At 37.6% G+C, this 144,179-nt stretch overlaps 2 protein-coding genes and 1 pseudogene across 2 annotated transcripts; 1 reads left to right on the forward strand and 2 right to left on the reverse strand.

The window, feature by feature from the left end:
- The first annotated feature begins 4,743 nt into the window (after positions 1 to 4,743).
- On the forward strand, positions 4,744 to 82,388 carry XRN2 (5'-3' exoribonuclease 2). The gene is made up of 30 exons (XM_042931758.1): positions 4,744 to 4,931; positions 18,740 to 18,867; positions 18,950 to 19,061; positions 21,433 to 21,544; positions 23,061 to 23,119; positions 23,196 to 23,285; positions 24,390 to 24,462; positions 24,591 to 24,641; positions 25,101 to 25,258; positions 26,278 to 26,352; positions 26,439 to 26,572; positions 26,672 to 26,729; positions 26,813 to 26,920; positions 31,274 to 31,318; positions 32,940 to 33,071; positions 36,379 to 36,497; positions 38,583 to 38,718; positions 40,765 to 40,872; positions 40,966 to 41,055; positions 41,836 to 41,908; positions 50,415 to 50,498; positions 51,636 to 51,733; positions 52,337 to 52,416; positions 53,620 to 53,676; positions 61,960 to 62,028; positions 62,126 to 62,257; positions 63,282 to 63,409; positions 74,800 to 74,863; positions 79,859 to 79,997; positions 82,208 to 82,388. Exons 1-30 carry the CDS (start codon positions 4,857 to 4,859, stop codon positions 82,271 to 82,273), a joined length of 2,853 nt encoding a protein of 950 aa, XP_042787692.1. The 5' UTR covers positions 4,744 to 4,856; the 3' UTR covers positions 82,274 to 82,388.
- Positions 82,389 to 89,081: 6,693 nt separating this feature from the next.
- Positions 89,082 to 90,557, reverse strand: NKX2-4 (NK2 homeobox 4). The gene is made up of 2 exons (XM_042930174.1): positions 90,089 to 90,557; positions 89,082 to 89,692 (listed from the first exon to the last, which is right to left on the reverse strand). The coding sequence occupies exons 1-2, from the start codon at positions 90,543 to 90,545 to the stop codon at positions 89,082 to 89,084; spliced, it is 1,068 nt and encodes a 355-aa protein (XP_042786108.1). The 5' UTR covers positions 90,546 to 90,557.
- Positions 90,558 to 105,148: 14,591 nt separating this feature from the next.
- LOC122216774 lies at positions 105,149 to 105,245 on the reverse strand (annotated as a pseudogene).
- Between the last annotated feature and the right edge of the window lie 38,934 nt (positions 105,246 to 144,179).

Here is a 144,179-nt window from a genome sequence, read left to right on the forward strand (position 1 = left end):
TGCCATTTCTCCTAACAAGAAAAATGAACAAGGGTGTACTGCTCAAAGTGTTTCCCACTGGGAAGATTTCCCTCCACCACTGTCCTTCAGGATGTCCCAGAAAGGGGCTATAGTATTGCAGTGGTGCCTGAATATTATGCAGAACCATTTGTAAACCAGGCTTGAGTTTTCTCTTCTTTTATATTAAACCAAGGCAGGTCCAGCATTTTTAACTTGCTCACAGTGTGCCATATTTTTGTCCATGTTTCAGCCAACCAAATTGTCAGACCCGTTTCTAAGCCCCAGAGCTACTTTCAATGCAGAATCCCTGCTCAGTGTGCCCACATCAATAAATTTGCCCTGACCCAACTTTAGGTTTCTTCTACCATTATTTCACACACTTTGTATCCATTCCCACACATACTCTCTGGATTTCTGTCTGTATAAATTAGAAAATCTAAGTAGTTCTTTTGGAATGTAGTGCACCTCATGGGTCACACTTTGCACCTCACTTTTAGTGGCCTGCTGGGACTTGTGTCTAATTACAGGTTGCTATAGATAGAATGAATGCTTGTGCATTCTAAAGAGAACCCTTGCCTCTTCTGTTATGCGACATTACACTGAGAAGAGGACTGTCAATAAGGAAGCAGGTCCTCACCAGACACTGAACCTGCTACCTCCTTGATCTTGGACTTCCCAGCCTCTAGAGCTGTAAGAAATACATGTCTAGTGTTTATAAACCACTCAGTGTATGGTATTTTGTTACAGTAGTCCAAAGAGACTAAGACATTGCCTAGAAGCAAAGAGGGGAGGTGGGAGTGGGTCCTGAGGAGAATCAGTATCATCTTTCAAGGCAACTGCCTTGAAAGAGGGGAGGCCATTATAGTTTCCCCAAGCAATGCAGAGTTAATCTCCACAGGTGGGAATAGAGAGGCTGCTTCTATGGGCAAAGACGAATCAGAATGAATGGTCATAGGCTCCCAACTCCATCAATTTTCTCACATGTCGGCATTCCAGTTTTCAGGACCTCATTCCTTTCCAGTCAGTGCCTTTATCTTAACAGTAGACACCTGGGAGGCTGGGAATGCCATCTGTGTTATAAGTCAGCTACTCCCATGATGAGGTTCGGAGTTTGGCTCTCAGCAATATCAGCTGTGCCATAGGTGATAAATGTCTCTTTCAGGGCAGACACTGTGAGGTCATTTATATGATGTTTGAGCTGGGAAATTGAATTCCTGATCTCATCTTTTTCTTCTTCTACTTTGCCCCATGATGCCAGGAGCAACCAGCCAATCTCATTACATATTTGTTGGTTGACAAAAATGTTTTGTTCTTCTTACAAGTTGATTAGGTTGATGAGGGTATCCAATGGTGATATTTTGCATCTCTCTATTGCCAGGTCACACCGTGGACTCTCAGTGCTCTCTTTACTAATGGAGACAGTCATTAGTGTGCTTAATTCTAATCAGATTGGACAGTCAATTCCAGAAGCCCCAAAACCAATTCAGAAAATTAATCTTGAAGATTCTAGTCCTCTAAAACCAGACTGGTACCAAAATCTATATTAGTCAAGGTTCTCCAGAAAAACAGAATGATTATTTATTTATTTATTTGATATATATTTAAGGAATTGGCTCATGCAGTTAGGGAGACTGTCAAGTCCAAATCTGCAGTATGAGCTGGATAACCCAGGAGAATGAATGGTGCAGTTCCAGTCCAAAGGCTGGCAGCATGGAGACCCAGCAAAGGGGAGGGTGCAGGTGAAGTCTGAAGGCAGTCTAGTGGAAACATCCCTCTTGCTCTAGGAAGCTGGTCTTTTTGCTCTATTCAGGCCTTCAGCTGACTGAGTGAGCCCTACTCACATTATGGAGGACAAGCTGCTTTACTCTACCAATTAAAATGTTAATTTCCTATGCAAACACCCTCACAAAAAAAAAAAAAAAAAAAAAAAAGCCTAGAATAAAATTTGACCAAGTATCTGGGCATTCTGTGGCCCAGTCAAACTGACACATAAAATTAACCATCACACTGGGGCGCCTGGGTGGCGCAGTCGGTTAAGCCTCCGACTTCAGCCAGGTCACGATCTCGCGGTCCGTGGGTTCGAGCCCCGCGTCGGGCTCTGGGCCGATGGCTCGGAGCCTGGAGCCTGTTTCCGATTCTGTGTCTCCCTCTCTCTCTGCCCCTCCCCCGTTCATGCTCTGTCTCTCTCTGTCCCAAAAATAAAATAAAAAATGTTGAAAAAAAAAAAAAAAAAAAAAAAAATTAACCATCACAACTATTATTTCAAACATATCACATTATTCAAAATGAATTTTATAAAGACAATGAGGGAAAGGAAGCACTTGGTAATCCAGAGAGCAATCACGGGCAACAGTTTCTCAAAGATTCTTTTTAAAAAAAATTTTTTTAATGTTTATTTATTTTTTAGAGAGGGAGAGAGAGAGAGAGACAGAGTTCAACTGGGGGAGGTGCAGAGAAAGAGGGAGACACAGAATCTGAAGCAGGATCCAGGCTCTGAACCAGCAGCACAGAGCCTGACGTGGGGCTCGCAACCGTGAACCACAAGATCATGACCTGAAGTGAGACACTTAACTACCTGACCCACCTAGGCGCCCCACAAAGACTCTTTTCTATAATTACAATGTTAATAGGGCTTTAAAATAAATTTATGAATGTTTAAAAATACTGGTTTCTATATATTTCATATTATCTTCATATTAATGTAATCCAGATGTCAGCTGGGGGCCTTTCTCTGCCCCCTTCAGGCTTAGGCAAAAAACCTAATGTTTCAAAACCTAATAGTTCCCAGCCTTTAGAAGTTTACAACCTGGTTAAATATTCCTTCTAATTTCCAATACTTATAAATTCTCCTCACCTCTTCTGCTTCTTGAAATCTGCTATGTTGCGTAGCTCTGTGGGTTTAGACAACAGTGACCCCAACATGAGACTCATCCTCTTTTTTGATTTCAAAACAAAACAAAACAAAACAAACAAAACAAAACAAAACAAAACAAAACTGACACCCATCCTGAGTTTAGTAGATTTTACTGGAAACACTAGGCTGAGAAAGGTATCTCACAACACAGCCTGTATCTTCCTGCCACTTTCAGGTTCCCTCTCTTCTCTACCTTTCACTCTCCCCTTTTCTGCCCAAAATTTCAATTTTTGTACCTAATTTACGCAAAGCAATTTTAGCACCCAGTGAATTAGTTGTGTACTCCTCAAATGTTGTTACTGGGTTGTTTGTACTATTTCCTTGGCAAGGGATAGGAATTTAGCCCAAACCAGCTTAGGGGAAAAGAATTTATTGGTTCATGGAATTAAAGGAGAGGTTTAGCAACCAAACTGCAGGAAGACGGATTTAGCTGTATTCAAAAGCCACCGGAAACAGGGACTTAAATCTGCTTCTTTGGTTGCAGACTGGCAATAAATCCCATTCTTATCTTTCAGCTTTCAACCATATGGGAGGGGTGCCTTACCTTCCTTATGGTTCGAAGTACAAAAATGCTCAGCAAGGACTCCCAATGGCCCAACTTGCCTAGCTGTCCATACCCCCATATGATGTGTGAGTTCTAAGAACATAGCACCTCCCAAGGAAACCAAATACTTGAGGAGGAGGAGCTATTTCCAGGAGACATAAGAGATTTCACCATAGACATTAATACTCTGGAATAGTTTCAGCTGTTCTTAAGTAAAACATGGGATAACAATTTCTCTAATTTCCACACCAACAGTTTAAACAAAGTGGCATCAGATCACAGAGGAGGATGGGGCAATGAATATTGCATGCCAGGTAGCAAGGAGAAATACTTTCAGTGGCCTCTTGAGGTGAGCCTTTAGGATTGAGTGTGATTTGTGGAGCCAAGAGGGGATTCCAGGGAGAGAGACTTCCAAGCTTGAGCAAATGGACATAAATACCTCCTCTTCCAGACCTCTCTTTTTATATGCTGGAAAAATGTATTTGAAGCCACCACAAAACAAAGGATAAAAGTATCCTATTAGAGCAAGGATAGAGGATTACATGATCTTTAGTTGGACTGAAACAAAAACTGTGTGAATAAACAGGTGACTAAATCCCCCTACAAATTGACTTTCTCATGTTACATAAAGATAATAGTACCTTAAGGCTCGAGTTACGATTAGATGAGATAATCCCTTAGCCAATGCTTTAACACAACGTAAACGCTCAAAAAAAAAACAAAAACAAAAAACAAACCCCACTAGATATCAGCAATTGCACTCATAAATGTACCTGGAAAGTTGAATTAAATGCTGAACTCCGGTTACATTCCATTTTTTTAAGTATTTAGAGTGAACTTATGCAAACCAGTCATCATGACGGCATAATATTAAAAAGTACTCCTTTTAATAGTCCAGGTATGTACAGTATCACAAAACCGAGAAAAACCAGGAAGCAGAAATAACGAGTGGGTTTACATGCTGTAGTTCTACTGTGACTTGAGATAGGTTTGAAAGAGGTGATCAAACCCGCAAAGAGCTCCCCTGGGATCTGCGGAGCGCCAGGACTCAGCTATCCCGGGAGCCCGGGAGCCGGGATAGCTCAGCGGGAGCCGCGGCGAAGTCACCGCCTGGGCCCCTCCCACGAGTCAGACGCGTCACAGCTCTGGGACTGGCCCCACCGACCGCAAGGGCTCTGAACCCGGCAGGGCCACCCCCTTCACCTTCCGGCCGGCGGCCGAACCCCGCCCCCAACAACAGGCCAGTTTACGCACCAAGCGGCGCAGCCGTGACGTCACTTCCTGTCGCCGGCGCGCACGTGGGAGGAAGTGCTAGTGCCCGCGGTTGCCGCTGCTGCTTGTGTCTCTGGTTACGTTCGTCCGCGGGTCGGGCGGCCGCCTCCGAGCTGGGCAGCTGCTATGGGAGTCCCGGCTTTCTTTCGCTGGCTCAGCCGCAAGTACCCGTCCATCATTGTCAACTGCGTGGAAGAAAAGGTGAGGAGGCTCCTGACGGCCACCCCGCTAAAGCCTGGCGCTCCGGCACGTCTAGGCCGCGGCCCTTGGCGCCCGCCGCCTGCCCCTGGGTCACGGTGCTCGGTCCCGCGCGGCTCTTTCAGCCCTGCGGACTGCGGTGGCCCGACACGCGGTTGGGCGCCGGCACCCAGAATCTGGACCCGGGCCAGCGGGAGGGGCGGGGCGAGGGCCGAGAGGGATACGAACTCGCCGGAGGGCTGTTACTCCCTCGCCCGCTTTCTCCCCCCGGACCGGAAGGCCCCGCCCATGGCTTTGTTTCCTCCGGCACCGCGCGTTGTCGTTTCTGGAGAGACTCAAAGTCTTTTAGGCCACTTCTGGCGAGTCCGTTGAGTTAGCTGGTTAGGGCTGCACGGATGCTGATCCCGGCCTTTAACAGCCTTGTAAAGTAATCCCCGGCGGCGGATTTTTGTTTACTGTTCGTGACAGAAAGGTTTTCTCCTAGTGTGAGAGGCTATTTGTTGCTGTTTAACCCTACGTCGAAAGCAGCACCTTAGAAACGTCTAGGACAAGATAGAAGTCTGATAAGTGCCCCCTTCTCTAGGCAGTATGCTTGTAAAAATTTTCGGAATTCCTGAGTGCACTCGAACAATACACTTTTTGTTGTTACTTTGTTAATATACATGTAGACTTGTGCTCATTCTTTAGTTTTGTGTTTACTGTTTCCGTGTTTCCAGTCCAAGTTTGGTTTTGTACTCTGAATTAGAATTTCTGGATTGGGAAGATTCAGGGACACATCATGCTTCTCACCCCTTCGTTTTTGAAGGAAGTACGCATCCGTCACTGTGAAAACATTTCTTTTGCTAAAGCTGTTGAGGTCTTGATTTTTGCTGATTTTCTATCCAAGGAGGAATCGAAAGCTTTGTTTTGATGATATTCCTTGTGTTTTTGTCAGAGAAACTGTTAACCCGAATGCTCATTTCCTTTGTTTTTAAAACTTTCATCAAGCTTTACTAACTTGGATCTTACTCCGTTTCTACTCTGCAGTGATAACCACTTTTAAGTGTTTTCGTTCTAAGTATCATGTTTATACCTGATTTATTTGTTTTGGATCTAGCTGTGGAATTCCAGCTGTGATAGATGAGGGTTTAGGCGCTCATGCAGCACCCCCCCCCCCCCCCCCCCTTCTAATATTAGTACGTCACCATGTTTCTTCTATGGGTAAACTTGATAGCTTTAATATGCCTTTTTTTTTTTTTATTGGCTCTCCTATATAAAGTATACCTTGAGTTTTCATCATCTAAGCTTAAGTATTAGCTTTTCTACCCCTGCTGCCCTTATTCTTTACCCCAAGCCTGTCAGCTACATTTTTCCCTTATTGGCATCCAAAATTAAATTGTCAGGGCATTGGCTATACTGGTTTGTTTTAAAAGCTGAAAAAATCAAAAAGTGTTGTCGATTATTGTCACGATGCTGATTTAGGTTATGTGCTACTTTTGTCTTAGTGTTGCTAAGTTGCTTCTCTCTTTTCCTGTTTATATGGTTCCTCATCCAAACTGCCGGTTGTCTCAGGTATTCTATCAAGGCCTCTTCTTGGAGACTGCTTTTTGAGGTCTTTTATTTCTGTGCTGTCACACCTGGTTATTTATTTAGGCTTGCTGGAAAACTGCTTCTTGAGGTTTTTAAAAATTCCTTTCTTCTGTTGGAGGTAGTTTTCTGGTCATCATCTTTGTTGGCTTAAATCCTTCCTTGGTTTTTATTTTTAGTTGAATTCTTAAGAAATGTTATGTGAGATGTGAGTTTTCTGAGTCCATTCTATCCTTGTACACATCATTAGCTAAGCATAGTTTGAGTTTGAAAATTTGTTTCCCTCAAAACTTTGAAAGCATTGTTCTTTTGACTTCTGTCATTCATTGTTGTTGATGAGAAATTCGATGTTAATGTGATTTACTTATTTAACCAATACTTATGTAGTGTTTTACATGTACTAAGTGCTGTTCAAGGCACTATACAGAGAAGTTTATTAAATCCTCATAATAACCATATGACTGCTACTGCTTATTATTATTACTTACTACCGGTGAGAAAACTGAAGCACAGAGCACTCAAGGTCACTTGGCTAATGGGTGTTTAAAGCCAGTGTCAACTGGGAAAGACCACGTTCTTTATTTCTATGTTCTGCTTTTATTCTTTTGTAGTTGATCTATTTTTCTTTCTGGATTTTTAAAAAATCTTTATCTTTGGTAGTGTAAACTTTCATGATTATGTACAGGTTTTTTTTTTTTTAAATTAAATTCATTTTGAGCAGTACTTGGTTGACTTTGAGTCTGGACACTTGTGTTCTTCAGTTCTAGAGAATGCTCTTTGATTTTTTTTTTTCTTGGCCTTTTCCTCGGCCCTCTGAATTCTGGATACTGGTCCTCCGATTGATTTTTCTTTTCTCTCTGTTCTCCACTTCCCCTCTCCCTTTTGCAGCTTTATTGAGGTGTAATTGACCTACGGCAAACTGTGCATATTTAAAGTATACAGTTTAATAGATTGACAAATGTGTACGTCTATGAAACCATCACCACAAGTAAACATAACTTTAAGACATTCCATCTGCCCCTTTGTTTTTTCTCCTTAAAACCCCTCCCTGTTGCCAATCTTTTTTTTTAATTTTTTTTAAAACATTCATTTTTGAGAGTGAGAGAGACAGCACGAGTGGGGAAGAGGCCAAGAGAGAGGGAGGCACAGAATCTGAAGCAGGCCCCAGGCTCTGAACTGTCAGCACAGAGCTCAACGCAGGGCTCAAACTCACGGACCTGGAGATCATGACCTGAGCTACAGTAAGATGCTTAACAGCCTGAGCCACCCAGGCGCCCCTGCCTTGTGAATCTTTAATCAACCCTGGTGTCTCTAAGTTTTCCTTTTCTACAATTGTATATCATTGCTTTGATACATTGTTTCTTCTCATGCAGGTATGGAGTGCCTGCTACCTTACATACCACAAATATTGAGATACTGTTTTTCATTTTCATTCAGTAACATTCTAATAGACTCTTTGGCTTCTTTGGCCCATTAGTTATTTATAACAGTGTTACTTAGTTTTCAAATATTGGGGATTTCCAGACATTTTTTTCTGTTCTTGATTTCTAATTTAGTTCGCTGTCAGAGAACATACTTCGCATAATTTTAGTCCTTTTAAAGTTTATTTGCTTTGTTTTATGGCCCAGAGTCTGGTCTTGGTAAATGTCATTTTGCCTTAAAAGAGATACAGGTTCTGCTGTTGTTGAATGGAGTGTTCTATAAATGTTATCATGCTGGTTGATGGGACATGGAAGACTTGAATAACATTTACTGATTTTGTCCTTTCAGTTACTTGATAGGAGCATGGAAATCTCCTGGTATATATAATTATTTGGATTTGTCTGTTCTTGTTTCAGTTCTGTTGGTTTTTGCTCCTTGCATTTTGTAGCTTTTTTATAAGGTGCATAAATGCTTAACATTGTTATGTATTCAATGAATATGCTCTTTTATCATCATAAAATTATCTTTTTTATCCCTGGTAATATTCTTTGCTCTGAAATCTTTGTTCAATATTAAGATAGCCAGATCTTCAGACTAGGGTAGCATGGTCTATTTCCACTCTTTTTTAGTCTCTTTGTGTCTTTATATTTAAAGTGTTTGTGTTTATAGGCAACATACAGTTGGGTCGTGTTTTTTAATGCTATTTGATGATATCTGCCCCTTTTTTATTGTGGCAAAATACACGTAACATAAAACTTGCCATTTTAACCATTTTTAAGTGTAGAATTCAGTAGCATTAAGTATATTCACAATATTATGAAAGTATTGTCATTATTAATTTCTATAACTTTTGCATCATCCCAAACAGAAACTCTGTACCCATTAAACAATAATTCTCTGTACTTCCTCCTCCCCTACTTCCTGTCTTAAGAATTTGCCTACTTTACGTACCTAATGTAAGTGGAGTCATACACTTTTCATTTTGTGTCTGGTTATCACTTAGCATAGTGTTTTCAAGATTTACACATGTTTGCATGTATCAGAATTTTGTTCCTTTTTCAGGCTAATACCCATTGTATGTATATATCACATTTTGTTTGGACGCTTGGGTTATTTTTACCTTTTAACTACTGTGAATAATGCTGCTGTGAACATTGGTGTACAATGATCTGTATACATATCAGAGCTTAGGGTAGATGTCCATAAGTGGTCCCTACTGTCAGTTCTTTGGGGTGTATACTTATGAGTGGAATTGCTGGATCTTTTGGTAATTCCTTTTACCTTTTGAGGAACTGCTTTTTCTAGTCTCTACCTTGTAAGCGAGGCACTTAGGATATTTACGTGTATGGTTAGATTTAAATTTGTCATGTTTTCTGACTCATCTGGTCCTTGTTTCCATCTTCCAATTCCTCTGCTTCTTTTGGATTGAGTATTTTTTATGATTTCATTTTTTCTCTTCTTTTGACTTTTTAACTACTCTTTATTCATTCAGCCATCAGTTTCTTCACTTTGCATCCTTGGCTTATACAGTCCTCTGTTCATTAGATTTCTCATCTTGAAAAAGTGCCTTAAACTCTCCTAAAGTCTAAAGAATTAGTGCTTCTTGCATTCCACTGCACTGCTCCCTACAGTCTGGTCATTTCTGTGTGAGAGCTGAAACCAGGCAGAGTGTTGCCTTGTTTGACCTCAGTTGGGAATGTGCATGTTGGTGGACTCAGATTTTTTACCGCTCTGCTAATGTTTGTGAATGAATGTGGGAGTGCTGCAAATACTGATTTGGGGGTTACCAAAAAATGTTTAGTAAGGAGGTGAATTTGCAAATACGAAATTCATGAATAATGAAGATCAGTGGTATGTATATCACACAGGGTGGTTGTGTGAATTAAATCACTTTAATATAAGTGCTTCAAACATTGCTTTGTACAGAAACACTTGATATTTCAAAATTTTATTGCTAAATTAAGTTTCAGGAGTTTGTATGCCCAGGTAAAAGTGGGGATATTTTTGTGTCTAACTCTTGTGTAGTGTAAAATTGTGCTCTGTTTTCACATAGTGAAATCCAGGTTTCCTACCCTGCTTTTTTTCTCTTCTGTATGATTGAGTGAATACTTTTTTTTATGACAGGCACTACTTGAAGGGCAGGAAGGACAATAATTAAGGAGGCTATTGGTCCCTGACTCTGCATTCACTTTTCATCAGTGTAATATTTTGGGGGGAGATGACTACGTTTTTAGGCAGCTTTATTTAGATATGATTCACATACCATACAATTCACCCATTTAAAATTTAGAATTCGGTGCGTTTTCTGTATATATTCACGGATGTGGGCAACCGTCGCCACAGTGTTAGAACATTTTCATCACTTCAGAAAGAAACCTGTACCCTATAGCTACCAACCCACTATTCCCTGCCCCTACTACTCCTATCCCTAAGCAACCACTAAGCTATTTTCTGTCTCTAGATTTCTCTACTGTGCCTTTCATGTGAATGGAATCATACAGTATGTGTTTTTTCTGGCTGACTTCTTTCATTTACTAGGTTTTCAAGGTACATCCATGTTGTATCATGTATCAGTACTTCATTCTTTTTTATGAGTAAATAATGCTTCATTGTGTGGATATATACATATACCACATTTTATTTATCCATTTGTGTGTTGATGGACATTTGGTTTGTTTCCACCTTTTGACTTTTGTGACTAATGTGCTACGTTTGTGTACAGGTTTCTGTGTGGACATGTTTTCACAGGTATATACTTAGAATTCCTGGGCTACATGGTAACTCTGTGTTTGGTTATTTGAGGAACTGCCAGACTATTTTCCAAAGTGGCTGCAACATTTTAATTACCACCAGCAGTGTTTCAGGGTTCTAGTTTCTCCACATTGTGGCTAACATTTCTTATCTGACTTTTTTATTTTGGCCATTCTAGTGGGTATGAAGTGGTATTTCACTGTAGTTTTGATTTGTGTTTCCATTAGGACTGAATGATACTGAGCATCTTTTCATGTGCATGTTGGCCATTTGTATATCTTCTTTGGAGAAAAGTCTATTCCTGTTCTTTGCCTGTTTTTAAATTGGGTTGTCTTTTGACTGAATTATAAGAGTTTTTAGAATACATGTTCTGAACACAAGCCCCTTAATAGATATATGACTTGCAAATCTTTTTCCCCATTTTGGATTGTCTTTCCACTCTCATGACAGTACACTTTGAAGCATGAAGTTGTTAATTTTGATGAAGTCTAGTTGCTTGCACTTTTGGTGTCATATCAAAGAATCCATTGCCAAATCCAAGGTCATGAAGATTTATGTCTGTGTTTTCTCCTGAGAGTTTTATAGTTTTAAGTTTTAGCTCTTAAATTTAGGTGTATCATCCATTTTGAGTAAACTTTTGCATGGGTCTAACTTCATTCTTTTGCATGAATAAACTATCCAATAGTTACAGCACCATTTGTTGAGAACTATTCTTTCCTAATTGAATGGTCTTGACACCCTTTTTAAAAATCAGTTGACCATAAGTGTATGGGTTTATTTCTGGTCTTTCATTTCTATTCTGTTGATCTCTATGTTTATCCTTGTACCAGTACCATGCTGTCTTTGTTACCGTTGCTTTGTAGTAAATTTTAAAATCAGGAAGTATAAGTCCTCCAATGTATTCTTTTTGAGGATTATTTTGTATATTCTGGCTTCCTTGTAATTCCATATGAATTTTAGAATCCACATCAGAGTACAGACTTTATATTTCTTTGGTTAATTTTAGTTCTAGCTTTTGGATACTGTTATGAATAGAATTGTGTTCTTATTTCTGAGTTCATTACAAGTGTGCAGAAAGTATTTTTTTTAATATCATATCCTGTAACCTTGCTGAACTCATATATTCTAATAGTTTTTTAGCAAAGTCCTTAGGATTTCCTATATACAAGGTCACATCATGCAAACAGTTTTATTTCCTCCTTTCCAATATAGGTGCTCTTTTTATTTTTCTTGCTTAATTGCCCTGAGTGAAACCTCCATGACAATTTAGAATACAAATGACAAAGGACATCCTTGCCTTGTTCTTGACCTTAAAGGGAAACCAACTACTTCACCACCATTTAATATGTTAACAGCTTTTTTATAGATGCCCTTTATAGAAGGAACTTACTTTCTATTACTTTCTACTTACTTTCTAGTTTGTTGAGTGGTCATTTGGTTTTTGTTTTTATCACGAAAGGGTATTGGATTTTCTCAAATGCTTATTCTGTATGTAATGAGATGGTCATGTTATTTTTGTCTTTCATTCCACTCTTGTGACGTATTGCTTTAATTGATTTTTTTATGTTAAACCAACTTTGCATTGCTAGGATAAATCCCATTTGGTAATGGTGTGTAATTATTTTTATGTATTGCTAGATTCAGTTTGCTGATATTTTGTTGACTTTTACATCGTAAGAGATACTAGTCTCTTACAAAACCAGTAGTTTTGTTTTCTTGTGGTGTCTTTGTCTAGTTTTGGTATCAGGATAACATTGGCCTCATAAAATGTGTTGGAAAGTGATTCTTCCTTTTTTGTTTTTTGGAAGAATTCGTGAAGAATTAGGGTTAATTCTTTGAATGTTTGGTAGGATTCGGTGAAGAAACCATCCAGACTTGGACTTTTCTTTGTGGGTATATTTTTATTACTGGTTTTACCTCATATTGTAGGTTTATTGAGATTATTTCTTGTGTCATTTTTGTAGTTTTTCTGTTAACTTGTGCATCTCATCTAAGTTATTTAATTTGTTGGTGTACCATTTATGATAGTTTTTGTTTCTGTAAAGTTGTCAGTAATGTCCTCTTTTGTTTCTGATTCTAGTAATTTGTATCTCTTTTTCTAGGTCAAACTGGTTAAACATTTGTCAATTTTGTTGATCTTTTGAAAAAAACAACTTTGGTCTCATAGATTTTTTTTTTCTCTTTATTTTGTGTTTTATTAATGTCTGCTATAATGTAATTTTTTCTGGCTGTCTTTGGGTTTAATTTGCAATTGTTTTTCTAGTCTCTTATGGTGGAAGTTTAGGTTATGGATTTGAGGTCTGTCTTAATATAGACATTTACGGCTATAAATTTTCCTCTGAACACTGCTTTGGCTCTATAGCATAAGTTTTGGTATGTTGTATCTTCATTTTCATTCATCTCAAATTATCTTCTGATTTCTCTTTTAATTTCTTCAACCCATTGGTTGTTCACGAGTGTGTTGTGTAATTTCCACGTTTATGAATTTGCCAAGTTTCCCTCTGTTATTTTCATTTCATTGTGGTTGGAGAACATATTTTGAATTATCTCTCAAAAAAAATTTTTTAAAAAGCTTCATGTATTTAAAAAGTATTTTTTACAATAGCTTTTTATTTTGTTTTATTTTATTCTATTCTATTTATTTTTTAAGTAGGCTTTACGCTTAATGTGGAACCCAACGTGGGGCTTGAACTCAGGATCCTGATATCAGGGCCTGACTTGAGATCAGTAGTCAGATGCTTAACTGACTGAGCCATCCAGGCGCCCCTCTTTTATTTTTTAATGGAAGTATAGGTAACATACAGTGTTGTATTAGTTTCGTGTGTACAGTGTGATTCAACAATTGTATACATTACTCAGTGCTCATTAGGATAAGAGCATTCTTAACCCCCTTTATATGTTTTACTCATCCCCTCATCCACCTCTCTCTGGCAACCACCAGTTTGTTCCTGTATTTGAGTGGGGTTTTTTTTTGTCTTTTTGTCTTTGTTCATTTGTTTCTTAAATTCCACAAATGAGTGAAATCCCGTGGTATTTGTCTTGCACTGTCTGACTCATTTCACTTGGCATTTTACCCTCTAGGTCCATCATGTTGTTACAAATGGCAAGATCTCGTTTTTTTTAATGGCCAGGTAATATCTCATTGTGTATGTATACCACAACTTCTTTATCCATTCATCTATGGATGGACAGTCAGTTCACTTCCATACTTGGCTGTTGTAAATAATGCTGCAGTAAATGTAGGGGTACATATATCTTTTTGAATTAGTGTTTCTGTTTTCTTTGGTAAATACCCACTAGTGGAATTAATTGGATCATATGGTAATTCTGTTTTTAATTTTTTGAGGCACCTCCATACTGTTTTCCACAGTGGCTATACCAATTTGCATTCTCACTAAGAGTACACAAGGTTCCTTTTTCTCCACATCCTCGCCAGCACTTGTTTATCTCTTGTGTTGTTGGTTTTAGTCATTCTGACTGGTATGAAATGATATCTCATTGTGATTTTGATTTGCATTTCTCTGATAATTAGTGGTGTCGAGCATCTTTTCACGTGTCTGTTGGCCATTTGTATTCTTTCTTTGGAAAATGTCTATTCAGGTCTTCTGCCTATTTTTAAATTGGACTATTTGGGTTTTTTTGGTGCTGAGTTGCATAAGTTCTTCATATATTTTGGATATTAATCCCTTATAGGATGTATCACTTGTAAATGTCTTCTATAAAGTAGGTTGCCTTTTTGTTTTGTTGATGGTTTGCTTCACTGTGCAGACACTTCGGTATAGTCCCAGTAGTTTTTCGTTTTTAAATGTTTATTATTTATTTATTTTGAGAAAGAGATAGTGAGCAGGGGAGGTGCAGAGGAGAGGGATTCATTCATTGGTCTGTTCTATTGATTTTTTAGTCTTTATTTCACTTATTCCAGCTGTAATCTTTATTCCTTTCTTGCATTGGGTTTGGAAAGCTTCATGTATTTTGATGCTCTGTTATTAGTTGCACACTTTTTTTTTTTTTTAATTTTTATTAGTTTGAAAGAGAGCATGTGCAGAGTGTGTGTAAGTGGGGGAGAGGCAAAGAGAGAAGGAGAGAGAATCCCAAGCAGGTCCATGCTGTCATTGCTCCACGAGAGACTTGATCTCACAAACCAGGAGATCATGATCTGAGCCAAAATCTAGAGTTGGGCACATAACCCACTGACCCACTCAGGCACCCCTATGCATGTATGTTTTTAATTATTACATTTTCTTGATGGATTGACCATCTTACCACCATAAAATATCACTATTTCTGGTAACTTCTTTTGTTTTAAAGTTTGTCTGATAACTAGTATAACAACCATTCTAGTTTTCTTGTGGTTGCTGTTGCATGGTATCTTTCCCCATCCATTGACTTTCACTTTTTCACAAACTGAGATCATGAACTGAGATGAAACCAAGAGTCAGATGCTTAACCATCTGAGCCATCCAGGCAATGCCCAGCCACCCCCAACCCCTGCCCAGTAGTTTAATTTTGCTTTTGTTGCCCTTTTACTGAGGAGACATATCTAAAAAACTGTTTTTTGCAACCAATGTCAAAGAATTACTGCCAGTGTTTTCTTCCAGGAGTTTTATGGTTTCAGATCTCACATTTAGGTCCTTAATCGATTTTGAGTTTATTTTAGTGTGAGGTGTAAGAAAGTGGTCCAATTTCATTTTTTGCATGTAGCTGCCAGTTTTCCTAACACCATTTGTTGAAGAGACTGTCTTTTCTCAATTGTATATTCTTGCCTTCTTTGTCATATATTAATTGACTGTATATGCATAGGTTTATTTCTGGACTCTCTTCTGTTCCACTGATTTATATGTCTTTTTGTGACAGTACCATATTGTTTTGATTACTATCACTTTGTAAGTATATCTTGAAATCTGGGATTGTGATACCTGAAGCTTTCTTAGTCTATCTTAAAATTGCTTTGGCTATTTGGGATCTTCTGTGATTCCTATCTAGCTCTGTAAAAAATGTTGGCATTTTGACAGGGATTGCATTAAATCTGTAGATTGCTTTGGATGGTGTGGACATTTTAACATTATTGGCATACTCCTCTCAAGTTCTACAAACATATTTATGATAGCTATTTTAAAATCTTTTCTGTTAAATGTGACATGTGGACACTTTCACAGGCAGTTTTTGCTGCCTGCCTTTTTCCTGGCGTATGGCTCATACTTGGTCTATTTTTCTACATGCCTAGTAATTTTTTGCTGCAAACAGGATATTTTAGATAATATAGCACTTTCTAGGTACTGGTGCCTCCTCCCTTCCCCATTCCAGGGCTTGTGTGTTCCTTGTGTATTTACTAGCTAGCTTATTGTAGTGAGATATGTTTCTTTCTCATGGCATTATGCATCTAATATTGCTCCTTGGGGAGGTGCAGTTTGGGGCACGCCCATAACCACCCTGAGCTGACCGTGGTACAGGTAGGGCTCTCTCCCATCTATCTGATCACACCCAACAGTTAAACTTTACTAATTATGGCCTATTACTCTGTCAGTTTCAGCAGTGCCCTGGGTCATAAATTTCTCTACAAACTAATGCAGTCACACTGGATCCTTCCAGGGATTAGTTTTTGAGATTAAATTGGGTATTTGTCTCAGCCATCTTATTCCCTGGTTCTCTCCTGCAAACTAGCTGGTTTAGGAAATCTAACTAGTGGAGTCTAAAACTCAGTTCTGTAGTGTGGTATTTGACTTCAATAGTGGGAACTTCCAATACAGGGGAATCTAAGGCGTAATTCACGATTTTTCTGATGTTGCTGTTAAATGCTATGCAGGCTTAAACAAAAATACATCTACTTAACTATGACTAACAGTAGTGGTTTCTGCCTCACATTTGAGGAGCCAGAAAGCCTTGTAAGGTTGGTATGAAATTTTTTTTGACGGGTTTACGTTAAAGCTTATGGAATGTATTTTTATACGGACTCACTATTTGTGTATTTGTATCATCTTTACTTTTTAAAGTATATTTATCTTGATTCCTTGACATTTTTATCAAATATAGGATAATTTATCAACTGCCTGTTTAGAATGTATATACTCCTTTCTCCATGAAGTGGAGGAGGAGTGGGCATCCTGCTAGGCACAACTGCCTAGACTGCCAGCCCTCTGGGTGGGTGTGCCCCTTGTTCCTCCAGGGACCCACTGATCAGCCAGGGTACTGCATTGCCCTTCCTCTCAAGCACCCATCTTGCCTGGTCCTTGTGGAGCCTGAGTGTAAGCGAGGGGGTAGTGAAGGGTCTGAGTGAGCCTCCCAGCTGTTACTGCTGCTGGTGCTGATGGATCATCTAGAGGCTGTCCCTTGAGCTCCCCTCTGGGCTTGGAGCCCCTTGTGTTCTCCCACTTCTTGGCAAGAGCTCCTCCCTGCATTTTTCAGACTGTCAACCCTGAACAATACCAATAATTAGTCTGTTTTATACCTTTCTATAAATGGTACTATATATATATTCTTCTGCAGCTTGGTGTTTTTGGTTTTGTTTTTTGTTTGTTTTTGGCCCAGCAATATACTTGTGACCATCCTGCCCTATTTTTTGAATCTCACTTGTGTCTGGCATTTAGTATATGGACATCCACATAATCCATTCTGTGGGCTCTTTTTTCCCCCTAATTAAGTTGACCTTTCATTTTTATTTCTTTTTTTTTAAATAGTTTCAAGATGTAATTTATATACCATAAAGTTTACCTATTTAAAGTGTACAGTTCAGTGGTTTGGTTTATATACAGAATTGTGTAACAGTCAACATTATCTATTTTAGAACATTTGTATCACTCTCCAAAGAAATGCTGTCCCCATTTGCATTCATTTCCTATCTCCCTCAACCTTGCCCCACCCTCAGATTGAAACTCCTCTATTTCTGTCTCTATAGATTTATCTATTCTGGATTTTTCATATAAATGGAATCTTCTGTGGTCTTTTGTGACTGACTGACTTCCACTTAGCAGAATGTTTTTGAGGTTCATCCATGATGTAGCATGTACATGATGGGCTTTTAAGTTCACGGTTTTTTGCTATTACAAATGATGTTTTATGTGTGTTACGGAACTTTTTAAAAAATGATTTTATTAACAGTGATTTCATATGATCTCATTTTTATCATTTGCTGAAACTGTTAGAAAAAAAACAAAGGTAGTATTAATTACAAAGATACAATTGAGTGCCTCCAGGAGTGAGTAAGATGTAGTGCTTATCTTTTTAAGAACTCACAGTGTAGTTGAGTTAGAATGACTAATTGTAAAACCATGGAAGTGCTACAAGTGAATAAGCAAAATTCTGAGGAAATACAGAAGGAGGAGCAGTTTTCTGAGAGATCTGTCCAAAGAGTTATAAAGTAAGTGACATTCGATCGCAGTCTAGACCGTGGAAAATTAATAAGGTTTCAGGAAGTGGGTGTTGGTATGGAGGCAGAAGGAGAAGCAGTGTGCAGAGGCACTGAGGGATGCATGAGGGTTTTCCAGGAACTTAGAAGAGATAGGGTTGGTCTGAATGGTACTTTGGTAGGACAGAAAGCTAATAAGAGTCCAGGCTTATTGGTCTGTACTTGGGAATCATTGAAAACCTCAGGCAAGATGAAGATGCAGCCACATTCGTACTTTAGAATGAAAACTCTGACCGCTTGTGGGGTTGCCTGGAGACAGGAGAGTCTAAGGGTGAAGCAGTCCATATGAAGGCCATTCAGATCTTTGAGGTGAGTGATGCAGTGACAGCCATGGCAGTGGGGCTGAGAGGAAATGAAGTGGAGAGGCATCTTTTGGGTTAAATTGACAGGACTTTCTGATAATGGGTGGGAAGGGAAAAGAATTCTAAGATGACTCCCAGGGTTTCTCACTTGGACACTTGAATGATTTGAGAGTTTGATAGCTGCCCACTTTCCACAGACAAAATATCTGCTTCAATTTGCTTTAAGGAGTAAAATAACATCTTACAATGTAAAGATGACTTAAAGTGTTTTGTTTCCAATTCAGAGGTGAAACATGGGTTCATACTGACCCTAGGATGTGTTAATTTTAGACTTGAACAATCAAACTACTCTTATCACTTCCTCATAGCCAAAAGAATGCAATGGTGTCAAGATTCCTGTTGATGCCAGTAAACCAAATCCAAATGATGTGGAGTTTGATAATCTCTATTTGGATATGAATGGAATCATCCATCCCTGTACTCATCCTGAAGACAAGTACGTAACCCATTTTTGTCACTGGTACTAAAAGTTACAGAGGAGTACTGTATTAAATGACACCGTCTGCTTGTCCTTCTAGGCCAGCCCCGAAAAATGAGGATGAAATGATGGTTGCGATTTTTGAGTACATTGACAGGCTTTTCAATATTGTGAGACCAAGACGACTTCTTTATATGGCAATAGATGGAGTGGTAAGTTCACCTAGAATCCTGTTTTTGTTTTTGCTGGGTTTTGAGTGTGTAGAATGAAAGTCAGCTAAATAACAGTAAAGGTTGACTGTGGTGAATTTGAGACAGCCTGATCGTTCTGTCAGTGTTTTGTGCCAGATTGTGAGATGCTGGGGATTAGTGGTGACTGCTCTTGCTTTTGAAGGACTTAACACTAACAGGACAGAGATAAGCAAGGTTACTTACTTGTGGGCTTTAGGTACTAGATAACACCTGCAGGGTGCTGAGGGAAGAGGAAATCAGTGCTACTAAGGGAATTAGGAAAGAGGAGTAATTTTTGTCTCCTCCCCTTCCTTTCTGCCTGCCTTCCTTCCTTCCTTCCTTCCTTCCTTTTCCTTTTTAAATTTATTTTGAGGGAGAGGGAGAGGGAGAGAAAGAGAGAATCCTAAGCAGGTTCCACACTTGGTGCAGAGCCCAAATCTCACAGCCATGAGATCATGACCTGAGCTGAAATCAAGTGTCTGATGCTTAACCGACTGAGCCACCCAGGTGCTCCACTTTTGTCCCATTTCTTGAAGCATAAAGAATAACAGGTGGGGAGGGGAGTGGAATTGCTGGAATAGATGGGAAGAAAGAAGACCTTCCAGATTTCTCAAAGCCATGCCTTTAATCACACTGACAAATTTGGGAAATCATAGGTGTTTTAGATCAGAAAGGGAAATAGAGCAATGACTTGAGAAGGCCTTACTTCAGGAATTTGGGTTTTATCTTATAGGCAGTGAGCAGTCATCAGAATGCTTTAAGAGGGCAGTAACTTACTTACTGACCTAGGATGATAAACCAGCTAGCTTAGCTTCTAAATGACCACATTATATATCAGAGTTCAAGGAAAATTAAAGTAGATTATAACCCTAAAATTTATTTAGCTGTATACAAATAGACTCTCTTTCTTTTAGATTTAGTAATCCTAATAGATAATAGAATGATTTTGAAAATCTAGAAAACTTGGGGTACGAGAAGATGAACTTTTCTGTAAGGTTCTCTTTATTCAATGAAAATCTTAGCTACTTGATAACTTATTAAGTTTCTGTTAAAGTGCAATAAAGAATAGAGGAGATAAGAATATCTTATTTGGAGCATATTCTAATTCATATTAGTGAAAATTCTTGAAGAAAATCTGTCAGTTTACATCCAGTGTATCCTTAACTGCTAGGTCAAGTATAAACTATGTGCATATCTGTATGAGTGTCTGTATGTCTGTCTGCATGTTTGTTCACTCGTGTCTATAACATGGTTTTGTTTAAATATAAATGTAGATCAAAGAACTTGGTACTTAGATTAGGTGTAGGAAAGGGAACTATTTAAAGAGAATTTAATAGTTTTAATACAAAATAGAACTATTTTGTAGGAAAGGGAACTATTTAAAGAGAATTTAAAATAATTTATTTTATGTAGACAGGGTACTCAAGAGTTCCTTCCAACCCCAAAACGAAGTTCAGGAACTTAAAAACTTTAGAGTCCAGTTCACTTCATTCAAACTTATACAGTGATTTTAAATTACATTTGGTAAGAGTGATTTAAAAGTATTGCCTGTTAAAACCTTGTTCCCTCTCTACCTGCTTTGTAGAGATGGAGTGGTAATCATTCCTACCTTATTGTGGGAAATACAAAATAGAAGTGCCTTGGGGCGCCTGGGTGGCTCAGTTGGTTACATGTCCGACTTCAGCTCAGGTCATGATCTCGCGGTCTGTGAGTTCGAACCTTGCGTCGGGCTCTGTGCTGACAGCTCAGATCCTGGAGCCTGTTTCAGATTCTGTGTCTCCCTCTCTCTCTGACCTTCCCCTGTTCGTGCTGTGTCTCTCTCTGTCTCAAAAATAAATAAACGTTAAAAAAAAATAAAAAAAAAAATAGAAGTGCCTTGAGGTCCTACAGATTAAGAAGTAGTTTTCTGTTGCTTTCATGGGGCATGGTGAATCCCATGTGGAGACCATCCTTCCTTTTAGGCATGGATGTAAGGTCTTCCCAGTCTTTATGTACTAGTAACTACTCATCACATGCTGGCTGGGTCTTTGAATAAAGTGAGCTGCTGTTCTTGGGTGCCTTGAAGGACTATAACCCAGTGGAAGTGGCATTGGGTTGTGGGCTCTGCAGTATTAAGTGGCTTCTTAGGATGTTTGTCTGTTTGACATGTCACTCACCTGACTGAGGTCAGCTTTTAGGCTCTTGGTCCAAAATTTAAGTTCTCAGGAGTTATTATCTGTTATGAAAGGATAATGTATATTATTTTTCCACTTTAGTATACTATTTTTATAAGGACAACTGATTGAAAATAATGTACAGATTTAGTTGGACATATTTCCAATAGCATCACATGACTATGAAATAATGTTTTCAGGCACCGCGTGCTAAAATGAACCAGCAGCGTTCCAGGAGGTTCAGAGCATCAAAAGAAGGAATGGAAGCAGCAGTGGAGAAGCAGCGAGTCAGGGAAGAAATACTGTCAAAAGGTAAAGAATATGCATCTCGAAGTTGGATTTCTTACGAAATATATATAGAATGGGGAGGGTGTGTGAACTTTCCCTCGGAACAGGAATGATTTTAATTTAATTAGGATCCAGAATATCCACGGAAGATTTATGTTCACTGTCAAAAATAGTTAATGGACTCCGTCACTCCCACTAACAAACTTTTCTTTTCCAAACTCTGTAGTAAAAGGGAAACTTGGGAATAAAAAGGAAGGAATTCTGGTAGGGAAAGGAGATGGTCAATCCCTTTCAAGGTGAGCACAGCTCTTCAGCTAACTTTTATGTATCTGTAAAGGAGAGATACATTAAGAGTGCTTCTTACTTGTTTTTTCTGTGTGGGCTGGTAGAAAGCTACAGTTTTGCATACATTTTCCTCAAATCAGTCTTGGTAGCTTGCTTATTGCTTCTTTTTGGAACTCAGAGGTCTGTGAGAGGAGGCCCAGGATGATGTGATCCATATTTACAGGCTTTCACACTTCAGTATAGGTGGATGCAACAGGCATTGAGGCAGTGAAGTACCCAGGGTTCCCTTGATTTGGGGGAGGTTTGGGGGATGATTTTTGTAGTTCCTCTAGAGCCTTGGAATTCCTAGTGGGTACATAAGGGAGAGAAGTGGGTACTAATGGGTAGAAGTTGCCAGAGTCTTGGAGGGGAAGGAAGGTCAGGGAGTCCTGATACTTAGTGGGACCGGTTCTCTACTGAGACACTTACCTGTGAACTGGGTGTGGCTTTAGCAGGATGATTTGTTTGGTGTTTTGTTAGGTAAGGCAATCTGCTAGACCAAGAAAGCTATGATTCATTGGGTGAGGATAGTGTACTTTGCCAGTGAAAAAGGATACGCTAGTATGGTCAGCTCAGGCCTGCAATTATGATACATTTTCTGTTTGAATTTGCTAGACGTGTGCAGCTGCATAGTAACTATAGCTGCATCTTGTGATTACTATGCTAAAACGTGTTTGTATTTATGAAAGATAGTCTTTGATTTTAAAGATGTCTTGTTTCTTGAAGATGTTTTGAAATATATTTGTCTTGAAAAAAGTAATACGACAAATAGGACTTTTATATCCCAAGTGATAATTTTATGTCTTATCATATAAAGCTGTAATAAACTCAGCACTTTAATTTTGTTTTTCTAAGGTGCCTTTATCTCAGGAATTATCGTCAAAATGAGAACTCCTAACCTGTGTGTGTTTGTGGTGTGTTTGTGTGTGTGTTCTGCTGTTGAGGGCATCATGAAGAATACCATAATTTTCATATTTCTATATTATAGTATCTTTTTGTATACCGTATATTGTTTGATGGTCATGTTAAATGTTGTATTAAATTTGAAGGGATGAATCTTACTTTCTTCCCAAAATGGGGGACATTTATTCCTCGGGTGACAGCACTTCCCTTTCTTTTGTATTTGAACTGGTTGTTTTTCTTGTTCTGGTTTAATACTGGGTAATTTACCTCACTTTTTATGGGGAGAACAAAACATTGCCTCTTTCTTCTCTAGGTGGCTTTCTTCCTCCAGAAGAAATAAAAGAAAGATTTGACAGCAACTGTATTACACCAGTAAGTAGTCTCATACTTTGCCAGCTATTGCTAACTCTTAAATGGTAGGTTAATTTATTTCCTTCTATCATTTTAGGGAACTGAGTTCATGGACAATCTTGCTAAATGCCTTCGCTATTACATAGCTGATCGTTTAAATAATGACCCTGGGTGGAAAAACTTGACAGTAAGTTTCACATTTTAGTACTTGAGAAAGATAAGAGTGATCATTTTAGGCTGTACTTTGATTTGACTGATACTGTCTTTTTTTTTCCCCCCTGTAAAATGCTGTTGACTGTTGGAGGAAAGAGAAGCTTCCAGGGTTATTAGAGATGGGGTGCCCTGCATGGTCCAGTTTTAGACTGCTGAATTTTCTCTCAATGCCAATTTTGTCCTCTTACCATCACTATGAAGCTGTAAAATGGGACCTGTGATTGATAGATAGATAGATAGATAGATAGATAGATAGATAGATAGATGTGTGTGTGTGTATATATATATATACAGGAAAGCAATTTTTAAGTTAAAATTTCTGTTGTTATAAATTGAAATGCAGCAAGATTAAAGTTATGGGACTGCCTTTAAAGAATAGCTGTGTTCTCCTAAGTGTTTAAGTAAAATTTAAATGAAGAACTTTTATGTAATTTTAAGTACAAAGATGGTTTCACTATAAACTAGATATAGTAAATTACATTTAATGGGTATCTTTTATTGATTACTCCCAGGGCTTATATAGTTTGTGGCTATATCCTTGGGTAGCAGTGAGAATACTAGAAATTTATAAGCTGATCAATTCTTCCTTAGCTAAATTTGACCAAAACATTTCATTTTTGTAGTCCATGTAATAAGTTTACCAATGAAACAGTTTTGGTGTTTTTTTTTTTTTTTTTTTTTTTAATGTTTATTTATTTTTGAGACAGAGAGAGACAGAGCATGAATGGGGGAGGGTCAGAGAGAGGGAGACACAGAATCTGAAACAGGCTCCAGGCTCTGAGCTGTCAGCACAGAGCCCGACGTGGGGCTCGAACTCACGGACCGCGAGATCATGACCTGAGCCGAAGTCGGCCGCTTAACCGACTGAGCCACCCAGGCGCCCCCAGTTTTGGTGTTTAACACACACACACACACACACACACACACACACACACACACACACACATTATGAAAATTTCCCAGTTAATGACACTATCTTAGTAGAATTATCCCAATTTATTTTAAGGTATTCAATTTTGATTTTTTTGTGCTAGAAAATTGGGGATGAACTGAAAGTGTTAAAAACTGTTTTTTATAGGTTATTTTATCTGATGCTAGTGCTCCTGGTGAAGGAGAACACAAAATCATGGATTATATTAGACGACAAAGAGGTAAAACTTCCTTATAAATATTATGTTACATGTTCTATTAAAAAGATAAACCACTGTATAGAAAATATATTCCTGTGCTATAAAACACATTTATAAAAATATAATACATCTTTCTCCCCCCTCTTTAGCCCAGCCTAACCATGACCCAAACACTCATCATTGCTTATGTGGAGCAGATGGTAAGTTTATTCTTTGGGTTTGATTCTCTTGGATTAAAGCAAAACAAGCTGATGGGTTTGTGTGTAGTAATGGATTATTCCTGATTGCCTGGAAATTCTAAAATGTCTTGCTTATTTTATGTTTGAGAAGGAACTGGTATTGTTTAATCTGTGATTAATGTTTATTTATATATTTTTCAATCTTTTGATACTGCTGCACATACTGTTCAAATGGAAGGTTTCCCCAAGTGTTGACTCTTGAATGGTAGTCCACATTCTGTGCCCATGTGTCTGGAGGACAACTTGTTAGCTGAGAACAACTAAGAAGTTTTGGCTTTTTGGCTTTGCCACTTCTATTTATGTGTTTGGGCTTTTCTTTGTGTTGGTGTCTTCTGTCATGGTGGTGTCCTCTATCGTTGTTTGTGGTAGGGTCTTCTCAAAGTGCTCACTGTTCAGTGTTTTGTCATTGTTGATTGATAGCTGATCTCATTATGCTCGGCCTTGCTACACACGAACCCAACTTTACCATCATTAGAGAAGAATTCAAACCAAACAAACCCAAACCATGTGGTCTTTGTAATCAGTTTGGACATGAGGTCAAGGACTGTGAAGGTTTGCCAAGAGAAAAGAAGGGAAAGGTAAGAACTTTGAGATGTTAGTTCTGTCATTTAAAATTTTTCTGTTTTATTTTTTTGTTGTAATAAAGTCTATGTAACATAAAATATACTATTTTAACCATTTTTAAGTTTACAGTTCAATGGCATTAAGTATATTCAGGTTGCTTCATTTTTAAAATGGATAAAAAAAAGACTTTAAAGAGCACCGACTAGTTGATTCAGTTTTTACCTACTTGCTCTGTTACCCCTCACAGAAATGTGTCTTTTGGAACTCTTTAAAGGAAACACGGTTTGAAAAGCATGCATGCATTCATTCTTTCTACTCTCTCCGTTTTTTCTAACATAGCTTATTATATCTACACGAGTCTTAGGTCTCCTATTAATAACACTTCTTGCACATGATTTGTTTGTAGAAGTATTTGTTTCAAATGGTTATTTTTCTTAAAAAGAAGTATAAATCAGATATATTAATCTTGATACTTTTAAGTTACCTCTAGTTCCTACATATTTTGGGTTCACTTGTCACTTGATTATATTCAGTCCCCTTTGAATGGATTTTTATCTGATTTAAGAATATGGTGCCTCTTTAAAAGACATGCTGAGTGAAAAAAGAAGGTAAAAAATATACTATATATTCACAGAGGAGGGTCTAGAGGCATATACCTTGAAATGTTAATATTGGCTGGCTCTAGGTCGGGGTTGATAAGCTACAGCCCTCCAGATTTGACAAATGATCTAAGAATGGTATTTACATTTTTAAAGAGTTGTAAAAAGAAAAACATGAAAGAATATGCAACAGAGACCATGTGTGTGTCCTGTAGGCTAAAATGTTTACTATCTGGTCTTTTGCAAAAGCGTTTGCTGATCCCTGGTCTAGGTGTGATTGGGATTATGGATAATTTTTTAAGATGGTTTGGTGAGTTCCATTTTTTTTAATACTTGTAAAATTTCTCTTTAGAGAAAGTCACAATATTTATTGAGTTGGGAAAAATGAGAAGGTTTAGAGTATACTTGTTTAATCTTGATTCACTTTCCTGCAGCATGATGAACTTGCAGATAGTCTTCCTTGTGCAGAAGGAGAATTTATCTTCCTTCGTCTTAATGTTCTTCGTGAGGTATGTAGCAATAAACACTGGGATCGGTGCTCTGAAGCAGGGTGGCTTTTGATAGCTATAATGGCAGCATTTCTTTCTCGTTGTAGTATTTGGAAAGAGAGCTCACCATGGCCAGCCTACCATTCACATTTGATGTCGAGAGGAGCATTGATGACTGGGTCTTCATGTGCTTCTTTGTGGGAAATGACTTCCTTCCTCACCTGCCATCATTAGAAATTAGGTATGTGTGTTTGTGTAAGTTTTCACACTAGTGTTTTAGCCGTCTTGCCTTTACAGTGCACACTGGTCCTAATGCGTAATGTTTGTTTCCTGGTGGCAGGGAAGGTGCAATTGACCGTTTGGTTAACATATACAAAAATGTGGTACACAAAACTGGGGTAAGTTCACTCTTGAATAATTTCAAAACAGAAGTATTTGCTTTTATAAGAAGATCATTTTACATGTATTTTATCACTTACAGGGTTACCTTACAGAAAGTGGTTATGTCAATCTGCAAAGAGTACAGATGATCATGTTAGCAGTTGGTGAAGTTGAGGATAGCATTTTTAAAAAGAGAAAAGATGATGAGGTAAAGTGTTTCTATTGCAGTAGCTAAATTGCTCCTGTCTCTAATAGGCTATGATGATCCTGTGATTGTACTTTTAACCTCTTTGAGTGCGTTCTTATATTATTATAGTGTATCAAACACCAACATAATCATGAGTGGTCAGTGCTTTATTTTATAAAGGTTGTGATGCTTGCTGTGTGGAACTATGTATTGTACACTGTGTGAGTTGCATTATAATTTTTTCTTTCTTCATGATCTTAAGATATAAATCTAAACACCTGTCTGATCAGTAGGCTATGAAATGAGGATGCCAACATTAGAAGAATGCTGGGATTGAACTTGTGGCTGCCATGTTTTATAGAAAATATTTATGCCCTGGAAGACAGGTTAAGACCAAGGAACTTTGTACTCTGGTAGTAGAGTGTAGGGAATCAGGGTTGGACTGCATCAGCCAAGGCAGAAGCACTTGGAAGCACTTGGAAATTGATTACATGTGATAGGGTAAATGCTTAGGTGAGAAGTCTGGGTTTCTGGCTCAGGCAGTTGGGAGATTCCTGGTGCCATTCACTGAGATAGCAAGCACTTGGGGTAGAGCAGGTTAGGGTGGGGACAAGGTGGAAATTGAATTGATTTTGGAGATACTAAGTTTGAGAGGCCATAGGACACTGGAGAGGAAAAAGTCCATGAAGCAATTAGATGGATTTGTGTAAAGCTCAGGGCAGAAGTCTTTTGAAAGGAGATTGGAGAACTATTAATTAGCAGGTGGGGGGTACTTCAAGCTATGGGTGTGAACTTGAAGTCCCTGGGAGCCTGTGTGGAGTGAAAGTGCCTCCAGCAGAAACCTTGAGAAACATGGACATTTAAGGAGGGAGAGGGACCAGTTCTAGAGAGAGGGGAGGAAATCCCTAAAGAGAAGAGAAGCCATTTGTGTTGTCTGAGGTGTCCAAGAAAAATGGACAGGCCCCTCACTAAGGAATCTACTCCTGAAATCATTTTTGCACTATATGCTAACTAATTTGGATGTAAATTTTAAAAAGTTGAAAATAGAACAAGTTAATTAAAAAAAAAAAAGGACAGGCCCCTAGTCTGTGGCCAGGGGTTTGGAGGCCCTCGGAGTCAGTGAGGAGGAAGGGCAGCAGCCTGAAGGCAGAGGGGCTTGGAGGATGGTTGTGGGGGAGTGTTAAGGGGGGCAAGGCAAACAGTGGGTAAAATAAGCAGATAATAGCTTCTTAGAGAATGAAGGAAGTCCTTTCAGATCTTAAGCAAATTCATAGGCCTATTTTGAGCAAATAGCAATATAGTAATATTGCTACGTTGCTTTGTGACCTCCTGTCAGATTCAAACATGTCATTATATCTGACAATATTTTCTTCAACTTTCTTTACTGTAGCTGGTGATCTCTTTCTTAGAACTTTGGGTACCATTTTATGTAGCAAAGTGAGTGGACTGTAAGCATTCCTTCCAAAGCCTTTGGTACTTGGTAATCCACTGTGGTGGCAAGAAATTTTCACATGTAAGGTTCAAATAACAGAACTAACTTTGGGATATCAAATGTCTACCAGAATAGCCATTTTTAATTAAATCATCAACAATTACAGTGGCTCCACTTGACCCACTTCCATTTACGCTTAAGAAAAAAACCGTATGTACTGTGTACTACTTGATATAAAAACTTTTATTAAAACCGCGCTCGTACATGGCTTTAGCAGACTTTGTACTAATAAATATTGGTGATATTTGGCATTAGAGCAGGATTATGGGATTTGATAGATACCAAAATACTTAATATGGTTTCCAACTGGACTAGCAGAGAGGGTATTTTACAGCTTTGGATCTTTTTTGGTGTTCCTTGACATCATACAGTGTTCATCAGCAAGGTTGGTCTTTGGGGAAATTTATGAACCCTCAGAAATTCAATGTAAAAGTATCCGGGTATATGTTTTTTCCTGGAAAGTGTGTCTGTGGCTTTTGACTGATTTCCAGAAGAGTTCATAGCACAAAATAGATGGTAGAAAAGTGATGCTTCAATATTTGTTACTAAAATTGAGCAGTTGAAGGTGATGCTTTTTATTTTATAAGCTTTTATGTTTGTTTTGTTAAGCACAAATGCTCATTTATTCAGCAAATACTCAGCAAATATTTATTAAGTATTTATCATGTGCCAGATAGTATTCTGAGTGTCATTGATATAACAAAAAAATACAAAAAGCTGACAAAAGTTCCTGATCTTATGGAGCTTACATTCTTCCAGAAGTGGACAATAAGCACAAAAACTAAGTAAAGTATGTAATATGTTAGTGATGAGTGCCATGAAGAAAATTAAAGCAGGTGAGAAAATACCTGGGAAGGTGGATATGAGGTCATTGCAGTTCTAGAAAAGGTGATTAGAGAAGGCCTCACTGAGAGATGAATTTGAATAAAGACCTTAACAATGTGAAGAAGTAAACTATACAGGTGTTTGTAAGAAGAGCATTTCAAGCCGGGGGGGAATAGGCTGTGCAGAAGCTGTAGGGAGTGTACCTAGGATGTTGACAGAACAGTAAGGACCCAGTATGTCAAGAGCAGAGGAAACAAGAGGGAAGTGACAGGAGAAGAGATCAGAACAATGATTCAGGGCCCATTCTGGGAAGATCCTGTAGGTCATTATGAGGACTTAGCTTTCATTCTACATCAGTGGAGGGCTTTGAGTATAGAAGTAACAAGATCTGGCACATGTTGTGAAAGGATTGATCACTCTAGCTGCTGTATTGAGACTATATGGAAGTAGTGAGCCTAGGTAGGAGGCTCTTTTGCAGCAATCCAAGGGAGCCAGCATGGTGGCAGTGGAGATGATAAGAGGTAGTTGAAATTTGAATATGTTTTTTGGTAGAGCCACTGGATTGGCTGATGTTAGGTTGAGAGAAGCAAAGGTATCAAGAATGACTCCAAGGCATTTTTGTCTGAGCAGTTAAAAAATGGTCTGAGTAACTGATAAAGAAGACTAGGAGGTGGTGGAGAGGTCCTGGTTGGAGACTCATCACCATTTAGATGGTGTTTAAAGCCATGAGACCAGATGACTATTCTCATGAGAGTAGAAAAGTCCAAGTATTAGGCACAGAGGAACACTAACATTAGAGGTTGGGGAGTCAAGGAGCAAAGGCGTGCAGCAAGAGTGAAAGAGGAGAACCAGGTGAGTGTAGTGGCTGGGAACCCAAGTGAAGAGCATGATTCAAGATGGAGAGTCATGGTCAGATGTGGACTGAAAACTGACTAGTGAATTTTACAGTCTGTAGCTCACTGGTGCCCTAGACAAGAGACATTTCATTAAAGATGGAGAGGAAATCTTGTTTAAAGAAATTGGTGCATTTCATATCTTCGGAGGTTTTAAGGTAGTCATTCACCATATATCCAACATTCAGCTTCTCTTTTGACAGAAAGTACAAATTAAAGATCTTATTAAGGATGTTATTTTGCAGTTGGCATTACTGATCTGGAAGGGCAGAGAAGTGCAGCTAGTAAGGTGGCGGTCAGTACAGTAATTCTAGCCCCTGTTTTGGGCTGTCATAGAACCTCAATTGACATTCCAGTGCCTTGATTCTCACAGAATCTTGGGCATGGGGGGAATGCTGGGGCCAGGGAGGCCTTTGAATGGCCAAACAGTTAGTGGGAAACAAGATCAACCCCAAATCCTGTTTAATTGAAACCGTGACTACATTTTGAAAATGAGCAGAGGGGAAGAATCCATGCAGAGTGGACCCTTTCTTGTGGATTAAATTGGCTCAGAATGAGCAGGGCAGACATCTGAATTTCCTTCCTTTCTTTCATTAGATTGACTTCTTAGAACCTGGTGTGTGGGGCAGGGAGGTGATGTTTGTATAGAGCCCCACTTCTCTCTTTACCCACTCTGTGCCATGCATGCTACAGAATTAGGAACTGTCAAGCCCTTTTTAGGTAACACAAGCTCATTATTAAATTGTCAGTTTGTTTTTAAATGGACATCTTGGTTATTAACTGTATTCAGCTAAAACTTAGAATTATTTGTTTTCTTACTTACTTGCATCTTCTCCATATTGACAGCCTATTTGCTCCAGGGTGAGACCAAGAGTCTTTGTCATGACTTGCATTCTTTCCTGAAATGATGTCAAAAGCTTAAGTGAAAAAAATTAAGAGGAACAAATTATATCTAAACTCCATTTAGAATGATCTGTGTCCGTCAAAGGTTCTGATAAACAGCACTTTGAACATATGGTCCATTGCCTAGTTTAATTATATATGTCTAGGTTTCTGGGGTCTTCCTTTAAAACTTAAATTGTTTCCCAAATCATTCCTGGTAATGTTTAACTCTGACATTTTTGTGTAATTATTTGACAGAATATGTGGATTTTATACTTTTAGGACAGTTTTAGAAGACGACAGAAAGAAAAAAGAAAGAGAATGAAGGTGAGTTTTAATTAATTTCGTAAGATGGGCAATAGCATAAGTTTACAGTTTGGGAGAAAGATGTTCATTGCAGTTGCTTTATTTCTTCTCTAATAGGAGTTGGTTAGGGATGTAATGTCTACCCAGCTGCTGTCTTGCCTAGAGAAAGAATGCTAGTGTTTTTTCTAAGCTCTGGAGTCTGAAAGGATGCACTTGATGGGCATGGGGCACTTAGCTATTTGAATTTTTTTGTCATTATCAGGTATTGTTTGTGTAATAAAAGCAGTCAACCCTTTATATCCTCTTAAAAGTTACTGCATTCTGTCTACATCTGTCAGGTTAATCTTCCTGAAACTGTTGTTTCTCTGCTTGGAAATGACCAGTGATTTTTGTAGTCCCCTCAGAACCCACTTCTGTCTCAGTCTGGCATGCAGAACGTACTCTGATCCGGTCTGATTGTAGCCGCCCGGCTTTTCCCTCCTGTCTTAATGTATCACGTCCCTCCTGACTCAGAGCATTGCCTGCACTTGCAAGCTCTGAGTGGATTTCTGACTTCACGACTCCCTCACATCTTAGCTTTTCCACCAGGGCCTCTCTTAAGGCCTCCACCCTCATCCAGGATTAGCAGTCCTTTCTCTGAACTCTGCTGCTTTTGCTTGTGATATTTGTTTTCTTACTTCTTGCATAATGCTCTGTAGTTACTTCTTTAGTTCTTCTTTTTCTTGCTTCTTTACTAGATTTTAAACTCATGGAGTTTAAGGACTGCCTTTTATTATTATTACTATTATTATTATATTTTTTAAGTTTATTTTTATTTATTTTGAGAGAGAGATAGAGAGCAAGTCGGGGAGAAGCAGAGAGAGAAGGACACAATCCCACAGTCTGTGCTGACAGCGTAGAGCCTGATGCGGGGCTTGAACCCACGAACCGTGAGATCATAACCTGAGCTGAGATCAAGAATCAGATGCTTAACCGACCGAGCCACCCAGGCACCCCATTTATTTTTATATTTTATTAGAAGTAAGCAAGTTGGGGACTCTGGAAGGGAGAAAAGTAGAGTTCCTTATTGTTAGAGGTATGTTCAAAACCACTAGATTCAGAGGGGCATATTTGATTTCTACCTTATGTATTGCTATTTTCTTTCAGTCAGTACTTGTGTAACAAGTGTGTTGTATCAGTCAGCCACAACTGTCACTAATTACAGCTCTAATTGGAAGTGAAGAGTTAAATTCTAGCAAGGTGAAGGGTAAATAAAAATGGTTTTTCCTAAGTATAGATTAAACTCTTGATTAGTTTTTTTAACCTTAATAGTTATATTATTTTCCTGTGCCTGAAATTGTTTCTTGAATGTGTTTTGAAATTGTCAGGAATTGTAGAATAGCTTAATGAGACATCAGTAGATTCTGTGTATCAGAACAATGTATTATGTACTTTTAAAACAGTTATTAAATGTTACAGAATATTGTTTACAGGGTGAGTTACCATCAGATCAAATTGTGCTAACAGTTTGTAAATGCTAACAGAAATCCAGTTCCTCCTTTAAGTGCTTACAGTGAGACTCCTGTTCCATTGCCTTCTTTTCTTCCTGTTATCTGTGTTGTGATGTAATTTTAATTTCTACATTTGTTTCCACTTATGTTAGAGAGATCAACCAGCTTTCTCTCCTGGTGGAATATTAACCCCACATGCCTTGGGTTCAAGAAATTCACCAGGTTCTCAAGTAGCCAGTAATCCAAGACAAGCAGCCTATGAAATGAGGATGCAGAATAACTCTGTAAGTGACTTACTTTCATGTGGCATTGAAAAGTGGTGACCATCAGAGGTCTCTTGCAGTTGTGTGTGAATTTTGTCACTCAGCCTGGAGTTGTTTTGTAGTTTTCTCAATTTCTTTTGCCTTGAGATATTTTTAACTTTGCTGAATCCATGATTATCAATATGTAAATATCTAAATAACATGAAAGAAAAGAAAATGCATGCAAATATAGATAGCTAAGAGGCTGTAGGGTTTCTGTAATGCAACCAAAGGTACTGGGTGCTAGAAGCTTGAAGGGGACGAGAGAAAAATGGGTTTTCCCCTTTCTTTCCAGGGATCAGTTATAGACATTTTACAGAATAATCCCAGTCTGTCAAATATAAGCACTTCTCACTGCCCAAACCCTTACCCTCCAACTCAGGCATGGAATAGATTTGAATATATATTTTAAGGTAGCTCTCGCTATCCAAATTCTGGTTGCTCTGTACTTAGAAACTCAGGAACTGAATGGATTTGCCACCTGCAGTCCTTCCTTGTTTAAACTTGGTGATCCAAACTGAAGAAGCAGATCATCTCAGCCAGCAAGGCTGTACTCTGTCCAGTAGCTTCCTGTTGTTCAGTGGCAACACTGAGCACAGAGCACATGACAGGGCAGCAGCAGGGGTGAGGGAACAGACCACGAATTGAAGGACAGCAAATAATCAAAACGATTGCTTATTTCAGGTTGGTAGGCATAAGAAAGAAAATGTGTACTATAGAGAGAGGAAATATGTTTTGTAAGGCTTGAGATCTAATTAAATTTTTGTTATATATTCAAGGAAATTGTATAAGTTTTGATATTTAAGTTTCATTATTCTGTTATCCTATTGATGCTCAAATCCTTTATTACAGGGCAGTCCTGTTTGTGGAATCTTTGCCATACTAGGAGACTGATTTATATTCTCGCCAGTTTCCATTTTGAAGTTTTAGAACCTTAGATTTCGAATTTGGGAACTGAGATTTTGCATCTCCTGAGAGAAGCAGCCTGGGTTTCTGTTCTGTTTTTTGTTCTGTTTGATTTTTGTGTTCTTGTCTTATTCCTTTCACCATTAACAGTGGGATATGGAGGGTCAGTGAAGGATTGTGATGAGACACTTGAATAGAACAGAAAAGGCTGATGTCCATCATTTAATAGTGACTGCCTTCTCCACAGAGTGGAACTAAGTGACTTGTATTGTCAGACACCATGTTGATGATACAGTGCTTTTTTTCTTAATCTCAGGGAGTACGGCAGAGTTAAACTTGGCCAGCTGTGATTGCTTTGAGAAGGATTCCAGTATCATACTAAAGCTCCACAGGACTAGACCCACCATTGATTAATAATGTCTGCCATGGGAGTAGGAGTAGGGAGATTGGTGATTAGGTTGCTTATTTGATCCTATCTTAATTCCCCTTGACACAGTTATTTCTGTTGGAGTCTTGGCGTAGAGGGTTTTTCATCTAGGATGTTATAAATTTAAGGAAATCACAAGGCTGAATTACCAGTTCATTTAAAGGGTGCCTTTTGAGTTACAGAGTTTGTGCTTTTTTTTTTTTTTTTTTTTTTTTAAAGCTGTTGGACATGTCCAGTATTGAGTAGTGTCTACTTGATGGTCAACGTTGTTAATGTTTTACTAGCTGGCTTCTGTTTCCTCATAAATCTGTGTTTTTAAGTTTTGCATTCTGAAAAGTATGGTTTGACTATATCTGCAGCCATTTGATAAGATTTGATTGCAAAAAAGAGTTTTTTAAAAAGGAATTTGAATAAATTGGTATAAATCTGGTATGTTCAGGAAAGACTATTTTTGTTGGTAGAGAGCAAAAAAAGAGCAGTAGAGATTTGGTATTAAAGAACAAGCTACTTGTTTTTGTTTTCCGTTGCAGTTGTATTTGTTACCTAAAGATAGTTTTCTGTTTGTTTTTTTTTTTATCTTGTTTGTCAGTTTGGGAAAGTTTGCTTTTTATCCAACTTCTTTGTACTTAGATGATTGCTATGAATATCATCTCATAATTTAATCCAAATGGATTTAGTGTTGGGTTTGAAAAATAAAAGTGATGACTTCTTGAAAGGTGACCCACCTTACGCCATGTAGGCAGCCTGTGTTGTTGATCTTTCATACGTATCGTTCATATCATTTTCCTTTAATCCTCGCAATAACCTCCAAAGAGAACATTATCCCATTTCAGGTTGAGGCTAACAGAGGTAAATTGTCTAAGGCTGTATAACCTGTAAAGGTTGGACTTGGTATTTCAAACTCAGATCTGTCTGACTGAAAATACCCATCTCAGTTTCAAGTACAACCACACCTTCCTGAATTTATTTTTATAGTTTTGTGTGTTTTTTTAATGTATTGGCCATATAGTATCATGAAAAAAATGGAAATTATACATTTTTAAAAGAAAGTTATAAGCTCTGCTTTGTTGTAACTTTTTTTGACCTATGGTGTAAACTACATTCATAAAGTAATTTAAAAATAATTGAGTTTACTCACAACATCTAATATACTCTGTATAACAGAAGAAAAACCTTATCATTAAAACCTTTTCTGCCACTTGTGTTTTTGGTCATAACATTAAAAACTAAAGTTGCAGAAAATTTTAATTTTTTAATGAAATACTGAAATACTTTATAGAGTGTTCACTGTGTTTCCTGAGTTAGTTACAAAGGGAAGATAATACTGAATTTAAAGTGGTATCCAAGTCTTTGAAATACTAAATCTCCATTTTTCTAAGTTACTGATAGATTTTTACTTGTACATTGAATTTTAAAACATTATCAATAATTTTATCACTTACCTGGCAGAGTGTCTTTAAACTGTTGATTTCCTGATGGTTGCGTGAGGTTGAGCACTTACCATTTAACTTCGTTGTCTCCAGCATTGATTATATTGTATATTATTAATTTATGTATTTATATTTTCCCCCTCCCAACTTTGCTATTTGTTTGGTATAAAGTGGTTGTGAATTCATAATGTGAGGAACCACCAAAGAAAAAATAATCAAGCCCTGTAATTTTTAAAAATTTATAAGATTAAATTCTTTTTTCTTCTGAAATAATTTTTATTCTAATAATGTTCAGATTCTTTTGAGTTTAAGCATAGGAAGCTTGGAACTATATTATTCTTTTTTGAAGAAGTGGCGTAGGCCAAGATAATAAGTCTTTGTATTTTCTAAATATGTTTACCATATCTATTTAATAGCTTTAAAAAATGTATTATCATGAAACATGATTGTAACAGCAGTTGGATGTAACTTCTTGTGTGAAATGAATAATTAAATCCTTTCTCTGTAATGTTATAATTGTTTGCAGAGTCCTTCAGTGTCTCCTAATACAAGTTTCACTTCTGATGGCTCCCCATCTCCGATAGGAGGAATTAAGCGAAAAGCAGAAGACAGTGACAGTGAACCTGAGCCAGAGGATAATGTCAGGTGAAACCATTTTTTGGTAACACTTTGTTATCAAATTGCTGAAATAGATGCTGTCTAATTAATGCTATTTAGCTTAGAGCAGCATTGCCTTCAGATGCTTGCCTGTGATCTTTTTATCCACCAGTAATTAATGTGGAGGGTTAGAATAGTCAGTAAATTCCAGTGAGATGTGTAAGCTATAGCTGTTAAACCTAAGTATCTAGATTAGTATGCGTGCAGGTTTTTGTCCTCCAAGCCACTTTTCCCTCTGAGACCAGGCACTGGATCGGCTAGACATGAGGTGTTTAGCTCTGATTATGTGATCTGAATGTTACTGTTTTGAGATTAAATCTTCAGGCTGCTTAACACAGAAAGTTCAGTTACACTTGGATACTTAATATAGTTTGCTTTAATCTCAGTTGGAAAGGTTCTTCCTCAAATGAAATATGCAAAAGAGATAAACATGTATATTTTTTAAAACCACAGACTTCGATCTGTACAATTAGATTTCATGACAGGGAAGTTTCCCTTTAGCTGTATACTTGAAATTTGTAATGAGAAATTTTGATTCTTTATCCAGAGATTTGAGATCATTATGTAAGATTAACAGCCTCTCATGTAATTAAATCCGTATTTCAACCCTGTGTTCCAAGTGCAAAAGGCAAACAATCTGAATGATTGTAACTAATTAAGAATTTAGCAAAATGATGTATTTCAAAGTTAAACAATAGTGGTCCACAACTCATGCTTCTTTTATAGGACGTGGATGGTATGTTTGCATTTATGATGAGAAACTTCTCAAGTGTCATATATGGTTCTGTATTTTCCTAACGTCCTTTGATGTCAGATTCTGAGATCTTTGGTGACTTGTGATTGAACATTTACCTGATCCTCTGTTTCTGCAACTCTGGATTTTCCTCTTAGAGTATGTTTTCTGTTTTATTGTGTAGCCATCTTGATCAATACCAGCTTAATAGTTAACTTGATTTATTAGTACTTTACTGTGTAATCCCGGTACTGAGAATAGTCAAGGTAGAACTGCTTCTATTAAGAAATGCTTGGGACCCTTAACATGTATTTCATTAATATTTTCTGTAAAACAATTACAGTCCGCATCATAGAGGGTATTTCTCCTAAGTGATGTCCTGTGAATCCTTGGGGCAGGTGGGAGGGAATTAAAATTGATGTGGTGTATTCTGGAACATGACTGCAATTTGTAAGATGTGGCACATGGTAGAAAATAGCCCTTAATGAGAATCATCTTGATGTTCTTGATCTGTCTTGATTTGTTTTTTTAGTGTTCTTTGGCTTCTTTGTGTTCTTCGATAAAATGTTTAAATCTTTCAGAGAATGAAAAATGAGTATTTAAAAAAATATATATATACTTTTGAGTGAAAACGTATAGTTCACATGTATTGTCAGTGGCAAATGAGAATTTAGTGAATTAGAAGTGAACCTGCTTCTAAGTTTTACCAGAACATGCATATGTGTGTTTATGTGTCCTTCCCTTAAGCCAACAGCTCTTAGCTGAAAGAAGAATAAGGCCCATGGATGGGGAAAGTAGATATAAACATAATTTTCTGCCTGGTTCCTAGATTATCTTATAAACCATTTTTACCTTTTAAAAAATTACACATGCAACTCTTTTTTTTTTTTTTTAAGTAATTTGACTGACTTCCTTTATTTAGTTTAAATGTATTTTACAAACGGAGGACCTTGAAATATCTTCAGTATTTGAATCTTAAAATGTAGTTTTAGAATTGGTCCACAATCAAAAAACATGTAAAACAGTATTAACATTTGAGCAAACAAATACTCAGTATCTACTTTAATAAATAGTTATTCTTTTTCCAAAATGTTGTTTTCTAATGGTCTTACTAGAATCATCATTTGGGTTTTTGATGTTTATCGCTTAAGTTGATAATAAGTCCTGTGTAAGTGGGCTTTTAGAAGTGATTAAATAATTAAATGAAGCTGTGTTAGCATTACTGCTTAACTCATTAACATTTCACCTGGATATTAAATATAAAATGGTTTGGGTGATAAATCGGTGAACAATTACTGAAAGTATTAATTCGACATGAATCGGCTTTGCCTGGATTTTAGGCTATGGGAAGCTGGTTGGAAACAGCGGTACTACAAGAACAAATTTGATGTTGATGCAGCTGATGAGAAATTCCGTCGTAAAGTTGTACAGTCTTACGTTGAGGGGCTCTGCTGGGTTCTTCGATATTATTACCAGGTACAGAGAATATTTTCCTCTAAACCTACCTAATCATTTAAGGAAGGTAGTAATTTCTATAATCATGTGTATTATTGAGCTGTGTTATGAAATTAAATCCAGACTCATTTTTTTAAAAGCTTCTTGTTCAGAAATTCATTACCTTAAATAATATTTGTTTGTAAACCCTTTGAAGCTTCTCAAGTGTTAATATATAAACAAAGATAATTTTTGTTGTGCTTATTAAAGATTTCGGCGTCAAGTAGTATGGTTGAGTGTACTTTGTCTTTAATGTGATTAAACTATAATGGTTTTTTAATTGGAAATTAAAAATAACTAAGTAATTAATAGACAGTCACTAAATGACTGAACAAAGGACAAAGCCTAGAAAATACTAGTAAGAACTTGGAAGACATTTGAATGATACCATTTCCTCCGTGTAATGTAGTGATGTTACATGAAATGCATGATAATTGGAGTAATCTGTATCTGACTTTAAGCTTTTGATAATTGAGATGTCAGATTGTGAGAGATTAGGTAGACATAGAGGGGATTGTGACACTAGTAGTTAATACCTGGTTTTGTTCTTGGAGAGCAAAACAAGTTAGGTTTGGTGTGATCTGAGAAAAGAGGGAGTTTGTCATTAAGTGGAAAGTGTAATTTGGATGCATTAAATTAGGTTGTAAAATACTGCAAATTCATGTTTTACTTTTGTCCTCAAGATTTTAATTCCCTAGGCATAGAATCAAAACATATTAGGAGGACTTTTCTATCAGTAAAACTTATTTTCTTTTTGATAGGTTTACTTAAATATTTTTTTTTTAATTTTTTTTTAACGTTTTTTTTTTAATTTATTTTTGAGACACAGAGAGACAGAGCATAAATGGGGGAGGGGCAGGGAGAGAGGGAGACACAGAATCGGAAGCAGGCTCCAGGCTCTGAGCCATCAGCCCAGAGCCTGACGCGGGGCTCGAACTCACAGACTGTGAGATCGTGACCTGAGCCGAAGTCGGACGCTTAACTGACTGAGCCACCCAGGAGCCCCTTAAATATTTTTATAGTAAAGAGAAAGTTGTCACAATGAAAATGTAATAGGGAATTGTAAAATGAAACTTTTGTTGGCAGTTTTACTCAGTCACTGTTTCAGTGATGTCCCTTACCATCTATATGCTATAGGTAAGTGCCAGCTACCACCGCTCTTCATTCTGTTTGGTGATGGCAGCTGTAGAATTGAAAAGAAATACCACCAAGCACATTTTAAGGATAAAAATCTTCACCAAATTTGTTTGTAAATATAAAGTTTGGTGTTAACTACTAATTATTAAAAATGCTTTGCAGTAGTTTGTGGGGGTTTTTTTGTGGGTTTTTTTGTTTTTGTTTTTTTCCTGGTGGGGGTGCCTGGGTGCCTCAGTCAGTTAAGTGTCTGACTCTTGATCTTGGCTCAGGTCATGATCTCATGGTTCGTGAGATTGAGTCCCTCATCAGGCCCTGTGCTGATAGTGCGGAGCCTGCTTGGGATTCTCTCTTCTCTCCCTGCCCCTCCGCAGCTCATGTGCATGCACGCGTGTTCTCTCTCAAATAAACTTTAAAAAGAAAAAAAGATTTTTATTTTTAGAGAAAGCACAAGTGGGGAAGGGGCCAGAGGGAGGGAGGAGGGGAAAGAAAGAGTGTGTGTGGGGGGGTAGATCTTAAGTAGGCTCCACACTCAGCATGGAGCCCCATGTGGAGCTCAATTCCAGGACCCTGGGATCATGACCTGAGTCAGAATCAAGTGTCAGATGCTCAACCAACTGAACCACCCACGTACCCCATGCAGTAGTTTTTAAATCAAGGAGCCATTGATATAAAGTAAAAGTTCAGTTAATCAAAACAACTTTTAGGACTTATGGGAAAAAATTAATATATGGAATGTGCACTGGAAATCGTGTTTTACAAATAGAATATTATAGGTTAATAATACTCTAAGTTTTGTTTGCTTTACTGTGTCCATACTGAACATAGATTTTTGGGTTTGGGTTTTTTTGTTGTTTTTTGTTTTTTTGTTTTGTTTTTTGGTGATGATTCTAGGGCTGTGCTTCCTGGAAATGGTATTATCCATTCCATTATGCACCATTTGCTTCAGACTTTGAAGGAATTGCAGACATGCCATCTGATTTTGAGAAGGGCACTAAACCGGTAAGCCTAGTTATTTAGAGTCATAAAATTCATAGAATTTTGGCTTAGATAAAAATTGTGTATTTTATCTTAAACTTTTTTTCTTTCTTGCAGTTTAAACCACTGGAACAACTTATGGGAGTTTTTCCAGCTGCAAGTGGTAACTTTCTACCTCCATCATGGCGGAAGCTCATGAGTGATCCCGTAAGTGTCTTAGTACTGAGTTCTCTATACTTTTCACCTTTTTATTTTCTACTTTCCTTGGTCATCAGAACCCTTACCCAGCAAATAAAATTAATTTGTGTTGGGGAGAAATTCTTTTTTTTTTTTAACGTGTATTTTTATTTTTGAGAGCAAGCACACGTGAGTGGGGGAGGGACAGAGAGAGAGGGGAGCAAAGGATCTGAAGCGGGTTCCATGCTGACTGCAGAGAGCCCAATGTGGGGCTCGAACTCGCAAACTGCGAGATCATGACCTGAGCTGCAGTCGGACACTTAAATGACTGAGCCACCCAGAGGCCCCTGGGAGAAATTCTTGTAACAGTTACTTTGTTCTCAGCCTACCTGTAAGTTATTATTTTTATTTATTTCCACCATGTGTAGTGGCTTCCAGAGTTCAGACTGGGCTACCTCAGATCATCTCTGCGCTTGTTTTATCTGCCAGATAGAGAGCAGGGGAGACCCTGGCATGAAATAGGAATTATTAGAGTCTGTAAACTCTTCATTGACTGTCTTGGGTTCACAGTTGTCAGTTCTAAAATTTTTCTATAGTAATGCCTTCCCACCCCCCATTTTTTAAATAAAATTGTTAATTTTGTTTTACTACTGGGGTTAATGACTTGATATCTTAATAACGAGTTTTTGAAGGAATAAAACCTCATTTTCTCATCGGGCCTGATAACATGAATGAAAGAAATGTCAAATTCTTTATAACTCATGCATGTGTGACTTTTGTTTTGAATCTTTATTTTTCTCCCTGATACAGGATTCTAGTATAATTGACTTCTACCCTGAAGATTTTGCTATTGATTTGAATGGGAAGAAATATGCATGGCAAGGTAAAATTTAGATGTTATTCCTTTTTGTTAAAATAATTTTCTCTTTTTGGTAAACTGTAAGAAAACATGATTTATGGGATGAAAGAATTTCTGTGAAAGAGAAATATTTTGGGACACCTGGGTGGCTTAGTCAGTTAAGCGTCCAACTTTGGCTCAGGTCATGAACTCACTCATGGGTTCGAGCACCGTATCAGGCTCTGCACTGACAGTTTGAAGCCTGCTTGGGATTCTCTCTGTCTTCCTCTCTGCCCCTCCCCTATTCACGCTTTCTCTCTCTCTCTCAAAATAATAAAGTTTTTTTAAAAAGATAAATATTTTAGGGCGCCTGGGTGGCTCAGTTGGTTGAGTGTCTGACTTCAGCTCAGGTCATGATCTCACGGTTCATGAGTTCAAGCCCCATGTCATCCTCTGTGCTGACAGCTCAGAGTCTGGAGCCTGCTTCGGGTTCTGTGTCTCTGTCTCTCTCTACCCATTCCCTGCTCATGCTCTGTCTCTCTCTGCCTCTCAAAAATAAAGAAACATAACAAAAAATAATTTTAAAAAGTAAATATTTTAAGAATTACATGTGAAAATTTCATTTTTTTCCATCCAACCTGGGATTATCAGTGATTAGTAGTAATTAGTAACATTCTGATAAACAGTAAATTAGACTGAAAGAGATTAGTCATTCTGTCTTTTGTCTCTTTTGTGATTAAGGGGACTTGGGACTTGCTCATTGGCACCTTGTAAGATTGCTGAGAAATAAAGAAACATGGTTGTGTCCATGTGGAGATTCACTTATACCCCATGGAAATTTGAAGATGAAAAATGTATAAGAAATTTAGTTTTAAATACTTGACAGTAATCGTTTCCTGTTTGTTTAGTTAGCTGTTATTTTCTCATTCCTTCTGTTACAGTTTTTATAAGAATGTCAATTTTAAATTAGTACTACTAAATTTAAGGTGCTGTTTACCACTCAGCAAATGTCTGATGATGACTGAATGTAAAACACAATAAAGAATTCTGTCACACAGTAAGTCAACTATTATTTCATGCCAAAGCCCTTTTCAGCAATCATTGTAATCTTTTCTTCCCCCATATATTTTTCTAAGATAATCAATTTGGTAAGGTTATGTGTTTACTTTTTCCTTGGTTATTTCCTCTGGTGCAGATGACCAATAACATGACTCAGAATTGTGAGACAAAGGGGTATCATTTGAAAATCATTTTATGAGATTTTTAGGGTTGACTTTTGGTTTACGTAGTGAAAGACATTTCATTATTTCTTTAATGGAATGATAATGGGAAATGCAACCCATTGATTGAGGTTAGCAAGTATGCTCTGTGGTCATATTTTGTTATATGTAAATGGATTGGAGTCTTAGATTGTTTTTGAAGGTGCTTTGTGGAGAATGCTTTGATTACAGGGAGTGGAGGCATAGGAGAATAAAAGGCAGTGAAGTAAAAATATAAGTATATAAGTATACTTATGTAAATGTCAAGTAAGTAAGTATATAAGTGTGCAGATGTCTTGCTTTCTGTATATACCATTGTAGTATAAATCATCCGGAGGAAAAGTGAGGCAATGCACAATGGCTACAATTTCTTCACATCCTTGCTAACATTTTGTTATTTTCTTTTCTTTATTCGGTAAATGGCTTTTACGTATTTAGGTATTTTTTATTGAAGATAATTGACATACAATACCCTCTTTCAGGTGTACATCATTTGTACATCAGGTGTACAATACAAAGTTACTACAGTACTATTGAGTGTACTCCTATGCAGTATAACATACCCATGACTGACATAACTAGAAGCATATACCTCTCAATCCACTTCATCTAGTTTGCCTGCCCCCTCACCTGCTTCCCCCTCTGGTAACCAACAGTTTGTTTCCTATATCTATGAGTCTGTTGCTGTTTTGTTTTGTTTGCTCATTTGTTTGGGTTCTTTTTTTTTTTTTTTTTTCTTTTTAGATTACACATATAAGTGAAATCATACAGTATTTGTCTTTCTCTGTTGGGACTTGTTTCATTTAGCATTATACCTTGTAGGTAACATTGATGTTTTTGGAAATGGTAAGCTTTCATTCGTTTTTGTGACTAATATTTCATTGTATACATCTTCTTTACCCATTCGTCTGTCTAAGGACACTTGGGTTGCTTCCGTATCTTGGCTATTGTAAATAATGCTGCAGTAAACAAAGGGGTGCATATATCTCTTCAGATTGGTGTTTTTGTTTTCTTTGGATCAATAGCCAGAAGTGGGAATTGCTGGACCATACATTCATTCTACTTTTAATTTTTGAGAAACCTTCATACTGTTTCCCATAGTGGCTGCACCAGTGTCCATTTCCACCGACAGTGTATGAGGGTTCCCTTTTCTCCACATTCTCACAAACACTTGTTATTTTTTTGTCTTTTTGGTAATAGGCATTCTTAACGATGTGAAGTGATATCTCATTGTGGTTTTGATTTGAATTTCCCTGATGATTAGTGATACTGAACACCTTTTTATGTGTCTGTTCACCATCTGCATGTCTTTGAAAAAATATGTGTTCACATCTTCTGCTCATTTTTTAATTGAGTTGGTTTTTTTGGTATCAAGTTGTACAAGTTCTTTATATATTTTAGATATCAACCCCTTACTGGATGTATGATTTGCAAATACCTTCTCCCATTTAGTAGGTTGCCTTTTCATTTTGTAGGTGGTATCCTTCGCTGAAACACAAGCTTTTTAGTTTGATGTGGTCCCCCTTGTTTATTTTGGCTTTTGTTGCTCTTGCCTGAGGGCACTCGCCAAAAAAAAAAAAAATTATTACTAAGACTGAAGGAGCTTATGGTTCCTTCTAGGATTTTTTTTTTTTTTTTTTTAATTTTAACTTGCATCCAAGTTAGTTAGCATATAGTACAATAATGATCTCAGGAGTAGAATCCAGTGATTCATCCCCTACATATAGCATCCAGTGTTTATTCCAACAAGCATCCTCCTTAAGGCCCCTTGCCCATTTTAGCCCATCCCCCCTCCCACAACCCTTCCAGCAACCCTCAGTTTGTTCTCTGTATTTAAGAGTCTCTTATGTTTTGTCTCCCTCCCTGTTTTTATATTATTTTTGCTTCCCTTCCCTTATGTTCATCTGTTTTGTATCTTAAAGTCCTCATATGAGTGAAGTCATATGATATTTGTCTTTCTCTAATTTTGCTTAGCATAATACCCTCTAGTTCCATCCATGTAGTTGCAAATGGCAAGATTTAATTCTTTTTGATTGCCAAGTGATACTCCATTGTATATATATATCACATCTTCTTTATCTATCCATCTATCGATGGATATTTGGGTTCTTTCCATACTTTGGCTATTGTTGATAGTGCTGCTGTAAACATTGGGGTGCGTGTGCCCCTTCAAAACAGCATACCTGTATCCCTTGGGTAAGTACCTACTAGTGCAATTGCTGGGTCGTAGGGTAGTTCTATTTTTAATTTTTTGAGGAACCTTCATACTGTTTTCCAGAGTGGCTGCACCAGCTTGCATTCCCACCAGCAGTGCAAAAGAGATCCTCTTTCTCTGCATCCTTGCCAACATCTGTTGTTGCCTTAGTTGTTAATGTTAGCCATTCTGACAGGTGTGAGGTGGTATCTCCTTGTGGTTTTAGTTTGTTTCCCTGATGATGAGTGATGTTGAGCATTTTTTCATGTGTCGGTTGGCATTTTTTCATCTGATGTCTTCTTTGGAGAAGCGTCTGTTCATGTCTTTTGCCCATTTCTTTACTGGATTATTTGTTTTTTGGGTGTTGAGTTTGAGAAGTTCTTTATAGATTTTGATACTAACCCTTTATCTGATATGTCGTTTGCAAATATCTTCTCCCATTGAGTCGGTTGTGTTTTAGTTTTACAGCTTGAAGTGCAGAATTGTGATGGACTTTGTTTTCTTTTTCAGTATTTCTTTGGCTATTTGGGGTCTTTTCTGGTTCCATACAAATTTTAGGATTACTTGTTCTAGCTCTGTGAAGAATGCTGGTGTTACTTTGATAGGGATTGCATTGAACATGTAGATTGCTTTGGGTAGTATCGACATTTTAACAATATTTGTTCCTCCAATTGATGAGCATGGAATATTTTTCCTTTATTGTGTGTCTTCTTCAATTTCTTTCATAAGCTTTCTCTAGTTTTCAGTGTATAGATTTTTCACCTCTTTGGTTAGGTTTATTTTTATGGTTTTTGGTGCAATTGTAAATGGGATTGATTCCTTGATTTCTCTTTCTGCTGCTTAATTATTGGTATATAGAAATGCAACCGATTTCTCTGTATTGATTTTATATCCTGCAATATTGCTGAATTCATAAATCAGTTCTGGCAATTTTTTGGTGGAATCTTTTGGATCTTCCACATAGAGTATCATGTCGTCTGTGAAGAGTGAACGTTTGACTCCCTCCTTGCCGATTTGGATGCCTTTTATTTCTTTGTGTTGTCTGATTGCTGAGGCTAAGACTTCCAATACTATGTTGAATAACAGTGGTGAGAGTGGACATCCCTGTCATATTCCTGAACTTAGGGTGAAAGCTCTCAAGTTTTTCTTCATTAAGGATGATAATAACGGTGGGTCTTTTGTATATGGCTTTTATGATTATGAGGTATGATCCTTCTATGCCTACTTTCTTGAGGGTTTTTATCAAGAAAGGATGCTGTATTTTGTCAGATGCTTTCTCTGCATCTATTGAGAAGATCACGTGGTTCTTGTTCTTTCTTTTATTGATGTATGATGTATCACATTGATTGAATCAGCCCTATATCCCAGGTATAAATCCCACTTGGTTGTGATGAATAATTCTTTTAATGTATTGTTGGATCCAGTTGGCTAGTATCTTGTTGAGAATTTTTGCATCCATGTTCGTTAGGGAAATTGCTCTGTAGTTCTCCTTTTTAGTGGGGTCTTTGTCTGGTTTTAGAACCGTCTTTTAGGAGTGTTATGCTTTAAGGTCTTACATTCAAGTCTGCAATTCATTTGAGTTTATTTGTGTGTATGGTGCAAGAAAATGGTCACTCTTTTGCATGTAGCTTTACAGTTTTCCCCACACCATCTGTTGAAGAGACTCTTCTTTTCCATTGTATATTCTTGCCTCCTGTGTCATAAATTAATTGACCGTATACGTGTGGGGGTTTTCTGGGCTCTCTGTTTTATTCTGTTGGTCTATATGTCTCTTTTCATGTCAGTACCATACTGTTTTGATTACTGTAGCTTTGTAGTATAGTTTGAAATCAGGGCGTGTGATATCTCTGGCTTTGTTCTTTCTCAGGATTGCTTTGGCTGTTTGGGTTTTTTGTGGTTCTATGCAAATTGTAGGATTCCTTGTTAACTAGTTTGTGAAAAATGCTAGTGATATTTTGATAAGGGATTACATTAAATCTGTAGATTGGTTAGGATAGTGTGGGCATTTTAACAGTATTCTTCCAATCCATAAGCATGGATTATCTTTTCCATTTATTTGTGTCTATTTCTGTTTTTTTGGTAATAGCCATCCTAATGGTTATGAAGTGGGATCTTACTATATTTTTGATTTGCACTTCCCTAATGATTAGTCATATTGAGGATCTTTTCTTGTGCTTAGCTACATCTTTGGAGAAATGTCTATTCAAGTTTTTTGCTCATGTTTGAATTGTGCTTCTGTTGTATTGCAGGAGTACTTTTATATTTTGGACACTAGTCTCATATAAGATTTTGCATTTATTTTCTTCCATTTTGTGACTGTCTTTTTACTTTGTTTGATAGTGTCCTTTGATGCACAAAAGCTTTAAATTTTGATGAAGTCCAATTTTTGTTGGACTGTTTTGTCATTGCCTGTGCTTTTGTTGTCATATCCAAGAAATCATTGCTGTATCCAGTGTCATGAAGCTTCCTCCTTGTTTTCTTTTGAGAGTTTTATAGTGTTAGGTCTTAACATTTAGGTTTGATCCATTTTGAGGCAGTTTTTGTCTACGGTGTAAAGTTAGGGTCCAATTTCATTCTTCTGCTGTAGATATCCATTTCCCAGCACCATTTGTTGAAAAGACTGCTCTTTTCCCATCAAATGGTCCTGGCACCCTTTTTGATGATCATTTGACCATGTATCTGAGTGCCTATTGATAGGCTCTCTGTTTCGCTGCCTGGTATTCCTAATCTTATGCCAGTACCAAACTGTTTTAATTCCTGTAGCTTTAGAAAGTTTTGGAATCAAGTGGTGGGAGTCCTTCAACTTTATTTATTTTTTTCAAGGTTGTTTTGGGTATTTGGGGTCCCTTGAGATTCTAAATGAATTTTAGGGTGGGTTGAAACTCAGGCCTTTAATATTTTTATATTTTGTGTAAGTATTTTCATTTATTAGACTGTAGCAAGAACACAACATATTTTAAGGTAAAATTTAGTAGGGGTGCCTGGGTGGCTCAGTTGGTTGAGCGTCCTGCTTTGGCTCAGGTCGTGATCTCACCATTCGTGAGTTTGAGCCCCACATCGGGCTCTATGCTGACAGCTCAGAGCCTGGAGTCTGCTTCAGATTCTGTGTCCCCCTCTTCTGTCTCCACCCCACCCCTGCTTGTGCTGTATCTCTCTCTGTCTTTCAAAAATGAATAAACATAAAAAAAATTTTTTTAAGGTAAAATTTAGTACTATTACAATTTTTCTCATATGTCTTTAAAATTTATCCAAAGTAATGGTAACATTTAAGTTCTTGCCTAACTTGAGTGCATCTTAAAATGATAGAAGATAAAATATATCTGGGTACATTTTCAGCATTTATTGAACGTGCAATGTTGTTCTTTTATAGTATTCATGTAATAATACTCCAGCACCTGTGTGGCTCAGTCAGTTAAGTATCTGACTCTTGATTTTGGCTCAGGTGATGATCTCATGGTTCTTGAGATCAAGCCCTGCTTCAGGCTCCGTACTGACAGCGCGGAGCCTGCTTGGGATTCTGTCTCTGCCCCTTCCCTGCTGAGCTCTCTCTCAAAATAAATACACATGCTTTAAAAAAAAAAAACATTTGTTGAACATGTGTACTTTCAATGTTGTGTTTTTATATTTAGTTAATTTATATAAGAGAAATATAGCATAGTCATTTCGAATGTTGTGTATTTTATATATGACCAGAGAATTTAAGTATTTTGATCAAAGTCACAGAGCAATAGAACTAAGATCTGAACACAGAGAGTATGAGCACTATGTTTACCTAAGTTTTACTGCTACTTAGGTTACCTGTAAATAAGCACTCTGGAAAATTTTAGGTGTTAATGTCATTTTTACTATCAGCTCACTCAGGCTTTATCTTTATCACATCTGGGTGTAATGCATTTCTTCCCACCCTGGCCATTAGGGCTGATTTTTTGCTTAATAACCTTATTGTTGTCATTAGCTGCTGACCAGTTGGAGTTGGCTTTTGGAGTTGATGAAATGTCTGCTTGATAATTTGGGTTTTAAGTGTATGACTAAACAAAACTTGAAAAGCTCCCTACATTTTTTTTCTGTGTGGATGTTTACCAGTAAATGAAATAGCCTAACTCAGATGATAGATGTTAATATTGAAATCACTTTTCACACTAGAAGTTAGTTTCTTTTTAACTTTAAAAAAAATACATGTTTCCCTACTAGGTAATGAAATTGAACTTGTTTCCAAACTTTGAAAATATGGTAGCTAAGTAATTAATGACAACTTGAGGAGCCTTTCATTTCTCATTCTAAAGGGAACAATCACAAGTAGAGCAGTTTTGACTGTCAGTAGTTTCAAAATTATTTAGCTCTATTTAGCATTACTCTTTGCCATTTATTTTAAATTTTTTAGCCAAAAGACTATTTATATTGTATACAGTACAACATACACATTTGGTTGAATAACTTCATATATTTTTCTAGTAATAGACATTGTGCTACTGGTGTGCTTCTTTGAAAATTATGAATTTAGATTGAAATAAAACAATTACCTTAATTCTGGCACATTCCAGAGAACAGTTTTCAGCCTGAATACTCCCCACGGTTATTTAAGCAAGTCTCTAAAAACTTCTTGCATATAAATTAGTTATTAGGTTTTAAAATGTAAACAAAATACTGTGAAGTTTTAGAGCTGGAAGACATTCCATGTATTTATTCTAGTTGAGTATTTAAATGTTGAAAACCAGGTCAGAAAGATGAAAGGACAAACTCAAGCCCTTGGCAGATTAACTGGCTTGCCCAAGGGCATCCTCATAAGTAAGGCGAGAACAAAGACTCGTGTCCAGGTGGCTACTTGTTCAATTAATTTAAAAATTTTATCATCATAGAGTTAAGATTCTGCAAATATGGCTCTTACGAGCCATTTTAAGGATGGAAAATATATAGAACTTTTGTCTTCTCTCACCACATGGGAAGTATTTGCATCTGAGATTTGACCAAATAGAGTTCAGTTTCGAAGTGTTTTTACATCAGCAAGGATATTCTACTAGAAATGTTTATTTGGACCAATGATAAATGGAATTTGGATGATCCTAATAGCTGGGTGGTTGGTGTGCATTTTTTCCCCCAGGTGTTGCTCTGTTGCCTTTTGTGGATGAGCGAAGGCTGCGAGCTGCTCTAGAAGAGGTGTACCCAGACCTCACTCCAGAAGAGAGTAAGAATTGTACTTCACTTGATCTCAACATTGAGTCTGTATCATACAGACTTTACATTTCCCTGTGAAATTAGACTCTTCTTCCACTTGTCAAATTTCACATAAAGGCCTAAACCTTTGATGTTTTCTTTATAAGGAAAGTCAGCTTCTTAGAATTTATTATCCATAAATTGAATAGTAATTATAATTTTTTTAACTCACAAGTGTTTGTTAGATTTATTAAAAAGCAACACTTCAAGAATATCCTTTGACTTTTTGGTTCTTGTATGATATGTACACACAAAAGTATTTTTCCATACTGGGTTGTATTAGTTTCCTCCATCCTCCTTCCCTTCATCTCCCCTCAATAACAGTTTGCTTGAAAAGTTAGATTCAAACAAAGGCATTTTCTCTCAGATTGCTAACCTAAAATGTTATTTTATTACAAACAGTGGCATTTTGTCATTAATACTGATAGTTAAAAGTATTGGGAAATTGGGAAGCTAGATTCTATTGGGAAATTTATTTAACACCAGTATGATAAACCTATAGAAATAATTTCTCTGTCAGCCATTCTTAGAATAGTCTTTGTTATCAGATGGTATAATTTGTTTGGGTTTCCTCATGAAATGGTTTTATATTTCTTAACGCAAATGAGTTCTGTACAGATAACTTTGTCCCTTACCTTACAATACTATATTCAGATATCTTTTAGTGATAATTTTTTCCGAGTCATTGATCTTTGAAACCTTATTGTCAAAAATTATTTTTCTTTCATAGAGGCTTCACACATTTTGGCCTATAACTTTTAAATTATTTTTTGTAAACTTTATACTTAAGTTTTAAAAATTTAGGTTTTTAGGTTTAAGTTTTAAAAAACTTAGGTTTAAGTTTTAAAAATTTAGATTTCTTGGGGTACCTGAAAGGCCCAGTCGATTAAGCATCTGACTCTTGATCTCAGCTCAGGTCTTGATCCCACAGTTTGTGAGATTGAGCTCTGTGTCAGCCTCTGCACTGACAGCACTGAGCCTGCTTGGGATTCTCTCTCAAAATAAACTTTAAAAAATAAAACAAAATTTAGATGTTTAATTTTCTCATAAAAGTTGTGCTTGTAGATGTAATTGTTTGATCTTTATTCTTTCCTTACTTTCCTCCCAGCTAAAAGAAACAGTCTTGGAGGCGATGTCTTATTTGTGGGGAAACATCACCCACTTCACGACTTCATTTTGGAGCTCTATCAGACAGGTTCCACAGAGGTATGGTCTCTTTTTCCATCATGAGGTGTTTTTAGACAGTGTAATTATTTGATTAATCAGAAATGCATTTTTTAAATTTTGATAAAACAGAAACAAGTGTACCATTTTAACTTTTTAAAAACCCTTAAAAAGTGTGTGATTTTTTTGGCATTAAGTCTGTGTACAGTGTTGTGCAGCCATCACCACTGTCCAGTTCCAGAACTGGGTATCCATTAAACAATATTAAATGATACATCTCCATTCTCCTCTCCTCTTACTTTTGGTAACTTCTATTCTACTTTCTAAGAATTTACCTGTTCTTGGTAACTCACATAAATGGAATCATGCAGTATTTGTCCTCTTGTGTCTGACTTACTTTACTTAGCTTAATGTTTTCAGGGTTCATCCATGTTGTAGCAGGTGTCAGAATTTCATTCCTTTAATGGCCATTGTGTGTATATACCACATTTTGTTTATCCATTCATCTGTTGATGGGAACTTAGGTTGTTTCCTCCTCCTGGCTTTTAAGAATAGTGCTTCTATGAGCATTGGCATACAAGTAGACGTGTGAGTCCCTGCTTTCCATTCTTCTGGATATATGATCAAGAATGCATTTTTCCACAGCCAGTGGATGTACCTCCTGAACTATGTCATGGAATGCAAGGAAAATTTTCTTTGGATGAAGAAGCCGTTCTTCCAGATCAGTAAGCATTTATTTGTGTAAATTGGTACAACTGGGAAGAAGTTTAGTTAGCATTTTGTCTTTGTTGCCTACATGTTTTATTTTCTAGTAATAGTGAGAAAACAAAACAGAAAACCTGCTGCACTATGAAAAAGACTTGGGGTGAGAGCCCAGCTCTTCAACCCAGTGGCTATGTCACTGTGTATAGGGAGCCCTGGGGTTTCCTAAAGCCCTTTCAGGAGATCCATGAGGTCAAAATTATTTTCATGATAATACTAAGATGCTGTGATATATTTGCTTTTCTCACTCTCTTTCTGTCTTGAGTGTACAATGGAGTTTTCCAGAAACTGAATGTAGTGTGATAGATATCTTAGGAGATTAAATCAGAAGCAGATAAGAGAATCCAGCTATTGAGATAGATATTAAACCAGATATTAAAGAAATTTTCAGAAATGTAAGACAATGACACTTCTCATTATTTTTCTTTCATTTTGTAAAATATAGTTTTTCATTAAAATGTTATTTATGTTATAGGTTTATTATTGTTATCTTTAAATTAGTATTTTAGAAATTTTGTAGTTTTAATTTTTAAAAGGTATATATTGATAGACATAACCAATGTAAGCAAAAGCTTTTTGAGGTCCTTGATTTTTAGGAATGTTTTAAAGGCGTTCTGAGATAAGAGTTTGGGAATTCTTGGTCACAGAGTATGTGTATCTTCTTTTCTACATAATATTGGATGGTTTTCCAAAGTGATTACACTATTTTATAATCTCAGTGGCAGTTTGTGAGAGGTGTTGCTCTGCATTCCTGTAAACCTTTGGAATTGTCATGACTTTAATTTTTGTCAATTTAGTGGATGCCTGTTGGCTTACAGTTGCCTTTCTCTGATTACTAATGAAATCAAATGCCATATGGTATATTTATTAACCAGTTGGTTTTCCTCATTTATAAAGTACCTGTTCTATTCTTCTGTTTGGTTATTTATTCCCCTGACGCCCCTTTTTTGATTTGTTTGTATCCTTTACAAATTCTGATACGAGCCTTTTGCAGAAAATAGTTTTCTGTTAAGGAGATTGCAAACAAGGAAGACAGGGTCCTTTTGAAAGCTATAATTGGTTATGTTGTTTTTGTTGGTACATTTTAATGAGTTCTCTTTCCTAAAGTAATATCTTACTTCCACGTATCCAGAAGGCTACAACTTAACTGTCTTCCTTGTCTTTAGAATAGTATGTTCTCCTGTCCCCATGTTACGAGATCTGGCACAGAACACTGCAATCAGGTAAGTCTTCCAAAATTCACGTCATTTGACCAAAACACAGCTCTGTAACTTGCAAATAAGTCTAAAAAGACCTCTGAATCACAAGGAAATGGCAGCTATTAATCTACCAATGCTTTGAGATTCGAGAGTCCCTGTGTTGCAAACCTTGGAACAGAGCCTCTTGACTTTAAATTATGTATATTGTTAAAGTTACTGATTGAACAAGCTTGCTTCTCGGCTTTCTGGTTTCCCTTGACAACCTCTAATTCTTCCCGGATTAGTAAGTGGGAGGTAGAAAGTAAGAGTTTGTAGGAGTAGTTGTATGTAGGAGCAAACAGACCTCTACACCCCAGAGGCCCACACAGCTTCACTGTGTTACAGCAGATTATTTTAATTATATTTACAGTTGTGGCTCTGCAGAGTTTAAAAACAAAACTATTACATCCTTTACTTTGGTTGAGATAGAATGATTTTATAGAAATTTTTACCAACAATTAATAGATAAACTTAAAGGGCTAATTTCTGCTACCTGGAAAACTTACTTATATTTCATTTCTTGCATGATGATAGCATTTTCTGTGTGTAAAATATAATATGATTGTTTAGAATTAAAAACCAACAAATTACTATTTGCTTAATTAGTGTATGTAATTACTAATCTTGACAACAGGGTTTTTGTTACTATCATTTTCTGCAGTCTTCAGGCAAGACTAAGGCAAACACATCTTAGTGAATCGAGGATTTTGTAAAAGCCTGTGTGGGAAGGCTATTTCCCACTCATACTATTTCTCTGATTCTTGGGAAGCATTTTAGATTTATCATTATAAAGTGAAAGCATGTTCATTTTCCTATCCTTAATGGATTTAGGTAGCACCTGCAATTTTAGGAGGTATGTATGTATGTATGTATTTATTGTGGTGATAGACTGAATGTGATGTTTTCTTTTTCTTTTTTCTTTTTTATAATATAATTTGTTTCCAAATCGGTTTCCATACAACGCCCAGTGCTCATCCCAACAAGTGAGAAGGACTTTTATTTTAAAAAAACTGTCATGAATTTGGAAAATCTTTCTAGATTAGTTGCTTTTATTTATCTTTACGCACATGTTTTGTTTATCTTTACACATAATTTGTTCTAGCTTTTTGTCTTTGAGCTCTTCTGTTATGGGTGGAGTTAGAATTGTGAGCCAAGCTCTTTTTTTTTTTTTTTTTTTTTTTTTTTTTTTATTTTTTAATATATGAAATTTACTGTCAAATTGGTTTCCATACAACACCCAGTGCTCATCCCAAAAGGTGCCCTCCTCAATACCCATCACCCACCCTGTCCTCCCTCCCACCCTGCCCTCCCTCCCACCCCCCATCAACCCTCAGTTTGTTCTCAGTTTTTTAACAGTCTCTAATGCTTTGGCTCTCTCCCACTCTAACCTCTTTTTTTTTTTTTTTCCTTCCCCTCCCCCATGGGTTTCTGTTATGTTTCTCAGGATCCACATAAGAGTGAAACCATATGGTATCTGTCTTTCTCTGTATGGCTTATTTCACTTAGCATCACACTCTCCAGTTCCATCCATGTTGCTACAAAAGGCCATATTTCATTTTTTCTCATTGCCACGTAGTATTCCATTGTGTATATAAACCACAGTTTCTTTATCCATTCATCAGTTGATGGACATTTAGGCTCTTTCCATAATTTGGTGAGCCAAGCTCTTGAGCCCTTCATGAATAGTCTGGTTTGGGCAGATCCATTGAGGATGCTCTGTGTTCACCCTGGGGTCTCTGCCTTGCAGTGGTGCTTCAGGTCATTTAATCCCACTGGATCCGTCTTCAGATTGTCACATGTTTGCTTGTGCTCCTCTGTTTTTCTGCATGTTTTCAAGAGCCTTTCTGCCCAGCCCTCTAGAAGTAGTTAACTTTACTTACCTTTCTAATTAGGATAGAGAAACTTGTCCAAGGGAAGAATTACAAAATTGACAAATCCTTTAGCTTCTGTTTGTATGGTGGTGTTAGTGTTGGTTGGTTATGAGCCTGAGGGGCCTTTGGTATTATTTGGTATCCATTATGTTCACAAGATTATCTGATGTATAAGATAAATCCCTACGTGTATATTCAGGTACATGTTGAAAAAAGTTTCATAATAAAATTGATTTGAGTTAATTTCCTAGAGATTTGTGAAAGACCACATTAATTTTTACCTTATGAGGTAATTTTCATTGTTTCCCCTGAGGGGTAATGAGGTGGATCCAGTTTACTGCATATTTTTGTGTGTGTGTTTGTTTGTTTGGGGGCTTGTTGTTCATCCCAGTGTTGTGTTTGCTCTGTAAGGGAAAATCTACGAATGCAGCCTCCGGTGCCAACTGCAGTTATTTCTCTCTGTTTTGACTCCTGGCATCTTTTCCCTTCTCTGTTTGGGTGCATCTGGTATTCCATTCCACATCAGAGAAACCATTGAGTGTAGGTGGGTTCTTCCCATCGCATTGGTCTTACTTGTAGTAGGAAAGTGTATGAGAGAGGTTGTTGAAGTGTTTAAGTTCCTAGAAGGACCCTTAGAAAATAGAGGCGGCTGTGACCTAGGAAATCTTTTATTCTTTTCTAATTCTGATCCCATAAATCAGTCAGTATATTAGTAGCTTAACTTTGAATAGAACTGAGCTATCCCCTTTAATTTTCCTCATCCTGCATTTCACCATTGTAATTTGCTTAGCTGTAATATCTTTAGAATATTGTTTGTTAACTTTAAATATATAAAACCTCATAAGTATATACAACCTCATATGATTTTAAAATTAAAGGGAAGTTCTCTTCCACTGCAGCGGCACAATTTTCTGTTCTTCTGGAGTAGACACACACACACACACACACACACACACACACACACACACACACACACACACGCCTCTTTGTTTTACCTCACATTCAGTGTTCCGTACTTCTTTGTCCAGTGCCTGTCACTTGTTCTCCTGGCTGATCTCTCTTTTCTGTCTCTGAGCAGTTGCCCAGACTCAGGAGCCTCTAGTTCTATATTACATTCCATGTGCTTAGCCTCTCATTCTACAATAATCCCTGTATCTACACCACTGTTCTGGAATTTTTTTCCCCTGTTATTTTTTATCCCTGGCTCTTCCCAGTGGGCCTATTTTGTAGGGTTTTTTTTTTTTTTTTCCTTTATTTTATAGTTTCTTCTCCTGAATTACTATAGTGACTTCCCAGCTGATTTATTTGATTTAACCTTCCCACTGACTCTGTTGGCATATGCTATAAGTCTTCTCTCTCTTAAAAGCACTACCAGTCCTCAGAAATCTTTGCTCTAGAGTGCCAGTGGAATTAAACTTTGCTTTGTCGAGGTCTGTCAGTTTGGCAGAGCCATTGCTCTGTGCTTAAATCCGCGCAGTTGCTCACAGACACGTCCCTCCTCCTTGTAACCATGCTCTTCCCATCACTATCACACTGACCTCTGTATCTTCCTCTCATTGTTTGGAATGCCCGTTCCTTTATAGCCTATCCTTCATAGCTTTTCTTCTGTTCTACAAGGTGATCTGTAATTTATATGATCTTCTTGTGTGTTATTTTCATCAGCAGCATTTAGTTTTCTTTTTTTCTCATAGCACCTAGCATAGTTCTGAACCTGTGTAAAAGCCCAGTTGTTCATAGTGTTCATAGTGTCAAAGCCCAGTGTTTTACAGAGCCTTCCAGGAGCCCTTATTTCTTCAAAGAAGTGTTTCTTAAACTTTCTGTAGTCACCTTTGGATGACTCAGGCAAGGGATAGAGTGTTTTATCTCTTCAAGGAGGTTTTTTAAAAATGTGAGTTTTTTAATGTAACTGTTACTGCAGTGTCTATAATGCTCATGGCTGGCAAGCAGGTGATTTGAAATCAGAAGCCTAGAGGAAGTGGAGTATATACAGTCAGTCACAGACTTGATGGTGAAAACTCTTGGAAGGGTTTATCTTCCACTACCTGGTTAGCCACTTCTGACAGCATGTCAGAAAAGACATCTTAAGTCCTATAAACTCTTTAAGTGCTTTAAAATGTCAAGTATATGAATCATGAAGTTTTCCCTACAAGAATAGTTTGCAGTGGTATGCTGATTTAGCATTAATTACAGAAGGTATCAGGGAAAGGTGGGGTAAAAATGGGGAGTGCAGGCAGTAACTTGATATTTAGAGTTTTCTGCTATCTTTGTGAAGTGTACTAGCACTCTCAAACAGTAATAGTACTTAAAATAGCATTTCTAAGGGTAATTCTTAAAGTGAATTGAGTTGGAAAGGGGTGTTGTACATTCCTTTCCTTTCCTGTTAAGACTTTGCTGTAGTATTTTCTTCTAATAGTGTCTAAAGTGCTACTTGTGATACAGATAAAAGCACTGCTCAATTTTGTTATTTTCAACCATGCTTAAGTTTACAATTTTTATATTTTTGTCCTTAGTGTGTTTGTGATAACAACTAGGTGATTATATGAAATAATAGGGAAGTTCCCTACCAAGGGAGGGGTCCATCATACTTCTCCTGGGGCAGGGCTTCTCGGTGGGCAGAAGTTTGTGCTGGATGAGTCAGCACGGTGCCACCTAGAAGTGGTGAAAAATAGTCCTGTTTACAGAATTAGATGAAGCTGGATGAAGCAGTGTACGTCTAAACACAGTTCTCTTACCTTAGCTGGACAGTCTGTTGAATGTATAAGCTGTTCTGTTAACTCATTTCCTCCCTGAAGCTGCTTCTGTCTTATGTCCCTGATACTGCTTTCCTTCCCCTGGTGCGCTCTACAGTTAAGCTCTTTTGTTTCTGGTGGTAGAAATTTGTCAGAGTAATCTGCATTTTTTTCTTTATTATTTCTATTATTTTTACTTATATATTTTATTATAATAAAATAATTTCTATTATTTTAGTTTCTCTGCCTATAAGAATTTTAATTACTTACATAAATAAACCTGAAAAAAATGAAGGAACTTTAAAAGCTTGGATCTCAATACAGTTCCCCTTTGGGACTTTGCCTAATGAGTTCCCGCCTCTTTGCATGTTTCTCTTTTTAGAGATGTTTGTTTAAGTTGCAGCTGATGTTATCACATTGGAAAAATACAGTTGAGTTGTGCTTTAGCTTCTTTTGTTCTTTAATTTCTAAAAATGTAATAGTTCTTAGTATATATTTTTGGGAACAAATTACTAAAAAAAATCTCAACCAGTGAAAGCTTAATTCATTTCGGAGAGAGTAAGTCTTCAAATTGTACTCAAAGGTCCAAGGGAAAAGAATGCTTTAATCTTTGAGGTCAAAAATAGTATCCCTTGTCCCTTCAATAGGGACCTCCAAACTTATTTTTAGATGCACCCTTTCTGTCTCCTAATGGTTTGTTCCCTCCCTATTAAGTATATAGATCACTTTGTGGAGTTTGGTTCTGAGAGGAAGTAGGGGAGATGTTGGAGATTTTTTTTCCTATTACCTTGGAAATGTTTACCCTTTTAGAGCATGAGCATGAAGGATGGAATTTTTTTTTAATGTTGATTTATTTATTTTGAGAGAGGGTGCAAGCAAGGAAGGGGCAGACACAGAGGGAGAGAGAGAATCACAAGCAAGCTCTGCACTGTCAGCACAGCACCCAGTGAGTGACAGGCTCAAACTCATGAACCTCGAGATCATGACCTGAGCTGAAACCAAGAGTCAGATGCTTAACTGACTGAGTCACCCAGGTACCCCAAGGATGGGATTTTTAAAGCAGTTTTGTTGAGGAACAGTTGACATACAGTAAACTGCATCTTTCATAAATAAATGGATTTGTTTTCTCAAACACTGATTTCAGCTGTCTTACTAAATCTCTGATTGTAACCATTGTCGTTCAGGAGAGATTATCCCTGTGACCCTGGGGTTATCTCCTTACCTTTGCTGTTTCCTTCACTTAGCTTCCAGTCTTCCTGCACATGACTTGCAGATCTTCATCTCAAGCCCTCACCTCAGTGTGTTCTTCATTCCACTTGCAGCCCTGCCATTTCTTTTGCCTGCCCAGCATTCTCATCTCAAGCACACATTGAAGGCCCTTGTCTAGACTGTGTTGAAGACCTTCTTTTGGTTCTCTCCCTCTGCTCTCTGACACACTGTTGCCAGGAGGTTCTGTTTGAATTGCCTCCTTGATTATATTTACTCCCTCACTGCCTGAAGCAGCTTCATGTTGTGTTCAGGACAGCCTCCTGATGACATTAACCCAGTTCAGGCAGCCTGTCTTCCTGCCCACTTCTGTTCACAAACTTTTTGGTCCAGTCTAGCTTTTTCCAACTGAGGTTCCACCTGGGAGTTAAGGCTTGAGAACTTAAAGCATTCATTGCGTGTAACAAGTTGGTTTGTGTCGTCCTGCTCCTTTAGAATGGAACTAGTTATGAATCTTTCTTGGGAGAATTGAGGATGTAATCACTCAGATCACTTTCATACAGCTGCTGTTCCAATTCAACTGAGCTATTCCTTGGTCCTGGGACCCCTTTCCACATCTTGGTTACATTTATTTCCTCTCTCATTTGGTAACCAGTCCTGTCCCACCTTATACCAAGGCCTCTTGGATGATGTTTTCCTTGGTCTCCTGTGAAAGAATACTCTTCCCTCTTCTCCATACGCACATGCTTTGATCCCACACAAAGACATGTATGGAAGGCATGTGCATACACATGCTTTGACTCAGCATCTTTTCTGCATGTGTTGTTGCCTTTTCCACTTTCCTTCCTTATGAAAATATTATTAAACATTTCTTATTTCCTTTAACAGAAGGGGAAGCAGGGTTGCTTCCTGGCCGCCATTTGTGCCTCCACACTACTCTGAGACCATGTGTGCTGTGGGAACTCTTAAAGCTTGTTTGGTAAACTGCCGAAAAGCCCTGCTGACACAAAGATACCTGCTTTGAGACACTTTAGTTGCAAGTGTTGCTTTATTACCGATTTTCTGTCTTTACTTTGTACCTAGAAGGCCCTAATGAACTCCTGTACTTAACTACCATTTTCTCTGCCACCCTTTTAAACCTGTAACACTGCCCTAAGCCACCTTGCCCAGTAGAGAACATTTGAGATAAAGGCGGTTGCCAGTGAAGAGTGAGTTGTAAGAGGAATGGATTGAGTAAATGAAGTATTGTTCAGCTGCTCTTGAACTCCGCATTTTTATTATAAATGAAGTTATTTTTCTGTACTTAAAATATACAGTTAAATCCCAGTGCAATGAAAATAGACCCTAATAATATAAAGTGGCAGTATTTGAAGAAAAAAAAGTTAGCTGTCTCAAATGTCAACCAGTTCAATAAAACCTTTTTGAATAAAACCTTTTTCAACTGATTGCAGTCATGGAGGAATTTTGGAAATACTAAAAAAACACAGAGAAGGAAAGACGATGATAATACAGTGAACATCACTGATAACTTTTTGGTGAATATATGTCTAGTCTGTTGTATATGTATTTTCCCCATGTCAGTGGGTGTTCTCTTACTAAATTTTTTGTAATGTCAATTGAGGATTCCGTTTTTAGGGAGAACCTTAGTTTCTTTAACCACTCCGCTATTACTCATACACTTCGGTTTTAGTTTTTCAACATGAATACTAATGTTGTGAATATCCTTAGGTATAAACCTCGTATGTATCCAGAGTCTTAACTGCTGTGTCAAAAGGAAAACTTGTGTACTTACCAGGCTTAGGGACACACTCACCCCACCAGAAAGGAAGCTTGATCAAGCTTATATTCACAGTCCAAGAGTACAGACTTATAAAAAAGTCACTCTGTAGTTTTCAAAGTGTGACCATTCCTGATGGAAGAGAAACATCCTAATAGAGCATGATACAGGGTTCCAACTGGGAAATTTAATGTTTTTTTCTCCATAGATTATTTGTGTTCACTTTCTGAGTTTGCAAGTGTTTCTGGTGGCATTTGCATCTTATTTTTGTGACAAGAGCCAATCTTCCCTAAGATGCTAGAGGGAAAGTCTTCGCCCTACACTAAACAGAATGAAAGGCGTTTTTTGAAATTTTTTGTTGTTGCAAACCTCTTCCATCTATCTCCAGTATCCTGTTGGTATTTCTCGAGAGTTGAGGCAGGGTCTGTCCTTTGTCTGTGGTCACCCACAGTTAGTGAGAGCATGGCTCTTCCCACACAGAAAATTACATGAAGGCTGTGTACTAGCGATTAGCTTGGGGAAGGAAATATTCAGCCATTTGATGAAACTATCAGTTAAAAGAATTTTTGGAGAAGACTTTGGAGTTTTAATTACTCTTTTTTTAAAACATGAAAAGTACCTCAGTTTAAAATAGTTAAGCCAAGGTAATATTAAAATCACTAAATTGTATTTTGCTCTCTTCTAGTATTAATTTTAAAGACCCACAGTTTGCTGAAGACTACATTTTTAAAGCTGTAATGCTTCCAGGAGCAAGGTAACAGCAATGTGGCCATTAAATATAAACTGTCTAGTTTTATTTTGTATGAACAATGTTTATCCCAGTACTGAATATTGTATTTTCAAATGGTCAGAAAACCAGCACCAGTACTGAAACCAAGTGACTGGGAAAAGTCCAGCAATGGACGGCAGTGGAAGCCCCAGCTTGGCTTCAGTCGGGACCGGCGGCCTGTCCATCTGGATCAGGCTGCATTCAGGACTTTGGGGTGAGTGGTAGGTTGCTGTCCTTTGTATATTTTGCTTTTTTGGAATCATTCACAGGCATTAGGTCAATGTTTATGTCATAAATACTTAAGAAGCCTAGTTGGCAAATATTTTAATGACTTTGATGCTTTTATGCTCTTCTTCATTTTTTAAAATTCACTTCCGTTTCTTTGGTATATGTATTATGCTTTATGTATTGCTTGAGAATTCTGTTATTTTCCCTTAAGAGGTTTTGCTGTCTTTCTGACAGTTATTTCAAAGGAATAAAACATTCTCTTTACCCTCAAAGTTTTAGCTGAATTAATATGCGGCAGAATCTGTTTAAAGTGTTACTCAATATGTTACCATATATGTAATGCGTAATACATAACAAGTACGTAGTATGATACATGATCAATACAGTAACTCTTAACTTTGATCCAAATTCCTACTCCTTGGAATTTGTCCTGAGAAAATAATTTTAGAGAAGCATAAAGTTATATGCCCAAATCTCTAATGAATTGTTATCAATAATAGTAATACTCAATGAGAGGAATAGTTTAGTAAACTAGAAGATGTCACCATGGTATTCTGTAGGTGTACATATTATAATTTTGCAGACTATGACAACTATAGGGTAATGTTTGATATAATTGAAAATAGCAAGATACAGAGCAGCAATGTATACAGTGATAGCAACAGCATGGGTCCTTAAGGACAAAACTGAAATATGATACAAAAAAGAAAAGTAGACTCACTTTTTGCATGAAGTAATTAATAAATTAATTAATTTAGTAATTAGTAATTAATACATACTTAAATAATTACCAATTAAGAATCTTGGTGTGGCAAATGAACATATTCTGTCACCATTACTATCCGTGGTACTATTTTGAACTTTGTTAATTATAAATCTTTTAAGGTTGTGTTCTCTTAATCACATCTAGTAGTAAAGAGACCACTACTAGCATTTATTTAATTTGTGTCAGCTATGATGTGGTGGCTAGATCTATAATTTGTTTTCTGGTTGGTGGGGTCCTTTTACAGCCATGTTATGCCAAGGGGCTCAGGGGCTGGCGTTTACGGCAATGCTGCACCACCACCTGCGACCTATCAGGGAAACTTATACAGGCCACTGTTGAGAGGACAAGCCCAGATTCCAAAACTCATGTCAAGTAAGTTTTTATTAGTTGATTATTTTACATGCTAAATTAAATATTACAACAAAGGTAAACCAACCTAATCTCATTGCTAAAAAGATTTATCAGGGCAGAGATAGTGGACTTAAAAAACATAATTTAGGAGAACTGTAAGAGAATGCTTCATGTAAATTTTGAAGATACTTTTATCTTGGCTGTGTATAGTTAATTGAATAATATGAACTGGATTTCTTATTTTTATCTGTAACTCTACTAGAGTGAACGTATGCAGAAAGAAATATGTGGAGAGATTGGCTATTTACTTCATTAATACAAGTATTGGGGCAGTTAAATCAGATGCTAGATATGGAATTGCAACCTCTTAATCAATTGAAAGCTGACAGTATCCCTTTCTCACGATGCATATTGTATCTCAGGATTCCTTAGGATAAAGCCAGGCATTGCTTTAGGTAGTAATACTCCTTTAACTCTGGTTCTATGAAAATCTTGGCCCTTCCCTAACCCCTGGTAACCAGTTTTGTGCACAGAAGTGGTCTGGAAATGTTACCCATTGAAAATAGTTACATGGCATTTGAATTGGCAGTGGACAGAGGGAAGAAAGAGTTAAAGGTTAGACTTTTCATAGATTCTGTATTAATTTTAAACTGTATTCCCATATTGTTATTTTTGAGTTCCGTGGTTGTGTTTGTTTACCAAGAAAGTAGAAGTCATGTGCCAGGTTCTCAAAACCATTTTCTTTGTAAGGTCATTCCTAGTTGTCTGGTTGCTACCCAACCAAACAATGGCAGCATGGCAGCAGGGGGATTTGACTGTAGCAAGATGCTAACATTTGTTAAATCTAAGTGTCATTTATTTAAGTTTCTTTCTGAATGCTTGAAATATTTCATGAAAATTAATTAACAAAAATAGAGGGAGCTGCTGTAAGAAATCTTTTTCAACCGAAGTTGTAGGGGTGCCTGGGTGGTTCAGTTGGTTAAGTGGTTGAGCACCCGACTCTTGGTTTCGGCTCAGGTCATGATCTCATGGGTTCAGGAGTTCAAGCCCAGATCAGGGTCTGCGCTGACAGCACGGATGGAGCCTCCTTGGCATTCTCTGTCTCCTTTCTCTGCCACTGTCCCATGTGTGTGCTCTCTCTCTCTCTCTCTGTGTCTCTCTGTCTCTGTCTCTGTCTCTCTCAAAAATAAACATTTTAAAAAATGTTTACAAAAACGGGGGGGGGGCGCACCTGGGTGGCTCAGGTGGTTAAGCGTCCAACTTCTGCTCAGGTTATGATCTCACGGTTCATGAGATAAAACCCTGCGTTCGCCTCTGTGCTGACAGCTCAGAGCCTAAAGTTGCCTTGGATTCTGTGTCTTGCTCTCTCTCTGCTCCTCCCCCGCTCACACTCGGTCTCTCTCTCCTTCAAAAATAAACATTAAAAAAAATTTTTTTTAAATAAAAAAATCAATCTTGGAGTTGTCAAAGAAATACCAGATTAATGTGAAGATTGTTGGGAAGTATTTATGATATGTGCCTACCACTGTTTGCATGCTAATTAAGTTATAAACCCATATTTTAACCTAAAGCCCACCCAGATTTTCCTAATCTAGTATCCAGGAAGAAATGGGTTCTAAAGGTGTCTCTCTCAGAGCCCTCTGTGTTCAGTGTATTCTGTCTCTCTTTCTCTGTATGCTATGTGGCTTGACATTGAATGGAGCATTATCAGACTCCATGAAAACCATGGAGTTCAGCGGTTTTATTCTATTTAATGAACACAGAAGGAGTACAGAATTTAATGGGTCTTGTGGGGATCTGCTTGGTGCAGTAATTTACTTAATTCCTTTCCCCTCAAGATTCAGCAAATAACATTTCTGTATATTTCCATATATATATTATCAAGCCATGCCACATACAACAAGAGTCTCGTCCCTTTGAAAGAGCTACCTATGCCCTGAAATTTTACTAGTAAATGCTGAAAGCACATCCAGCTTATTGGTTTTTTTTTAATGTTTATTTTTGAGAGAGAGTGCATGTGCATGCTCATTTGGGAGCAGGAGAGGGGCAGAGAGAGGGAAACAGAGAGTCCAAAGCAGGCTCAAGTTGTCAGTACTAAGCCCAATGCAGGGCTTGACAGGGACTGAACTCACATACCTTGAGATCATGACATGAGCATAAGTCGGATGCTTAACTGACTCAGCCACCTAGGCACCCCTCCACAGTTAAAGCCAGCTGTTTATTGACACATTCCTTGCCAGTTCCTTTTTTCTAATGGCTCTTCACCATGCACTTCTATCCATAATGGTATCACAGCTTCCAGGTGGGGAAAAAAATTGAGACACAGAATGCTAGAGCCAAGTATAATCTCCATAGGTTCTTTCTCAAGATGATGGTTATGTGGCATTCCTGAGGTTGTTGCGTCTAGTAAACTTTGAGAGATTTGGAAAGAGGTTTGAGTAGCAAAGGTAAAAGCATGTGTTCTCCATTATGCAGCTTCCTTCCATTTCATGTTTCCTAAGGCCCAGTCACTGGGCTTGCTGCCACCATAATCACCCAGCTACTTACTTAAAACTTTTTAAAGTCTTTTTTTTTTTAACTTGATTTATTTTGAATACATAAATTACAGTAAAACCTTAGTTTGCAAGTATAATTCATTCCAGAAACATGCTTGTAATCCAAAGCACTTTGTATATCAAAGCAAATTTCAAGAACCATTGGCTCAGTTGTGATCATGTGACATTCAGCATCACGTACTACTCGTATCAACTACTCATTTTATCAAGTTAAAATTTATTGGAAATGTTTGCTTGTCTTGCAGAACAGTTGCAGAACAAGTTACTCGCAATCCAAGGTTTTACTGTATATCAATACCGTGTGACATGAGTTTGATGTGCTAGTTGTATTTTTTTCAAATATATGTCAAATACATAACTGTAAAGACAAAAAGCTTGTTCACAGACCCCCAGAAATTGATTGTGTGTATCACTTATGGTATACACTTTGGGAAATGTTGCCTAGATCTTTTAGGGAATCCTAGGCCCACATGAGAATCTGTAAACAAAACATGGATTCCCTTCACAGAAAATCACTCACTCAGTGTGCAGTTTGTATAAATCTGAGTGCTTCATTCTCAGGTCCCCTATCAGTCTGCAGAATTCTTCTCCAACAGTAAGAGAAAGAAGGAAGTCAGAAAATTCTTTTATTTATCAGGGTCACACCAGAGGTAGAGAATTTCATGTCTTTTGGGGCCTGCAAGTTTATAGTTCTTAGTTTGCCTTCTTTAGGAACAGTTACCTCTTACGAGCATCTGTGCATTTTACTTCAAATAGTGGGTTCACCTCTCCCTTTTTATTACTTTGAGTAACTCCTCTTTTGCCATTGTTACAGTTCTTATGAGATCTAATTTGTTTATACTTAGAAAGAGACTTTAATTAGAATCTATTCCAGTTAGTCTCTATTTTAATTACATCATTAAAAATGGGAAATAAGTTTTATAAAGTAAGGATTGACTTAGAGCAAGACACAAGTGGCCCTCTCTGCGTGGTGACTTGTAACATTGAGCTACCTGAGGATTAGTGCTGGAACTCTATACTTAACATCTTTTCAAAGGGGATGGGAATGGTAGGAATGAAAACGTTTATGGGAAAAAAATCAGGAAGAATACGCTATTTAAATTGAGCCTACTACAGTGGGGCATTTGGGCTTAGAAATACACAGCAAAAAGTCAGGTGGTATTAAGCTTAGAATAACTGGTGCAAAATTCCAGGAGCATAATGGGGACAGATTACAAGGGTGGAGAGGCTGGTTTTTTCCTCCATATTTGTAGTGGCATTTTAAATGAATTTTAACTGTAGTTCTTGTTAATTAAAATGTGGCAGGTAATAAAACAGACTCCCATAATCCCGTGATCCTGCAATTTTAAAGCGGTAATTTTTTTCATTATATTCTTCTTATATGTAATTTTTGAAAATTGGATGATCATACATGTATTTTCACATATTTTTTTATTAAAATGTAACATATAAAGTTCTGAGTCACAAGTGTACAGTTTGATTAATTTTTATGAAATGAACACACTCATGTAATCACTACCCTGGTCAAGAAGTAGAGGGGTGCCTGGGTGGTTCGGTTAATTGAGTGCCTGACTCTTGATTTCAGCTCAGCTCATGATCTCACAGTTGTGAGATCCAGCCCTGTGTGGGGTCTGTGCTGCATATGGAGCCTACTTGAGATTCTCTCCCTCCCACCCTCTGCTCCTCCCCTACATGTGCGCGCTTGCTCTCTCTCTCTCTCTCTCTCTCTCTCTCTCTCTCTCTCAACAAAATAAAACAAAATGTAGACGGGGACCAGTCCCCAGAAGCCCACCCTTCCCCCCATCACGTGCTTTCCCAGGTGCCACTCTAGCCCATCAAAGGTAATTACTATCCTGACACAGGTGTCATAGATTTGTTTCATCTGTTTGTTTTAACTTTATATAATGGGACTCTTACTCCATTAACCTTTTAAAAAATTTGCCCTCTTCTGTTTGACATTTTGTTCTGAGATTTATCCATATTGTTGCTGCAAATTTCATCACTTACACTGTTCCATCAGTGACTACATCACCATTTCCCTCTCCAGTTGGGGTTGTGTTTGGGTCGGTCAGTTTGGGGCTGCTGGAGTAGCACTGCTGTGAAATTCTTATGTTTCTCAGCACACATAATATAAACATCTCTGATTAGTATGGACTAGTAGTAGAATTGCAAGGTCAGGGTTCTGCACACATTCACCTGTAGTGAATAAGTTTCCCAAATTACATTCAGTTTATACCAGTTTGCATTCCTTTATCAGTGCAGGGAAGATCCAGTTACTCCACATTCTAATCAACCCTAAATATTATTAGGCTTTTCACTTTTAGCCATTCTACTGGATGGGTAGTGGTCTCCCACTCAGATTTGAATTAGCATCTTCTTGATGCTTACTGTAGTTGAGCTTTTTTCATATTTATTGACCCTTGAACATTTGTGTGTGTGTGTGTGTGTGTGTGTGTGTGTGTGTGTGTGTAATATGCCTGTTTGAGCCTTTTGTCCATTTTTCTACTGGGTAATCTGTTCCTTTTGCTTTATTAGGAGTTCTTTTATATTCTGGTTATGAGATTATTTTTATATTGGGAATACCGTTTTCCACTATCACTGTTAGTTTTCCTTCTCACTTTAACTGGCATCAGGTGAGGAATAGGTTTATGCCAACATTTGGGAACTCTGGGTGAAGAGCAGTGGGAATTCTTTGTATTCTTGTAGCTTTTCTGTAAGTGTTGAAATCACAATAAAAATTGAGGACAAAAATATTCATAGATGTTTGATGTGTGTTGGTGTTTTTAGAAGTAATATTTTAAATGTCGTTTTCCAGTTGCTTGTATGTAGAAATGTAGTTGGTTTTTTAATTTTTTTAAATTTTTTAAATGTATATTTGTTTTTGAGAGAGAGAGGAGGGGAAGGGCAGAGGAGAGGGAGACACAGAATCTGAAGCAGGCATGGGGCTCAAACCCACAAGCCATGAGATCATAACCTGAGCCGAAGTCAGATGCTTAACCAGTTGAGCCATGTAGGCACCCCAAAACGTAGTTGATTTTTGAATTTGACTTTGTATCCAACAACCTTACTAAAATCATTTATTCTGAAAGTTTGTATATTCTGGACTTTATGCCTACATAATCATGTGATCTGTAAGTGGTGACAGTTTTGTTTATTGACTTTCTAATCTTCATGCCTTTTGGTCTTTTTTGCTTTATTGCACTGTCTAGGACCTCTGGTGTAATTGGGTAATGGTAGACATCCTTGTTTCATTCCTAGCCTTAAAGGGAAAATTTGTAATATTTCACCATTAAATAATGATGTTTGCTGGGTGCCTGGGTGGATCAGTCAGTTGTGTCTGACTCTTGATTTTGTCTTAGGTCATGATCTCACAGTTTGGGGGATTGAGCCCCTCATTGGGCTCTGCACTACAGTGTGGAGCCTGCTTGGACGGACTCTCTCTCTCTCCCCCTACCCTGCTTGTTCTCTCTCTCTCTCTCTCTCAAAATAAATAAATTTAAAAAAATAAATAAGCAAATATGTGTACTGTAGTTTTTTTTTCTTTTAGATAAGAAATATTGAACCAGTTTTTTTCTGTTTCTTGTTTCTAGTGGGTATTGAATTTTATCAAATGCTTTTCCTCCATGTTGAGATGGTAATGATGTTGTTTGTCTTTCCTTCTGTTATGTGGTTAAAGCAACTTGGCATTAACCATTGGTAATGATATACCAATACCAGGTATTATCATTTTTTAAAAGTCCTTGCTAATTTGATAAGCAAGGAATAATATATCTTTGTTTTAAGGGATAATTTTTAAAATTGGTACTTTGATCCTAATTTTTACTAACCAGTTTTTCCTTAATAAATTTCCTATTCATGTATAAGAGCTTCTTAAAGCTCTTTTTAAAGTAGAAGAGTGCACAGTTACATCTCCTTTCTAAAACCACAGCTCTGTTGGTTATGGAAAAGACTTGGTGGTTGTTTTAGTTAGGGAAGGATGAAGATCTGAACTGATCTATGGCAAAGTGGATTCAAAGTGGAGAAGATAGGAGAGGAACAACTGAAGGGCTGGATAATTGAATATGTTACACGAGGGAGAGAAGATGAGGCTCACTTTTGCACTGTGGACACCTGGGTGACTACTGAGAATTTGGAAATCCAGGAGGGTAAAGGAATACGGAAGAATATGCTGAGTCTGATTTTTGTGCACGTTGAAGTACCTGAAGACATTGAAGTCATGTGCTGGTAGTTAGTAATACGGTCTGATTCTTGCTCAGCAGAAAGGAGAGGGTTTGGAGAGAGAAAATTGGGAATCAAGCCAGAACTGTAAAAGCTTTAGAAGGATTTGGATAAGTAAATGAATTTTATTTGCCCTTGGTTATAAGAAAACCTAGAAAAGCTTGGGGTTCTGAGAGTAGACTTCCTTGAAGGCAGCCATGTCATTTCACAAGTTATTCCCTGATAATAATTGTCCTAATCTAGAATGGTCACTGCAAGATAGTAAATTGGTCACAGTTAATATGATGAGCCCAGAGAAATGGTGCCTACTATCAAGAAAGGAAATCCCGGGGCCCTCGAGTGTCTCAGTCAGTTAAGTGACTGACTCTTGATTTTGGTTCAGGTCATGGTCTCATGATTTGTGGGATTGAGCCCCGTGTCAGGTTCCACGTGATTAGCGCAGAACCTGCTTGACATTCTCCCTCTCCCTCTCTCTGCCCCTCCCCAGCTCACACATGGTGTGCTCACTCTCTCTCTCTCTCTCTCTCAAGAAATAAATAAATAAATAAATAAATAAATAAATAAATATTTAAAAGTAATAAATGATAGATCAGCCTTCTTTTTTATAGAATCTTGAGCTGTAAAATTTGATCAGAAATAGTTTTAGTAAAATGGAAATCTAATAAGCCATTTAATTTTTTTTTAATGTTCGTACTGTCATAGCTGTTTTCTTCATGTGGTGCAAAATAACAAGAGAGACCATTTGGTCAAACTCTATCTGCTGTAGGTGTTTCTTACTGTTGGTTTGTGATTTGTCTTTGATGTGTCAGTTTTTGGCTGATGAGTAATTGGCCCGGGTACTGAAAACTTGTTGGAGTCAAGTGCAGTCTTGAGCATTCCATGTGAATGAAGCATTTCATTTCTCCAACCCAGAGAACCCAGTATGTCACTTCACTTCATTTCAGTTGGTAAACTTGTCAATTAGCCGCATTTGAAAAGTGATTTTTGATTAGTGCAATCAGTAAACATGGCATCTTTCCTGTGATTGCCATGCTGATTAGGTAAATTGTCACTTGAGGAGCTATTGGTGAAGCCTTGGTTTATATGGCCTTAGAGCTTTAGAAAAGAGATAAGTTTTTAAAGACCAAAGGAAAAAAATAACTGTCATTTTTCCTCTCTCGCCTGTGCCTTTCTGAAGTGCAATTCACTGCTTCAGAATTTTTTTTTCTCCCTCTCAAATGGATCTTCTGTTAGAGCCATACAAATGAATGATAATAAGTTTGTTTTACCTTCTACTTCATTACTTATCAGCCAGGAAATATTTCTGCTTTATGAATACTTAAGGGCTATATATATTTCTCAGAGCCACACGAAGAGATCTGTTTAAAAGTAGCCTTAAAGGTTTTCTTTGATCCTTTTTATTTTTCTTTTATGGGTTGAAAGCAAGAGATGTTTTAATAATTGCGTTAGAATTTTTACGTCATAGGAAATTTGCTTAGATTTTAACAAAGAACTATAGTTTTTGCATGTGCTGAGTTTGCTTATGTAAAAACACTTGTTCTGGAAGTGAGAAATAGTAAAAGCAAAGTAGAGTGGAAAGTACCTGTAATACTAAAAGTGATGGAATAGGGACTTTGGCCATTTGTCTAGGCACTTAGAGTTATATGAGTAGACTATTGAGAGGGTTCCTTCTTTCCAAAGAAAGTATTCATGGCTAATGAACTTTATATTCCAGTTCTACTTACAGATCTTGTGCTTAATCTAACCAGTAGCGTATTTGAACCTAATCAACATGTGTTCTTGATCATGGTGACTTTCCCTCCATTGGTACTGTTTCTAGGAGAAGATATACAAGCTTTTTTTCTGTCTTTATTGGTCATGAAACATTAGGATAAGCATTTCTGAAGGTTTCTGTTAATGTAGATGTATCTTTCTGTTACCTTCACTTGATTTTAAATTTATTAGGGATCCCGTTTGGAAGCTTCTGTTAAGTACCATGCAGAGTTTGTATTCTATGGAACCAGAATCACAGAATTCAGTCTTCATGGTAAAAAAAAAGGTCATGTTTCCAGGGTTAATTACCACTGTGATCCTGGGACATGGACATATGAAGTACAGAGCTAGACAGGGATCAAATGAAATTTATTGTATTTCCTTTGACTTTTGTTAAGCTAATTTTCTATATGTAAGACACTTAAAATACTTCTGGAAACATTTAAACTAATTCTCACTAAACTAATTTGTGTGCAATATATGAATAGACCAATGGACTTCAAGTTTAACAAGGTAATGATCAGAGAAAGTGGCGCAAAAGTTGATTTTACTTTCAGTAGATCACTTTCTCATAAATGGTAATGTGTTGAAAGTCACGTATGTTTTGAGGTAAGTGTGTCTTATGTTTTTCCATAGGAATAAACCATACAAATGATGATTGCTGTTTTTGTAAAAATTTCTGGTTTTACCTCTTAGGATTATGATTTTTTTCTGATTGTGTTTGGTCTGTAGTAGTGATTCAGAAGTTATTCTGGGCCTGTAGAGATCCTTTTTGCCCTGTTTTCTGTGGGTTGTGTGGTAAGCCTCGTGAGTTCCCATTCAGGTTTGGAATTTCTAATGACCACTGTGAAAACTCCTCAGCAGTGTTCCTCAATTTGACCATTACTAGTCTGGTTTTAAGAGAAGAAAAGAGACTTAATTGAAATTGACTAGAGATACCACATTTTCATTCAAAATGGGTTTCTGCATGAAAGTAATGGTGGTGAAAGTTTCCTGCTCCTTTGTAAGAGAAGCATCTCTTCTGGGTTTGGCTGCTGGACACTCAGGCTGGCCGAGGAGCAGTAGGCTATGGTTGCACCCTGCCCTGGCCAAGGGTCACCTCTCCACGTAGGAAACTTCCTTCAGGTGGCATAGTCAACCTTGTCGAGGCCAGGGGAGTCCAAGGCAGTAGTAGTGGGTTGTTCACACTGGAATCATGTGAACAGCCAGGTCCTCTACTTGTACTTGTTCCATATTCTCCTTTGTGGGGCTTTTAAGCACAATTTTACTTTTCTTTTTCTCCGTTTTTTGTTTTTTTTTTTAAAGTAAACCTAGACTGTGTTTTTTTGGTTCCTAACCAGAGATGAGCTTTCATTTCTTCTTTCCTTTAAGAAAGTAATTTTGGGGGCGCCTGGGTGGCTCAGTCGGTTAAGCGGCCGACTTCAGCTCAGGTCATGATCTCATGGTCCATGAGTTCGAGCCCCGCGTCGGGCTCTGTGCTGACAGCTCAGAGCCTGGAGCCTGCTTCAGATTCTGTGTCTCCCTCTCTCTGACCCTCCCCCGTTCATGCTCTGTCTCTCTCTGTCTCAAAAATAAATAAACGTTAAAAAAAAAAAATTTAAAAAAAGAAAGTAATTTTGAAAAGCATGTTTCTAGTTTGTGTTTCCATTAAAATGTGAGCCTGAATACATTATGGTAAGCCTTGTTGTCCTTGGGTCTTGGGAGTCTGGAGGAGGTTACTGTCCTCACACAGTGAACTCATTAGACAACTCCTGGAACCAGCTGTTTTAATTAGGTCACACATGGACCCCACTAAAGAAGGGTGGCCAAGGTGACTGTGAGACTGGAGACGGGAATGGAGTGGCAGTTGGTTAACACTGACCTTCTGAGCCACTGAGTGCCTTCCTCACCAGTGTTTGGGGCTGCTCCTTTCAGCTCCTTTACTTGCAGAACCAGCAGCCATGTAATTGTTTCTTGGAGTTAGATATTGGCAATTCAGCTTTGTGTTAGGGGAAGAGGTTTGACTCAGAAAACAATAGGAAAGTGGGCGGTCTCTTTACTAGCATCTCTCTGGCCTGTGTTGGGAGAGATGTGTGGGTTACACTTTATAATAGCTAGGTGAAGCAGGGTTCCTTCCAGTTGCCGTGCTTAGGGGGAAAATTTCAGGATTTCTATTGAAGTTACTATTCTTTCAGTTTGTATTTATGGAAAAGAACCTAAATCTTTACCTTTCTTTTGCACAGTATTTAAAATAAAAAATGTGAAAAGTATATACCTTAACATACACATGCACACATACATAGGCAGGGAGAGAGAAATGAGAGTATAATGACCAGGGTTCCTAAAACTATGTTTCATTATCAAAGGAAAAATAATAAAGCAAAACATTTACTGACCCAGTTGATTTTATATCTTTGTACATTTGCATTGTGTATAATTATGCTAGTTTATTTGGTTTATATTCAATCTTAGATTTTTTTCAAGAATTTTTAATCACAAAAATATATAGGTAGCTGAATCATGATTACTTCTTAATTGGATTGTGTTTGTTGTTTTTGTTGTTTTGTTTTCTTTTTTTGGTGTTGAGTTGTAGAAGTTCTTTATATATTTTAACCCCTTATTGGATATATGATTTGCGAATATCACTAGGTTGTCTTTTTTGTTTTGTTGATTGTTTCCTTTGCTGTGCAGAAGCTTTTTATTTTGATGTAGTCCCAATAGTTTTTGTTTTTGTTTTTGTTTTTGTTTTTGTTTTTGTTTTTGTTTCCCTTGCCTCAGGAGTCATATCTAGAAAAAGGTCCTGTGTCCTTTGTCAGAGGAATTACTGCCTGTGTTCTCTTCTAGGGTTTTTATGGTTTTGATTACATCTTAAAATTTTCTGTTAACCCTTCCCTGTTTATTTTCCAGATATGAGGCCCCAGGATTCCTGGCGGGGTCCTCCTCCCCTTTTCCAGCAGCAAAGATTTGACAGGTAATACTAAAGCAGACATGACTTTTAAGTATTTTTCCACATCAACATTTGAGGTTTGGGCTTTCTCCATGGTTTGAAATGTACTTTGTTCCCTCCAAACAGTTTCTGTTGTATCTGTTCTTTAGACACAGATGGCTAACACGTTGAAGTAAAAGACTCCTGTTTATATACTTTCCTACTTTTCTTGGTCCTTGGCCTTTTATTTTATTGAATGTTTTAAGGTACCCTGAAAAATGCAACACAGAGAGCTTAAAATTGTATTAGATTTTGGTCAGGCTAAACAAATTTCTTTTTAGAAGGGTTGCGCAGCTTAATGAGGCATAACTAATGGTGTTCCACTTTTATCATTTCTGTGCAGGCAACACAGCATTAGTACAGACCGACCATTGATTCTTGCTACAAACCTCTTGAAGTCCTAATCAGCTTCTTTGGTACAACTTTTTCAGTGCTGACAAGCCTATTGTAGGGCAGTGTCACTGTAGGTCAGTAGTTATTAGTTGCCACTGAAAACAGTTTCTTTAACTACTTAAGACTGAACTGAATTAAACGCAGAAGGGACTCAGAAGAGGATTATGGGATCTGCAGTCTAATAAGTACCGTGGACTAGGAAGAGTGTGACATGGTTTAATAACGAGGGATGTTTGACTTGTGTTCTTTCATTGATAAGTTGTGTGCTCCTAAGTCAGGTGGTGTCTGCACAACAAGACCGCTAGGCATGTTATGAATAATTATAGTAACATCTGTAGAATAATTTTTTAGAGGGCGTCTTTAAGATCTATCATTTTATGCTGGTTTTGCCAGCATCAGTAAATGCGGAAACCAATGAAGCCCATAGTAAGGCTTCCCTCTTTGCCTTCCCAGTTCTAATCTGTTTTGTTTTTCTTGCCTTTACCGTTTTAGCATTCTGATGTGTTCATATCTGAAATGAATAAAATGTGTTAGGAACAGGGTTATAAATGATGCTCCCCTTTTAAGAAAACTTTCTTTAGACACTCTCAGACATCATTTCATTATTTTTTTCAAGAAGATAAAAGAAATGTTACTCAGTTGCTTTAATAGTATCAACTACTTGGTGCAAGCTGCTTTTTCATTTTCAGATGACTGATACAATGCCTGTATTTATGTTTTGTTCAGTATAAGTGCTCAGAGAACACCATATGCACTACTTCAGCATCCTCAGGATAGGACCATTTTCAAACAAATTAAATGAGCAAGGAGTAAATCTTTCCTAAATTACAAATGACCACATTAGAACTGATCTCATTTTAAATAACCATCCTTCTGCATTAAGTTTGTTGAGTTTGATTTTCAGGCAATTTCTCTACTTCTTTCCCATATTGTTAATAATCACTGACATTTATTGTCTGCCTATCATGTGTCTGCACTGTGTAAATATACCTTTAGAAACATGACTTCATTTATTCCTCCTAGCAACCCTTTGAAGTAGATCTTGTTTGTTTTTACAGATGAGGAAACCTAGGCCCACAAATCTGACAACTTACCTAAGGTTTCTCTTCTGTAGCATTCTTACTAAGAAACTTTCACTTGAATGAGCAGAGTTCATCAGAACACTGACTTGAGCATAATGTTATAGTAAAGCCGCCAGGACTTAGAGGAAGTAAAAGGTATCCTTCCACTTCTGAGGAGGTGCTCATTTTTCATTCCCAGCGGCTCTCCTTCCCTGTGTACACTAAAAGATTCTGTAAGATCATCATCATTGTCCTGATATCCATCGGGTTTTTGTTCTTCTGCTCTAGCCAAGTACTGGTATTATCCTGACTGCCTTTGTGAACCCTGCAGATTAGGAGCAAGTTTTGTGGGGCATTCATTTTTGGTTTGGTTTTAGCCTGAAACTGGAAATCATACCTTAAGGCAAATGTTGAATGTGAGCTTAATAGAAGTCTGTCTTATGTCTTAGACTGTGGTCTTTTAAGAAACATACCATTTATTCCTAAAGAAAACAGTTTGAATTTGGCATTCCTAAACTTGTGCATTAGCCTGTTAGCAAATGCAGTGAGTACATCGCTCACTTCTGGAGCACTTACCAGTCTAACCATTCTGACTTCACAAGATGTAGAGGAGAAGATATACACCGGCAGTCACTTTGACTTTGCTGAGATGTCACAACTAGTAAGTAATAGAATTCTTACTGGAACCAGTTTTACTGATCCTTATTAGTTCAGTAGTTGCCTGCCACATGATTTTGAGTGTTTGGTTGAGAGCCCTACTAGAAAAGAAATACATGGTTTTTTTTATGAAATACATGGTTTCTTGAATTTTTTCTTACTTTGAGATAGTATCTGTAATCCATATGTTCATTTAAAAATGCAATAGGAACACTGCTTCTCCCCCCCCCCCCCCGCCCCCCCACACATGCACACACAGACAAGCCAGTGCTAACTTTGAGTTAATGGTAAACAGAGCATTCGAGTTCTGCCCTATTGTCTGTAATTCTTGCTAGTGGAGGCCTTCTCTTTTCTGGCCATAATCAAGGTGGCCATTTAATTTTTAACATATGGCCATTAAGTTTAGTTAGTCTTTGAAAATCTTTAAAAATTTTGCCATATATATAAATTAAAAACATCCAAAGTAGTTACTTCGCATTGCCACCTACTTTCCAAAACAGAAATTTGGAAACTTAAGAATATTGTTGCCATAGACAAAAAGTAAGAAAGAGACTCCTAACTATAGAGAACAATCTGGTGGTTACCAGAGGGTACGAGGTAAGGGGGGAAATAGGTGATGGGGATTAAGGAGTGCGCTTGTCCTGATGAGCACAGGGTGATGTATGGAAGTGTTGAATCACTATATTGTATACCTGAAACTAATATAACACTGTGTATTAACTATACTGGAATTAAAATTTTTTAAATAAATATTAAAAAAAAAAAATAGAAAGTTGACAGTAATGTTAAAAAAAAAAAAGTGTTGCCATCCATGATGCCAAATGCCTCAGATAGGTTGCCTCAATAAATAGCTACTAATTTAAAATAGTTGAAATCTGTCAACCTCAATGCTTCTGTCCCAGATTTAAATAGAAGGCAAATTATACTTGTAACTATTTGCAAATTAATATAATTAATATAGAAATACGGTAAACTTGTGGAAAGTAAGGGATTCTCTGCCAGTAAAAAGGAAAAGAGGGTAATTCCTGTCCCTCTTACTGTTTTTTCTGTTTAATTTCAACTAAATTATTTTTATTAAAAAATGACTAAAAAATGTTTTAAGTAATTATTATGAACAAAGAGAGGACTTTGTGTTTTTAAATTTTGGCTTTGTTTCTAACCTATTTTTAGAACATAAAATAATGTAAAAATGCATTTATAATATATTCCATCCATGTGAGCAGATTTTCCAGAAGCTCAATTGAGTGAGTTTGATCATTGCAGAACTAAAAAAAAATTGATTACAGTTAACACAATGTGTGAGTTGCATTTTTGGTATGTGGGTTTTGTGTGAATGGCCCAGTTTTGATGAGCCTCCTTGGTTATAGTACAAAACATTAACCCCTCCCTCATGCACAGACCAGAAGAGACCATTCCTATCTCTGTAGAGCTGTTCTTGCTAAAATATATTTGTATTAATAACAAACCTGAAAAATAATTAAAAGCCTGAATATGTGGATATTCTTTCTGAGATACAGATTTTTTAAATTTTATTTTGATTCACTTACAGCAAATTTTATATTTATTAGAGCTCTGGTTTCACCACTAACTAGAAAACAGTATTGGCTGGCTTCTCTGGAGTTCTTCAGAGTCGTTCTTTGAGCCATCACACAAAAAGAATTATCTTTGGTGTTTAAAAAAAAAAAGCAAGTTCCAAGTGAAGGCAAGGAGAGTAGGAGGGTGGAGAAGATGGACTGAGGCTTGAATAGCTGTGAGAAAATTGGACTACCCAGTAAGCCCAGCTCTGAGCTCCCATCCTCGAAGACCTGGGAGGTGAAATTCTTGTGCTGTATGGTTATCATTAATACGAGTCAGTGCTTTAGCAATTTTAAAGTTTGACTGTAATTTCTCCTAACATCTGTAATGGCCCCAAAGCATGTGGTGTTGAAATATATTGGAGAATTTTGCTTCTGTTTATTCTTTTTAGTGACTGTTCTATAAAATGGAAGTTGAGGAAAATGTCTCAAGGAGAAAGTTGTATCTTAAATGGTGATTGCCTTTCTTAGAAGGTGTATCTTTGCTACATTGTTTATGTGACGGTTTTAAATTATGATTTAATACAGCATACCTGTAGCTTTGTATCTGCAAAGTTAAAATAGGCACTTGAAGACAATTAAAACATTTCTTTTGACTAGTAATCTGGGCCGGCAAACTGGGTTATAATAGCTGTTGAATCTGTGTTCCCATGTAAACTGTACACCAAATGCCAGTCAGCCCATGCCAATTAGTGCTCATGTTGCTAGGTCACCATGGTCAATTGTAAGCTGCATCAATAGAACTTGAAAAGATTTCCTCCTGATCAGACCTTTTGACATATTGAGCAGAATAATGGATGGGAAAAAACAGCCAAGTCCCCTACCCTAGATTCAAAATACTGAGCAGTAAGAATTCATTTACAACCTGCAATTAACTAGAAAGAATGGACTCCAAGAACGAGTCTAGACATTTTTAAAAATCAAGCCCATTTTCCTATCTTGTACATGTTTACACTTCGGATAGCATCTTAAATGTAGCCACCTCGGTGATCTTGAGTCCAAATCTTTGGGTGACCAAACAGAAATTTCACAGTTGAAAATGAGCAAAATATTTTAAGTCCTACCTTTCTGATTCAATGGAGTTTAAGTACCTTTTTAAAAAATGGTGATACTTTATGAAACATGTTAGACTACGTTGAATATGAGGGACATAAATGTCACTCTAATACTGTGTGTCCCATTTGACAAATGGCAAATTAGGTTGTCCTAAGATGTGGAGATGATGCTGGATAGTTTGAGACAATGGGCTGTATAACAGATATGACTTCTAATGCCAACATGATTCTTCTCCACAGAGGCGTTGGGGCTGAACCTCTGCTGCCATGGAATCGGATGCTCCAAACCCAAAATGCAGCCTTCCAGCCAAACCAGTACCAGATGCTAGCTGGACCCGGCGGGTATCCACCCAGACGTGATGATCGTGGAGGGAGACAGGTGATACAGCGTGGGCCATGGGACAAAAAGCCTGCTGCTCACTTTATACTTAGCATGTTTTCTTAAAAACATTTCTGGAAAAGGTCACTGATAGAGTAGCTCAGCTGAACTTGGCTCCCTCATTGTAAAATGTATATAGGGTGGTAATCTGCCTTACTAAAATCTGTTACACCATGAAGAATTTTCATCCCCAAGGCTCTTTCAATCATAGCAGTCAGTGGTATTTAGCACAAATAGGGCCAGTTGCCAAAACCTATTTTTTTTTTTATCATTTAAGGATGTTGTTCTTTAAATAGAAACTAGATCTCATGATAGATATTAATGTTCTAGAAACTGAAAGTAAGAATCTATCCTTTTAACCTTTTAACCTTATTCATCTTAGAAGTCTCCTATCTTGATTCATAAAATACCCTTTTTCATGGAAAGAAATCTCTCCTTCATCATATGTTTTTTGTTTTTTGTTTACTAAATTTAAATAGCCATACTTGATTCAGTATAATAATTCCTAGACAAATTTATTTGGTATGTGTAAGCTTCACTTTCTTCTCTGTAAAGCATCCGGTTTTAGCATATTTAAGCCAGAGGTCTGTTTGTCTCAGTCTATTTGTCCCCCAGCCATTTGACACCCTGGTCAGTATTTACATGCTCTGCAATCAAATCCTAGCCAGAGAACAGGGTCAGAATGCTGCAATTTAGTGTTTTAGTGTGTGTGGTGTTCATGGAGTTTGGCATCTGCGGTGATGTGAAGTGGTTTTAAAATTGCTTACCTGGTATTGCCTGCAGGTCTTTTGCAGTGCTTTGAATATTAATTTTCATATGCAGGTTCTTGCCATGCATCCCTTTATGTAAGACTGCTCTTTTGACAGCTAAGAAAAAAAAATTATACTTTTTTGTGTGTGTTCTTATAAGTGTTCACTTCACAAGAAAATAATCATTTTAATTATCTTCTGAGAGAATTTTGTTACAATCCATTAAAGTCTGTTCATAGACTTTGAACACTGTCAGCCCAAGATGTCTAAAAATCCCATCAATGGTTTGAGACTATTTATGTTAGAGAGTTGATGGGATGATACTAGGCAGTCTAAATAATGAGTATTATTGAAATGGGGACATACTTATAAACTAGAAAAAACCCTGGAGAATCTTCAGTCCAACCACCTCATCTTCCAATTCGGAAACTGAAACCACGTGGTGCCTGCACTTGGGCAACAGAGTTGGGGCCTGGCTGCCCTGTCCTTCTGATCCTGGTTCATTCATCATGTTTCCCATCTCCTTCAGAGGCCTTCCTTGTAAGGGACTCTCTGCTGTTATAGCAGGTAAAATAATTATTCACTTAGAAGATATAAACTAGTTGGTAAGTTTGTAATTCTTTTAGGACCTTTTAGAAATACATTTCTTTTTCTCAATCTCTCTTTTCATGGAGATACTTTTTATTAAATCACAGGTTTTGAAACACTATTAATTGCAGAAGTTCATTGTTAAAAACAATGTTAATTATGATCCCCACTGTATTTTAGTGAGGTTTATATGACTCATAATTTAAACTACTCCGTGACAACATGGGGGCAGGACAGTCTGTTTCAGAATCCTGGAAGCCTAGAAAGGAATTTTGATGGAATCTTATGTTGTGCAGAAATGTTATTTGCAAGTCTACTAGGATATGTTATGAATGTCACCGGTAATTGTTCATGTAACAATCTAATGTGTTACTTAATACTCTACAATTTATAGCTAAAAAAAAAAAAAAAAAAAATCCCTAAAATAAGTAGTTCATTAGGCCTCAACTCACTTAGCAAGCTCTTGCCTTGGTTAAGCAAAAATGACTTTTCTAGTGTAATATGTCTAAAGATGATGTAGGCATCTTACTACAGTGTGGCTTGAATTAATGCCAGGGATGGCAGGGAAGATTGAGAACCACAGAACACTTAACTATAGTTCATTTGTGTACATTGTAGGGAATTTCTTAAGTGCCTGTTATGGCTCATTTGGGTAGTTTTCAGCAGTAGCATTTGTGCCAGAGTCCAGCTTTGCAATGAGCTTTGCATAAAACTGGGGGCCCAAAGCACCTATTTATGAGACACCTTCCATATGATATACTTTTAAGACCTATTCAGCTTCTTTATGGTGTGTTTTTCCAGAGCAATGTAAAATTAATTTCTTTGCAGAGGTGTTAATCCAGAAAATAAACTCTTGCTTTTGCTTATTTTCAGGGATATCCCAGAGAAGGAAGGAAATACCCTTTGCCACCACCCTCAGGAAGATACAGTTGGAATTAGGCTTTTGTAAAGCTTTCCCAAATCCTTTCATCGTTCTACAATTTTATGCTATTTGTGGAAAGATTTCTTTCTCAAGTAGTAGTTTTTAATAAAACTACAGTACTTTGTGTATTTCTTTTAACTGTGTATATTTCTACTGATCTGATCTCACTGTTTATGTTGCTTTCCAAAGATGTGTGTTGCATAATACAGTGGATCTGAATTTATTATTGCTTGTAAAACACATTTGATGGAATAGGAATACTGGTTTTTCATTATGGTTAAAAATCAAACCAGCTGTGGATTTTAAAACACAGTGTATTCTAGATCATCTGAGATCCATGCTGATTTTTAATGCACAAGAATTAGGTATGAACTCTTGAGTTGGAACCCTCAGCCAACTAGAGTATATATTGTTCAGTATTTCTTTGGAAACATTTCATTAATGTACTTGTCTTATGAAAATTTCTGAACTTTAGTAAAAAAAAAAAAAAAAAAAAACAAAAAAAAACAAAACCTCTGGTCTCCTGTGTCCTTATTCTTTTATAAACATTGAAAATCTTGGCCAAATGTGTTTTTTTTTTAAGTCATTTTTTTTCAGAAAACTATTTCTATAATTAGATATCAAAAGAAAACCAATGTAGCAAGAAAACCCAGCCATCTCCTATATTAATAAGTATGTCAGCTATTGATTTGACTATACCTTCTCTGTGAGAATAAGTTAACATACATTTTATAAACTTCATGCAGACTTGTACTCCAGTTTTAAGGACTTGTTTTAAATCTTTAAGGTGAAAAGTTTAATTCATAGCTAATTAGTCTGTACTCCTTAGCATGTTTTTTACGTTATAATAGATTTGTTTTCACTCATTTTTTTTCTTGCTACTTAGCACACTGTTATTACTCCTTATATTTATGCTTGCATTCGACACATGGCACTTGCACATGCATTTTCACTTGTTTGCCAGGACAAATTTACACACACACACACACATACACACGCGCGCGCACGATTGCTGCTTTGTTTCCATTTGCCTGTTCTAGCCTAAGTCGTAGAAAAAGGCTTCTCTTTGACCTTTTGACTTAGGACATTTTTGCTTTAATATTTCAGCTAAGGCACACTTGTTACTCTTAGCCTATGTGGAAAAAAGGCCACCTTAACCTTGAATAGGAAGTTATTTTGAAGCTATTGAGTTCTTTGCTGGTGATGGGTGAATAGAGTAGGGTCCTTTATTGTTGAGACAAAGCATCTCTCTGCTGGGCATTAACAACACAACTATTGTATATTAACCTTCACAATACATTAAAGTGATAACACCTTCTGTTAAATGTCTCTATCTTCCAAATACTACAAATGAATAGCCATCTAAATCAAGTATTGCATATTCCAAAGGAGCCCATATAAATGTCTTCCTGTCTGTAGCTTTATAGATACCCCAAACGCACACTTTGACAGAACCTATATTTTCTCAGATCTTTTAGGTTTTAATTTTAAGCTATCATGAGCTTGTCTATAAAGTAATAGTTTTTGCTTGGCCTTTCAATTACGTGTAACTGTTAAGTTTGAAAACGAACGTTTAGAGTATTTTGAAGACATTTAAGCAAAAAAGCCTAATGGAAAAGCTGTGCCTGCCTCCTAGATTCCCTCTTAGAGGTTAGGTGCCCCGCAGCACACCTGCCAGCCAACTGAACCCTCACTTAACGGGCCTTCTCCGTTCCTTCGCCCTTGCCACCTCTTCTTGCTTACTCTTCCTCTCCTTCCCACGTCTGAATCTGCCAGAAAAAAATGCATTCTATTCAACAAGTGTAAACGCTTTTTAGAACTTCAAATAGAATATTTAAGCTATAAACATTCCCTCCGCATTCAGGTATAAAAATAGTTAATGGGCCAGATTTAAATAATTATCTTTCAGTAAGACACAGTAATTCAGGGTCTAATATTAAAGATGCTTAAAATCTTGGAACATGAAAACAGAGTGACTTTATTGTAGCGCTAAGGGCCCTTAATGCGCAGTTGTCTAACCTTTAAAGATCAAATGAGGTGATGCACGTTAAAATACAAAGCCGTCTACAAACTATTAGCCATTTGGCGTTACAAAGGCAAATTGGGTGTAATGAGCGAGAGGTTAATGTTCTTGCCAGGGCGCAGGGCGTCTGGACCGGCGGGGGTGCGGCTGATGGTTCCAAGCTCCGGTGTTCCCCCAGGCGCGTTGGAGGTCGGGCGCACCTCCGACCGCGTCGAGGGCCCCGGGGCGCGGCGACGTCGCAGCCAGACGGGGATAGAGGCGACGCCCGGGAGCCGCGGACCTGGCGTGGCGGGAACAGACGCGCCGCTTTTCCGAGGCAAGGTCCCCCAGACCCACGGGGGACTGGCGGGCGGGGGAACGCTCGGCCCTCTGCGCACGTGGGGGTCGCGCCTGGCGTCCACCCGCTCCTCTCGGTCCTCGCGGCCCCGCCCGCCGGAGTCCCCCGTCCCGCCACTCTCCGGCCCGCCTCCCCTCCCCCGCAAGCCGCCGTTTCAAGCAGGGCGGGCACGGGAAAGTTCAGACCCCCGACCCGCAGGGTGGCCTGTGTGTCGCGGCCCCCGCCTGGCCCAAAGCGGATCATTGCAGCAGCAGCAGCAGCCGCCCTCGGTTCCTGGAGGCGGCGCCGAAGCTTCCCCAACCAGCTCGTTTCGCCTTCTCAGTTCAGTGCACGAATGCAAATACCGGACCCGTGAAGAGATGATGGAAATCTTCTTCCAAGGCTGCAGTTTTAAGTTCTAAGTCTGAACGTAACAGAAGTGAGCTAAACTTAGAAATCTAAAATTTAGACGTTGTCTGATGAGTCAACACTCCCCGTTCCGGACGGCAGAAAGCTGGCTGGTTCCGTCCGGCTAGTCCGGTACCTCTTCCCGACCGCCCCAGAGGATCATGGAGCTGAGATCCCGCCACACTGTTCCTGGCGATCGACTGTCCTACTATTACTGACCAGGAAAAAAGTCAACAAACAATAAAATGACAAACGGCCCGTTCTCGATGGATTTTTCCTCCACGCAGCGTAACGTTAACTGCTTGTGTTGCTTGTTTCGAATTTCGTATTTATGGAATGAGGGCCAAAAGAGAACATGGTATGATTTTTGTATTTGAAATGGGAATAGAGCTTATTCACTACTGCAAAATAACTCTAAGTTTGCACAACTTAGAGTTAGGCAGTATTAGTGGTTAAACCTTTATTAGAAGTCACTTAAACAATGACTGAAATAGAGGTTACAAGGGATTTTAAAAAATGGTCTTTCATTCAGTTTTGGGTACACATTTTATCCAATTGCAGATAATGTATAAAGCAAAAACAGTGAAACCAAAAAAACCCTCCCAGAAGCTTCCACTACGTCCCAACTTTAAAATAATAAAAGTAATCTTGAAATTACAAAATTATCTCAATACTTACTAGGGAGAGGGAATTCCTGAAGGGATGTGAATGCAATTCCCATCTGCCATTTTCTCTGAATCTTCTCCAGATGTTCACCAGTTTCACTAGCAGTAAAAGGCTATTCCAAAAAAATTTTTTTTAATAAAATGTTTCCTAACTCTCTGTCTCATTGGGTTTGGACATGGAAGTAGCAGCATTTTAAAAAAACTGGACTGAAATAGTTAACATACAGGGGTTTGTCCTCACACGTTAGTGTTACATTAAACAGTTGGGCAACATCATTTATGCTTTGAACATCTGAAATTTGTCTTGCCACTACATAATGCATTATTTTATGCACAAACTGATATCTAACAATGCAGTCCGTGGGTCTTTATGTGATTGTGGTTCGCAAATTTATTCCAAAAGTCTTTCTAAATCAGTATTCAATTCACCTAACAAAGCAACTCTTTGGAAGGTGCTTGCACTTAATGAACAGGATTCTCTGATTTGCTTTAAATTGAAAGTAAACAACTGATAGCAGGATGGAATTTGAACACAACATCTGTGTTGATAAAAGTCTGATTGACTACTTGCTCTGACCATTAGGTTTTAATTCTGAGCAAAGCCTTAAATAGAAGACAACTGGGTTACACCCTCCACGAGTTCCATATACAAAACACCCTTCCTGTGTCCTTTAACACTGCACTGTCACACACCCAGTGGTTCAATTTGCATCCCGACACAGATTACAAAAAAAGTACCTGCAATCCCTGCTGTTCCTTTCTGAAACTTTGATTCTGGGTTTTTGTTTCCGTGCATCAACTGGAAAAGATAAATTTGTTGTACAACCCCAAAACATTTTTTTAAAAAATACCACATCTGCAGTTAGCATTTCTGGAACCAAGTTTTGCTGTGGCCTCTGCTAAACTTTAAGGGGGCTTTGTTCCACTCAGACCCTGCGCGGGCCCTCCCTTTTGGTTGTGAAGACACTTATCCTCCTCTTCAGTTAATGAGTTTCACCTAGTCTGGCCATTTGTGTTGTTATAAAAGATCTGCAAAGCACTAATTGCAAAAGAAGGAAAAAAAGCTCTTGCTTTGCGCTAATCAGAATGTGGAATTCTTTAGCAAAAACATTTTCTATTTTAATGTTTCAAGAACCAAACCCTATCCTAATTTCAGGATGTGCACACATAAACTCAGTGCATTTCTGGGTGTAGAACGTCAAGCCATCTGCAGCAGTTAGTTCTGGCAGTGGTTCCCTTACTATTGAGAGCAATGCTGAAAGGAAAAAGATACGCCTACAGCAAATACACTTTCAGAAAATACTGTATAAAGGCGGCTGTTTTTTCTTTTCGATTCAGAGTTCACTTAGTCTAAGAGACTCTTTGCTCTAGAAATAAATTATATCAAGGGAAAAAACTGTCCATGAAGACTTATTTTCTTTGTTACTTGGAGCCTTTAGTCCATAAGCTATTATTGTTAAGTATTGGGCTGTAAAATATATATACATATTGCAAATCTTGTGGACTTTTGGAACATGTTTTCTGGAAGTAAAATTTCAAAATTCTGGTACTACTGTGAGGAAACCAAATCAATATAAACAAACATTTCGAAACTTGGCACATCAAAAATAGTTATGTTAGCTTGGCAAACATTTTAAAAGTTAATTCAATTAATATGCAAAAGCCCAAATTGGGAGAATTTTCTTTAGGTGTGACTGCACCATTTTCATAGTATTATTTTCTGCTCAAATTATTTTTCATGTAAAATGTTTTCAAAAAATTAGTTCTTTTCCAAAAATGCATTCACAGACTTTTGATAAAGGCTGATCCCCTTGTTTCTTCAGTGGTTGCTTTTTCCCCTCTGTCAAAGGGACTGGAGTTTTATGATTACTATTACTTATTATGTAAAATACAGTTTAAAGAAAGTGCATGTTTAATTTCTAAAACACCTTCCATAGGATTCACTTTGCACATTCAGAAAAAACACCTGAACAATGAAGTGAAATGAAATGTTTCAGCCTCAAACTAATTCTAAAACTTCAAATGTATAGGAGTTTTAGGGTCTTTGGCAACCATTTGTTTATCATTTATAAATCATGCTTTATCCATGTTATAATTTTCATTCATTTTATATAAACTAAAGTCCTTCAGCTTGCTTTTGGTGTTTTTACTCCAATACCAGTTATTTAAATTGTGAGTAAACTGAGCTGCACTGTCATGTGATGCCAAAAAGTGCAAAAAAAAAAAAAAAAAAAAAAAAGCCAAACCAAAATAAAACCTGTACAACTTAGTGAAAAAGAAATGACCACTTGACTTTTACAAAAAAAATACTTCGGATTCTTTTAAGTTATATTTAAATATCCATTTGAAACATAGGAAATATAAATTGGCATATTAAAGAGTAAATACATTATTTGTACAATAAAACACCAACAAGATCGGTGTGCAACCCCTATTGAGTTCGAGATGTGGGAAGATTGTAAATATTTCTTATTCTTTACATTCTGATTACAATTCAATAAATCACTTTATTCTCCTTGACATGCTTTGAAATATAGATTAATTGATGTCAATTTTAGCAAATTTGCTTGCTTGTTCTAGTATTCTGGTAAGGTATTCAAATTCAGACAAGCAAATAATTTAAAGAAAATAATTTGTCTATGAAAGGATAGCGTGCATTTATTTTATCAGTTGATCTGTGAGACCAGATTTCACATAAAAAGTAGTTTGCAACCCTTCTTTCTTATAATGAGCTGCAATCTTACGGAAGGAAATATCCTCTTTCAGGGTAATATAGGAACACTAATTCGCCAAATAACGATTAAAACATTCTAAAATCAGCATTAAATTTAAAAAGCTGTTATCAATGCATATAAGCAATGTTTTGATTTTTATTTCATTTCTCTATTACCTAAATGGCAATGATTCCCCTGCAATAATGTTGCTATGTGCATGATCCACCTTGAGCTACAATTTACTTTCAATCAAACATTAATGAAATTGCACTTAAGGGGGAGGCCTTTGAAAATTAATCTCTCAAGTTCCACTCCAAAAAAGCATTCATTGTTAAAGCTGGGTTGGTTTTTAGAGCTACAAACACCAACAACGTTTCCTACTTTTAAAACTCTGAGAGCTTTGGTTAGGAACGTGGTGGATGTAGACACAGCCAGCTTTCGAATAATTTAGGAACTTCTGGAAAGAAGAAATCACCACTTCAGTCTCCTGGCGTGGTATTATTCAATTCCAGGGCCGTCGCGGTCCCCCAACCCCCAGCGGAGAGGTCCAGAGCGTGCCCCTCTCCTTGACCTATTCGTTAGTTTTTGATAGTCGCGTACACAAGGGTCCGCTTCGGTGTGTTTTCCCCATCCGTTCTCGAAGTTCCTTGCACACCCTCCGCGCCGCAGGCAGGACCCCAACCCGGGGCGCCCGCGCGGTCACCACGTCCTGCCATAGAGCAGGTTGGCGCCGAGCACGCCGCCGCCGTAGTCCCCTGCCGCCGCGTCCAGGGCCGCCAGACCGCCTCCCGGGCCGTGCAGCGCTGGCGGGCTGGGCGACAGCTCTTCGAGCTCGGGCGCCGGCGTCGGGGCCGGCGGCTGCGGTCCGGCCTGGCCGGGTGTCGGAGTGCCGGCACCGTTCTGGCACGGCTTGCCGTCCTTGACCAGCACGGGCACCGCCACGCGGCGCGGGGACGGTGGCGGTGGCGGCCCCAGGCCGCCCTCCTGCTGCAGCTGCTGCGCCGCCTTGTCCTTGGCCTGCCGCTTCATCTTGTAGCGGTGGTTCTGGAACCAGATCTTGACCTGCGTGGGCGTCAGGTGGATCATGCTGGCCAGGTGCTCGCGCTCGGGCGCCGACAGGTACTTCTGCTGCTTGAAGCGCCGCTCCAGCTCGTAGACCTGCGCTTGCGAGAAGAGCACGCGGCGCTTCCTTCGCGGCGCCGCCGCCGCCGCGTGCAACGGCGCCAAGGACTTGGCTGCGTCCGCGATGCCCGTCAGCGACCCCATGCCGGCCACATTCACGCCCGCGGATGGTCCCATGAACCTGGAGACTGGGGAGGGGCCCGAGGGGAAGCCCTGTGAGCGCCAGGCCCGCCGGGAGCCCGCTCCCGCCGCCGCTCCGCGCTCTTCACACCCCGCCGGCCGCGACGCCCGCGGGACCCCGGGTGGGTCCCGGCACCCTCCGCGCGCCCAGGGGCCTAGTGCCCCCCGCCCCCCGCCAGGTCCCACGACACCCCCCCCCCCCTCCGCGCGCCCCCGGCTGGGTCCCAGCACCCTCCGCGCGCCCGGCGGCCCAGGGCCCCGCGCTGGGTCCCCGGACCCCCCGCCCCGCGCGCCCCCGGCCGGGAGCCCAGCACCCCCAGCCACGCGCGCGCGACCTGGGCGGTGACAGGCAAAGCCCGCGCCGTCCGCCTGCCCTCAGTCCCCGCGCTGCCCGCCCCGCTCACTTGACGAGTAGCGCGGGTCCGGGTTGGCGCCGTACCAGCCGGTGGCCGCGGCTGCCGCGCCGCCCCGCATGCCGTCGGTGTAGGCGGGCAGCTCGCCCACGTTGCCCAGGCCGCCGTTGCAGTAGCCGCCCATGGCGCCGTGCGGGAACTGCGAGACGCCCGGCGGCATGTGGTAGGTGGCGGCCGCCGCCGCCGCCGCGGCCGCCGCCGCCGCCGCCGCCGCCGCGTTGTGGCCCGCCATGGCGTGCGGCGGCTGCATGCCCGCCACCGCCGCCGCCTGCGAGGAGGGGCCGAGCGGCGGCGCGCGGTAGGCGGCGGCGGCCGCGGCCCCCAGGGGCGCCCCCAGGCCGGGCGGCGCGCCGTCCATGGCGCCGCCGAACTTCTTGTAGGTCTCCTCGATGGGGCTCAGGATGTCGGACACGGAGAAGGGCGTCGTGTGCTTGGGGCTCAACGACATGGCTCGGCGGACGGCCAGGTAGGGGTGCCCGGGGCGGGCGCGGGCGGGACGCGGCGGCCGCTCGTCGCCGCCACCCCGGCTGCGGCGGTAGCGCCTGTGACGAGGAGTCGGCGGCGCGGCGAACCCCCGAGCCGCGGGATCTGGGGTTTATTTTAGTCCGCCGCCAGGTTTACGACAGACTCGGGGGGCGGAGCAACATCCCAAACGAGCAAACAATGGTCATTGACATCTTTTTCTCTACCCTCCACCCCCTGTAATGGAGGCAAAAAAGGTAAAGGGGGCAGTTGGGTGTTTCTTGAGAACATCACCCCCCTTTGCTTTCTCCATCCTTCCCGCCTGGATCCCCGGCAGTTACCCCAGCCCTCGAGCACCAGAAATAGAAAACTCTGAGGTCGGCGTCCAGGCTTGACGTCGAGGACTCGGCGCTTCTTTCCATCCAGACCGCAGTTTTCCAAAAGGGACTTTGTAGCAAAGTCCGGTATATTGGGACAGCGGCGATGTGGTGCTGAGTTGGAGGGGGGTGTGCAGGGCTCTCCTGGTCCTCCCCGGTGACCAGCCTCTCATTCGCGCCATCATCTAAAGTGTTAAAAAAAAAAAAAAAAAAAAAAAAGGCTCTTGGGTCCCACCATAAGAGCGCATAAAGAGATGAGGTACAATGACCACCCTCTGCCTTTGTAAGGCTTCTAATTTATGCATCTTTAGACTCTTAAGCGTCATTTTGCGGGTAACCAAACAGGCACTTCTAAATTAGCTCCAAGTAGCCAAATCCAAAGAAGAGAGAAAACATGCACACAGAGACACCCACAAATACACAGATGCTAACTTGTAAGTATTCTGTTTTTATCTGTGGGGATGGAGGTTGGATAAGAAAAAGAGTACATTTTTATTTCTTGGGCTGTTTCGTCTTCAATTTGCACATGTAAAGTTCATCACAGTTTTCTTTCCCTTTGCTGTTGCTGCTGCTTTCTTCCTTCTCCCCTCCCTCCCGCCTTCCCTCTCTGGCTGTCAAGTAAATATCCAACTTAGGGTTTATTCTCCTATCACTACCATGATCAAAGAAAAGAAAAAAAAAAAAAACCTTGAAAACCTAAATATTTCTAGTTGTTTGAAAGGGGTCTTTTTGTTGTCAGAAAATACATAACCTCTTCAAGGAATATGAAGTGGATACAGAAACCAGGTAAAAATGATAGTTTCTTTTGAAAAATATGAAACCATAGATAAACTGATTTAAGAAAAAAAACCAACTTTGTCACTCTTTAATTTGCAAATTTACCTGCAGAGCAAAGAACTTAGTCTAAGTTCTCTCCACCAAATGCTGAACATGGCAAAGAATAAGACAAAAGAAGTGTGTAAAGCATATTGTCTAAATTTTGAAAACAACCTTGCAGTTAAAAAAAAAATGAAAATGGGGAGATGAAGATACTGTTTTTAAGTTTTCCTGGATACTGGTGGGGCAAGAGAAAGGAAAACAAGGAGAATGCTTTCTTAAGCCAGATTTTATTGTTTAAGAAGAAGAAAAAGATGTGTGAAAATGATTCCAGTTTAACCTAAGGGTACATGTCTTGAAGGCAAGAACAGTGCTACCTATTCCTTTTCCTGTTTGGCTTCAGCCCTTTGGTTGGAATGTCTTCCATAGCTTTGCTCTTATTGTTTTAATCTTTGTTTTGTTCATTTCAGTGAGTTTTGCAAAGAATCTGCCCTCTGTGGGGCTAAGGGGTATGGGGAGGGATCAGTATGGTCATCTATGAGGACAAAGTGTCAACCAGGCAAGTGTGTAGAGTAGTATTTTAAAATACTAAAAGAAGGAAAGGCGAAGTTACATGAATTGTTTGCAGTTGTCAGTTAATTGACTTGGCAAGATCAGTATTGCTACAATTTAACATGATGTTACTTTCACAGACTTTTACAGGTCTTTCCTGAACATGAAACATTTGGGCTAGGTCTTCATCCTCACCTGCACTGGAATTGCCTATTCATTTTTTTAAATTAGTGACACACAAAGAAGCATTTACATGTGTACTTGTGATTGCTGGAATCCTGAAAACTGCAGTTTGGCTTTTAAATTCTGGTTTAATTCAAATAGTATTGTTTACTTGTATTCGCTTAAATAAAAAATAGAAAATCTTTCATTTCAAACTTTTCTCAGCGACAACAAGGTAAGTAAAAATATTTGTGTTAGGGCATCTATGGATTTAAAAAGTCTGTTGTGAACCATTATGTTTTATTTTTCAAGTTCAAACATGTCTCAGAAATGAAACCTAGTGTCATAATGTTCATGTGATTAGTTACCTACTTGAAAAAGTGTTTAATAAGATTTTTTTCCAGATAATTATTTACTCTTTGTTCACGCTGTATACTTCACCTTGTGTAGTTTGTTATAGAACCACAGGATAGCAGTTCACATCTAGTTGTTGCTTATTTTGTTTTTCAACTGTATTTGTTCCTACTACGGGTTCATTTACATATGGAAGGCTCCCATTTTTAAATAAAAAAACCCACTTTATCCTGTCTGGAGGCTCTCTGCTGAGAGTTACTTTCTGGCTGCTGGGGAACTTGATGCCCTGAATATTACTCCTTCACTAGAAGTCAGTAGTTGTGGGGTAAAAAAAATCCATAATCTTTAACATTTTTCTTTCTCAATTATTTGTGTCTCATTTTAGAAATTATGATTCTGAAAGTAGATGTAGTCTGGAGGATGTATATGTACATTCATATACAGACAGATTAAAACAGTCCAATTGATACTCCATTAAAACTTTTCATCAAATTCACTTCATCCGATTATTGTCTGCCTAAGTTATGTATGGAAATTTATACTCGGTAGATTCTTAAATACTATTGACTAAATTGGATTTCACAGGAAATGTATTTTTAAGGATTTTTTTTGGGGGGGGTGGATTTTTCTTTCCTTAAAAACAATGCTGGCACACAGGGCAGCGGCGGGGGGTGGGGGGTGGGAAGCAAATACCACCAAAGGGAATACAGTGAAAAGAGAGGGCCCTCCCATTGCTCTGCTCTAGCCTCTCACTTTCTCTTTTCAGATGCATTGTTACCTGTTTCTCCTGGGGTAGTCTGTACAATTTGAAGCATACGACCATTTTACACACTAGAGGTAGCATGTTCTGTATGGTTTGGTACCTTGTCTTTTTCATAGTTTAGGTTTTTGTAATTTTACAAATCCCATTTAACACTGGCAACTTGATAAATGGGTTGTGGCAGAGAGAGAAAATTTTCTGGACAAAAAGTTTAAGATCTCTTGGCTTCTTCACAAAAATGTGGCATTTGTTGAAAATCTCTGATGTGTCCATTACCCTTAGGGCCAAAGATATTTGGGAAAAAAAAATCTGAAGTAGAAGCCTTTTCCAAATTTGGGATTTGCTCTTGTCAGATAGAAGCTCAGAGAAAGGGGCCTGCGAGCTGTTGAGAAACCGTCTGATATATCCAGCCAGTACTTAAAGGGAAATGTGTTTTTTCTAGGTTGTTGCTCTTCTGTCTAGCAAGTAGATTTCTAATGTGTCCCAAATTTCCTTATAAAGACAGACTGTGTTTGAAAATGTAACTTTTGCTTGACATTCAAGAAGATAAGTGACTTTTAGAAATGAGACACTTGCATTTGTGATTAGTTTAAAATAATCGTGAAATAATTTGGTTAATAGGATGCCTATTTTGTGGAGGTAACTTTAAAATGCCATCCTTGCAGTTGGGAAGGAATAAAGAAACATGTCAGGATAGTACTTTGTAGCAAAATTTGAGGTTATAAAGAGGAAACAAAACAGATAAAACATAAAAGTTTTTAAAAATTATTTTAACATTTTTTTTCTGAGGTACCTGACTGGCTCAGTCGGTGAAGCATAGGACTCTTGATCTCAGGGTTGTAAGTTAGAGCCCCACAGTGGGTGTAGAGATTACTTAAAAATAAAATCTTGAAAAGTGCTGATTTCATCAATTTCTGAAATTTAGTCCTCATTTCTTTTTAATCATAAAAATCTTTTGTTTTAAATGTTCATTTCAATTATTTTCAATCTTTTATGATAACTTTACACTTGGATTTATGCAACTTTGTTGCTTCTCTCCCCCTTTCCCAACGGGGTACCACAGAGGTAGGATTTTGCAGTACCTGTGTGCCTGCCTGCCATGCTTCCCTCTCCGAACCCTCAGCCCATCTCTCCACAGTACACAGAAATGCAGCTTGGGAGCTCGACACTAGGGCTGAGGAGAAATGGTAACCTCTCTCTGGGAGAACAAGAGGAAGAAACTAGAGAACTTGACACCCCTCACCTCATCCCTACAGTCACCCTTTCATATTTGCTTCACCAAATGCAAACTCTGCAATTAAAAATACCTTGAGTTACTCTTTGAGATTCAGATTTTTTAAAAATTTTTTTTTAACATTTATTTATTTTTGAGACAGAGAGAGACAGAGCATGAACGGGGGAGGGGCAGAGAGAGAGGGAGACACAGAATCCGAAGAGGCTCCAGGCTCTGAGCCATAAGCCCAGAGCCCGATGTGGGGCTCAAACTCACGGACCGCAAGATCGTGACCTGAGCTGAAGTCGGATGCTTAACCGGCTGAGCCACCCAGGCGCCCCGAGATTCAGATATTTTAGATTGAAGATAGTTTTCTGACCAATGAATATATTTTAAATTAAGATGGTTATTAATACAATGTGAGAATGAACAGTAGGTGTTAAAGATATTGCTTTTGAAATAATCATAATAAGGAGGTCCGGTTAAATGATTCCTAAAAAGCAAAAACTAGAAGCCTCCCTTCCTGGGGTCAAGATGTACAACAAGGTTTTATAGTAACAGAGAATAACATTAGGCTACCTAGGGATGTAAATACATGAAAATTGACTAGTATGTCATAACTCTCTTACCCTAGGATTTTGAGCTTGAGCTAGAAATTTGAATTTTTGTGTGTTTAAAAAAATATTTTAGAGTAAGTAATAAAATACTAGATCAGGGAAACAATGCCAATATTGAAATATATTTTTTATTTCTGAAAAACAAGCTTACTTAGAATGTATCTTGCTTACATAGAATGTTTAAGACCTTTTAGAATATAATAGCATTTCCATTGAACAATACCTTTGACATATTTTCACATGTTTTGGAATGTCATTAAATAGCTTTTTTTATAGGAAAAAAAGAATCCTTTGAATTTTAGGCAAAACCACATTTCTATTTATTATTTTGTAGGAGGAGCTAGTCATTATAAAGATTTAACCCTATCTCTACACATACCCCATTAGTGAATATATATATCTGTTTTAAAAATATGCACTTTTATAACTTTTCTCTCATATGCTCTCAGTTCTTCCATATCTAAGGAACTCAGTGAATTTAATGTAAAATCTCTTACAGCAAATTCCATTAAATGTGTATGTCACCTTACATTTATAAATTGAATTGTAATTATAAAGGAAGATATCAGTCTTTACACTTAAGTCAGGTAATTAGGTTATTTGCTGCCATCACTTGAAGGAGAAATTCCAATTTTTGATATTTTAATAAATGGTTTATCTGTTGCATTTATTAATAGAGTTTTACAAAATACATTTTAGAAAAAGTAACTATGACAGTAATATAATTTGAGAATAATCTGCCCAAGTTTGTCCTGTGTCCTGCTAATGATGAGCTATTTGACAGATAGTTGTATGTATCTGCATTCTAGGCTAGTGTTTGCTTCATAAATCAGTATGAATTTGGGTAGATTTTAAACAACTTAATTATTGGTTCAGTAATTTGCTTTTAAAATATATATAAATAATTTCATTAATCTACTTTATCCAAACATTGAATGCCATAAAGAGAACTGAGTGATAAAGTTTGTGAAGTAAACGAATAATGGAATCTGACTCTTCAGTAAACCTAGTATTTGTTAAGTTCTGGAAAATGAAGTACAGCACTAAATTTAAAATGTAGTTTGATTTACCACACAGGGAATGACAACAGGTAAGACTGCAAAGGTCATTCAGACTGGTTCAAACAGAACTAGAAATAATAGAAGTTTTACAAAAGTGCTACAAGCTACAAACTGTTGGAATTCGGTGAAAAATGCCAAATAAGAATTGCTTGAGAAAATCAGTACCAGTTTGAATCAAAGCAACTTACTGATATATGGTATAATATATAATTATCTAATAGAAGAAATAGATTACTCAAAATCTCTTCCAAAATAAAAAGCATATATATCCAAAAAAAAAAAAAAAAAGTTTAAAAAACAGAACTAACTTGGGGCACCTGGGTGGCTCAGTTGGTTGAGTGTCCAACTTCTGCTCAGGTCATCTCACAATTCACGAGTTGGAGCCCTGTGTCGGGCTCTGTGCTGACAGCTCAGAGCCTGGACCCTGCTTCACATTCTGTCTCCCTCTCTGCCCCTCCCCCGCTCAAGCTCTGTCTCTCTCTTTCTCTCAAAAATGAATAAACGTTAAAAAATAATTTAAAAAAAACCCTAACTTAACCATAAGAATAAATGGCAAACTTCAATGGCTGAAAGATTTTTAAAAATTACACAGTATAAAGAAAGGAAGTTTAAAATTGAGCTTATAATCGTTTAAAGTTCACTTTTTAATGGCATAAATAAATCTTGAACTGTGAAGCGTATGTTAAGGCTGAATGTTGTGCATAGCACAACACATTGTGTTTATGCCCTGTTATAAAATATTCTGAAAGATCTGAATAAAACTTTCACATATGACATTTTATTTTTCTGTAAGTTCTCTGGTATGTGCAGTGATTTTTTCTATAGTTAATTCTCTTAAATGTAATATTTCTTTAGAATAATTGGTGTAGTACATATATGATTGAGCTGCCATTGTGGACATAATTGATGGCAGACTGCCTTGATGCAGCTCTTATGAACAATTTACGGAGATTAAAAGGGTGATGGAAATGGTGGCTTAGGAATTGCTTTCTAAAGACACTGGAGGATCGAAAAGAAACCTGGGGTTTCCAATGCCCTCTGAAATCATTTTCACATAAAACCCTGGTTTAGTAGGTATAAGTGTGGTATAAGTGTTCTGCTCATGAAAAATAATATTTATGTGGGAAAAAGAGATTATTTGGTCATGGATCTTAAATGAACAAATTGGAGTGTCTATTCTATACCAATTTCAAAAGGGGGAAACAGAATATTCTGTATATTCGGCATTCCATGTGGGGTTGCCTTTCGCTTCTTGGCAATTAATGAATATATGTAAATACAAAAATCAAACACTTTTCATAGTCAAAGTCTAATCATGAATAGTCCTTAGCTTTCTTCCACATATAAATTGCCATATTTCTATGTGTTCAAGGAGTAAGTGGTAGCTCTCTTACATAGATATTTTGACATAGAGACTGAGGAATTAATTATATGATGCAAAAGAGAAAAGCTTAATTATACATTTATTCTTCCTCTACATTGATTCATAAAGGATATGAGGCAGTTTATAAATAAATAGATTTATGTACTTTTAACATTTAGTGAGAATCTGAACTTCATAAATAAAGATCCTATAAGAGAAGGAAGTTAAGATCTAGGTGAAAAAAAACAACTATATAGGCCATGAAGCCTACTATGTTCCTACAGTTGAACTTCCCACTTGTCTCTAAGCTTCCTAACAGCCAATTTAAAAAGCCTGTTTCCACTCTTTTTATTTTTAGGGAAAAAAAACCCTGTTTCCTCTAACACTTCACTTAGAAATTCCTCATGGGGTGGGGGGTTCACATAGGGAGCATAAAGTACTTAATAGTTCCGTAACAGATAGAGTTATTATTCCCTAAGGTTAGCTCATTATGGTGGCCATGCCTAAAAATTTGAGCCCGCAACACCAATCAGTTTAATTAAGGTAACTCTGAAGGGTGGGAGCAAAATAATATGGTCCAGATATGCAGCCTTCTGATATTCCAGAAACGAATTCCATACTTTCCAAAGAAGACCTCCTAAAAGCCACCACAGTGTTCAACAGTTTGGTATTAGAAAGTTCTTACACTGAGGCTAAGTTACTGTGATTTATACAAATTGAACCTACTTCAGTCTTCTCATGCCAAATTCTGTCTAGCCTTTTTCTGTAAAGCCCTCTAAATATAAGAAGGTATATTATTATGATATTATCTTATGTTTTCTTCTTTTCATACAAAAATAACCCCCAGAACAAAAATATCTGGAATGGACATGCACAACTGAATTAGCCAATAATTTGTCAAGTGATTACTATATGTTGAAGAGTATCCTGAGTGCTTTAGAAAATTGGGAAGAGAGTCCCTCTGATACCAGAGAGCAGAAACTTATTCGTGGCATATGTATCTAGATCTTGAAACAGTACTTTTAAATTATATGTGCATTATGTATTTATTATTTTAAGTTATATGTACACATGTGTATGTTTATGTACATGTGAATATATATGTGTGTTTATGGATGGCTGTGTGTATGAAAATACATGTCAAGTTCTAAACAATTGACTTACTAATGAACTTTATTTAGAGTATAGCCCATTTGTAGGGTGGGGATAAGGCTAATATATTAAAACTCACTAACATTTATTAATCTTTTGCCAGTGTGCTAGGCACGTTTAGGTGTTTATTTCATGTAACAGTTACAATAGAAGAGAACTTAAAGTGTGATTGACATTGGCAGTGAATTCAAATGAAAAAATATTTTGAAAAGGAGTGGGGAAAGATATCAAAGAAAATTGTTTATACTGCTTTCCAGCATCTCTACAAGGTTGATGGATCAGAATTTATGCAATATTTGAGTAGCTATTGTTAATGAGACTATTCTTACATTGTTAGACTATTTTGATGGCTATCTAGAGAAGTTTACAAACTTACTATTCAACTTGATGTTTGTTTTGTATACATTTTCTCTATAAAGAGAGCAGAAAGTTTGGAAGCTTTAAGTGACTATAAGTAGGGTTTGTAATAGAGCAGTGATAAAAGGTGTTTCTTTCCTATACTGACTACAGAATAAAGTAATTTCCTTAGAAAAATTAGCAGTATAATTTCTCAGATTATAGTGAATTGTAAATATTTAATTTGCGAATTACAGGCATTAATTATTGATATCAGCTTAGTATTAAAATTATTAAAGGAACAAATAGAAGCTTGCTGCCAGACAAACTGAAAATAATATGTATGTACATAGAGCAATTCTGTCCAATAGAGATGCAATGTGAGCCACATACATAATTTTAAACTTTCTAATAGCTACATTAAATAAAGTAAAAATAAACAGGTGAGGTTAAATAAAAGTACATCTTATTTAACCCAGCATATACAAATGTCCTTTCAATAACCAACATAAAAATTACTGAGTTTTTAGTCACTAAATCTTTGTAATTTTACACTATGGAATGTATATACATATTTCTTTATGTGTCTAGACCTTATATTCATACTTTAAAATGATATAATGGTTATTATCACATATATATTCATTTCCTTTCTTCATTCAATTATATTTTATTTCACTTTCCACATCAGTACCTATACGTATGTTCCTTGTCAGTACAAATATATGTTTTTATGGCATTGCACATAGATGTTAATTCCTTCTAATGATCATATCATATTCTGTGATACGGTTTTACTATACATTTCATCAGCCCCTGTTAATGAGTTTAGCCTCTTCTCGCCTCTCCTCTCTCTGTTCCCTCTCTTCCTCCTCTCTTCTCTCCCCACCCCTTTCTATTACAAACAGTGCTGCAGTGAACACACATGCAGATCTTTGTGTACCGGTACAAATATTTCTGCAGGCTATATTTCTAGAAGTGAAATTGGATCAGAGGTAAGTTTATTGTATAATTGACTTACTAATGAACTTTTTAGAATATAGCCCATTTATAAGGTGGGGATAAAGCTAATAATACACCTACCATTTTGGCAGGTGTTGTAATTGCCCACCTGGCTGGCTCAGTCAGTTAAGTGTCCAACTTAGGCTCAGGTCACGATCTCATCGTTCATGGGTTCGAGCCCCACATCAGGCTCTGTGCTGACCGCTCAGAGCCTGGAGCCTGCTTCAGATTCGGATTCTGTGTCTCCGTCTCTCTCTGCCCCTCCCCTGCTTAGTGCTCTGACTGTCTCTCTCTCAAAAGTAAACATTAAAAAAGTTTTTTTTTTTTTTTTAAGAAAAGAAATTACCCTTCAAAAAGTCATCTCAGTTTACCTATCAGCAGTGTATGGTGTACTTACTCCTTTCTCCCTGCATCTCTCACCAGCACTAGATAATCATTAATTTTTTTTTTTACCAATCTAGTTTTACATACATAATTTAGTATCTCTTTATTGTTATTTTTACTAAAGTACTACAGTTTATTTAAAAAACAAGAAAATTTGCCAAGAAATATATAAAGTGTGAAGGGGAAAGTCCCCTGAAATACATCCAGGGATACCCACTCTTAAATAAGTATTCGAGCTTAAAATTTTAGCTTACAACTCTAATATATTTGCATTTTTCTCCTTGTTGTGTTTCTTTGAGGGGGTATATGGCATAATACAAAATGATTATGCTTTAGAATTAGATTTCAGTTGAATCCTACTGTAATCCAAACTGTAAAATTTGGTTGCAAACTTTACTTGACCATTCCGAACTCAATTTTCTCATGTGTAAAAATGTGAAGGTTAACTTAAATGTGTTTAAGTAATAGATGGAATCACCTCTCAGTTCCATAAAATATTCACCTTATTGCTTTCTTTTGCTCTGCTTTCTTTCTGAGAACAAGAAAAGGACATATTTCCTAAAATACTATGTTTTATTGCAGCAGTTAGAAACCCACAATATGTCAAAGAAGATAACTGAGAAGTAACATTAGTATAGAAATGGATTTGGACGTGTGGAAAGATTTATTCCTTTGAGGACTGAGTGTTACCATCCTCCAGCACCTCCCCTTCACTTATTAATCTCTTCTTTTCCATGACGTCCTACAGCCAAAGTGTTGAATAATATTATCTTCTCTTTTGGGAAAACATGAATCTTCAGGCACAAAAGAAATACCTTTCTGTTCCAGAAAATTATCTGGATAATCCTGGAATCAACCAAACTGAAAAGTTTCTTATGCAGATAATTTCCCTTTGGGTAGTTCTATGTCAAGGTGGAAACATCTGGAAGGTTATGTCTAAAAAACCCTCGATGGGAACTCTCCAGTACAACAAATGGTATACTACTAAAGGATACCTCTGTAACTAGAACAATATTTTGCAAGTAACTTTATTCCAGTATTGTTTGGCTGCTAAACTAACAACTACAGAATCTTTGTCTGGAGACGGAATGGCTTTTAGCCCTTTTCCACACATACATGAATATGTGCTTTATCCACTCAGTCCCTTATCCAATAAACATTTGAGAATTGCCCACAACATGCTAAGCTATAGATAACAAAGAAGAAGACAGGACAGGTTCTGTGCTCAATGAAGTCCTGTGGTAGGAGCAGGGAAGGGTGAAGGAGAGAGAGTGATAAGTGAGCAACATTTACAATTTATTTTTTATTTTAAAGTGCTTTGGTAGTTATGCATAAGGGGCTATGAAATTACAAAGGAGGAGCCACTAACTCAGTCTGAGGAGAGGAAAAGGGTTGTGGAAAATCAAGGAAGATTACCTGGCTGAAGTGATATATGGGATGAACTTTATAGATCAGTGAGTTAGAAGGTAGAAATGGTATTCCAGGAAGAAGAGCATGTTTGAAGAGGCATTTTAAGTCAATGAACATTTAGTGAATGTCTGCCACGTCACCACATGTGAAGCCATCTCCATTATCCACCATTAGCAGTTGTAGACCTGTCAACTTAGTTAAAAAAAAAAATACATAGCCCCATGTAGAAATTCATTCCACTAATTTGCATTTAAACCCATATTGTATTATTCACAACTATTTTTGGATTCAGATTATAGGAACCTACCTTGAAGTAGCTTATGTGAAGAGGGGGATTTATTTGAATGATACTGGAGTTAGTTTCATAGGCCAGAGAAGGATAGGCATGCAGCTGGGTGTCAGAAATGGAACCAGAAACTTAAATGTCACTAGCACACTCATTTCCCGATATCTTTCTGCATGTTGGTGGTGTTTCTCCTACTGTAGATCAGTTTCCTCTATGTGGCAAGAAATGGCCAGTAACAGTTCTGGGCCTCCTGTTCTGTGGTTCCTTTCTCAGAGTCATTTCTACTTTAATTCTAATGTTGGCTTAGAGTGCTTGTCCACTTTGGCCACAATTCTAATAGGCAGCTACCACAAGAACTATCAGGTTCAAAATATGTGTGTGTTTGAGAGGAGGATAGAGAACAGCTCCCAACTGGAGGAAGGGGCATAATAGGCAAAACAAAACCTGGCCACCAAAACTTTATGTCGAATCCAACAGATTTTATCCAGTACCTTTTTTTCGACTTCTGTGCTACGGCTGATGCTACTGACTATCGTCACTTTGGGAGAAACTTCCTTAGTTTCTGGTACTGCTTCCCCTTTGACCTCATGCTCATTCTGTGATTCCTATACTGACTCTATCTCCTCTTCACACCCCTCACAACTAAAAAACTGTTCAAACCCAGTCCTTGATATTCTGATTAGCAGATCTCAAACTTTGATGGGTGGATTCTCAAGCTGGTTGCTGCCACCACTTTTTCTGAATAGTCAGCAGGGAGAAGAAGAGTACAGTAGCTCTGCACTTCTCTTCCAGTTTACCAGACATCTTACCACCAGCTCAAATCTCTGTTCATCTTATGGGTAAAGGGAAGTAAAAAGCCAGTCTTTTAAAGAAGGACTGGATTCCCCAGCTTTACATTCAGAAAATACATTGTTCTTATAGCACTAGCAATATCTCTCTGTAGATGACTATTTCCTAACCATCCTACTTCCAGAATACATCTTGGGATGTAGTCAGCCAGTCTTATTATCCTGTGGATATTCCAAGGATAGTCCTGCCTCCTAACAACCCACATAACCATTCACACATCATGGCCCAGCTTAAATTCTCTCTTCCATAAAGACCTTATGGCCACTCCAGCCCTCTTGATCTCTGTACTGATGCCCTACCCCAACTTACAGTTCCTAGTGCACAATTAGATTTATCAATTACATTTATTGTCTTTGTTGTTATTTTGTCATTGTTGGAGAATATTATGTGGAAAGAGCTGGATTCTTTTTTAAAAAATTAGATATATTTGACACAAAACATTGTATTAGTTTTGGGTATACAACATAATGATTTGATATATGTATATATTGTGAAATGATTACCACAATAAGTTTACTTAACCTACACCACTGCACATAGTTACACATTTTTTTGTGATGAGAACATTTAATCTCATCTTAATCAACTCTCAAATATATAATACAGTATTGTTAACTATAGTCACTATTCTGTAAATTACACCCCCAGGACTTATGTATCTTATAACTGGACCTTTGACCACCCGTGTTTATTCCCTCATGCCCCCCACCCTTGGCAACCACCAATCTGTTCTCTGTATCTATGAGTTTGGCTTTTGTTTGTTTGTTTTAGACTTCATGTGTGAGATCATGCAGTATTTCACTTAGCATAATGCCCTCAAAATCCATCCATGTTGTTGCAAATGGTGGTATTTCCTTATTTGTTATGGCTGAATAAAATTCTATTGTATATATACATGTTTATATATGGAAATATATATATTTATATATTATAATATATATATACATATATATGTGTGTATATATATATATATATATATATATATATATATATAAAATTTTCTTTATCCATTCATCTGTTAATGGGCACTTAGGTTGTTCCCATGTCTTGACTATTGTAAATAATGGGGCAGTGAACATGCAAAACTAATTATCTTTTCAAGATAGTGATTTTATTTCCTTTGGATAAATACCCAGAAGTAGAATTGCTGGATCATATAATAATTATATTTTTAATTTTCTGAAGAACCTCATACTATTTTCCATAGTGGCTGCACCATTTGCATTTCCTCCAACAGTGCACAAGGCTTCCCTTTTCTCCATGTCCTTGCCAGCACTTGTTATTTCTTATCTTTTGATAATAGCCATTCTAACAGGTGTGAGGTGATATCTCAGTGTGGTTTAATTTGCATTTTCCTGATGATGTTGAGCACCTTTTCATGCAACTTATACACAAAGGATTAATATTGCCACTATAAAAGTGCCTTCAAACAAGTAAGTCAATAGAGAATGGATAATTTACAAAATAAATAACACAAATGACTAATAACCACCTGAAAAGGTGCTCATTCCCCAGTAGTATTTAGAAACCTCCAAATTAAAAAGGCCATGAAAAGCCACTTCTCTCTCCCAGAAAGATTTACATTCTATCTAGAATTTGGAGAATTCCAAATAGGACCACAAAGGCACATTATTGATGAGAATATATTGGACAAGGACACACACACACACACACACACACTCACACACATATTCTGTCCTTATGGTAGCATAATTTGTAGTATTATAAATAATATGAATTCCCATCAACAGGAAAATGCCAGGTAGTCACTGAAAAGAGTGGGGGAGGGCAGCATTCAGCTGCATTCATAGCCATGAACAGATATCCGTGATTTTGCGAGTTGCAAAACCATACACTATAATCCAATTTTGTTAAAAAAAAAAAGATGGAAAGAAAGAAAATAATAAAAAAAGAATCATGTATTTAAATATACACTTAAACTGATAAGAACAGATACTACACTTGATCTTAGCCAAAAGGCCGAGAAGCGATTTTAAATATACACTTAAAACTTCATCAGTCTGTTTATATGCCTGAAACATTATTTGGAAGGAGGCACACTGAACAGTTACACAGAATTACTCCTAGGGAGCAGAAGTAGAGAAATAAAGTAAGGAATTTTCACTTTTAAACATGGCTGCAATTTTTTTTAATGTTTATTTATTTTTGTGAGAGAGAGAGAGAGAGCGTAAGAAGGGGACAGGCAGAGAAAGAGGGAGACACAGAAACCTAAACAGGCTCCAAACTCTGAGCTGTCAGCACAGAGCCCGACTCTGAGTTTAAATCCATGAATCGCGAGATCATGACCTGAGCCGAAGTCGGATGCTTAACCGACTGAGCCACCCAGGCACCCCAACTTGGCTCTAATTGTTAAGATTACCTGTTTTTAATATATTAATCTTCTTTCTCCAATTAGTTAACTCTTTGGTTCCAGATAATATCATCTCTTCCTCGTAGCACTTACCACAGTGCTGATTATATAAACTTGACTCCACTCTTTCTTGCTTACATGTTTCTGATTAGTAGTGTGCTGTATTTTTTATCCCTACTCCTCTATAATAACCTTAGCCCTATTCCCTTCTGGCTGTTTGTCTTTGGTTTTCTACAGTTTTCTGTTTGTCTTTGGTTTTCTACAGTTTGAATATTATATGACTAGGTGTAGATTTTTTTCAGTATTTATCTTACTTGGTGTTCCTTCAGCTTCCTGGATCTTTAGTTTGTGTCTGCCATTAATTTTGGAACATTCTTGGCCATTATTATTTCAAGTATTTCTTCTACTGTGTTCTCTTATGTCTTCTCCCTTTGGTATTCCAATTATGTGTATGTTGTATATTTTTAAATTGTCCAACAATTCTTAGATACTTTTGTCTTTTTCATTCTTTTTTTTTCTTTTTATATTTCAGTTTGGGAAGTTTCTATTGACACTTCTTCAAGCCCACTGAGTGGTTTTGATTTCTAGTATTTCCTTTTGATTCTTAGAGTTTCCATCTTTATGCTTCTCTTACCCTTGCATTCTCGTTTATTGTGCATTTTTCTCCCTTAGATCTCTTAACATATTTATCACAGTTATTCTAAAGTCCCTGTCTGATAAAAAATCTGTGCCGTGTCTGAGTTTGATTCTGATGCTCATTTTGTTTCTTCAGACTGTGCTTCTTCTTGCCTTTTAACATGGCTTTTAGTTTTTTTGTTGTTGAAAGTCAAACATTATGTGTTAGGCAATAGTAATTGTTAAATAGGCTTTTAGTGTAAGATGTTAATGTTAATCTGGCTAAGATTTGGGCTGTGTTTAATATTTTCTGTAACTATAGATGCTGGGGGCTTCAAATTTCTCTAGTGTCCTTGCTTTTGTCTCTCCTGTTGTTTTAGGGCTTAACTAAGGACTCTCTTAAATAGAGTCTGTGTCTTGAAGCTCTTTCGGCTATAATCCACTGCTTTTATAGTGGAGCCCTGATGGTGTGGTGGTAAAAAAAAAAAAAAAATCTAATTTTCTTAATGTTTATTTATTTTTGAGGGGGGGGTGGGGCAGAGAGAGAGGGTGACAGAGGATCTGAAAAGTGCTCTGTGCTGACAGCAGAGACCCTGATGTGGGGCTTGAACTCATGAACCGTGAGATCATGACCTGAGCCAAAGTTAGATGCTTAACCAACAGAGCCACCCAGGTGCCTCTCTATAATCTTATTAAATCTCAGCCTTTTAGTGGACCTCTGTCCCTGAGTGTGACTGTCAGAAATGTCTCTTAGCTCCCCACAATCTTTGGTGAGGCAGGAAAGCTAGAGAGGGCTAGAGTTGGAGAAATGTTCTTTCCCCAGGTTGGAGAAGTCTCTGGTAAAGTCCTTCCCACTGGAGAGTGGGCATTTGTAGGGGAATTCTCTGTGTGTATTTCACAATGTCACTTTTCCCCTTCCCCTGCCACAGTCTTGAGGGAATCTTTCTTGGTTTTTTACCATAAGAAGCTGGTTTCCCCTCCCCCCTCAAGAAGTAGATGCCCTCAAGGCTGAGCCCCCCAAGATATTCTCCCTGTTACACTAGTCTACCCTCAGCCTCTAGAAGTTAATCAAATTTACCATTTAAGGGTCCCTACCAGTTTATGGCTCTAGCATTTCTGCTCCAGGTAAGCAGAGCTCAGCTGTGACATGCTAGGTTTTCTATCTTGCCAGATATCAAGGTGGCAGACAGCCTTGCATCCTCAATTCTCTAATGGGTCCAAGAAAAGCCTTTGGTTTTCAGTTTGTTCAGCTTTTTGCTTGTTGTAAAGAGGAGAGTGATGACATCCAAGCTTTTTACATGTTGGAAGTGAAGTGTGCTAAACACTTAGTAGCCACAAAGTAAACTTTATTAGACTGTAGAATTTTGTATATTTATTTTAACAACTTATTTTTTGTTCTGCGAATTGCCAGCTGACATAAAAGTTTTTAAATGGAAAATTAAAGCCACCTTCAAATATTTAGAGAGTTATAATATGAAAGAGAGATTGGATTTGTTCTTAATGGCACCAAAAGGTCTATTAGTGGAAATTAAAATTTCCATGTAGTCAAGTCTTAATTCAATGTAAGGAACTTGTAGAAAAATTATTTTATTTTATTTTTTTAAGTTTATTTATTTTGAAGGGGGCAAGGGCAGAGAGATATAGAGAGAGAGAATCCCAAGAAGGCTTCCACACTGTCAGTGCAGAGCCCAACTTGGGGCTTTATCTCCTGAACCTGAGCTGAAATCAAGAGTTGGACACTTAACCGACTGAGCCCCCAAGGCGCCCCTGAAAATCCACTTCTAACTGTGAATTATTTTGGGAATGCCAGTAAGTTTTTCCTGCTCTCATGGGTGGGTACATGGAAGCATAAGCTAAGGGACAACTCCTCAGGTACTTGCAGTAAAGGAAAAACTATCTTGGATGAGAGGTGGTACTATATAGCTTCCAGTGTGGAGGTTCTTTGATTTTCAGTGTATCCTGTTAACCTCCCAAAGGAGAAAAACCTCCACTTATTTTTCAATTTTTGTCTAAATAGAGTTTAAATCAATTTGTACAAGTGTAATGGTGATGGCATGGCCTCTGAGGAAGCCGATGTACAGTGTCCTGAACCCCATTCCATGTATCTAATATGTGTATATCTAAGGGTTAGGCATTGGACTCCTCTTGTAGCAGGCTGCTGTGTGTGGGTTACCAGCCCTGCTGACAGCCATGCCTCCAAATGAAATGCCAGTGGGCACACTTGCATGTGTGCTGGGCTGTCATGACGTTGCTCACAAGTATGCCTGTAGAGCAGAGGAGAAAGAAAATGCCTTTGCACAAGTCTCCCCTTATGCAGGAACTTACGTGCAGGGAAGAGATGGGCTCAAAAGGTCTTAAAATTTTTATCTCCACTGTTGGGAAACTGCTGTATGTAGCATGCTTGCTGAAAATATAGTGCTTGTTTGTGGCATGGCTATTTTGTATTGCTTTTGCACTAAAAGCTTTATTGTTAATGATAAAGAGGGAAAGACCTTGGTTGGTTGTTTTACATCTTACTGTTATATTTTGAAGAAACATTCATGTTTCCAGAGGTTAAAAAACAAATCAGGTCTCTAAAAAGTTGTTTTCAAGGGCTAAGAAATATGATTTTGAAATAACAATGTTTCTGAATTGTATACAGTTCATGGTTTCTGAACTGTATACAATTCATTGGGGTTTTGTTTCCCACTAATCAACCCATGACATATTTATGAATATATTTTCTCATTTTATTTTTCATTTTATTTTCTAGGAACCACTTATATTGACTTCAGTATACTTATTAAAGAGAAGAGAAAATTTAGGTTTTTATCCTGACTTAAGTCACATTTGATGTTAGTAATAGAGTTGATAGGTTTTATGTAAAGTGATCCCTTTCTAGCATTCATAATTAAAAAAAATTAAATTAAGTTGCCATTTGTAAACATTAAACTTCACTCTTTTTTGTATGTTTAGTTCTCTGAGCTTTGACAAATGCTTACAGTCATGTAATCACCACCACAATCAAAATATAGAATATTTCCATTAACCAAAAAAATTCAGTCATGCCCTTTTAAAGTTTTAAATTTTACTTTTAGGTCTATGATCCATTTTCAGTCCATTTTTGTGAGGATGTGAGGAAGTACAGATGTAGTTATTTTACTTTTTTTCTTCCTTTCAGCCTTCCTTCATCATTTCTTCTCTCTCTTCATCCCTCTCTCCTTCCTTTCTTTTCCCCTTTTTACCTTTCAAAAGTGGATATTCCATTATTTGAGGACCATTTGCTGAATTGCCTTTTTTGTTGTTGTTGAAAATCAATTCACCATATATGTGTATATATAAAATTTCTGAGCTCTCACTTTTATTTCATTGATCAAAATTCTATAAATTTTAAATTCATTAGTGTGGTTAAGACCTAACACTTACGGCCATTGTTATCCCACTACTTGAGCTGTGACGTACCAAAAAAGTATAAAGCAAAGATTTGTATGTATATATATGTATACATTTTGACTTTTAAAAATATATTACTGTAACTCATTGACATTTATATTTCCAAGCTAAAATACTGAGATTACATTTGAATCAACACCTTTGGTACTTACATTCTGAAACTAATTATGTTGCCAGTATAATGAAATGAAAATGTTAACATGTTTAAATCTATCTTGTGAAACTATTTCAGATATCACAGTGAAACCATTTTTTGCCATCCTGGTTGTCTGGTCCCATAATTACTTTGTAATTTTGAGAAAATCTATTTCTTTTTTTTAAATATTAAATATAATTTATTGTCAAATTGGTTTCCATACAACACCCAGTGCTCATCCCAACAGGTGCCCTCCTCAATGCCCATCACCCACTTTCCCCTCTTCCCCACCCCCCATCAAACCTCAGTTTGTTCTCAGTATTTAAGAGTCTAATCTGTTTCAATATTAAAAGTATTCAAGAGTAAAACATTACTAAGAAAGTAGAGACATTTCTTTCTTTGAACTCTTGGCAGAAAGTCTCTTTGTTTTTGTCTAACTTCCTCTTGTCTGTCCTGGGTTCAAGTTGACGAGTGTATCAAGATTGGTGGGACCCCAACTTCTCCCTTGCCTACATCCAAAGCAAGACTACTTTGGTTCCTTTGAGAAGAGCTGTATTCCACCAGATATTTTGTTTTTCAAGTACTCTCTCTTCAAGCCCATATTTAGCAGTAGATAGGTTTTGTCTCTATTGTTGGAGGTGGTGGGAGTACAGAGAGCAAGAGATGGAATGTCAACCACTAAAATCTCTGCTCTTCCCTACGTCTCCAGGGGTTGGGGCTCTAAGTCAGTCTCTCATTCTGGGAATAGCCGTGACTGAGGAAAGGAGAGGAATGAGAGGAGTTGTTATTGTTGTTGTTGTTGTTTACCTTGACCCAGAGAACTCTGATCTATTCTTTGCCCCAGTGACTCTTATTCTCTATCATTGGGTTGGCTTTCTATAGCCTTGGAAATGTTCCTCTGTCATGACACTGGATGAGCATGGTCACTCCCAGACCATACCTACCTCCCACTCTGTGTCATGCACATGACGAGCACAAGATTCCAGAAAGTTGCAGATGGGCTTACAGATAGGGATATTCACTGCACCTGCTAAGAGTCTCATTAGGTTGCTTCCACTATTCTGTGGTGTTTCCTGCTTACCGAAGCTTGGCCTTCTGTCTTTCAATTGACAACTTGCAGAGTGTGCCTCTGAAGGGACTCTGCCCCAGCATGTTCTGACAGCTCCCAGAAGGCAAGCCATTGCCATTTCCCTCCCTCCCTGATGAAGCGATTTGTTTTACCATCTCCTCTGCCTAGGCCAGGGCACAGCTCATTAAGTCAGTCTTGGTGGTTTCCAGAGTTCCTTAGCAATTTGTAACACTCCCCCTCCCACACTCTCACCCCATTCCAGTGTTACAACAGACCCTTTCATCTCCCTTTTCTTGAGGGCATTGCAGCCAGGAATAGCTAGCTCAGTGATGCTAAATGAAAAAGCATTCTAAGCCCCCTGATTTGGTTACACAAACCAATTGTGTTCATGGTGCCTTACTTGTAGGGACTGCTGTAATTGGAAGACATCTCCCTGCACCCTTAATGACAGAACACTTGGAGCAGCAGGCAGCTGGGGCCAGAGGCGAAGGTGACTTTACCTGCAGGCTTCATTATTCTGTTTTGCTTTCCAAATTTCAGTCTTCTAGGGAGGCATCTGTGCAAATGATCCTAGGGCCTTTAGTCATGCCTTCCCTGCCTTCTCTTCCAGGGCATAACTCCCAGAGTCAGCCATTTAAAGATTTGGTATGTCATTTTCCACTTTTCTTTATGCATTTTTCAAAACATACATGGGGTGATACCACACAGACAGTAGTCTTCTTTATTTACTCCTATGTTGATGGCATTGTCCATGTTTTCAACTGCATGAAATTCTATTGGATTGTTATAGCATGGTTTACTTCACCAGATCTTTATTGACAGGTGCTTATGCTGCTCCAATTTTCAGGTACTACAAATAGCAACCCCATGAACATCCATGTATGTACATCTTTGTTACCTGAACATGATTTACTCAGGACGTATACTTAGAAGTGGAACTGAATAGAGTTTATGTTTTGATACACATTACCCTTTAGGAAAGCAACACTATTTATGTTGCCAGCAGCATAAGGATCACCATTTCCCTACACTCTCACCAGCTTTGGGCTTTATTATTATTGTTTTTTATCTGTCTCACACCAAACCTATACCAGGGGAAACATAATATGTTATTGTTTCCATTAGCATCCCTTTGATTATCAGTAGAGTTGAGGATCATTTCATGTAGTGAATAGTATTTGGATTTTTTTTCTGTGAATTGTCTGTTCATATTTTTTTCTACTGTAATGTTCATCTTTTCTGTATTGATTTGTAAGACTTCTTTATATAGTAAAGATATTAACTCTTTGTTCTTGTGTATATATTGCAGATATTCCCTCCAGTTTGTTTCTCTTTTAATTTTGATTCTAGTGTCTTTTGCCAAATGAAATTTAAAATTTTTATGCAGTCAAATGTGTTGGTATTTTCCTTTGTGGCTTCTGGTTTTTCAGTTTTCCCACTCAGTGATTATAAACATATTTAAATGTATTTATTGCTCCTAACAATTTTTAAAAATCTTCTTAACATGGAGAATTTGTTTTGTTAAGGGAAGGATTATTGTAGGATGACTTCCCATGCTGAATGAAAGAGGGTACTATGAAGTCACTTCTTCACAGGTTTGGTGAAATAGAATCTTATAAGCACCATAGAAGTTGAGTGCAGCCAAGAGCCTACTTTGATGACATTGGATATATCCACACAGTTTTAATACAATTGCCCCAAATGTTTCATAAGTAAATGAAAGGTAGAACCCATGTTTCTCTTGTTATTAAGTTGAACAAATGTTTTGTTTCCAGTCTTGACCAAATATATAACAGCTTTATAATTTTTAGGCCACTAACCAATTGGCTTAGATTTTTCTGTATAAGGGAAAAGAAACCTGGGTAAGCAATATGTTATTAATTACTGTTGTAGCCACTCTGAGAAACAGTATGGACACCCTCTCAATATTTGTTTCATATGTTGAGACTGATGACACCACACACACACCAAGAGGGTATGGAAAAGTTAATCGAAATATAAGACAGGTCTCTGAGGAGAGTAGTGCAGGCATCCAAGAAGATCCAAAGTGGCTTGAGAGAGTAAGGAAAGGAGACTGGCATGCTATTGTGGTTGGGGCTGGGCCTGGGGCTAGGGAGAGGATTTCTGTGTGGAGCCAGAAGCTTGTTTGGTTTGAATCTTCTTTTGGAGTCAAAGGTTTTTTTTATCAGCTCTCCCAAATGTGGAGCAGAGGGGCAAAGGCAGGGATGTGTCTTACAGGCCCATAGTGTCAGACTCCTTAGTATAACCACCAATCACTGAACAGTAACATTTATATATCCTGAAAGGTGGGGACACCAGTATATTAAGGAATTTACACTCCCCCCAAAATGCTGGTTTATACCAAAGGTATTTATTTATGGAGTTGCTAATAGCCAAAACCAACCAAACACCTTCAAAAAAATTAAAATATTTGGGGTTCCTGGATGGCTCAGTCAGTTAAACATCTGACTCTTGATCTCAGCTCAGGTCATGATCTCATAGTTCATGAATTCAAACTCTGCGTCAGTCTCTATGCTGACAGCTCAGAGCCTAGAGCCTACTTCAGATTCTGTGTCTCCCTCTTTCTCTGCCCCCCACCCCCCACTTGCTCTTTCAGAAATAAACATTAAAAAATTTTAATAAATAAAAATAAAAATATTTGTGTCAGGAACTGCAGATAATCATGATGTGTGTTCACCACACCTAACCTAGGCTTCTTGATAGGTCAGTCATTTATGTTGAGACAGATTTTAAATGATTTCCTCAGCCACATGGACACACATGATCTTATACTCCTCTAATAATGCCTCAGTCCTGAGTTTTCCATTATTTGGTGATTTAGTTACTAATGTCCTATGAATCAGATGTCAGCAATACATTTATTTCTAGAATCCTGAATATCTAGAAACTGTGGCTATTTTTCTTTGTAAAAATTCTATTCATTGATATATGATTTTCTCATTTCCTCCTGAAATCACTCCATTATTCTCAGTAATTTTATTATCTCTCTTTAGGCAGCAGTTACTGCCCTTGACTGCTTGCTTTTCAGATTTTCTGTCTTTCTTGGTAACCACTTTCAATAGTACAAACAGACATAGTGGAGCATTTACTTCTTAGATATTCCTGCTTTTGTTGTGAGTGTAAGTGGTTATTTGATGTCAGTGGGTTCTTTGATTTAGATTAGTTACATATATCTTTGTGAATCTATTTAGTTCTGAAATAAATGTGGTTTTATGTTCAATACTAATTTTCAGGGCCTGAATATTTGGTTGGGAAAACTGAAGAATCAAATGTTACTTATTTTTTCAACACTTAATGCCATGCCAGGTAATTAATTTTTGCCTTCTGTAAAAGCTTGTCAAACACCAAGATCTTGAGTCATGAATTCCACTTGTAGTTATTTGTTTTTAAAGAGTTAGTATTCTGTCCTTTTATTTTTATACTATGTTTTTAATCCTTTGATCATGCTTTCTACACAGGTTTTTATTGTATGTACAAAAATTTTCTTTCTTTTTCAAGGTATTACTCAAACACCTTTCACTGCCATAAATCCTTTTTTTAAAAATATTCATATTTATTTTTGAGAGAGAGAGAGTGTGTGCACACATGTGAGCGGGGAGGGGGGGCAGAGAGAGAGGGAGAGAGAGAGAATCCCAAGCAGGCTTCACTTTCAGCACAGACCCTGACATGGGGCTCGATTCAAGAACCATGAGATCATGACCTGAGCCAAAATCAAGAGTCACATGCATAACCAACTGAGCCACTCCTGAATAAATCCTTTTTCTTCCATTATTATACTTGTTGGAATTACAAACCAGAGATTTCTGAGAGATCAACATGAATTTCACACTGAGATCAAGTTCATGGAGTTGAGGGATTTCTTTACTAGATGTATTTGGCAAATATAAAACTTGTTAATATAGAACTCTCAAAAATTAAAAATAAGAAAGTAATAGGTTTTGGTCCAGCTTTCTTGGAAAATGCTGAACAAATTTTACCTAAAATAGCGGCAATAATTTTCCAATAAAAAGAGTGATGTTGGCTCCCTGTACTTGAAATCAGAAACTCTTTAGTAAAATGCAAAGGGATTGTGCTATCAATATTAACATGGATTAGATTTGTTTCTTAAGTCCAATGGAATCAAATCACTAAGCTCTGGGGGCTCTTGGGTGACTCAGTTAAGTGTCTGACTTTGGCTCAGGTCATGATCTCCCAGTGCCTGAGTTTGAGCCCTGCATCGGGCTCTGTGCTGACAGCTCGGAGCCTGGAGCCTGCTTCAGATTCTTTGTCTCCCTCTCTCTGTCTGCCCCTTCCCCACTTGTGCTTGCTCTCTCTCTCTCTCCCTCTCTCTCTCTCTCTCTCAAAAATAAATAAACATTAAAAAAATAAATCACTAAGCTCTGAACTCAGAAAAGTTTCAGCAAGTACTGTACAATCCTGATATAATTTACACTATAACATGACCAAGGTAAACATAACAATCTTCTATTAAAATTGCATTCAACATACTGACGTTATCAGATGTTATCAGACATATGTTATCAGACATATGTTATCAGACATAGCTTCCAAGAAAAGGTTAAACTTTAATACAATATGATGATCCTCTAACATTACTATTTAATGTTCTAATTTATGCCTAAATTATGTGATCTCTTTCTAGATTCTATTCTGTGCCATTAGTTCATTTGTCTTCCCAAGCACTAAACCACCCCGTATTATTTACTGTAACTTTATAATAAATTTTGATATCTGATTAAGTCCTCCTATCTCACTCTTCTTCAGTTATCTTGGCTATTCTTGGCCCTATACATTTCATATAAATTTTAGAATCACTTACTAAATGTTGATAGCATATACAAATGAATGACTAAAACCCTAAGAAAAGACCACTGGAAACTGCATGTTTCAGGGGTTCCTATGCTGTTCCACTAACTGGTTACTATGCAATGACAGATGGGAATGAGAATAGCAGGATACCACATCAACTGGTGCTCCCTGAGCCATTTGCCCTGTAACACCACCACCACTGCCACCACTAAGGAGAATACAACTGCCTGTTCTCACCACACGCAAACTTCAGATGACACAAAACTTCTGTGACTTCTTTCCCCTTCTAGGGGGAAAAAACCCTTGATTTTACCTTCAAAAAGAAATGCTGGAATGGAAAGGCAAGGAAAGAGGGCACAAAGAGTGTATTTTCATCTGCGTCTCAGTCCTAGCCCAATGGGAACATTCATTTTGTAGCTTATCAAGAGAGTGTGAAACAAGTTGTTGCAAAGCATGGGGAAGGCCTACACTGGAGTCAAGTCTATCTTCTCAGGTAGGAAATTAATACCATAATTGTATGGTTTATCACCACACAAACATAGCACACGCACAAAACCCATCTTTAAACTTCAGTGTGAACAGAATACCTGATAAGTCCCAAAACATAGAAACAATTCAGGAAGAAACAGAATTAAAGATAAAAATCCTCAAAAATATCCTTTAGATTAAAATAAATGACTGAGCAGAGTTTAGAGGGGAGCCAGTTTAAAAGTGTTGATATAGTTTGGGGACTTTTTTAAAGTTTATAAGTGACATATTACATTATGTTAGTTTTAGGTGTACTACATAATGATTTGATATTTGTATACATTGTGAGATGATTACCACAGTAAGTCTAGTTACCATCCATCACCATATATGGTTACATTAGAATCACTTTGTCCGTTTCTATTAAAGTTTTTACAGTATTTGGAATGGATCAATTTGGAAGAAGACTTATTTATAATGTTGGTTTTCCAATTCATAAGCATGGTATATCTCTCCATTTGTTTAGGTATCTCAGTAATGTTTTATAGCTTACAGCGTAAAGATCTTACACATATTTTGCTAAATTTATTTCTAGTAAAATGATTTTAAATGTTATTATGTATGGAATACCAAAAATTTTTATTTTCTGACTGTTGCTTATATATAGAAATATAGTTGTATACAAATACTTTAAATCCAGCAAATTTGCAAAATACACTAATTCTAATTTATTTGTACACTATTTTTAACTTTATACACACACAATCTGTGAATAAGGACAGTTTTAAATTTTATTTTTCCATCCTTATAATACCTCATGACAACACAGCCTAGTTCAAAATTTAAAAAATAAGTCAGTGTAATTAATTCACTGCATCAACAGATGAAAAAAGAAAAAGCATGTGATCTCTTCAATAGATGTAGAAAGAGCATTTGACAAAATTCAATATCCATTCATGATAAAAATTCTCAGAAAAGTAGGACTGGAACTCATACAATTCAATAGAAAAAAATCCCAAACAATATGATTTAAAAATGGGCAGAGGATCTGGGTAGACATTTTTCCAGAGAAGACATATAGATGGCCTACTGTTGTATTCAAAGGTGCTCAACATCATTAATCATCAGGGAAATGCAAATTAAAAAAATCACCATGCGATATCACCTCACACCTGTCAGAATGGATATTACCAAAAAGACAATAAATAACAAATGTTGACAAGGATGTGGAGAAAAGGGAACCTTCATACACTATTGGTGGTAAAGTACATTGGTACAATCACTATGGAAAACATTATATTCTTCAAACAATTAAAAATACAGCTATTATATGATCCAGCATTCTACTTCTGGGTATTTATCCAAAGGAAACAAAATCACTGTCTTGAAAAAATATCTGGAGCCCTATGTTCACTGCAGCACTGTTTACACTAGCTATATATATATATATATATATATATATATATATATATATGTATGTATATATATATGTGTGTGTGTGTGTGTGTGTGTGTATATATATATATGTATATGTGTGGGTACACACATATACATATATATATATATATACACACACACACACATATATATATACATACACATATATATATACACATATATATGTCTTTTGCATATATATATATGTATATATATATATATATATATAATTCAGCTATATGAATAGAAGGAATTCTTGCCATTTATGACAATATGGATGGATCTTGAGGACATTGTGTTAAGTGAAATAAGTCAGACAAAGGCAAATACTATATGATCTCACTTATGTGTGGAATCAAAAAAAAAAAAAAGACTCAAACTCTTAGAGAAGAGATTTGCAGTTACCAGAAGTGGGGTGTGGGAGTGGGTGAAATGAGTAAAGGTGGCCTAAAAGTACAAACTTCCAGTTATAAGATAAATAAGTCCAGGCTAGGTAATGTACAGCGTAATGACTACAGTTAATGTGTACTATGTTGCGTATTTGAAAGTTGCTAAGAGAGTAGATCTTAAAATTTCTTATCACAAGGAAAAAAGCTGGCAACTATGTGTGGTGATGGATGGTAAGGAAACTTAATGATAACCACTTTGCAATTTGTACATATCATCATGTTGTACGCCTAAAACTAATACAATTGTATATGTTAATTTTATCTCAGTTTTTTAAAAAAGCTACTAGAACTACTGAGTTTAGCAAGATCATAGGATACAAGACCAATGTTCAAATATTAATTATATTTCTATATATTAGTAACGAGCAATTAGAAATTGAAAATTTTAAAAGGTACCATTTATAATAGAACCATAAAAGAAATAGTTAAATAGAAATCCAACAAAATATGCTCAGGATCTGTGTGCTTAAAACTATAAAACATTGATGAAAGAAATCAAATTTCTAAATAAGTGGAGAGCTATATATCATGTTCATTGGAAGACTATTACTAGTAAGATGTTATTTCTCCCCAAATTGATTCAACACAATTTCAATCAAAATACCAGCAGAAATTTTTATAGAAATTGAGAAGCTGATTCTAAAATTTCATAAGGAAAGGCAAAAGACCTAGAATAGCCAAGATGATTTTGAAAAAAAAAAAAAAGAGAGAGAGCGAAAAGATCGAAGTTGGAAGAATTAACATTACCTGTTTTCAAGACATACTATAAAGCTACAAGTCATCACGACATGAAAAGACAGACACATAGATCAGTAGAACAGTATAGAGTCCGTACATAAACCCACACGTATCCTGTCAATTAATTTTCAAAAAAAATACAAAGGTGATGGAATGGAAAAAGGCTGGTCTTTTTAACAAATGGTGATGGAATAAGTGAACAACCATGTGTAATAAAGTGAACTTTGATTCATACCAAAGTCAAACACATAATAAAGGTAAATAAATGTAATACCTAAAAGTATAAAGAAGAAAACAGAAGATTTTTGTGACTTTGGGTTAGGCAAAGATTTCTTAGATATACATGATCCATAAAAGAAAAAAAAAACCCACTAAGTTGTAAAAAACTGGAAACAGTTCTCACCTGGGGAATGTATAAACAAACTGTGGTACAGTCATACCACATGCAACACAATGGATGCATATCAAATGCACTGTACTAAGTGAAAGAAGCCAGCCTCAAAAGGCTATAATTCAATTATATGACATTCTGGGAAAGGCAACACCATAGTGAAAGAAAACAGATAAGTAGTAATTTTAGGGGAATGGTTTGACTACAAAGAGATAGAATAAGGGAATTTTTTGGTGAGGCGTAATGGACCTATTCTGTATGACTGTATACATTTGTCAAAACTCTACATGAAAAAGGGTGAATTTTACTACAAGTAAGTTTTATTAAGGGAAAAATAAACTTCTACAATGGGACAAATTCATAAAAGTAAAATTGCTGTGTCATCTGGTATGCATATATATTTTTTTAATGGTTTATTTTATATTTTGAGAGAGAAAGAGTGAGAGCAGGGGAGGCACAGAGAGAGAGGGAGACACAGAATCAAAAGCAGGCTCCAGGCTCTGAGCTGTCAGCACAGATCCTGACGTGGGGCTCGAACGCATGGGCGCAAGATCATGACCTGAACCAAAGTCTGACATTCAACCGACTGAGCCACCCAGGCGCCCCCATAGTTTTTATTCAATGCTAAACTGCCTTCTAGGAAGATGGTCCAATTTAGATTCTCTGTCCCCATCCTTGCAAGGATTGCTTATTATTCCTGGGCAACAATGGATTTTTAAAAATTATTTTAATATTTGTCAAACTGATAAAAATATCTTGATATTGTTTTATTTCATATTTAAAATTCATTTTATTAAAAAAATTGTTTTAATGTTTATTCATTTTTGGAAGACAGAGAGAGACAGAGCACAAGCAGGGGTGGGCAGAGAGAGAGGGAGACACAGAATCAGAAGCAGGCTCCAGGCTCTAGGCTGTCAGCACAGAGACCGACGCAGGGCTCGAACTCACAAACCATGAGATCATGACCTGAGCTGAAGTCGGACGCTCAACCGACTGAGCCACCCAGGCGCCCCTCATATTTAAAATTTTAAGTGAAACCAAACATATTTCACATGTTTATTAGTCATAAATAGTCTATTTTTCTGAGTTACCTGTTCATGTCTTTTGTTCACTTTTTTGTTAAGACATTTTTCCATTTTTTATTTATAAGTATCTTTTGTTTGCTAGAATAGTAACTTTTTTTTGTCATTTGACTTTAGCTTTATTATTTTGGATTTTACTTTAAAATTTTTACTGACTATTGTCTTATTTCATAACTTTTGTGATTATTTCTTGTAGTGTAACATCACCAAAGAATATGCTTTTAATGTACTTATGTGTTTTCCGTAACCTAATATTCAATCAACTTTGTAGATGTTTCCTGGATGCTAGATAAGAAGGTAAGCTTTGTTATTTGAAAAAATGTTTAAGACTTTTTTTTAAAAGAGCAGTTTTATTAGGTTTACAACAAAATTAAGAGAAAGGTATGGAGATTTACCATATACCTACCCCCTGATCCTACATATACATAGCCTTCCCCATCATCAACATTATTCACCAGAATGGTACTTTTTTTTTTTAAAGATTTTATTTTTAAGTAATCTCCACACCCAATGTGGGGCTGTAACTTACAACCCAGAGATCAAGAGTTGCATGCTCTACCAGCTGAGCCAGCCAGGCACCCCCAGAAAGGTACATTTTTTAAACTGAGGATGAACCTACATTTGATACATCATAGCCATCCAAAGTCCATTGTTTACTTTAGGGTTCATTCTTTGAGTGGTAAATTCTATGGTTTTGGACAAATGTAAAATGACAAGTTTTCATACAGAATATTTTTACTTCCCTAAAAATCCTCTATGCACTACCTATTCATCTCCCTTTGTTCCCATCCCTGGCAACCACTGACCTTTTTGTTGTCTTCATAGTTTTGCCTTTTCCAAAGTGCTGTATAGTTGGAATAATACATTATGTAGGTTTTTCAGGTTGACTTCATTCATTTAGTAATATGCATTTAAGTTTCCTCTCTGTCTTTTTGTGGCTTGTTAGCTCATTTCTTTTTGGTGTTGAATAATATTCCATGGTCTGGATAAATAAAGGATTATTATCTTTTCACCTACTGAGAGACATCTTGGTTGCTTCCAAGTTTGAGCAATTATAAATAAAGCTTTTATTAACATCCATGTGGAGTTTCTTGTGTGGACATAATTTTAAACTCCTTTTGGTAAGTATTCCTTTGAGCACAGTTGGTGGGTCTTAAAGTAAGAAACTGCCAAACTGTCTTCCAAAGTGGTTGTGCCATTTTGCATTCTCACCAGCAATGTATGAGAGTTCCTATTGCTCCACATCCTCACCAGTATTTGGTGTTTTCAGTACTCTGGATTTTAGTTATTCTGATAGGTGTGTTTCTATTGTTTATTTTATTTTATTTTATTTTATTTTATTTATTTTATTTTATTTTATTTTATTTTATTTTATTTTATTTTATTTTTTTGTTTTGAGATAGAGAGAAAGAGAGAGAAGAGAGAAGAGAGAGAGAGAAGCAGAGAGAGAGGGAGAGAGAGACTCCCAAGCAGGCTCTATGCTGTCAATGCAGAGTTTGACACAGGGTTCGATCTCGTGAGATCGAGTTTGAATCTGTGAGATCATGACTTGAGCTGAAATCAAGAGTTGGATGCTTAACCAACTGAGCCACCCAGGTGCTCCTCTTGTTGTTGTTTTCATTTGCATTCCTTGATGACATAGGATGTATGATATCTTTTCATATCTTCTTTGCTGAGGTCTTGGTATTATCTTTTGTGGAGCATAAGTTTTCAATTTTATTTAAGTCCAGATTATAAAATATTTCTTTTATGGGTCATATCTTTGACCTAAAAAGGCATCACGATACCCAAGGTCATCTGGGTTTTTTCCTTTGTTCTTCTCTAGGAGTTTTATAGTTTTGTGTTTTATACTTAGGTCTGTGATCCATCTTGAGTTCATTGTTGTGAAAGGTGGGGGGGTCTGTGTCTAGATTCTTCTGTTTTGTTTGCAAACGGATGTCCAGTTGTTCTGCCACCATTTGTTGAACAGACTATTTTTGCTCCATTTTATGGCCTTTGCTCCCTTGTCAGAGATCAGTTGGTTATATCTATGGTGGCCTATTTCTTGGATTTCTATTTCGTCCATTAATCTATTAACTTCCCATTATTACATAAATGCCACATTATCTTGATTACTAGCTTTACAGTAAATCTTGAAGTTGCATATCATTGGTCCTCCAACTTTGTGTACTCTGTGTCTTTTACCTCTCCATATGAACCTTAGAATCACTTTGTTGATATAAGTAAAATAGTGTTCTGGAATTTTTATTGTGATTGCATTGAATCTATAGATCAAATTGGGAAGAACTAATGTCTTGATAATATTGAGTCTTTCTATCTGTGAACATGGACTATCTCTCCATTTATTTAGTTCTTCTTTGATTTCATTCTTCAGAGTTTTGTAGTTTTCCTCATATAGCTCTTGTACATGTTTTGTTAGATTTATATCTAAGTATTTCAATTTTGGGGGTGTTAATGTAAATGGTATTGTGTTTTTAATTTCAAGTCTACTTTTTCATTGTTGGTATATAGGAAAGCAATTGACTTTTGTATATTAACCTTGTATCCTGTAACCTTGCTGTAATCACTTATTAGTTCCAGTTGTTTTCTTTAAAAAATTTTTTCTAATGTTTATTTATTTTGAGGGAGAGAGAGACAGAGTGCAAGCAGGTGAAGGGCAGAGAGAGGGAGACATGGAATCTGAAGCAAGCTTCAGGCTCTGAGCTGTCAGCAGAGAGCCCAACATGGGGCTCAAACTCACGAACCGTGAAATCATGACCTGAGCCAAAGTCAGACACTTTACTGACTGAGCCACCCAGGCATCCCCATTAGTTCCAGTTTTTTTTTAATAAAAAAATTTTTTTTTTTATTTTCTGCCTAGACAATCAATCATGTTGTCTGTGGACAAAGAAAGTTTTATGTCTTCCTTCCAATAGGTATATCTGTCATTTCCATTTCTTGCCTTGTTGCACTAGCAAGGACTCCAGTATTGTGCTGAAAAGGATTGGTGTGAGGGGACATCCTTGCCTTGTGCCTGATCTTTGTGGGAAATCTTTGAGTTTTTCATCATTAAGTATAATGTTGGCTGTAGTATTTTTGTAGATAGTCTTTATCAAGTTGAGAAAATTCCCCTGTATTTCTAGTTTCCTGAGAGATTTTATCATGAATGGATGTTGGATTTTGTCAAATGGTTTTCCTGCGTCTACTGATACATTCATGTGATTTTTTTCTTTCTTTAGTCTGTCTATGTGATGGAATCAAACATTAATTGATTATTGAATGTTAAACCAGCCTTGCATACTTGGGGGAAAAATCCACTTTTGGTCATGATGTATTCTTTTAATTCTTTTAATGCTTTTTAGGATTCAGTTTGCTAATATTTTGTTGAGGATCTTTCCATTCATGTCCATGAGATACTAGTCTGGTACTTTTCTTGTCTTGTAATGGCATTGTTTACTTTTGGTGTTAGGGTAATGTTGGTCTTATGCAATGAGTTAGGAAGTTTTCCATCTGTTTCTATCCTCTGAAAGAGATTGTAGAGAATTGGTATAATTTCTTCCATAAATGTTTGGTATATTGCATCACTAAGCTCATTTGGGCCTCGTACTTTCTGTTTCAGAAGATTATTAATTATTGATTCATTTTGTTTAATAGATATAGGCCCATTCAGATCATCTATTTCTTCCTGTGTGAGTTTTGGCATGTTATGTCTTTTAAGCAGTTGGTTCATTTCATCTGGATTATCAACTGCAGAAAGTCAAAGATAAAGTTATAGGTTGTTTTTTGTTTGTTTGTTTGGTTTGTTTTTTTTTTGTTTGTTTTTGTTTTTGTTTTTTGGCATTTATTCAGTTCTCTGAGCTTCCTGGACCTATGTTTTAGTGTTTCAGTAATTTGGGGAAATTCTTAGTCATTATTCTTTTAACTATTTCTTCTGTTCCTTTCTCTCTTATCCTTCCAGTGTTCCCATTATGCGTATGTTGCACCTTTTGCAGTTGTCGCACAGTTCTTGCATATTCTGTCCTGTATTTTTCAGTTTTTGTTCTCTTTGATTTTTGTTTTTGAGGATTCTACAGATACATCCTCTGGCTCAGAGATTCTTTCCTCAGTAGTGGCCATCAAACACATTCTTCATTTCTGTTACTGTTTTCCTTTTTAATCTTCAGCACCTTTTTTTTTTTTAGGCCTTTCATCTCTTTACTTACATTGCCCATCTGTTCTTGCATGCTGTACCCATTAGAACCCTTAGCATTTTAATCACAGTTGTTTTAATTTGTATTTATTTATTTATTTTGAGAGTCAGAGAGAGAGAGAGAGAGAGATTGAGAGAGAGAATACAAGCAGTGGAGGGGCAGAGAGAGAGGGAAAGAGAATCGCAAGCAGGCTCCATGCTGTCAGCACAGAGCCTGACACAGGGCTCAATCTTATGAACCATGAGATCATGACCTGAGCCAAAATCAAGAGTTGGACACTTACGCAACCGAGCCACCCTGGCACCCCAATCATAGTTGTTTTAAATCCCCACTCTGATCATTCCAACATCTGCCATGTAAAGTTCTGCTTTGTCTCTTCAAATTGTACTTTTTTGCCTTTTGGTGTGTATTATCATTTATTCTTAATAGCCTGACATGATGTACTAGTTAAAATAAACTGCGGTAAATAGGCCCCTAGTGATGTGGTAGTGAGGTGTGGGGGACAGAATTGTTCTATAATCCTATGATTAGGTCTCAATCCGTTAGTGAGTCTGTGCCTCTTGTCTGTGAACTTCACAGGTGTTTCTCAGTTTTCTGAGTTTATTTTCCCCCTACTTTGTTGGGACAGGATGGCTAGAACCAGCTAGAGTTGAGTTCAGTATTTCCCTTCCCTGGGTCAGTTCATTTCTGATAATACCCCAGCAGGTTACACTCTGGTTAACTAGTTTCCCCCGAGGGCAGGCCTTGTTAAGAACAGAATGGTCTAGTGTATTTCAAAATGGTTCTTTTCCCCCTGCTCCTCCTGGAAGAAGGAGGGGATTTTTCTCTGATATTTACTGTAGGAATGTGGTTGACTTGCCAGTGGCAAATCTCAGTGTTGTGAGCCTCTATGACAGGACCCACCTCTAGCTTTTAACTCTTAGAGTTGTCTGCTTTGGGCCTCCAGCAATTCTCCAATTGTAGTTCTGGTGTTTTTGCCCTGACAGTGGCTTCCACTCATGAATGTGTGCACCAGGAAGCCTTGACTTTGTCTATTCACCTGTCTTTCCAACCTTGGGGGCAATAGTTTGCCCTGTGTTCTTCCTTCTCTTATTGATCCAAGAAAAGTTGATTTTTCAGTCTGTGCAGCTTTTAACTTGTTAGGATGGAGTGGTGATTTCTAACCTGAAGAAATTGTCTTCAGCTGAAGGGAGCTCTCTTGTCCCAAATTAAGTCCCCTCCCTGGGGGCAGTCTGTAGCCAATGACTGGTTGATAGATACAGGAGTACAAAGTTATGCTCCACTTGCCTCAATGGGGAAATATTTTGAAGGACCGTGACAGCTCCAGAGCTTTTTCCCAAGATCTGCTGAGGCCTTTGTTGTGACTGCAACATAGTTCAAGTTCTCCTTGTGCCAATCTGGTTTCCACCATTCCCTTACAGATGGTATTCCTGAGAAGACACTCCAGTAAACCTCTTGCATGCAACCTCTGTCTTAGGGTCTGTTTCCAAACCACGTGATCTATGAGAATTATCTTTTGTCAACTAAAGACAAAGAGATTCACTAAAAGATTCTTCCCTGTTCCTACCCTATTTCTTGCTGCCCCTGTTCATATGTAAATTTGATAAATTTATTCTTGCAAGTGCAAGATACAAATATATAACTTTTGTATGTTTGGCTGTAACTGTATTTAGAAAGTAACAGTTCATGAAACAAATTCACTTTGAGTTGTGCTCTTTTATCTGTTCTAATACTCTTTGCCCATTTTAATGTTTTTTCTTAAATTCTAATCTGTTTAATATTAATATTGTACTCTTGCTTTTTATTTTTTGAATCTGTCTGACAGATGCTGACTCGACCTTTTAGACTTTTGGTGTCACACTGTTGTTACTGAATCAGAGAATTTGTCTTTTAATGTATTTTAACTATTATTATAATTAACTGTAATTATCATTGTTATATCTGATCTTGCTTCTGTCATCTTGTGTTTTCTTGTTTTTATCCTTTTTTTTTTTGTCTCTTGTAGATGGTTCTCGATGTGCACAGTATGTGTTTTCTGTTCATCTTCAGTGATCAAAAGGGCATATATACTGTTTTAAATTCTGCTAATAATTACCTTTGAGTTTTCCAGAAGCCGTTTTTAAACTTTATTTCTATAATCTTCAGAGATAAGAGGGAAACACCATATATTACTCTGTTGTGTTAAGTAAAAGATTTGGTATGATTTTATTCCTTTCTCCTCACCCCCATTTTTATGTTCTTATATTACTAAGTTTTAGATCTAAGTAACTGGTACATTTTTACATTATATTTTACAATAATTTGTTTGGAAGACTAGTGATGGCATAACTTTATTTTCATTTATTGGCCTTTGAAATTTCAAGTAGAATTTTTTCTATCTCATTTTTTTTTTATTGTGGCAAGATATAATATTTTTTACATTTAACTTTGGTTTTATAGCCAAATATTTTGAATTCTATTTCAACTTTTTGGGGTGCAAACCATAATTTCTTATAATCTTTACCATCATTTCTTTCTTATTTTCTTTTCCTTATTCAAGATGAATTCAGGTATGAATTCAGTAGGTCTGTATGGGCAAAAACTTAAAGGATAAGTTATAAAATTAAAAATATGCAAAATAAAGCAATAATCTGAATTGAGATGTTTCATTGTCAGATTATAAATATTACACATTCTTGTTGGACTGTGGTAATTTTCATTTCACATCACTGATGAGAGGAAACAAGTCCAGGATGGATTGTGTAAAATTCCAAGGAGACTGCAGCTATTTAAGAGATATGCTCAATTTCAACAAAACAATTAACTGGAATTTTGATTGGAATTTTATTGAACCTATATATTTATTTGTGGAGAACTGTCATCCCGACAATACTGAATTTTACAATTATGAACACTATTTAGATCTTCTTTAATTTCGAGGATTTTTAGTGTATACATATTACATACACTTAACTAAATTGATCTCTTAGTATTTTACGAGCTTCTTGCTATTGTAAATGATATATTTTCATTTAATTTTTAGATTGTCATCAGTGTATAGAAATACAGTTGACTTGCATATTAACCTTGTATCCCGTGACTTTGTGAAATTCATGAGTTAGTTCTAGTTCTAGTAGTATTTCGTAGACGTGTTTGAAATTTTTACATATATGCTCACATTTGCAAGTGCAGTTTTACTTCTTCCTGTTCAATCTTTGTGAGTTTATTTCTTTTTCTTGCCTTACAGCAAAGATTAGGACCTCTAGCCCAATATTGAATAGAAGTGCTGAAAGAAGACATCCTGGCCTTGTTTCCAATCTTAGGGGGAAAGCACTCAGTCTTTCACTGTTAAGTATTATATTAGTTGTACATATTTTTGCTGATGCCCTTTATCAATTTGAAGAAATTTTCTTCTATTTCTAGGTTCCTGAGAATTTTTATCCTAAGTAAATGTTGAATTTCATCATATGCTTTTTCTGCATATGTTGAAATGATGTTTGTTTTTTTAATGTTTATTCATTTTTGAGAGAGAGAGAGAGAGAGAAACAGAGCACAAGCAGGGGTGGAGTAGAGAGAGAGGGAGACAGAATCCTAATCAGGCTTCAGGCTCTGAGCTGTCAGTACATAGCTTTATATGGGGCTCAAACTTATGAACTATGAGATCATGACCTGAGCCCAAATTGGACACTTAACTGACTGAGCTACCCAGGCGTGTCTGGAATGATATTTGTTTTTCTCCTTTATTCTGTGAATGTAGTAAATTACATTGATAATTTTTAAAAAAATATTTAGTCAGTCTTGCTTTACTGGGATAAATCTTACTTAATTATAATATATTTTCCTTTTTATAACATGGTTGATTTCATACATTTTTATGGAGTTTTGCATCTATGTTCCATTTCTCTATTTTTGAGCTCTGAGATTTTTTCCCTCTATTTCTTGGTCTACTAGTAGGAGTATATCTTTTAATGCTTCCTTTTTAAGGTATATTTTTTAAAATAACCACAATATTATAATCAGACATAAAGGTAAGCAATAATTCCATAATATTGAAAAGATCCAGTGTTTATATATGAAGACATATGTATATATAATATATATATACACATAACATATATATATATTTTTTTATATATGAAAGATAGTGATTTTATATTCTCTCTATATAAATGGGAGTATATAATACACACTTATTATTCCTTTGCTTTTATCACCTAACAGTATATCCTGGAGGTTACTCTGTAGACATAGAGATATATTTCCTATTCTTTTTTACAACTGCATGATCCCCCACTGTATGGATGTACATGTATCAATTGATCCTCTATTGATGGAAATTTAAGTTGTTTCCAGTATTTTGTTATTACAAATGGTGCTGCAGTGAATAGCATGCATCATTTCATGCTTTAACCATTGTATCTTTAGGGTAGATTGCTGGATCATGGGTGTATCTAAAGTTTGGAGGGGGCACTGTGTTCTTCAAAAATGCCAATGTCATAAAGCCCAAAGGAAGTATGTGGAAATGTCCCAATAGAAGGAGGCTAAAGAGACATGACAACTAAATGCAATACCAAACCCTAGACTGGATTCTATACTACAAGGGGAAAAATGCTATGAAAGAAATCATTAAATCAGTTTACACATGGATGAGATAAAAGTGCTATGCTAATGAAATTCATGAAGTTGACACCTGTCCTGTGTGCATGTATTTCCCAATTTTAGGAAACACACATGTATTATTTAGGGATAAAAGGCCATGATGTATGTTAACCTTCATGGTTCAGCAAAAGGTATGTGGAGAGAGCAAGTAAGAAAGAGAAGAGAAATGATAATGCAAATCAGGTAAAATGTTAATAGTAGTTAATAATCTGGGTACAGAGATGCCTTGTGCTGTTTTTATTTTTGCTACTTTTTATAAGTTTAAAATGATTCCCAAATGAAAGGTTTGTGTCTTATTTTGAAGAATTTTCTTTATAAGTTTGTGGTGTTTAAAGAAACCACTTTGGAGTAAGGCCTTATTCTGAAAAGTGGTTGTTGCAATGCACTGTGTAGTTCTGAGAGAGGTCATACACATTCTCTCACCCATTCACATTAGTGTCATTTGGCATGACCAAACTCAGATAGGGGCTGGGATTCTATAGGATATAGAACAGGCATGTTTGGGGTGCCTGAGTGGCTCAGTCGGATAAGTGTCCGACTTTGGCTCAGGCCATGATCTTATGGTTTGTGGGTTCAAGCCCCGTGTCAGGCTCTGTGCTGAGAACTCAGAGCCTGAGGCCTGCTTCAGATTCTCTGTTTCCCTCTCTGCTCCTCCCCCACTCATGCTCTTTCTCTGTTTCTCAAAACAAATAAATGTTAAAAAAAAAAAAAGAAAAAGAATAGGCATGCTTTGATGGAAGGAGGAATGAGGAATGACCAGAACATGGGAGTGGCTTTCATGGTGGGAAAGAGATTGCTGCTGAGTCTGTGTGGAAGCAGGGACTTTGGTCAGTTTGAGAGTATGGGAATTAGGAGTAGAATGGAAGAAAAGGATGCACCAAAGATTAATAGCTCAGGTTTCATGGTTTTGCTTGGTCATCATCCCTCTCATCAGAATGACTCCTTTTCTTCCATCACTGATATATCAGTTCTGAGAATTGATTTAATTCTTCTTTGAGGATCTGCTGGCCACAATGGCAACCTTGCTCATTTTTTCTTATCATCTGAAGAACAAAATTTTTGCTCTTCCTTTTGCTGTTTTCTTCAGCTGCTTAGCTTCTGTTTAGCTTTGTAAATGCATTTCTTACCTCTTCAAAAATTTTTTGGAGACTATGGATATGCAGCAGGCAATAGTGATATATAGAATAGAGTAAATGGACACATTAAGAACAGATTATCCATCAGTTATCCAGTTTCAGTGTGATGCTTAGACTGGATATGGATTTAGAAGGACAATTTATCCCTCCCTCGCTCCCTCCCAGCTTCCTTTCCCTCCCTCCCTCCCTCCCTCTCTTCTTTCTTTCTTTCTTTCTTTCTTTCTTTCTTTCTTTCTTTCTTTCCTTCTTTCCTTCCTTCCTTCCTTCCTTCCTTCCTTCCTTCCAACACTAAGCATCCACGGTAGGGCACATTCTCTGCTAGGTGATGCAGTGGTGATCAAAAATGGCCATAAACTATTACAGCAAAACTGTTGGTGTCCTGGTGCTGAAGATTTATTTATCCTCAGGACAGAAATACTGAGGGTTAATACCTTCCTACCCCAGCAGCCCTCAAGTTATGCCAGATGGGTGTTAGTTGGTATATAAATCTCCAAGGAGGGGACAAATCTGAAGCACCCAGAAGTTACCTGCCTAATAGTGCACCCTTTGTTGACTTCCTTCTTTTGTCTCTCACTGCTACATTCTTAGTGTGTGCTTCCTGGGCTCACCTTTCAATAAACCACTTGTAGTAAAATCTTCATCTCAGGACCTATTTCTGGAGGAACCCCAAACCAGAACATCTGTGCTTAATGGCACTTAACTGATGAGTGAGAAAGGGAGACAAATCATCACACAAATGGCCATATAATTATACTCATATTAGGTGTCATTAAACTTCTGTTTGTAACTGGATATACTTTTAAATTCTGGGGAAGACATTTTATTTTGGGAATGGCTCAGGTATTGTTTAGAAGATTCCGATTTTTTAAAAATAAAAGCACTTAATTGTTGCCAAATATAAGAAGAAGAAAAAACATTTACATGAGCTACAGAAGTATTACATTAAAGTGAAATCATAAGTAAATACTTTGTTGCCTTCTTTGATTTTTGAATTCTAAAGACAGAACAAATACAGATACATACAGGGAGGTTTGAATATAACATGTTCTGTGGATTTTTTCTTAATCATTGCTTTCTCTTTGTTGTCCTTTTATACTCAGAAAAAACCTGAAAATGGTTGTTGCTTATACAATCAAATGGTTGACAATAGTCCCAGGAAAATTATCCTTATCTTTCTTTTATAATGAATTTCAGGAACAATCAGATCAATGGAGAATCATAGGTGCTGCTAAGAACTACCAATTTTGTGACAATCATTGAAATTGTGCTGCATTACAGCTTCTTTGAGGACATACACACAAAACAGGATGTAAATAACCCTCTTTATTTTTCTCATTTCAACTTTGTTTTTTTCCTCCTTGTTAACCAAATCCAATGTTGTTGAAGACAATATGGCACAGAAAACTATATCTGATTTTTTCCCAGGTGCTTATTATTTTACAATATCTGACAAAATAAGGGCTAATATTTAGTCGATTTCCATATGCGAGACATTGTCCTTCTGCGTTATTTACAATACACAAAAACCTACTTGGCAAACATAGAGAAATATAATTCATTCAGCAATCAAAAATTGGAACATGACTGCCAGGTACTAAATAAGATGAGCTAGGGTTATGAAATGGGCTTTTACAGGGAGACTGTTTCACAGTAATCAGTGATGACATGTGAACTGCTCTTCACAGAGGTAATATGAGTGGAAAGAGCAGTGAACTCAGAAGGCTTCTGCCAACTGCCTAGAAGACTTTAGACAAGTCTGTTTACCTCTGAGTCTTAATTTTCTCATCTGTAAGTTGAAGGGTTGCTATTAGATGCTCTGTAAGGTCTCACGAGGAGCTTAACATCAATGTCTTTCTGGCCCACAGTCACCCAATACAGAGCACAGCTCATGTGACAGGGAATTGAGAATGGGACAAAAGAATAGAGTGAAAATCTTTGAGACGATTGAATGGTTACCTTTACCGATTCTTCTAAGTCAAGGTGTAATTCTATCTCTTCCAGAAGCTCAGGTTCCAGAGAAGAGGGCAGGCAAGAGGTAGATGGGACATTAGGGTAGTGCAGGATGCCTGACTAGCTCTCAGAGCAGGGAGGCACAGAAATGAGGACCAAAGCAGAAGCCAAGGCCTTATGCATGGAGCCAAAAACAAGCAATAGAGAAAGGAGTGAAGAGCCATAACTGGGCAACCACAAAGGCCTTTCAAAGTAAGATTGGCAGACTTTGTTAGACATGTCTCAGGGCAACTAGCATAATTGCAGCATGCAGAAATGAAAGTTCATTAAAAACATTTGTTGAAAGCCTACCGTGTGCTTAGGAGTTACTAGAAATAAAAAATGAATCATTTGGGGGGACAAGTATATATACCTCTAACTAGGCTATACTTTAGTTGCAGATAGCACTAAAACAGGAGATAAATCAAGTGCCATGGGAGCCCAGAGAATTATCTGGTTCAATTAAATCTGGCAAGAAGGATAATAAAAGGCTTTGTAAGGGGAGTGTTATTTAAACTGGGTCTTGAGAGATGAGTGGGATCATCAGGTGGAAGATTAGGAAAGGGTGGAAGGAACAGCATGTGAAGATAGATACAAGAATGAGATGATACAATGTGCCTGGTGTCCAGCTAGAAGCCGAGTGTAACTGGGGCCTGAGGAGCACCATAGAGTGGTAAGAGGTGGAGCCAAGAGGTAGGTTCCCCTGGACTGAGAAGGGTTTTGGGCCATAGCCTAGTAAGAGGCTGGATGGTATCATTAATATCAGCCACCCCAGCAGGTTTCTAGGCAGCTGGACCCAACCCCTGTTAAAGGCCAAGAGTAGAGGAGAGAATAGAGTGGCAGAGTATAGATGGGGAAGAAGAGTTAAAGCAATCTTGCATTTCCAAGCTAGACTGAGTGGTAAAGGATTTTAGAGATCGAGATGTGGACAAACCAAAGAGGTTTGAGGGAAGAGAGATGATAAATTTTGGCAAAATTGGGAACCTACATGAGAAGCTCTTCCTTAGGCTATTGATATTGTGGTTATAGCATTTGGGAGAGAGCCAGGGCTGGATTTAACTGCTTGGGAGACAGCAGTGGGAATGGATGAGATGCTTAGAGAATGGTGAGTGGAAAGAAAAAAAGGTGAAGATGTCTTGAGGGAAAACCACCTGATGACGAGTCAGTGAACATTATCAGAAAGATGAGAAAAGTGGAGTAAAAACAAGAGAGTTTTATTGTGGAACCCACAGGAAGTTAAAATTTTATAGAAGAGTTGGGGGATTTTTAAAAAGCTCAATGAAGGTAAAGATGGATGAGAAGTAAAAAGAAGTACAGTAAAACCTTGGATTGTGAGTAATTTGTTCTGCAAGTGTTCCACAAGATGAGCAAACATTTCTAATAAATTTTAACTTGATAAATGAGCGATGTCTCGCAATACAAGTAGTATGTGATGCTGAATGTCACATGATCCCAACTGTGCCAATGCTTCTTGAAATTTGCTTTGATATACAAGTACTTTGGATTACAAGCATGTTTCTGGAATTAATTATGCTCACAAACCAACGTTTTACTGTAATTGGAACTGGAACTTAAGTGAACACAAAATGAGAACTTGGAGTCGGTATGAGAAGGCTGAGATCACAGGAGGAAGAAACAAGATGTTAGCTTTAGGTTAAGATAGAATCTAGGAAAAGTTTGGTGACTTTATATTCAGATATAATTTCAAACTTGCATGAAAATTGCAAAAATAATACTAAGATCTCCCATACACTCAGATTCACCATTCACCATCTGTGAACATCTTGCCTCTTTGCTTTATCATCCTCTCACTTAGTTTCTGTTTATGAATGATGTGAGTTGCAGATATCATGCCCCCTTTGCATCTAAATATTCCACTGTGTATTTTCTTTTTTTAAAGAGAATTTTATGTTTCTTTTAATTTTTATTTATTTTTGAGAGAGACAGAGTGCAAGCAGAGGAGGGACAGAGAGAGAGGGAGACACAGAATCTGAAGCAGGCTACAGGCTCCAAGCTGTCAGCACAGAGCCAGACATGGGGCTTAAACTTATGAACCGTGAAATCATGACCTGAGCCGAAGTTGGATACTTAACAAACTGAGCCATCCAGGCGCTCTTCGCTGTGTATTTTCTAGAAACAAGGACATTATTTTCCATTACAAACAGTACAGTTATCAGATTAAGAAATTTCACATGGATATAATATCATTATCTAATCTACATTCTATTTTCAAATTTCAGTAATTGTCCCCAAAATATCCTTTACAGCTATTCTTTCCCCATTCTGGGTCCAAACCACGATAGTATATTTCATTTTGTTGTTATGTCTCTTTGATCTCCTTAAATCTGGAACAGTTTCCAAGACTTTCTTTGTCTTTCATGGCATTAACATTTAATTTTTTTTTTTAAAGAGAGAAAGAGCATGAGTTGGGGAAGAGGGCCAGAGTAAGAAAGAAAGAGAGAGAGAGAGAGAGAGAGATTGAGAATCTTAAGCAGGCTCCACACTCAGAAAAGAGCCCAACCCGGGGCACCATCCCATGACTCCAGGATCATGACCTGAGCTGAAATCAAGTTGGTTGCTCAACTGACTGAGCCACCCAGGCGCCCTGGCATTAACATTTTTTGAGGAGTACAGACTGATTATTTTATAGGATGTCCCTCAATGTGGGTTTGATGAAGCTTCCTCAAAATTTGATCAAGATTACTAATTATTGCAGGAATATCATAGAGCATTATATCAGGAGGCATATGATGCCATTTTGTCACCATGTTGGGGATATGAACTTTGATCACTTGTCTGCTACATTTCTCCACTGTAAAGTATCTACTTCCCTTCTATAATTTGTAGTTCGTGGAAAGTTACTTTGAGACTATGTAAATATCCTGCTCATTAATAATCACCTCCTAGTTTCAGTATCCATTGATGATTTTTGCCTGAATCAATTATTACTCTGATGATTACAAAATGTGATATTTTTCTAAAAAAATTATTCCTTCTGCCTTTATTAGTTTGTTTATTACTATAAAGAAGAGCTCTCTGTTTATTTAATCAGGGTGGATACTGAAGGTTTTTAAACAGTGGGGAGACTTGAATTTTCTTGTAGATTGAATAAAAAGAGCCAACAGGTAATATAGAGAATATAGGGGATAATTAAAGCAACGAAGTCTAAAGAAAGGGTGGGATTAAGACTGCAGATTGAAGGAGCTGGTGCTGGACAAGTGTGGGAACTATGCAACCTAAAAACAGAAAGGAAGAAATGTAGGGACTATACTGGGAAGTTTAGGGACCTCATACCTGATGCCTCTCATGGCTTACATGAAGAGTGTGAATGTCAGCCACATAAGTGTCTGGCCCTATTCATAATCTCTGCCCTTAGGTGGCTGGTGAGATGGGTGATGACAAGTACCTTTAACGCCAAATACTGTGGTGAGCACTAGGTATAGGTCCATAATCCCCTATCCAAAACTCTGAGACCAGAGGCACTATGGAATTCAGAATTTAAGGCAATATAATACGCATACCACATTTTACATAACACCTCCACTGGGATCTTGGGAGCCACACAGTAATCATACTCAATTTTTTAAATTTCTAAAGTGAAATGTGAATTTTCACCCTGACTGTAAATAGTCTCATGTCAGTTTGGATTAGGCTAGGCCACCAAAAAAGTTTGCTTCAAAATCACAGAAATAAATTTTAGTCTTCAGAGCATTTTAAGTTTCTGAACTGTGAATAAAGGAGTGTGGACTTGTATGAACAGTCCAATGAAAGTGAGTATTCTAACTCAAGGTGTCAGGAAGCCTTTGCAAAGGAGATGGTGCTTGAGCAGGGCCTTGAAGAAAGCATAGGCAGAAAATAAGGATTAGAAGTAGGGTAAAAGAAAGGATATTCCAAATAGAGGAAAGAATTTGAGCAAAGGCACACAGTAGGGAAGTCCCAGCTTGTCTGGGTAATTTTATAATCTCAGGCTGAATCTCAGGCTGAATCTATACCATAGGCTGTCAGGAGGGCATGGCAGACCAAGCTAGGAACCTGAACACCAAGAACTTTGAACACTGTTCTCAGGTTTTGAAACTTTACTCTACCATCAGTGGGCAGTAACATGGTCATGTCTCTACTTTTGTTTAGTGGAACCTGAATTTACTGGTTTCTTGCTTTGTGCCAATGCAGAGAATTGATTGGGCAGACGGGAGACTGAGGCAGAGAGACCACAGTCACGGAGGAGAGAGTCAATGAAAGCTGGTGCAAGCCCAGCCATGGGGAGAATGAAGACTTGAGAGCCAAGAATGGGCAGTCTCAGGAGCCAACTCCGAATCAATGGGACTGGGGTAATTGAATAGAAGGAGTGGAGGAACGGGAGATTGAAAGGTTGGCTCTTGGCTGAACCTGCATGACAGAAAGCAGGATGGTGTATAAGTGATGAAGTTCGAGGGCTCAGGTATCCATTTGCCTGACCTTATACCCCAGCTCCCACTTCCTAGCTGTGAGAAGTGCACCAAACAGCCTAACTTTCTACTTACCTATAAATGAAATTAGTAATAGCACCTTCCCGAAAGGACACGAATGTAGTTTAATCCATGTAAATACTAATCACGGGGCCTGACACATAGGAAATACACCATACATGTTTGCAAATCTTGATGATTTTGATGATGATGGTAGTGAGTGAAACAGAGATCTCCAAAAGATGTTTTAATTCTGGAATTGTCTATAGACTTGTAGTTATAAGGTCATTGCAGGGAAGTTTATCATTTTCATGTCTTTACATATTTACTATCCCTGGTTTCTCCTAAAAAAAATTATGCAGGGGCAAAACAAAAATCTGTCAACGTTTTTCAAGCCATGGTAATAGAGAGATGATTCCTGACCTTAAAATAACATCTATACTCTATCCCTCTATCTATTATGTGTCCTTTTTAAAAACCATCAATCACTAAAACACTGCTATTAACTGGGGGGAAAAAGATCACTAGAAGGGGTGGGGGCTGTAGGCTGTAAGTTGAAGGTGCAATGAAAGGAAAAAAATAACTGCTCATGGACAGAATATCAAGGTGAAATTCAGAAAATAGCCACAGATACTCCAAATGGTATTGATCAATATGGCAAATGTTGAAAGATGATTTGGAATTTCATTCTGATTAGAGAGCTGCCTGTCAATTAGGCTTTCATAAGAATCCTGGTCTGGTCTGGCCTCTTTAAAATTCTTAAAAGAATTGCTTAGTCTTCTGGATAAAAAATATATCAAGTAGTGTCCAGCCTTGAGCCAATATCAGGTGACTTGGTGTTCAGCAATCTCTGTAGCAGAGATGTGACTGAGGCCTTCTTCAGAAAGCATTTGTTTAAGGGAAGTGGGCAGAGTTGATACAGAAGTTGATCAAGGTGTGTCTGAAATGGAACTTAAGCAAAGTGCTGAGGAACTTCAAAAGTCACTGACCACAATCAAGTACTTAATGAAGAAAGATTCCAGGTAGAAAATTCAAGTGCAGATTGAAAGTCACATGGGAGAATGTCTTTGTGCCAGTTAAGCTCTACAAATATTGAGTCATATATGACATAAATATTTGGTGTAAAAAACTAGTGTTATCCATAAAACACTTCTCCTATGTGCCATGTTGATTGTAAACTCTTTCACAGATCTCCCGTTATCTTTAGCAAAGATGTTCTGCATTTGGAAGACTTAGTTTCTCCTAAGTGACAATAATGAAAGCTTTCTAATATAAAGAACCATTATATTCTAAAGTTAAAAAAATGCTTGAGAAGACTTTTTTTGTGTGTCATTTTGGGATGTCATTCATGTACCTATCCTATAAGGAAGCCAGTGATGGCACTCATGTATTCAATATTAACAAATATGTGTGCCTGCAGTTCTCCAAGAATGAAATGAAGGAAACACCAGTTTGAAGACCCAATCCTTGGGACAATGAATCACCCTGAAACAAAATCAGTTTTTGGAATTTCTAATGCAACATACTAAAGCAAACATACAATGTTCTCTTTCCACGTGGACCCCTGCATTATGGAAGAAATGTATTCTTCAGCAGCTTTTATAGCAAAGAGTCACATTAACTCAAACTTGTCTCAGATGGTCCAAATAAGGCAAATCCCAAATGCATTTGAAACTACTTGTTACAGGAATTATTACCAGGAACCCAAAGACATCAGAAGAAGAGTTATGTTCAACTAGCACTTTGAATATTTAACTTCTTGCATTCTACACAGATGCATTGATACTAAACTAGAAAACCATTACAAAGTTAAGTAGTGGATGTTTTAATAAGGTATGTCTACTTATGGAAAGTTAAGGTAAGACCTGTACCAATGATCCAGTTGAAACAGGCAGAACTCTCCTTTTGTTCCTTTTATCTGAAATATCCACATAAACTTTGCTTTGGTCTTGAATTTGTTTCTTCATAATATATTGCCTGTATAGATACAACTAAAAGAGACAATTAAAAGTAGCATTATTGAAATTAATGTGAAAACACACCTACACATGCCAACCAGGAAAAAAAATCACCTTTTGAAAGTTTCAAGACTGTTCATATAACATCTAATTTGCAAATATTGCAGGTAACAGGATTAGTGTATTTAAAAATAAAATCTGAATTTTAAAACTAAATCTCTAATCTTTTTTTTAAATGCTTATTTATTTATTTTTGAGAGAGAGAGAGAGTACATGCACATGTGTGTGGGAGGGGCAGAGAGAGAGGGAGAGAGAGAATCCCAAGCCCTATGCAGGGCTCAGACTCATGAACCGTGAAATCATGATCTGAGCTGAAATCAAGAGTCTGACACTCAACTGATGAGCCATCCAGGCACCACCTAAGTCTGTAATCTTAACAAGAGATCTCAGCAATGAGAAAAATATAAGAGGTGCCTTATATTCACATAGGTGAAGAACAAGAATAAGATAACTTTGCAACATAAATATGAATTAAAAATAAACATGTGAAAAGATTCAGACTCATCTGTAATGAAATAAATGCCAATTTAAACAGCTATGCAATACCACTTTGCTTATGAAATTACAAAACATTGAGAATCAGTGATGCTATTGAGGGTGTGTTGAGACTGGGGCTATGAAATGGCTGGTGAAAGTATGACTTACTATAACAAGCCCGGAAAAGGGCTCTGCTCTGTACCCAAGAGCAGGAAAAATGGTGATAGCTTTTGCCCCAGCCATTCCTCTTCTAGGAATGCATACTAAGAAATGATCCAAAGTGCAGTCAGAAATACAGAGTTGTTCACAGCAGTATTATTATTATTATTGTCATATCAGCAAATGTCATTGGAAATACAACATATCATCTGTTTTATCAAATACAACATATCATCTGTTTTATCAAATAGCAAATATAAAAAAAAATTGAAATTGCAAATTTTGGCTTAAGACTTACCAGGCATAGGAAGCTGAAAACCTCATTAAATCAACACTGCTTTACAATCTTTTGCATAGTGCCAGTTAACATTTAAAAATAAGTTTCCAGGGCACCTGGGTGGCTCAGTCAGTTAAGCATCCCACTTTGGCTCAGGTCATGATCTCATGGTTCATGGGTTTAAGCTTCATGTTGGGCTCTGTGCTCGCAGCTCAGAACCTGGATCCTGCTTCAGATTCTGTGTCTCCCTCTCTCTCTGCCTCTCCCCGGTTCTCTCTCTCTCTCTCTAAAATAAATAATCACTAAAAAAATAAAAAATAAAAGTAAGCTTCCATGTGTCCCTCTTCTTTGAATTCAATTTAATCAGTTAAGAGTAAAATGTATGTTTAAATCTAGACTAAAATAATTCTTCTAACCAAAGACAAAGATATACCTAGGTACCAACTGTATTACACCACAAGTTTTAAAAAATAGTGATATTTAAGAGTAGATAGAATCTCATTGTGGCCATTCCTAAATAGTGTATTATTTCCTATTTTCCCCTTCCTTTGGATTTTCTCTTTAACCAGAGATGGGAGAAGGCATGAAAGGGGGATAAATACCCCACTCCTTTCTCCTTCTGCTCCCTCATCTCCTAACTGGAAGCCAGAGGGCACAGGAGCCCAAATAATGTAGCTTATAGAGGTCAGCCTCCCAGGACACAGAGCCAAGAGAAGTGTGGAAAATGGGTGTGGGGGAGGGGCAGACTGAAGATCACCAGCCCAAAAATGGACAAAGATTGCCTCTTCCATGTAGGTAAGCACAGTTACTGTTCCTTCTCTGCTTGATGGCACAGGTTCAAACCATGCATCTGATCATTTATGGCAGAAAGACAATGTTTGTGTCAGTGATCTCTATACTCCAGATCTCCCTCTCCTTTTCTTCCATAATATACTTTCCATAATACGCTCTTTCCCTCCTTGCCATATGCTCTTGTTACAGTGTGATCTTTATATTCCTTCTATCCAGTGGTGAGGTGTAAGTCTTATTCTGATGAACCTGAATGGGCTTTTGTGACTCAATCAATAGTGACAGTGTAAGACATGTCACATGATGTCTGAGACCAAATCGTGAAAATGCCAGATACTTCTGCTTTGCTGTCTTGACAGAGCCACCAAGTTATGAGGAAGCCCAAGCAGCTGGTGGAGAAGTCTCTGTGCAAAGGAACCAAGGCCCCTGGTCCACAGCTCTGATAACCAATACCAAGTTGCCCTCCATGTGAATGAGCCATCTAAAAGCAGATCCCCTAGCACCCAGTTGTACCTTCCAAGCTGGTAGTACATAGAACAGAGATGACCTGTCCCTGTTCAATTCGATACACATTGTAGGTTCCTGAGAAAAATAAATAATTGTTATTGTTTTAAACAACCAAGTTTGAAATGATTTTTTATGCAGCAATAGTAACTGGAACAATGATGAATCTTTGAAAGATGGAAGGCAAGTGGAAGTGACCGAAAGAAGACATTGTATCCCAAGGTGGGGGAGGCCTACTGCAGAATGGACATACCCATGACTGAATGCATTGAGTCCTGGGCAGGACCTGAGATTTAGGTAAGTTTGTAAAATAGCAGCAGAGTAGAAAGAAGTAAATAATGAAAATAACTTAATATAAAATAGGTAAAACAAAAACCCAGGAGAGTGGTTCAATACAATTAAAAGCTGGTTCTTTGGAATATTAATAAGATAGAATAGTGATCAAGAAACACAGACAAGGGGCATCTGGCTGGCTCAGTTGGTAGAGCATGTGACTCTTGATCTCAGGATTGTGAGTTTGAGCCCCACATTGGGTGTAGAGTTTACTTAAAAAAAAATAAAGAAACACAGAGAAGATCTATCGCAAATTATAGATGCAGAGAACATGAATTCTAAGACAATATCATGGGCAATTTCATTACAATCAATAAAAAACCATAAATGATATAAATATTTTCTATAAATAGATGTAAAGTTGAATGCATTTATATCACAATGAATCTCAGTCTTTATAGAAAATGCAGGGAATAGAGAAACAAGTTTAAAGATATCAACAAGGAATAAGCAGACAAATGAAGAGTGTGACACAGTATTTGGATAAATCAAAAGCAGGAAACAGAAAAAGGTGAGGACTGTCCTAAATAAAAGGTGTACACATGTAACAATTCAAAGGAAGTTCTGGTTCTTTTTGGATCCCAAATAAACAAACCAGTTATAAAAAAGAAAGTTTGAAACAATAGGGGAAATGAGATTCTGCACTGAGTATCAAATACAGAGCTGATAGGAGGGTACCCATTCTCAAGTGTTGACTGTACATGGATGGCATGGTCCCAAGAGCAATGCTTCCTTAAATTTTACACCCTTGGTGCCTTGCTTGCCTCATCTGAGTCTTGGCCTTGAAAATAATAATTTTGGGGGATGCCCGAGTAACTCAGTTAAGCGTCCAACTTCGGTTCAGGTCATGATTTCGAAGTCCGTGGGTTCTAGCCCCGCGACGGGCTGACAGCTCGCAGCCTGGAGCCTGCTTCAGATTCTATGTCTCCCTCTCTCTCCGCCCCTCCCCACTCGTGTTCTGGTTCTCTCAAAAATAAATCAACATTAAAAAAAAATAATTCTAGACGTGATAATGGCATTATGGTTATGTAACAAGATGTCCATATATTTTAGAGATGTGTATTATGGTATAGAGGGGTGAAATGACGTGCTTAGGATTTAAAACACTTCAGCAAGAAAAAAAAGTGGTTATAAAAAAGTACAGATGAGGCAAATGTGGAAACATCTAGGTAACTGTGAAAACTAGGTCATAACTATATGGGGGCTTATTGAATATTCTTCTTTTGAATGCTTGGAAATTTTCACAATACACTTTGCTTTTAAATCGGGTAACAGCGGTTGCTGTGGCAACATAAATAATGGCCTCACCCAATTGGACATATTTGTTGACCTGTCAAATCTTCCTGTTCATGGTATCCTTTATTCTTGGCCTGTGTCCTCTTCCCATGCCTAAATGCAGACAATGTGACACCCTCCCCACCACCAGTGTGCACTGTTAAGAAATTCAGGGCATCACAGCCCTAGGGTTTCTCCTGGTGAACTGGAAAAAGATGGGAACCACGGTGGATATTCTTTACTTGGAACTTTAAATTAAAAAAAAATTAATGTTTATTTTAGAGAGAGAAACACACACACAGAATGTGAGTTGGGAAGGGGCAGAGAGAGAGGGAGACACAGAATCTGAAGTAGGCTCCAACCTCTGAGCTTTCAGCACAGAGCCCTATGAAGGGCTCAGACTCACAGAAGATGAGATTATGACCAGAGCCAAAGTGGGTTACTTAACTGACTGAGCCACTCAGGCAAGCTTGGACTTTAACCTTTTTAAAATAGAAATTATTTGAGGCCCCTAAAAAGAAACTGGGAGTTGAAGTGTGCTTCAGGAACACAGGGCCAGATCTGGGTTCAAATTCCAACTCTGCCCTCAACAAATTAACTTTCCTGAGCCTTGATTTCTTTGGCTGTAAAAATAGGAACATTAATATTTATTGCAAAAGGACTGATGTGAAGATTAAGAGAGGGGTGCCTGGATGGTTCAGTCAGTCCAACTCTTGATTTTAGCTCAGGTCATGATCTCATGATCTCAGAGTCATGGGATCAAGCCCCATGTCCAGTTAGTACTGGGTCTGGAGCCTTCTTAAGATTCTCTCTCTCTCTCCCTCTGCCCCTCCCCTGCTCATGTGCTATAAATAAGTAAGTAAGTAAGTAAGTAAGTAAGTAAGTAAGTAAGTAAGTAAATGAAGATCAAGAGAGATGCCATTTGTGATACTCGCTAGCCCCTTGCCTATGACATGGAAGGTGCTTTCCCTTCAGGGATGCCAAGATTCCCCTTGGCATCTTTAAGCTTCCATTCTATGTGTGAGAATTCTGTTTTCTTGGGATATAAGTGCTGCCCTTTCCAAGAAACTTGGGTTACCCTTATTTGTCTCACTCACTTGTAGTCTGAATGACTGTATTCTATACTTCATGACCCTCTGGGTCCAAAGTTTACCATGAAATTTTTCTCTGGAAGTATTCTGGCAGCATTTTTAACCACCAGGGTCCATACTTATTGAATTCCACCTTCCTCTGTCCTGTCCCCCAGGACTTGGTTCCTCACCTTGAGGTCACCTGCTTTCTCAGACCACATTCTCATGTTATCTGAGAAGACCTGACTCTATACCCAAACCAGATGAGTCACCCAGATGCAAAGTCACTTTGCTGGTGTCTGAATTCCCCTCTCCATATCTTCCAGTGGAGGTCTTGCTGAGCCCTCTGGATGACGTCTTTGTGAGGACCTGATGGCTTGTGAGACATCTGGGGGCTTCTGATGTGCAGGCCAACTTCAGATATGGAACCTGTTTTCTCTAGCCACCAGCTCTGGGGCAACAAAAATTTCCTACTCAACATTCTGTTTCATGTCTGCATAAAAATATGGGCCTACACACAGTATGCATATTAACTCATATGGTTCTGAACCTAAAAAAATTATTGGAGTTCATGAATAGGGGGTATAGGCCTTGGCTGGAATGGTTAGGGGTGGCCTCGAGGAGGTGGT

The sequence above is a fragment of the Panthera leo genome, chromosome A3 (genome assembly GCF_018350215.1).
Source record: "Panthera leo isolate Ple1 chromosome A3, P.leo_Ple1_pat1.1, whole genome shotgun sequence".
NCBI lineage: Eukaryota > Metazoa > Chordata > Mammalia > Carnivora > Felidae > Panthera > Panthera leo.

What these genes read in the sequence shown, in the direction of transcription:
- XRN2 (XM_042931758.1), top strand. Translation starts at nt 4,857, where the DNA reads ATGGGAGTCCCGGCTTTCTTTCGCTGGCTCAGCCGCAAGTACCCGTCC. An exon ending in TTGCTTATGTGGAGCAGATG is followed by an intron (nt 24,642 to 25,100) that starts GTAAGTTTATTC and finishes GTTGATTGATAG; the next exon opens with CTGATCTCATTATGCTCGGC. An exon ending in CAAGAGAAAAGAAGGGAAAG is followed by an intron (nt 25,259 to 26,277) that starts GTAAGAACTTTG and finishes ACTTTCCTGCAG; the next exon opens with CATGATGAACTTGCAGATAG.
- NKX2-4 (XM_042930174.1), bottom strand. Translation starts at nt 90,545, where the DNA reads ATGTCGTTGAGCCCCAAGCACACGACGCCCTTCTCCGTGTCCGACATC. An exon ending in GGACCCGCGCTACTCGTCAA is followed by an intron (nt 89,693 to 90,088) that starts GTGAGCGGGGCG and finishes GCCCCTCCCCAG; the next exon opens with TCTCCAGGTTCATGGGACCA.